At 55.0% G+C, this 121931-nt stretch overlaps 12 protein-coding genes across 36 annotated transcripts; 6 read left to right on the top strand and 6 right to left on the bottom strand.

Annotated features, from left to right (window-relative positions):
* Nucleotides 1–5093: 5093 nt before the first annotated feature.
* LOC139584805 (tropomyosin alpha-3 chain) lies at nt 5094–21557 on the bottom strand. 9 transcript variants are annotated; one of them, XM_071417028.1, is made up of 10 exons: nt 21340–21556; nt 17960–18093; nt 17007–17124; nt 16747–16817; nt 15332–15407; nt 14797–14859; nt 14597–14666; nt 12750–12828; nt 10895–10958; nt 6801–6893 (listed from the first exon to the last, which is right to left on the bottom strand). In XM_071417028.1, exons 1-10 carry the CDS (start codon nt 21469–21471, stop codon nt 6816–6818), a joined length of 885 nt encoding a protein of 294 aa, XP_071273129.1. In that variant the 5' UTR covers nt 21472–21556; the 3' UTR covers nt 6801–6815. The 9 variants fall into 9 exon arrangements, with proteins under 9 accessions (XP_071273125.1, XP_071273131.1, XP_071273124.1 ...); XM_071417024.1 differs by lacking the exons at nt 6801–6893; nt 10895–10958 and adding an exon at nt 5094–6247 and having other exon boundaries at nt 21340–21553; XM_071417022.1 differs by lacking the exon at nt 10895–10958 and having other exon boundaries at nt 6260–6893; nt 21340–21555.
* A 1430-nt stretch (nt 21558–22987) lies between these two features.
* On the bottom strand, nt 22988–24319 carry LOC139605368 (tropomyosin alpha-3 chain-like). Its single transcript, XM_071456703.1, has 3 exons — nt 23900–24319; nt 23308–23543; nt 22988–23045 (listed from the first exon to the last, which is right to left on the bottom strand). Exons 1-3 carry the CDS (start codon nt 24011–24013, stop codon nt 22988–22990), a joined length of 408 nt encoding a protein of 135 aa, XP_071312804.1. The 5' UTR covers nt 24014–24319.
* A 4517-nt stretch (nt 24320–28836) lies between these two features.
* CUNH1orf43 (chromosome unknown C1orf43 homolog) lies at nt 28837–32067 on the bottom strand. Its single transcript, XM_071456937.1, has 7 exons — nt 31913–32067; nt 31374–31475; nt 31097–31205; nt 30875–30928; nt 30467–30633; nt 30287–30345; nt 28837–29913 (listed from the first exon to the last, which is right to left on the bottom strand). Exons 1-7 carry the CDS (start codon nt 31979–31981, stop codon nt 29715–29717), a joined length of 759 nt encoding a protein of 252 aa, XP_071313038.1. The 5' UTR covers nt 31982–32067; the 3' UTR covers nt 28837–29714.
* Nucleotides 32061–62909, top strand: UBAP2L (ubiquitin associated protein 2 like). 5 transcript variants are annotated; one of them, XM_071456930.1, is made up of 28 exons: nt 32061–32191; nt 36020–36150; nt 36653–36730; nt 37816–37926; nt 39963–40131; nt 40434–40529; nt 41240–41285; nt 42241–42350; nt 43729–43788; nt 47276–47328; nt 48741–48826; nt 49266–49437; nt 50294–50495; nt 51765–52042; nt 52514–52686; nt 53367–53556; nt 54101–54155; nt 54569–54743; nt 54932–55004; nt 55642–55837; nt 55936–56024; nt 56632–56685; nt 57277–57358; nt 58483–58700; nt 58791–58896; nt 60403–60470; nt 60765–60962; nt 61931–62909. In XM_071456930.1, the coding sequence occupies exons 2-28, from the start codon at nt 36061–36063 to the stop codon at nt 62024–62026; spliced, it is 3324 nt and encodes a 1107-aa protein (XP_071313031.1). In that variant the 5' UTR covers nt 32061–32191; nt 36020–36060; the 3' UTR covers nt 62027–62909. The 5 variants fall into 5 exon arrangements, with proteins under 5 accessions (XP_071313031.1, XP_071313030.1, XP_071313028.1 ...); XM_071456929.1 differs by having other exon boundaries at nt 43729–43803; nt 56638–56685; XM_071456927.1 differs by having other exon boundaries at nt 43729–43803.
* A 913-nt stretch (nt 62910–63822) lies between these two features.
* On the top strand, nt 63823–65667 carry HAX1 (HCLS1 associated protein X-1). The gene is made up of 8 exons (XM_071456936.1): nt 63823–63993; nt 64136–64347; nt 64428–64570; nt 64697–64742; nt 64855–64970; nt 65065–65215; nt 65290–65445; nt 65534–65667. The coding sequence occupies exons 1-7, from the start codon at nt 63941–63943 to the stop codon at nt 65403–65405; spliced, it is 837 nt and encodes a 278-aa protein (XP_071313037.1). The 5' UTR covers nt 63823–63940; the 3' UTR covers nt 65406–65445; nt 65534–65667.
* A 154-nt stretch (nt 65668–65821) lies between these two features.
* AQP10 (aquaporin 10) lies at nt 65822–68250 on the top strand. Its single transcript, XM_071456935.1, has 6 exons — nt 65822–66400; nt 67029–67155; nt 67251–67388; nt 67475–67593; nt 67665–67882; nt 67954–68250. Exons 1-6 carry the CDS (start codon nt 66296–66298, stop codon nt 68246–68248), a joined length of 1002 nt encoding a protein of 333 aa, XP_071313036.1. The 5' UTR covers nt 65822–66295; the 3' UTR covers nt 68249–68250.
* A 394-nt stretch (nt 68251–68644) lies between these two features.
* Nucleotides 68645–78758, top strand: ATP8B2 (ATPase phospholipid transporting 8B2). 6 transcript variants are annotated; one of them, XM_071456923.1, is made up of 27 exons: nt 68645–68890; nt 69615–69666; nt 70326–70439; nt 70589–70687; nt 70845–70906; nt 71017–71089; nt 71453–71526; nt 71667–71746; nt 71956–72114; nt 72193–72281; nt 72355–72551; nt 73261–73469; nt 73617–73660; nt 73735–73900; nt 73973–74161; nt 74367–74482; nt 74633–74797; nt 74875–74986; nt 75111–75216; nt 75335–75476; nt 75555–75738; nt 75929–76152; nt 76443–76526; nt 76693–76938; nt 77025–77163; nt 77246–77376; nt 77468–78758. In XM_071456923.1, exons 1-27 carry the CDS (start codon nt 68838–68840, stop codon nt 77753–77755), a joined length of 3597 nt encoding a protein of 1198 aa, XP_071313024.1. In that variant the 5' UTR covers nt 68645–68837; the 3' UTR covers nt 77756–78758. The 6 variants fall into 6 exon arrangements, with proteins under 6 accessions (XP_071313024.1, XP_071313023.1, XP_071313025.1 ...); XM_071456924.1 differs by having other exon boundaries at nt 68677–68890; nt 69615–69673; XM_071456926.1 differs by having other exon boundaries at nt 68678–68890; nt 69615–69673; nt 71456–71526.
* A 150-nt stretch (nt 78759–78908) lies between these two features.
* IL6R (interleukin 6 receptor) lies at nt 78909–82446 on the top strand. 2 transcript variants are annotated; one of them, XM_071456933.1, is made up of 10 exons: nt 78909–79094; nt 79824–80057; nt 80144–80267; nt 80598–80782; nt 80859–81019; nt 81092–81236; nt 81318–81361; nt 81489–81558; nt 81635–81743; nt 81820–82446. In XM_071456933.1, exons 1-10 carry the CDS (start codon nt 78998–79000, stop codon nt 82007–82009), a joined length of 1359 nt encoding a protein of 452 aa, XP_071313034.1. In that variant the 5' UTR covers nt 78909–78997; the 3' UTR covers nt 82010–82446. The 2 variants fall into 2 exon arrangements, with proteins under 2 accessions (XP_071313034.1, XP_071313033.1); XM_071456932.1 differs by having other exon boundaries at nt 80859–81236.
* A 581-nt stretch (nt 82447–83027) lies between these two features.
* Nucleotides 83028–87514, bottom strand: SHE (Src homology 2 domain containing E). Of its 2 annotated transcripts, none has more exons than XM_071456796.1 (6): nt 86543–87514; nt 85811–85937; nt 84678–84986; nt 84090–84240; nt 83872–83991; nt 83028–83473 (listed from the first exon to the last, which is right to left on the bottom strand). In XM_071456796.1, exons 1-6 carry the CDS (start codon nt 86924–86926, stop codon nt 83287–83289), a joined length of 1278 nt encoding a protein of 425 aa, XP_071312897.1. In that variant the 5' UTR covers nt 86927–87514; the 3' UTR covers nt 83028–83286. The 2 variants fall into 2 exon arrangements, with proteins under 2 accessions (XP_071312897.1, XP_071312898.1); XM_071456797.1 differs by having other exon boundaries at nt 83028–83406.
* A 2757-nt stretch (nt 87515–90271) lies between these two features.
* On the bottom strand, nt 90272–98866 carry UBE2Q1 (ubiquitin conjugating enzyme E2 Q1). 4 transcript variants are annotated; one of them, XM_071456945.1, is made up of 13 exons: nt 98296–98866; nt 97158–97262; nt 96789–96893; nt 96422–96472; nt 93629–93769; nt 93001–93085; nt 92498–92558; nt 91929–92019; nt 91786–91844; nt 91497–91545; nt 91243–91338; nt 91077–91143; nt 90272–90697 (listed from the first exon to the last, which is right to left on the bottom strand). In XM_071456945.1, the coding sequence occupies exons 1-13, from the start codon at nt 98719–98721 to the stop codon at nt 90666–90668; spliced, it is 1368 nt and encodes a 455-aa protein (XP_071313046.1). In that variant the 5' UTR covers nt 98722–98866; the 3' UTR covers nt 90272–90665. The 4 variants fall into 4 exon arrangements, 3 of the variants coding, with proteins under 3 accessions (XP_071313046.1, XP_071313048.1, XP_071313047.1); XM_071456947.1 differs by lacking the exon at nt 93629–93769; XM_071456946.1 differs by lacking the exon at nt 97158–97262.
* Nucleotides 98867–99128: 262 nt separating this feature from the next.
* Nucleotides 99129–102628, top strand: CHRNB2 (cholinergic receptor nicotinic beta 2 subunit). Its single transcript, XM_071456944.1, has 6 exons — nt 99129–99324; nt 99856–100001; nt 100102–100146; nt 100370–100479; nt 100608–101577; nt 102374–102628. Exons 1-6 carry the CDS (start codon nt 99282–99284, stop codon nt 102542–102544), a joined length of 1485 nt encoding a protein of 494 aa, XP_071313045.1. The 5' UTR covers nt 99129–99281; the 3' UTR covers nt 102545–102628.
* A 1581-nt stretch (nt 102629–104209) lies between these two features.
* On the bottom strand, nt 104210–118807 carry ADAR (adenosine deaminase RNA specific). Of its 3 annotated transcripts, none has more exons than XM_071456940.1 (15): nt 118505–118807; nt 114864–116393; nt 113456–113642; nt 113221–113378; nt 112693–112834; nt 112316–112521; nt 111945–112101; nt 110013–110184; nt 108933–109026; nt 107505–107633; nt 107266–107399; nt 106633–106815; nt 106100–106212; nt 105540–105667; nt 104210–104847 (listed from the first exon to the last, which is right to left on the bottom strand). In XM_071456940.1, exons 1-15 carry the CDS (start codon nt 118585–118587, stop codon nt 104607–104609), a joined length of 3657 nt encoding a protein of 1218 aa, XP_071313041.1. In that variant the 5' UTR covers nt 118588–118807; the 3' UTR covers nt 104210–104606. The 3 variants fall into 3 exon arrangements, with proteins under 3 accessions (XP_071313041.1, XP_071313042.1, XP_071313044.1); XM_071456941.1 differs by lacking the exon at nt 118505–118807 and adding an exon at nt 117545–118486; XM_071456943.1 differs by lacking the exon at nt 118505–118807 and adding an exon at nt 117545–117640 and having other exon boundaries at nt 114864–116134.
* Nucleotides 118808–121931: the final 3124 nt, after the last annotated feature.

Below are 121931 nucleotides of genomic sequence, written 5' to 3'. Positions count from 1 at the left end.
ATTTCCCACAGAATGACTCAGAGCTTCTCCTACAGGATGCAATCGTCCAGCCTCAAAATTCTGTTTCCAAGAGAGAAAAAATGTTTCCCCCAGACTGTCCCTCTCCCAGCCCCACATCCCCCACTCCTGGGTCCCTGCATAGCCAGTCTCACCCTGTTTGTCCCTCCTCTTCATCCTGGTGGAGCTTCAGCACCCGGTTCACAAAGCAGTTGGGTTGGACAGGAGGGAGGAAGCTGGGTTGGGTGACATGGCACCAGATTTTAAAAGTTTAATAGTAATAAAATGGTTATTAAAAAATTAGTAATACAATTAAGAGTAATAACAATTTGGACAAATTGAATTAGGACAATATGAGACAATAGAGACAAAGAGTTATGGATGTCCAGATACCTTTTTCTGGGCAGCACCAGCCAGAAAAAGGACCCACGTTAACAAAGGATTAACCCTTAAAAACAACAGCCTGTTGCATATTCATACACTTCATACATGATGCATAAATTCCATTCAAACACAGGATTCTGTCTGGTCATCATCAGCTTCTTCCTCTGAATCCTGACAGCGCCTTTGAGGTGGGAAGAAGTTCGTTTCTCCTGATAATGAGCAATAAATTCTTTTTCTCTGAAAGATTGAGGTGTCCTGTGGCTGCTATCTCACTATGAGTCCTTTCTTTACCAAAAAGAAAAGTATCCTACATAGCATAGTTTCTATTTTGCCATTTTGTTATAACTTAAAACTATATTTAACACAGTACTTAAGAGAATTAATACAGCATTACTTCCTAACACACCACATATAATACCCATTTTAGTATTTGCTAAAAGCCAATCATAAAATGCATGCATTTTTCACAATAGTGAGAGGAATAGCAGATTTGTCTTTACAAACAAGCTGTGGGTCTGCTGGTGGATAAAACTAGCTCTGGAAGATAAAAGAAACGATGGGAAGGATTCCACTGATCGATGAGTGGAAAAAGGTATTTGCTTTTGCAAATAAACTTTAGGTCTGCTGATAAATGAAATTAGACATTGAAAAGTGAAAGAAACAATGGGGAAGAAAAACCCCCTAAATTCCATAAGAATTAAAAATTAAAAGAGAGGGTTATACATTAGAGGGAAGTCTCTGGCATCAGCTGTTCTGGGAAGTCTGAACCTCTCAAGTACCTCAGAAATGGGGAAAGAGAGAAGGGAAATGCAGCCAGGAAATTGGGATAAAAAGGAGGCTGCATCCTCCAAAAATTTGAGAGATCCCAGGGGAATGCCCCATGGCCTCTCCCTTTACTCTGATAAAGCCAGAAAGGACTCCTCTGTCTCCTTTTTGGACATAAACCTCTGGTGTTTGTGGATTTATTTTCCTAACAATAGTCAGCATCATGGAGAAGCTTTGTCTGGGTGAGGAGCAGGGAAGAGAGGAAAGTAGGGAGACTTTGGAGAAGTGCCTGGAATGTCAGAACAAGGCACTCATTGGCTTCCCAATGCCAAAGGGCAGGGTTGGGTGGGATATTGGGGGTTTTTCCCTGTGAGGCTGGTGAGGCCCTGGGTTTGCTCAGAGAAGCTGTGACTGCCCCATCCTTGGAAGCGTTCGGGGATTTGAAACTGCCTGGAAATGTTGGAAATTGGAAATGTCCCTGCCCATGGCACAGGGGGGGAATGGGTTGATCTTGAAGGTGCCTCCCAGCCCAAAGCAGTCTGTGAGTGTTTGAACTCTGTGGAATATGGCATAACCTGAAGCAGGGAGCAGTTTCTTTCACACAGATGTGAACAAGAGTGTTCCTATATGGCCTGAGGGACTAGAGAGAAAAAACCTGAGGAAAATTACTACCACCTTTGCCTCTTACCTGCAGAACAGAAAACAATTCTGTTTTACAGTGCTGGGTTATTGTCAGGTTCTGTGAATTGTCAGAGCCAGTGGACAGTGTGTTCCCTTCCAAGGAAAACCCAGTGCACTTTCCAAAAATACTCCCAGAATTTTGCATTTCTGTAGGGGTTTGTCACACAGAGGATTTTTGGTGAATATATGGGAATAGAATTGTGTGTGAGGGAGAGACTGAGATAACATCACAGCGAGGGTTAAGTTCCTTCTTACTCTCTTCTTTCCTTATTAGTGCTAAAATCTGTAGCCCAATTACCCACAGCACTCCATTTGGCAGCTGCTCGTTGTTAAGTAAACACATATTCCCATCAGATAAATACACTTTGGTGTCATAAACTCACAGAGCCACCAGATACAGCTTCACTTGCAGCGTCCTCCTGTCTCCTGTGCAGATGGTGAAACCTGAAATAAAACACGAGGTTTGCTCCCAAGAGCCATCAGCAACAACTTGGGAACGTGGTTTTCATTAAGAAATGCAAGTCTATTTTTAAAAAATTATTAATCCTAGGATTAATAGTGGAAGCACTCCAAAATTGGTTTGGAAAGCTGAAAGTCGCATTAGGCTTTGTCCCAGAGCAATGAGAGTGGCAGCAATGCTGATTTCTGTACCAGACACACGTTCCCCTTGCCAGAGCCCAGATTTCAGCGAGGAACAGGCACAATGGTCACTGTGAAACTTTTCTGGAAGCAGGGACTGAAGCAGAAGCATTCTCATTCTTCATCCTCTAAGTATCCAAATCATTTGACAACTAATTCCTGAATCCAAACACTCCACAGTGAAAAAAAAAAGCCCCAGCAAGCAGCAGAGAAGTCTCACAAAGGCAATCCTGACAGAGGCTTTCCCAGCTCTGGGGCCCACTGCTGCCAGTCTGCAGCTGAGTTAACTGGTGGGATTTAGAGAGAAGCCCATCAGGTGGAGAAATGCCAGCTTCAGTTTTCAAATCACTGCATTTTCAAGCTGCCTCTGCCTGAAGACTGAGCTGTCCACTGCCAATGGGATGGAAGCTGTTACAAAGAAAGAATATATTCCTGGAGAAGAAAGAAACATAAGGGATTTGTAATTGAGTTTATAATTTGCTTACTTTGCCTAGAAATTCAGCTTCTACAACACAGTGCAATCAGGAAGAGCAAATGGGCTAACATGTGAACATCCTTGTTGTGGTGCAAGAATTCTTTATTTATTTTTATTTTATCAAAGGAGAATAGGCATGTCCTCAGAGCACCCAACTAACTACTCAGGGAAGTTGAAAAAACTTGGAGAAACTTGGAATCCGGTTGAAGAAAATTGGAGAAACTTGGAATCAGGCTCCAAAATATCCTGTTTGCCTTTACAGCCTCTTTTTATTACCAATCAGATTGGTCATAGCTAGGAAAGAGGATGGGGGCACACTGGGAGATCAGATCCAGCTGGAGCTCTGTGCCAGGGGGACTCTGGTGAGCAAAGAGAGGAGGATGCAGTGCCAGGCCCACACTTTGCACAGCTCTGCCCAACCTCTGGGGGAGCACAGGACCCTCAAGGTGCCATGATAGAGGACAGCAATATTCAAATTCATCGTGTTTAAGGGCAAGTTCTAATTGTGTGCAAGAACTTTTGTTTCATTCTGACTGTCCCTCAGCTCCAGGTTTTGGTGCTGACACCAGGCAGGACAGCATCCCCTCAGCCCCACTCCTGTCAGATTTGCAGCAGCCTCTTGCACCTCCAGGCCACTAAAAAACCAGGTGAGAGCTTCCTGCCTCACAGCCATGCCCATTTCCCCATGGCAAGACCCTGAGCTCAAAATTTGGGGTTTTTTTTCCAAGATGGTTCCTTCTACTCTCCAAACCTTCCCCAGCTCAGGAAAATGCAGCTTTCCAGTGCCTAAAGGGGCCCCTACAAAGCTGGAGAGGAGCTTGGGACAAGGGCCTGGAGTGCCAGGATGAGGGGGGATGGCTTCCCACTGCCAGAGGGCAGGGATTAGATTGGATTGCAATGGTTTGGCACTGGCCCAACACCAGGCACCCAGGAGAGCCACTGGTTCACCCTCCCCTGGCAGAGCTGGGTACAGGAGAGAAAAAAAAATAATATAGGGTTTAATGAATTGAGATAAGGACTGGGAGAAAACACTTCAAGGGCAAAACAGGCTCAGCTTAGGGTTGCAAAGTGAATTTATTACTGACAGAATTAGAGGAGGATAATGAGAGGTAAAATAAGCCCTTAAAACACCTTCCTCCCCCCAGCCCCTCCCTCCTTCCCACTGGCAGTGCAGGGAAACAGGGCATGGGGGTTTTTGGGTCAGTTCATCATCCAAGTTCTTCTGCTGCTGCTGCTCAGGGAGAGGAACCCTTGCCCTGTGACCCCAGGGTTTGTGGTTCCTCAGCAGTGCCCAGCACAGGGCACGGGCACTGCCTGCTCCAGTGCCACACCATGGCTGGTACCAGCCAGGGGCCCTTGGCCTCCTGCCCAGCTGGGCACACACCAGTTTGTGTGTTTTGTATGCAGCTGCTGCCAACCAGCACTCCCAGGTTATTTTCCAGCTCTGCAGCCACTTTTGCCTAAGCCTGGAGCACTGCAGCAGGTTGTGGTGACCCAAAGACAGTCCCTGGCACTTGGCTTTGTTGACTGTCACGCTACTGGAGCCAGGCTTTGCAGATTAACACTTCCACCCAACTCAGTGGGCTCCAAACTGGCTGAGGAACTCATCAGCACAGTCCTGCTTTTGCACCCCTGCCATGGGAAATGCTCCTTACCCTGGGCCTGCTCCCAGCCCCAAGGGATGTGTCACAGGCATCTTTTATGGAAAATCCTTTCCTTAGGATTTTTCCTCCTGAGAAGCTGAGAGGCCTCAGGAACAAAATGTCAACAATGGTTATCTGCTGCTGTGGAATGCAACAGGTGCATCTGGGATTGGGCTCATGTGGTTGTTTCTAATTAATGGCCAATCACAGCCCAGCTGGCTCAGACTGTCTGTCCGACACACAAACCTTTGTTATCATTCTTTCTTTTTCTATTCTTAGCCAGCCTTCTGATGAAATCCTTTCTTCTATTCTTTTAGTATAGTTTTAATATAATCTATATCATAAAATAATAAATCAAGCCTTCTGAAACATGGAGTCAGATCCTCCTCCTCTCTTCCCTCATCCTCGGACCCCTGTGAACTCTGTCACAGGGATGGGCACCTACACCAGTCTTCATCCCCACCCTCATCCCCCACAAGCCCACACAGTAAAGCTCTGCAGCCAGCAGCCATGTGGAGGGATCAGTTTTTATTTCAAAAGACAGTAACACAATTTTTCAATTTAGTATCAAAACACTGGATATGTTTTTTGTCTCCAGATTGGCCCCAAAAACTGCTACAACCAGGCAGCATGCTCCAACCACAAGTTACTGCGAGCATGGCAGTGCCACACTCACACCTCACAACACAACACATCAGCAATGCACAGAGAGATGGCTTGGAATCAATTAAGACAATTAAGAGCAGTCCTGGGCAGGAGGGAAGGCTTGGCTCCCTCCCTCCAGGTAGGCAAAAACACTTCTCCAAGGACACAAGGCTGTTTTTCTTAAGTTGTTAAGTGTAACCCAGTGATGAGCAGTGAAGCTTGGTGCATCAGCACTTAGTGAAGGCAAAGTCAGCTCCAGGGTAGCAATGGGTTACAGGGACAGTGGCTTCTCTAAGCCCTTCAGGTGTGGAGGGAAAGGGACACAATCCCTGTGAAGTTCAATTGGTTCAATTGTTCAGATGACTGGCTTGGCTTAAGAAAAAAACAACAACCCCCAAAAAAGGACACCTTTCACCCAAGTTGTTCCTTCCCAACACAGAGCTACCTTAAAGCTGAAAAACTGAACTGTGCTTTTGGCAAACAGCTCCTGGAAAAGGAAGTTCTCTCAACAGGCTGTCACCCTAGCCTGGCTACTCTGACTCACAGCCAGAACCATCGTATCTGTTTCCTGCCCTGCCAAAGCAGGGTGGCCCAGAGCCAATTAACAGAAGGTTAATACCAAATTCTAAAGCCAAGAGCTCTGAAGTGTAGCTCACCAGCCTCACACATTATTTGGAATGTTTATAATGGTTGCTACAAAAAAAGGTAGTTACAAAATGTGTACATCTCAAACATGCTCTCCAAACATTATTGCATTGTTTACTTCCCTTAATGATGCTGTTTGAAGCTCTGCCCAACCTGGTGGCCTTTAACCCTGGAACTAAGGAGATTTGTGTTTGGTCGAGTTGGCAACAGAAAGTAAACTCTGGTGCCAGGGTTAGAGGGCAGCAGCAGCTGGGCTGGCATCGCATGGCAGAGGCAGTGGCAGGGATCCTTTACATCTCATTCAGGTCTAGCAGGGTCTGGTCCAGCATTCTTTGCGTGCAGAGATGCTCCTCTTTGGTGGATTTCAGTTTATCTGCCAAGAACAAGAGTCCAGAGTTACAAATCAGCATCAGACAAGGGAGAGTCCTTTGCCAAAGAAAGCCTGTGCCAGCCCCTTGCCCACGCAGCTGCAGCGATCCTGGGGCTGGAGTGCAGCTGGAAGCCTGGCTGGGTGCAGCTGGAAGCTTTGAGGTTACCTGGCTCGTGTGTAGCCCTCGCCTCTCACACTGCTGGTGCTCCCAGAATGGCCACGGTGCACCTTTAGCCAGAGTTCTGGTCAGTGTTTCACATGCAGGCGTCTCTGAGTGCAGCCAGCTCTTCCCAGGGCTTCCACACCTCCACAGCTGACACACACAGTGGCCCAGCAAGGCACCCAAGAGCAAAACACCCCTGGAACTCCAGCTGGTTGTGCCCCCCCTTCCCCTCGGTACAGGGCAGCAGCAGGGAGCAGAACACCAGCCCCAAGGGCAGCAGGAGCTGGGGCAGTGACAGGCAGAGTGAGGAGTGAGGGAGCTGCAGCCTGCCCAACACTGCAGGCAGCTGTGCAGTCAATTCTCACATGTTCCTTAAGCCAGGAGGAGAGCAGATCAGCAGCTAGTGCTCTAAGTAGGCTTCACTCCAAAGGTGAGCCCACCCATATCACTGGAGACATCCACACGCTGGGACACGGGACAGACAGGCTGTGGAAAAACGTCCTTTAGGTACAGGCAGATTGCCAAAGCCACTCCCAACCTCCCCAGGGCCAGAAACTGCACAGAGAGAGAACAGCCTTCCTCGAGCATGAGCAACAGCAGCAGCATTTCAATACTCCCTGCAGGCACCCAGGACACAGCTCCAGGCTGTGCATTTTGGCACTTGCTGTCAAGATGTCTGTGAGCTTTCCCAACCCCTTCCAGCTGCACTGGGGTCAGGCCTGGGAAATTACTGCTGCCCCCAAACCTTCTCAGTTAGGGCTCCCCTACATAGGAACGTACTACAGGTGTGCAGTGTCTCACAGAACACAGGGTCAGTCCTTTATTGGTAGAAGCCATCATTCCATGCACCAGGAAATCCTACAGTCATTCAGCTAATAGTAAATTAAGTTGTAGCACTTGACAGGCAGCTTCAAGCAGACATAAGTCTAACTTCAGCCCACCCCTCACTTGGGAGGTGCAGCAATTCTGGTTCCATGGAGGAGCCAGGCAGGACCCCCTGGACAAGCCAACAAGACTGGTCAAAACCCAGCCAAGCCTGGGGGTGACTTCACCAAGAATAGAAGTTACCTTTATATATTAAAAAAAAAAAGCTTAAATAAATGACAGGATAAATCCAAGTGCCTCATTAAAAAGCAGCAATTGCACAAAATTGGCAAGTCTGCCAGTGTTAATGATCAGATTTCAGTGTGGTCCACAGCAGTGGTGGTGGCAATAAGCTGTTAATGGGATTAGTGGGCCCCTTCTCAGTCACACAGATCATGCAGCATTAACTTCAGCTCGTTAGAGAGCAGGCGGTTTTTCTCAAGCTGGCTGTACAGGCGCTCTGCAGCAGCGACAGGATAAGGGAAACAAGAGGGAAAGAGAAAAAGAGAGAAAGGGAAAGGTTAGTAGAGCACCAAGGTGAGCACATCAAACAAGCTGTCTCCACAGTGTGTGCTTCTGAGGACAGACAGCTATTCCCAAAAGTTTGTCTTTCTCTAACTTGTGCTTCAGCCCAGGAAGATGACAGAGGAAGCCAAGTGTGGGCAGAAGTGAAAGTGCTGCCCAAGATGTGCAAAGGCAAAGAAAGGAAGAAGAGACACCCAGAAGAGGAGCCTGCAGGCAGGGCTGGGCTGGACCCCAGCAAGGACAGAGATCTGGGATGTGCTTTAAGCCTGTGGAGCACGCTGCAGAAACGAGTCCTGCCACAGCTGTACCAGAAACAGCTTCCAGAGGGAGCCACACCACACTGCAGCGGGAGTGACAGGGTTTGAACAGCAGGACAGGCACACCAGAAGAACTGAGAGTGGGAACATCTCATCCCTGGCCTGGAGAACCCTCCTCTGAGAACATGCCTGGTGCCACTCCAACAGCCCAGTTAGGACTGGAGGCAGCAACTGCTTCAGGTACAGGACAGAGGGACTTCTGGAGCACAGGGTCCTCTTACATCTGCCCCAGAACAGCTCCATGAGCAGGGCAAAAGCTGCCACTGCCTTGCAGCTGTGGCCTCTGCAGTCCCTGTCCTTAGAGCCCCACAGAGGTCCAGCAGCCACATTCATGCTCGGTCAAGCAAGCTTGGTCCCGTTCCAGATCTGTCACTTCTCAGGGCTGGGTGGCAATGTCCAGCCACTACAGAGAACACATTCAGCATCTCTCCTGCTCATTTGCATGGGCAGAGTCCTCCCAGCCTGACAGCTCCAATTCCTGCACTTTGGGGAATTCCAGGCAGGAAAATAAACCTTACACATCATCTTCCAGCCTGGCAGAAGTGACGAGCACCACCTGCAGTGAGACACAGTGTGATGCCTCTGCTGGAGGAGTGAGCCCAGAGCACAGCCTTGGCCTTGGCTTCCCCTCTAATCTTTGTGCCATGAGGTCCCCAAGACTCTCAGGCACCTGTGGATGCCATGGGACAGACAGAGAGAAACAAACACTGCTTCTCACAGTGGCTTGTGAGAATTTTTAGGGAGTTATAAGGATGTGATAACTTTTGAACTATAAACAACCTGCAGGTGGTGTTTTTTCGTCTTTCTGTTCTTCTCAAAGACAGTGTGTGAGGAAGATGTTTTTGTTAGTTAGCCAATCAAATAGAATCTATCGTATCACTCTATTTAAACCACGTGGTTCTCTTAAATAAAACCTTCTTTGCTCTTTCTACAATCCTGCCTCCTGCCTGTTCCTGTGTCATTCTCACTGCAAGAGTGAGGGGCACCCCCTGAAGGGGACCTGTCCTCATTGCTTTCAATCTCAGAATATTTTGCTCTTGAACAAGACCTAGCTGGGTAAAATTCCAGAAAGTGGAGTGGTTTACATGGAGGAGTCAAAGCACATCACCCTCCCCAGAGTCTCAGCTCAGTCCCTCCAGTGTAACACCAGCACCCAGAGGGGAAAGCTCAACTTCAGCTTCTCTCAGCCCTCAGGACCCTCTAACTGCACCTCACTCTGCAGGAGAGGGCAGTAATGCTGATTGATTGGCCCTTCTTTAAAGCTACCAAGGGACCAAGGCACAGGCAGAGAACTTGATTTTTGACCTACCACAATGGGGAAGTTGGGGGAAGTTGTGGGTGCGTGGCATCCTGGCCCATGCCTTGCACAACAGCTGCTGTTGCTGTTGTGAGGGACTCTGGCTCCACGGTGCTCTGAGCAGCCCCAAATGTCTGTCCCCAGACCTGAGAGATCCAGGCTGGTCCTGGGCCTCCCCAGTGGCAGAGGATGAGAGTGAACTGTGCTCAGCAGAACTTGGTGCAACAGCTGCAGCTCCCAAGCAAACATTCCTGCTTGTGCACAGGGAGCTGATGATTCACCCACACAAGGCAGCAGACTGGAGTGTTTAGCATGACTAAACTTCCCACACTTCAGGAACAGCTTCTCCACATGGAGCACCTGTCCAGGTCTGCAGCAGCCACGCCATGTTTGGCCTGCTCCTATCTCTGCCCACCTCCAGGGCAGCCTCATCAGTTATCCCAGGCACTCAGGGAGCCCCAGGATGTGGGGAGCCCCAGGAGCTGGCCCTCCTGGTCAGTTCACCTGAGTTTGCAGCACTCCCACAGCACAGCACAGCTCCCTGGAACCAGCCTGCACAGGCCCAGCAATCCAGTCAGACCAGATGCCTCCCAAAACCTCCCAGGGTAACCATTGCATCACCCACCCACATCCCCATCCACCACCCAGAGTGGATTCCTTCTGGATGAGTGGGGAAAGGGCCTGCCACAGCCCAGCCTTAGATAACATTCCTGGGAACACCACTGAGCAGAGCAGAGCCACCAGCTCCCCACAGCGAGAGGCAGGGTGCAACCAGACCTCCCACCACTGACAATCACAGAAGGGGTGAGGTTCAAAGGGACCACTGTGGTTCAGGTCCAACCTCCCTGCTCAAGCAGGGTCAGCCCAGAGCACTGGCACAGGATGGTGTCCAGATCATTCTGGAATATCTCGAGTGAGGGAGACTTCACACGGTATCTGGGCAATCTGCTCAGTGCTCAGTTACCAACACAGGAAAGAAATCTTTCCTTGTGTTCAGGTAGGACTTCCTGGGCATCAATTTCCATGTTTGCCTGTCCTACTGCTGGGCACCACTGAGCAGAACCTGGTCCCTCCTCTGACACCCTCCCTTCAAATACTGGCAGAAAATGATGGTGTCCCTATTGTCTTAAGAGCTGACAGTGGAACACTGGACTGGAAACCTTCACATTTACAGAAGCCCTGCCCTCCCACAGGATCCAGATCCTCAACTCAGCTGCAGTGGGGTTACTGAAGAGTTCTGTGTTCCTGCTTGACCACAGCATCCCAAAAAACTCACTCACTTTTCAAACTAGGACACTGCTTTGTGCTGATGGGGCACAGCCCCACATCCCAGGAGAGTCAGCCCACACTTTTGAGATCCCTTGAATGCTCCCTCCCTTCCCCACCTGCCACCAAAGGCAGAGTGGGACAGGCTGGGGCAGATGAGTGTGCCTAGATTATCCTGACTGCCAGTGCTGTCATGTGGAGAGCAGAAGGGCACAAACCTGAGACAGCCACGGGAAGTGTGCCATGGCATCAGAACTCTGCTCACGGAGGGCTCTTCGGGCACTGGGGCAGATGAACAGATCCACAAAGGAAAAAGAATTTGACCAACCACCATGAGGCAGCACATACTGTGCTGAGGGTGACCAGTGTTTATCATACCACATCAACCAGCAACAGCTCCAGCAGTGACACACGCCAGGCACTCACAGCCCAGTGCCAGTGCTCAGTGGGAAGCTCCATGCCACATTTCTAGAAGGATCCTGCAGCCCCCAGCCCCTGCATGGGGAGGGAAGGGCTCTGCAAAAGATTCCCTGGCTCAGATGCTCACAGCCCTGCTGCAGTGCCTTCTCATTCCTGAAGCAAGAGGCCACACATCCTTCCCCTTGGCACAGGCAGCACCTCACACCCAACCAGTTCTGCCCCAGTGGAAACCAGCCAGAGCTCACACAGGATTTATTGGCTTCCATGCTCTGGCTAACAGCTATCAGGTGTGTGACCTCCCACTGCAAGCCAGTGCTTGGCAACCAGTGCTGGTGAGCACTCCAAAGCAGGCAGGAATGAGGAGTGTCTTCAGTCAGGCACAGCTCCAGGGCCTCCTGCTGCAACCCCCAGCCTCCAGTTTGACCCCACAGGCCCTGTCTGCAAAGCTGCCATCACATCTGGGAGCCAGTGACACACCTCAAAGAAAAATCCAGCGTGCAAGTGAGGTCTGTGCTCCACTGAGAGTGACTCCAGTTGGAAGGCAATGCTGAGACAGTTACTCTAAAGCAGCAAGTGGTCACTAGAAACCCATTTCTCCAAAGCAACAGCCATTTATACAGGAACTGTTTTCCTTAAAAAAAGGTGACATCATGCTCGAGCAAGAGGCAAGAGAAATACAAAAAGAGCTTTATGGCTCCACACAAGATATGCAGATGAGAACAACATCCTCCCCGCTCCCCCGACACAGAAAGGGCAGCCCCTCAGAGCAGGCTGTGTCTGGCACATCAGGTCACACAGAGGAAGCTTTGTTTGGGAGCAAGTGCAGCAGAACTGGGGGGCTGCTGCTTCTGTGTCTTTACAGCACCCATTCCCAGGGATGCCCTGTGCACAGAAACTGGAAAGAGGTACTGGAATTCAGAGTGAGATGAAGAGAGCGTGAATGCCGGGTGCAGATGCAGAACAAGCCACCAAGCAGAGAGACAAATCCAAAGTGGAGTTTGGAACCACAAGACTTATCTGTGTGAGACAGAAGGAGACACTAATTTTAAGAAAAGCCTCGGTGTTTGTGCACAGCAAACTCTGCTTGGGGAACGTTGGGACACTCGTGTTAAGGCTCTTCTCTGTGGGGTGAGGACCTGGCCTCTCCTGGGTTAGTGCAAGGACCAAAAGGAGCAGTTGTTAGCAGCACCCACTGCAGATCTGAACAAAGCTAAGGAGCAAAGTTGCAGAAACACACAAGTTCAGCTACTTCCACAGATCAGTTCATGATCTGGCCCATCTCAAGCCTATTGTGGCAATTCCTAAGGAATCCACCTGAGCACTATCCACAGCCTCTTCCAGAAGGAATCCTGAGACCATGGCCCAGTGGCTCCAGCAGATGACAAAGCCACATTTCCTGAGAAAGCCTTTCCCAGTGGGAATGGGAATTGCACTCAAATTTAAGTCAGAACCCTTTCAGGCCAGCACAGCACTTGGTTACACATGCAGACCACCAGGACCTAGAGTTAGAGGATGGCATGCTGGGGCTCCTTGGGCAGATCTGTAGAAGTAACCTGGACAATTCTCCAACTACAGAAACCACAGCAAACCAAGCAAGCACTGGCGGTCCAGGCTGCTGAAGCGAGAGGCGAACGCCAGCCAGCTCATATTTACATGGAAGTCATGTCATTCAGGGCGTGGTCCAGCTCCTCACTAATTGCTTTGTACTTCAGTTTCTGGGCATAGAGCTCATCTAGAAGAGGTTTAGGAGGAGAACAAAAGGAAAACAATGAGGGAAGGCAAAGAGTTCTTCCAACACTCCGGGTCGGGAAAAGCACGATGGCGTACACGAACAGAAGCAAATGAAGTTAGATGTGGAGCCATCACGACTCTGTGCTCATCCCCAACAATGAACAGGAGGGTTCCAGCAGCCTGAGGACCCAAGTGACCCACAAGTGCCTTCCAGGATTACAATCCAGCTCCGAGGGCAGCAGAGCCAAGCACTCAAACCACATCACCTTGTAAAAACAAGCTGTCCAGCTAGGTCAGCAGGAACCAGTGTCAGGAGGAGCAGCAGGGAAAGGCAACTCCATCCACTTAGAGAGAAGCTTGTTACACCTAAGGAGAGCACTGATAATTGAGGTGCTTTGTTCTCACCTGCGTCTCAATGCAAAGACTGGCTTGGGAGAAGTCAGTCATGCAACAGAGCTGGGCATCAGAGGAAATTCCAATCCTGCAGGATGCAGTGAGGTGGGGGAGCAGACTGGCCACACCAGTGTTCTCCATCAGATAATGGAGTAGACAGGCAGCTCTCTGCCTCCAGGGAGGGGTGGGCCTGGAACTGTGCTGACACATCCCTGAGCCCTGCAGAGCTGGCACAGACAGCTCCAGCTCTGGCAGCTGGGCTGTAGTACAGATGGGCATGCTGTTAACAGCCTCACAGAGCCTGGGGAACTTTGTCATTTGTCATGAACTAGGTCACCTCAGCAGCAAGGCTGTAGACCAGAGCCAACTCTCAATCAACAGGTTTCAAGGGGAGCATGCAGGGATTTGGAGGACTTTTTGCAGTTCCAAATAAAAGCTTGTCCTGGACCATGAGGTGGCTCAGATTGCTGCTTGGCTGCAGTTCTGGAACAGCTCAGCTGACACCATTGCTATTTCTAGATAATAAACCTCCAGAGTGACTCCAGACAGCAGGATAATGCTTTGTCTCTCCAAGAGCTGGCACTAGAAGACCACAAAGGCACACCTGTGGTCAAGGTAGGAGACCTGTAAGGGTTTTGGTTTCCCAGCACCACCACTCCAGCCACAGCAATCCACAAAAGAATCTGGCCACGGTCCCAGATTTAAGGGAGGCAGCTGAACCCTTCTCCTTCTGTGGCTTGGGGCAAGGTTCTGCAATGGCTGGCCTCAGGAGTCCTCCTGGAGGACTGTGTGAAGGGATGGGAGGAGGAAAGGAACCCCCCCTTGGCACAGGCTGATTACCCTGTGGGCTGAACTGCTGGGGATTTAACCTTGGTTCAGGACTCACACTGGGCAGTCTGAGTCTTCATGGGGGCTGTTTCAGACTCACTGACTCCTGGGGTTGACCTGCAAGACCCCATTTGCAGCAGCCAGCACGTGCATGATGTTCTGTGCATAACACAAGTATGTTATTGTGACCAATACTTACAAGTGCAGGTGTTTCTTTCCTATGCCACTCCTAAAAGAATTGGATTAAGCTGGGCCACAGGGATCTAGTTACATTCCTTAGGACATCACCACCAAAATACAGAAGCTATCTAGATAAGGCCAGGTGTTTGGATCAAGAGCTTGAGACCTGCTGCAGCACAGGGGAACTGTTTTCAGAGCAGAGGCACAGGGCAGGACTCTTGCCAAGCCTCACCATGGAGGCCAAGTGGGATAATGCTCCAAGCAATGAGGAGCACAGCAGCCTGTCTGCTCTCCAGCTACCTGAGACACAGCCCTGCTCAGCTTCTCACTCAACACCCATTGCTTGGTTTCCTATCCCCAGAATGTACCTTCCAGATCATCAATGGTCTTCTCCAGCTTGGCTACAGAGCGTTCAGCAAACTCAGCGCGGGTCTCTGCCTGCCAGACAGAAATAAACCAGTGAGGGCAACAGGAAAGGGCACCAGTCCAAGGACAGGGACTTCACACCTCTTCCCAGTCAAGCTGAGGCCAGCTCACCCAGCTGGGCCATCCTGACATGGTCACTCACCTCTTTGAGTTTATCAGTCAGAATCTTGATCTCTTCTTCGTATTTATCCTCTTTTTGGGAGTACTGTGGAAAAGGAGTCAGCAGTCAGCAGCCCCAGATACCTCCCTCTCCAGAGAGCCCACAACTACAGAGGGCAGCATAAACTCCTCACTGCAGCACACATGACAGCAGAAACTTTCCACCTGGGAGTGGTTCACATCCTCACCCAAATCCAACAGGACTGGGGCAGGTGGCAAGTCTCACATCATGCATGGAACACAAACTTGGATGCAGAAAAATTCTCATCTTAACATTTTAGCAGCTTAAACATCCTGGCTGATTGAGTCTGCCCCAAGGCAGGGAAGGGCAGCCAGGCTTCCCCCACCCCAGCTTCCAAACCCTCCAATGAAATACCTCAGCCCTCCCAGCAGAGCAAGCACAGTGCTCCTGGCTTGCTTAAGACTGCAGTTGAATCATTTCCACCTCAGTGGGTGCTCTGCTGTTTACCCTCCTAGCACAACAGCAATGTTTCTGGCCCTGGGACAGGCAGCCCTACCTTCTCAGCCTGAGCCTCAAGAGACTTGAGATTGTTGGTGACATTCTTCAGCTCCTCCTCCAGCTCGGAACATTTACTGTGGGGTTTTGTAAGGAAAGGGGGGAAAAAAAAGGAAAAGAAGAAGTGGGAGGGAAAGACAGGAGACAAGAAGTGAATCCACGTGCAGGGAAGATCAGGAAGTTCTTTAGGAGACTGTCTGAGATCAGACTGGATGGGACCCTGCTTTGAGGCACCTGTGCAGAAAGCAAGGTCCCTTTTGGCCTCTGAGCTCATGTTTGAGATGTTCTGCCAGCACATGCACGGGGCACAGGGCTGAGCAGCGAGATGTGGACACAGGTTTCTGCCAGACTTGGAGTCTCCAAGGAGAAGCTTCACTTTTAGTGTGCTGTATGGAGGGAAGCTGTTCTGATGGACAGAAGGACAGCCACCACCACCACCACTCAAAAAGGGACATTTATGGGCAGAGAAGACAGAATGTTCCAGGAGAGAGCAAGAGAGAGACGCAGTTAAGCTGAGGGGAGGAGCATAGTGAGGAGACCACATGAGTTTTGGTTTAATGGTTCAAGAAGGGAAAGGTTAGTACCTTTTCTTCGGCAACAGACAGACACTTCAAGTTCTGGTCCATCACTCTGATCTGCTCCTGCAGCTCCCGGCAATGACTGTTAGTGACGGTCACACAGGGGCACAAGCCAGGTGGGGGCAAGGTCAAAAGGAGCACCAGAACCACACCACCACAGAGCAAAAAAGGATGGGGAAGGGAAACACAAAAAAGTCATGGTCACAACATGCACATCTGGGCGGGAAGCACAGTGCTGCTGCTGCTGCATACACACCAACTGTGTTAGACAAGGCCCAGAGCACAGAAAGGCCCTGACCAGCTCCTCAAGGATCAGCTAAAGCACCTGGACACATGAAAGGAGCCCAAACACCAGGATTTGTGTCTCTGCTCTGAGCAGAGGAAGCCCAGATTTCTGCTCAGCAGTGCAGAAGCCTGTAGTGGTTACTGCAAATACTTGGAGAGGCCCAGAGAGCAGCCTCAGCCACCCCGTAGGGCGCCTCAGTCCCTGGCCCAGGAGGCCTCTGCCACTTCAGGACAAGCACTGTGAACCATCTTGTGACTGCACACACGAAGCAGTGCTGTGAACGCTGAGCTGAGGAAGGCTCTGCAGCCTCCATGACTAGGGAGTGAGTCCATGCAAAGGGCCAGAGTGTCTCCACCCAAGGCAAATCACATCACCAACTCCATGTCCTAGGTGGAACTAATCCTGTTTCAAGGAGGGAAGTGCTTTCACTGCTTTTCTTTGCAGATCCAAACCCACCCTGTGCTTCAGGCCTTGTGTAACAAGGTTGGCAATGCAGTGTTAGTGCCCATGCAGAGGCAGACCTGGCAGGTGCATGCAAGCAGAACTACTCACGACTCTGCGAGCTCAGCTCTCTCCTCAGTGCGCTCCAGATCCCCTTCAATGATCACCAGTTTCCGAGCAACCTGGAAAGGACAAGCAGAGTCAAGAGGAAGGAGGAGAGTTTTGAGCTTGTAGGCTCTGCAGAGCATTGAAGGGAGGAATGCCTGCAGGAGCCACTGGAGCTGTGGGAAGCTTTTGGCCAGGCAGAGCACTGATGTGGCTCTGCTGAGAGCCAGACTTGCTGTCAGCAGGAAGAGGATTCAAGGTCTCACCTCCTCATACTTCCTGTCTGCCTCCTCTGCAATGTGCTTGGCTTCCTTGAGCTGGATCTCCTGCAGTTCCATCTTCTCCTCATCCTTCAGAGCTCTGTTTTCAATGACTTTCATGCCTCTGCCCAAAAGCAAGCACAAGGAGGGGAGATGTGGGAAACAATCTTGGACAAGCCAGCAGTGCAATGAGTTGCAGAGCATTAACAGCAGTCCCAGGAAGCACAGTGCTTCTCAATAAACCATGATTCCTCTGAATGCAGAAGGCAGAGGCCTCTGGGCTGATGTGAATACAGCAACCTCAATTGCTTTATTGGAATTGGAATTAACTGTTCTGTGGAACATTCCCCCAGCAGATCACTGGGTTCCCAGGCCAAGGGCAGTGCAGTGCTGCTGAGAACAAGCCCAGCTTTCTTAGGGACTCACAGCCAAGCCAAGCACTTCCCCATCTGGAATGAAGGAAGAGCCAAGTCCCTCTATGGCAGGCCAGCAGCTGGGTCAGGCTGCTCACGGTGTGTGCAGGAGGAAGCACATCAGACAGCTGGAAATGGACCACTCCCCTCTGAATCACAGGCCAGGTCAGGGGACATCTGCCAGTTAGGGAGCATGCTGGCAGAGAGGCTGCCCCACCCACAGCCACCTTTGCAAGGCAGTGGTGTCCCTGAACCCATGTATTTCTCCTCCTTTGCAGGAGGGGATGCATGGTGGCACATGGCACTTCCTCACTCCCTTGCCTCAGGTTCCAGGACAATCAAGGCCATCAGCAGCCTCAGGTTCATCAGCATTGGTTTAGCTGCTCTGAGCAGGCACTGACTCCCTCAAGCCTTGGTGTGGGATCTCTTCCCCCAAAAAGTCGATGGCACCAAAAGTTGATGGCACCAAAAAGTTGATGGCACCAAAAAGTTGATGGCACCAGACCCTCAGTGTCTGACAGAGTGCAAGCAGGAGTCCTTGCTCACCTTTCACTCTCATCTGCTGCCTTCTCTGCCTCTTCCAGCTTCTGCAGAGCTGTGGCAAGGCGCTCCTGAGCTCGGTCCAACTCCTCCTCTACCAGCTGGATCCGGCGATTCAAAGATGCCACCTCTGCCTCAGCCTGCAGGGAGCAGAGGAGGGCACTCAGCCTGGGCAGGCTTGGCAGCTGAGATCTGCCACGGGGGCAGCAGCAGCACACAGGAACACAAAGCAAACCCAGGATGCTTCAGCCACTCTCCCAGAGGCAAGCAGCACACTTAGCTCTGCAGGCTTCTCGCTGCCAGCCTGCACTGCTCTGAGTTTAGGCCATAAACACGAAGGAGATGATTTACACACCCAGGGCTGCCTCTGCAGCTGCCAGGATCCTGCCAGGCCATTCATCACAGTCCTGTTTATCCAGCACACCAGAGCGTGCTGACAGCTGCCACTTAGCAGAGAGTCAGTTTACTGCTGTGATCTGGACATGAGCATTGCTTGAGGCAAACCCTCTCACCAGCAAGGTGAGAAGGATTAACATGTCCAGCAATGTGCCAGGCTGTGCTGGGTGCTGCTGGCAAGCTGGGCTGCTCACAAGGTGCTGCCCAGCCCCAGGGCTTGTTGCTGCAGAGCCCACAGACCCACAGAGAGCCTGCAGTGCTTGAGGCTTCCTTCCTCCCAGCAAATCCAGAGAAGGAGCAAAAGCCTTCTCCAGTCTTGAGACAGGTGAAGGAGGCTGCTCCCCAGCAATAGCTGCCTTGGTTCAGTCACACACATTGGGAGCTGGTGAAACTGCTGACAGCCTGCAGACATTTGCCAGAAATGTGACTGGGGCTTTAAGGAACTGGCACAGATCAGAGGCCATCCCACCCCCCACCCCAAGCACTGCAATCCATGTCCTAGTCAGCCTCCAAAGAGGCCACAAGGTACAAGCCAGCCCCCAAAGTGCTGGGCTATGGTGGGGAGCACAGACCATGCTCAGAGCCACTGGTAATACAGCACTGCCATCACCCTGTGGCTTGCTCCAGCCTCGAGTCAGAACACAGCCAGGGCAGATACAGAGGACAGGAACTGCCCTTCAGTGCTGCTGAAAACAAAGCACCTCAAGGCCAAGGATGAAAATCCCTTCAGCGGCACTCCTCTTCTGGATCAGACCCAGACTAAACAGTCAACTACAGACTCGCTGCAATCTTTTTTGGGACCCTGGGGGCATGACCTGATTGGCCGTGAGGCCCCTGCTTACAGCCACATCCACTCCAGCCAAAGCCCAGGGGAGCCCAGATGCTTTAGGAACTCTGACATCCCACTGGAGCCCCCTGGGGAGTCCAGGATCCTGCTCCCCAACAGGATTACAAAGGCAGGCAGGCAGGCAGGAGTGCAGCCATTCCAGGCCAGCACTGTGATTTGCAGAAACCCAGGCACAGGCACAAAATACCCCAGCTGCACATAACAAAGCACCCTCCCAGCCACACCACGCCGAGCAGGGAGGAGCAGAGTGATGAAAGGCGCCAGTGTTACAGTGGGGTCCCACACTGGCTGTATCCAGCTCCCAGAAGGGCTGTCTGAGCTCTTCCCTCCACCGAGGCTCCCCTGGCAGGTTCCAAGGCCAGGCTGGGAGGGCACAGAGGAGCTCCCGTGCAGGTACACCCAGCCCTGGAGAAACCCACACCCCTTTGGTGCCCAGAGCCAGCACCCACCCTGCTGAAAGGGGAAGTGATCTGCTTGGAGAGGAGCACAGCAATACCTTAAACAGAACCAGAAGGAGACCTGATGCCTGACTGCATCTTTGCCCTATTAAAGGGGCTACCAGCTGCTGAGGACCTCCTCCTTCCTTCTCCCAGTGCAGTGGGCCTCCACTTCTTGACCCTTTGAACTGCATCACTCAGCCCTGACTTCCTGCAAGCAGCGTTCAACCCAAAAACCACCCAAAAACCACCCTGCATTTTGAGGAAGTGCCTCTCCCCTGCTGCAGCAGGGTCCTTATACCTCCTGTTCTGCTGCTTCTCTCTAGATACAGATGAAACTGTCAGGCTTCCCCAGAGCATGGGGTGACACTTGCAGGTGACTCTTTCAGACCCCCCTGGTACAAGGGGCACATTTCTGTTATTCCATGCTTCCTTCACAAAGGCAGCCCTGAACCAGGGAGCACCTGGAGCCCAGCAAAACAAAGGAGAAGCTCATCCAGGCCTTCAGAACTCACGAGTGCTGTCTCAAGAGAGTCAAGAGGACTCCCCAGGACCCAGGCAAGTCCTGGGCACCGTACTGGGAGCACTGGTTCTCTCCCCTGAAGGAGATTCAGGGAGCTGGGAAAAATATGCCTGTACCCGTGACAATGCTGCTATTGCAAAGAGAATTCCTTATGTGGCTGCAAAGAAAGAGCCAGCTGAGGCCTGGGAGTGGCAGGAGCTTCTGCCATGGATCTGGGCAGCAGAGCCTGATCCATCCCTGGCAGTGCCACAGTTCTGTCACAGACACAGGCTCGGGCACTCGGGGGGGCACTCAGTTTCACATCAAATGCAGCAAAATCACTGCAAATCCAACGAGAGTCACGCTTAGATTCGAGCAAGGACCTCATCTGTGTCACCTCATCCCTGTCCCCAAAACGCTGCCAGCTTTGCCTGTGTCCCAGACCCAAGTGAGGCGGCCACCTCGAGGTCCTGCCCATGGTCACCTCGAGGTCCTGCCCGTGGCCACCTCGAGGTCCTGCCCGTGGTCACTTCGAGGTCCTGCCCGTGTCACCTCGAGGTCCTGCCCGTGGCCACCTCGAGGTCCTGCCCGTGGTCACCTCGAGGTCCTGCCCGTGTCACCTCGAGGTCCTGCCCGTGTCACCTCGAGGTCCTGCCCGTGGCCACCTCGCCCCTGTCCCCGGCCTTTCCGGCGGTGAGCACAGCGCTGCCAGCTCAGATCCTGCTGTCGCCGCTCCTTCCTCCCTTTCAGGCGCTCCCACCCTGCTCTCCCCTGCCGGTACCGGTAGCGCAGAGCCCCGCTCGCCGGGCCGGGCGGGATGCGGGGCTCGGGAGGGCTCCTGCGCCGGCCGCATCCCGAGGGAACCCGCTCCTTCCTTCCATCTTACCCGCGCAGCTCCGGGCTCGGGGCCGCACAAGATGGCCGGGGCCTCCCCCTCCTCCCCCCGGCCGGCTCCTCCGCCGCTGCTGTCCGTCCCGGGACACCGGGAACAGCGAAACAACGCCAGGCCGCCCCCCCCGGCCCCGGTGTCTGCTCAGCACCACGGGCGGGTCCCAGGGGGAGCCACGGACACAGAGCGAGAGCGCCGCTCCCGGCGGACCCTTCGGCCCGGGCCGGCATCCCCGCGGCTCGGAGCGACCCCCGGCCCCGGGCGCGCCGCCCGCCCGGCTCTGCCCCCGCGCGGCGGCGGCGGCACCGGCGATACCTGCTCGCGGTTGCGGCGCTCGGCTTCCACCTCCCGCTGCAGCCGCTCCGCCCGCTCCTCCGCATCGTCCGCCTGCTGCTGCAGCACCTGGATCTTGCGCTTCACCGCCTCGATAGTGGTGGCCCCGGCCATGCTCGGTGCCTCCGCTCCAGCCCCGCCACCCCCAGACACCGGGACCGCGCCCGGAACGGCCGGACGGAAGTGACGTCACTTCCGACCCGCCCCGCGGGCGCGTTACCGGGGAGATGAGGAGCGGCCGCCGCGCCCGGGGCGTGGCGGGGGCACCGGCACCGGCGGGAATGGGGGCACCGGGCGGGAATGGGACACCATCACCGGGCGGAGGACACACATCGGCACCCGGCGGGAACGGGGGCACCATCACCGGGCGGGGGACACACATCAGCACCGGCGGGAATGGAGCACCGGCACCGGGCGGCGGGATACTCATTGGCACCGGGCGGGAATAGGGCACCATCACCGGGTGGGGGACGCACATCGGCACCGGCGGGAATGGGAGCACCGGCACCGGGCCGGGGGAGAACACCGGGGTGTGCCCCACGGGCACCTGGGTCCAGCGGGACCCGCCCGATATGGGCGTGGGGGCACCGGGAGTGGCCTCGTGTGTCACGGGGAGCAGGCACGGCCTCACCGGGTCCGGAGGATCCACACGGGCCCTGCCCCACGGAACCCCCCTCACACCCGCCCCGGGCCCCGGGGCTGGTTCGGGCACGGGCTCCGGGAGCCTCCGGAGTCTGCAGCACATCCCGCTCCTTCCTCCCACCCAGGGTAGGGCTGTGGCCGCCAGGCTTCCGCTCCACTTCCATGTGTGAAATCCCGCGGTGAGAACCCTCCCGTGTCAGGAGGATAACGCTGCGAAGATCAGAGCTGGGAGCTGTGTTCCTCCGTGGCATGAGGGTCATGGAGCCCCCCAAGAGCTCGGTAAACGCATCACCGAACCCTGTTACTGTTCTCATTCCCTTATTTGTCAATGCTTCAAGTGTGTGGATAGAAGGGAAGGGCTCCGAGCTGCCTGCCTGAAACCCTCGGCAGCCAGGCAGGTACTTGCTGCAGGAGCATTTGCCTGGCATGGCACAGTATGGCACGGCATGTTTCCAGGGGTCAGGTGAGAATCCAAAGGGCTCTGTCGGGCTGGAAGCACCCGGGAGGCAGCTCTGCCCTTTCAGTGCTCCAGGGTGCAAAATCTCTCCACTTCCCAGAGCCAAGGGGAAACTGGGGGACCCCCATGGGCCACCCTGGCGGCAGCAGCCAGGAAAAAGGGGCTGCAGGTGCACAGAGAGGGATCCAAGCGGGGATGTGGTGACAGCAGGGAAAATGCCAACAAGGAGCAAAGGTGGGGCAAGAAGGGTGTGAGGGCAGGAAGAGCTCTGCAATGCTGCACTCGACACAAGCCAGTTCCAGTGCAGGGCTGGCCACAGGGACCTGCAGCAAAGCTCCAGGGCTCTGGAGCTCCCGGCGAGAGCAGCCCAGGCGCTGCGCTGGGGCTCAGGCGCTTCCCCACGAGCACGGTGGGAGAGGACGGCTCCTGCCTTCTCTGCATCAGAGCTGGGCTGCGTGGCTCTGACACCGGACCCTGAGGCATCCCGGCCTCTCAAGGACAGCCAGGTCCTGACAGGTGACGAGCGAGGCCTCATGCCTCTCGATGCCGCCGCCGGCTGAAACCCTGCACCGCTCGCACCATTGTTTTCCTGGAAACAGCGGACAACAATAGCCGGGCTGTGCAATGCTCACGCTGCCCATGAGCCCCCGCCTGCAGGGGCAGGAGGGCTCTCCCCTCCTCCTTCTCCTTCCCGGAGCTCGGCTCCACCACCCCCAGCCGTGACTCAGAGTTTCCCGGGGACACGTGGACCCCGTATCCCACACTCACTGCCCAGCTCTGCCCTCCGGATTTGTCCTTCACAGGGCCATTCTCTGCTCAAAGGCACCTACAGATTTTTTCCGGGAGCACACCGAGCTAGACAGGGACCTTCCTGTGTCCCCAGGGCGTAGGGAAGGGCTGCGGTCCCACCAGGAAGGGGGGCAAGGCAGCACTCAGCTTCCACCCTGCACCCCATACATACGTCCGCCGCCTTCTTCTCTGCCAGCTCCAGCTTCTCCTGGGCGTCCTTCAGGGCCTCAGAGTATTTGTCCAGTTCATCCTCTGTCCCCTTTAGCTTCTTCTGCATGGCAGCCAGCTCATCCTCCAGCTGGAAGGACAGTGGTGTCACCACAGGCGGGCACCACTCTGAACCCCTGCACCCCGAGAGAACCCTGCCTGCCCCATCCCAGGCTCAGCTCTGCCCCATGGCATCCCTCCTGCCCCTTCCTTGGGGCCAGCTCTGCCCCACAGTGTCCGCCCCATTCCCACACCCCAGGGCTGTCCCACCCTCGGAGTGCCCTTGAGCTGGCGGAGAGTGGCAGCTGTCACACACTTACAACTAAATAAACTATTTAGTGCAATACAACACACTCTCATACCCCAGGCAGAGTCTCTGCTGGGTCTGGGCTCAGCATAACCCAGCACAGGGTCCGGAGGGCTGGGGGCTGCGGCTCTCTGCCCTACCTGCTTGCTCCGCTCCTCCGCCTGCTTCTGCTCAGCCTCTGCCTGCTCTGCCCGGTCCAGGGCGTTCTCCTTGTCCAGCTTCAGCATCTGCATCTTCTTCTTGATGGCCTCCATCCTCGGTGGGCCGTGGGCAGCGGGATGCACACAGACAATGGGGTGGCTAGGGCAGCTGTGGTGCCTGTGCCCCACTGACTGTTTATCAGCTCTGCCCAGCACAGTGCCTTTGCCTTTCTTGGGCTGACCCGCCTCCCCACCTTCCCAAAAAGTCTGTGCTCGGGACCCATTGTGTGTCCTGGGGGCTCCGGGTGGTCACAGCCTTATTTGGGCTCCCGAGGACAGCTGGGGCGTTATAAAAAGCAGCAGCAGGTCTGTGACAGGGGGTCCTGCATTGTTCCAGGTGCCCCCTCCCCTTGTGCAACAGGACACCCTGGCTGGTGCCCCAAGTGCTTCCTCAGGATGTTGAACTGGGTCCGTGCAGAACTGGCATGAAGTCCTCGCCCCCCATTTGCCTCCTCCTTGGGATGTTTTGGTGGCCCTGGGCTGACATTTACCCCTGCCTGGGGGCGGCATAGAAAAGGGCAAGATCATTCTGGCACTATTTTGGGAGCAGGGGCTTGGCCGAGAGTGTTTGGCTCTGCAGGGAGCAGCAGGGGAAACTGCCCCCAGAGCCAGGGGCAGAGCCCCCCAGGAGTCTGCTGAGCCCCAATCCCAGCTCCAGCTGTGGTGGTGCTTGGTGCTGAGGGGGAGGATGCTGTTGGCAGCTGGAGGAGCAGATTCCCCAGGCGCAGGGAGGAATTCTCAGGGCAAGTGGTGACACTTCGTCCGCAGCTGAGGGATTTGCAGCCTCCTCGTGCTGGCCCACAGGTCCCACCGGCCCCACAAATCAGGTTGGGATCTCCCACAGAAGATCCACTGCTCCCACCCAGGGACAGATGTTGAGGGCTAAAGGGGTCAGCACCCAGGGACCCGGGGAACAGAGAGCTGGTGGCAGCTCTAGGTACCCTGGGCAGGGCACTGGAGGGGGGACAGTGCCTACCAAGGGCCCTGAGCAGTGGCTGCACCTCCATAAATAACACCCCCATGCCAGGGCAGTGGAGGCAGTGCTGGGCACAGGGCCACGGGCCTTTGTATTGTCATCATCCCTGGCGTGAGCGGGGGGACAGGTGGCAAGCGCTGACCCCGCTGCCATCCCAAACCTCCGCCAACCCCCAGGACGGCTCTGGGCTCCCCCTCTCAATCCCATGGAGATGGGCAGACAGGTTTTATTGTGGCAGTGAGGACTAGCAGAGGATGCAGGACAGGGTGCAGAGGGTCCCCCTGCCTGAGATACGGCACAGGCAGCATCTGGCCAAGTCGGTGCTGGGCATCCCTGGCGCTGTAAGAATATGTTTGATATTTAGTTGGTTTTCCAATAAAACAACCTAATATCAAACATATCAGACAGAGACAGGGGCAGACAGAGGTGGGAGGACCCGGAGCTCAGCTGCCTGTAAGAGAAAAAGAAGAATATGCTGAGAGCTGGGGTGGGAGTGGTACCCAGGTATAATCCCCGAGGCACTGCAGAGGCAGCACCCAACCTCACCTCAGTGCCTGGAGCCTGCTGGGCAGCTGTGCTGGTACTGGGCCCCAGGTATAACCCCTGAGGCACTGCAGAGGCAGCACCCAACCTCACCTCAGTGCCTGGAGCCTGCTGGGCAGCTGTGCTGGTACTGGGCTGCTCGGGATGCAGTGCTGGAGCAGGAGGCGTCCTGTGGCCGGGATGAAGCAGGAGCAGGGCAGTGCAGGCTTGGTCTCGTAGCATGGCATGGCATGTCAGGGCAAACCATGACATGCACTGGCATGGAGCAGCATGCCATGGGGCCAAAGGGACCCCACATCCATCACCATCTTACCTGGGCCAGCTTAGGGGACTCTGCTGCGCTCTGGCTTGGGGGTCGCCTGGCCGCCGTTTATAACCGCGCTCGGCTGCAGCGAGCAGAGGGACGTGGCCAGCGACAGCCCTGGCCCCACACACGTGGCCTCGTTCCCATTAATTACCACCCATTGACGTCCCCCTGCCCCCTCCACGGACCCCCGTGCCCTTGCTGCGGTCGATGCGGTCGATGACCCCGCGCCGCCTGCTCCTGCCCCTGGTGACACTCCCTGTCATTAGCGGGGCTGTCAATACCGGGGCCAGCCCTGGCCTGTGGGCCCTGTGCCACCAAGGGGCTGCTGCACATGACCCTGCCCAAGGACGAGCCCCATTGACACGGGGGAGTTGTGCCTCACATCCCCTTGCTTTGGGGAGCTGCTGGAAGTCACAGGGGTGTCTCTTCCAAGGAGCAGCTGGTAGGGCTGCCTGTCACCCTGCTGCATCCATGTTGAGGATGTGGCCCCATCCATGCTGGTTGACTGAGGCAGGACCCCAATCCACACTGAGGCAGCTGCTGGGACCTGGGTGGTGGTGCCCAGTGACAAGGGCACATGGGATATCACAGAGTGCTGCAAGCACAGCCTTCCCACACCACAGCAGCGCTTTGCTGCAGTGGGACACATCAGCCTTGGGAATTGCACCAGGGGCTTTGTGGGGGCTCAGGCTTTGAGGGACCAATGGGACAGGACATGGGGCAGCCAGAATCCTGAGTGCCATGGGAAAGACAGGGACACAGCCCGGCCTTGGGGGTCAGGGGCTTTTCAGCCACGATGAGGTGGCAGTGGGGACAGCAGGGACACACGTGGCAGCAGCAGTGCCAGAGCCGGGGGCGTGTGTGGCGCTGGGTGATGTGATGCAGCCTGACAGCCGAGCTAATGAAGGGCTGTGGGGAGGGGTGCTGGCCCAGCAGCCGCCAGCCCTGTCAATAAGCAGAGCCAGAGCAGGCACTGATGGGCCCTGGGGCTGGGAGACACCAAGGTCAGGCACAGAAGGGATGGGAGGTGGGGGACAGGGCCCTCCCAGCTGGGGAGCACACGGGGATCCTGGGGTGCCTGGATGGGACAGGGAGCATTGCACCCAGCCCAGGCAGGTTCCTGTCCCTGCTGCTGCAGGGCTGTGCCACACGGCCAGGAGCATTGTGGCACATGGCACGGTGCAGCAGGAGCTGTGCTGGGACAGGGATCTGTGTGGAGCACCCAGCCTGGTGAGGCATGCTGGCCGTGCTGCCATCTCCTGGCACAGCCATGGGCAAGATGAAGTGTGTAGGATCCAGGGCAGCCAGGGTTGCAGGCGACATGTCTGGATCCCAGCCACAGGAATTGTGCTGGGCTGTGTCTTCCCCCCACTGCTGCCCTGGGCTGTCCCATGCCTCACATGCAGCAGACACAGCCTGTCTTGCTCAACATGTTTTATTCTCAGTCGGGAGCTGGGAGATGCCAGGCCAGTGCCACACACTGGGCTGAGCACTCAGAGCCGCTCCACGTAGAAGGCTTTTCCCTGCTGGCACAGCTCCTGCTGGTGCTTTAGGTGCTCATCCAGGACGAGCTGGCACAGGGCATCTCGGCGGATCTGCCAGGTACAGGGGCAGCGCTGAACCCTCACGTCCCCCTGGCTCATCAGTGCTGGGAGACATTGTTCCCCAGGACAAGGGGGGCACCCACCCCTGGCAGCAGAGGGCTGGGGGACCCCAGCTGCACCCACCCAGTGCCCAGCCTCACCACTGCCTGCTCCCTGTCTGCAAGGTGCAGCTCCAACTCCACACACTTCTTCAGCCGTGACTCCACGATCCACTGCAGCACCCCAAGGGATGATGCCCAGCACTGTGGGTTCTCCCTGGCCCCCTGCCCGCTATTGAGACACAGGGTGGGCAGGTCAGGGATGCAGAGATGTCCCCCCCAGCCTGCCCTGTGCTAGGGCTCCTCATTGCCCACAGATCCCCAGCAGTACAGGGGATTGAGCCCCCAGGGTGCTCTGCCAGCTCTACCTCCTCAGGAACCCTGCTCCAGCATTCCCATTCACCTGGACCTGCAAACAAAGAGCAACACTTGTGTGGCCCGGGGTTTAGCCTGCACCAGGGTACACTGCAGCCCACTATCTCCCAGGACAGCTTCCATCTTCCCAGCCCCTGCCCTGTCTGACCTCCTCCTGCTGCAGTGAGGAGCTCTGGCTGCTGGGTGCTGCCATGGCCAGTGCCACAGGGCCCCTGTAACGGCGGGGAGTTAATGGAACACCGGGGCAGTAACGGTGTCCTGGTTACAGTAACAGCCTCCCAGTTACTGTAATGGTGCCATCCTGGCTGCCATCACTGCGTGCCAGTTACTGCCACAGCATCTCAGTCTCCACAGCAGGAATGGCAGCAGCATCCTGGCTACCATTAATGGTGTCCTGGCTACTTCGTAGCAGCTTCACAGAATCACAGAATAATGAGGTTGGAAGAGACCTCTAAGATCATTGAGTCCAACCTATGCCCTAACACCTCAACTGTAGCACCCAGTGCCATGTCCAGTCTTTTTTTAAACACATCCAGAGATGGTGATTCTACCACCTCCCTGGGAAGAGCATTCCAGTACTTTATTATTCTTCCAGTGAAAAACTTCTTCCTGATATCCAACCTATAGCTTCCCTGACGTAGCTTGAGACTGTGTCCTTTGGTTCTGTCAGAGACCAACCCCCACCTGTCTACAACCTCCCTTCAGGAAGTTGCAGAGAGCAATAAGGTCACCTCTAAGCCTCCTCTTCTCCAGGCTAAACAACCCCAGTTCCTTCAAACATTCCTCACAGGGCTTGTGTTCCAAGCCCCTCACCAGCCTTGTTGCCCTCCTCAAGCATCTCAACGTCCTCCCCAAACTGAGGGGCTCTGAACTGGACCCAGCACTCAAGATGTGCCCTCACCAGCACCGAGTCAGGGGAAGAATGACCTCCCTGCTCCTGCTGGCCACACAATTCCTAACGCAGGCTAGGATGCCAGGATTCAGGAGGAGAGGGACGGGGCTCTGCAATCAGAGGCCAGTGGCACACATCCTACTTGAGCTAAACTGTCATTTTATTAAACAGTAATTAAAAAGTGCCGAGGTCTGTACCCTCCACTCTGTGCTGCCCACACCACAGTGTCGGGTGAGCTGCTGCCAGCGCTGTCCTCAGCCCGGCAGGACGCAGACTCGAGGTGGGGGCCATGAGCTGTCAGCCCCAGGAGCTCGGCAGACGCTGGCATGCGAGGCGCTGGTGAGACCGGGAGCAAACACCCCCTTGGCAGAACAGATGGGACATTTAACACCACTCTGTCCCCTCGAGACGTCCCCAAATGCCCTCTGGGTGCAGGAGAACGAGTAGAAACCTCAGCCCAAAGCGGTGGCTTAGCCATGGTGCTAAGAACAGGCACCAAACTATTTCTACCCCATCCAGGAGCACAGGCAGGCTGGGCACAAAGGGCTGACAGCAGGAACAATGACGTCATGGGGAAAAGTGTTCACCCTTCAGAAAAAACAGACAAGTGGCTCCAGTGCCCAAGACCCTCACGGACAGGACGGACAAACATCAGCTCCCGCCAGCTGCCGCAGGGAAGGACGGGCGGAGGGGAGCGCTGGCTGGGATCCATGTCTTTATAAATAAGCTCAAGCTCATGAGTTTATTCACAGGGTCCAAGACAATGCAGGACTCAAAGGCTGGAGAGTCACAAGCCTGTGGCAGAGAAGGCCGTGGGGCTGACCCCCATGGGCTCAGCAGCTCCAGAACGGGCTCCTGGTGAGGGCCAAACTCCAGCAGCTGGAATGGAGCCCCCGCCGAGTGATGACCTCCAAAGTGGGCTGAGGGGGAGAGCTGAGAGTGCAGCTGGTTCCTCTCAGTGCTGCCTGCACTGCAGCCCAGACCCACCCAGCACACCCACTGCACCAGGCCCCCGCGCGCTCACAGGGTGCTCTCCAGTGTGTTGTAGTTGTCCTTGAAACTCTTCAGCTCCAGGAAGTGTTTGGCACGTTTGCTCTTCTGGCTGGAAGGAAGGTAGGTGACCTGGATGGTGGTGGGGCTGGAGGCTTCAGGGGACAGCGTGAGGTCTTTCACTGCTGACTGGTGCTGCCGCTGGCTGCTGCCACCCCGGGCCTTGGTGCTGTGGGCAGAGAAGAGGCACCATCACTGCTCAGCTGCTCAGCCTGTGTGTCTGTCTGTCTGTCCAACATGAAGCAAATCTGCTTTCCTGATGACAGCACTCACTGAGGTCTTGGCATCTAAAGCTACTGGTTCTGGGCAAGTCCCTGACTCAAGGTGGTCAGGGACAAGCAGGAATGGTGACTGTGAGCATGGAACAAACCCAAAAGTGCAGTAATGGATGGGCTGCAAGGAAGGAGTGAACCCAGAGGGACAGATGGACACAGACAGCTCCTGTCTCAGATACCTGTGCCCTAAACCCATCTCTGTTCACACCTTCCCACGGGCTGCTGGGGCCCAGGAACCCAGCACTGCATCTGGCCAGCAGCACTTACATGTTTGCCAGTTCATTCAGAGCTTCCTCATACTTCAGGTATTCCGTTTTCCCAAAGACCTGGGTACAAACAGAAAATACCATGGAACATGCAGCTGCAGTTAGGGTGTGAGCTGAGTCCCAGCAGCAGGGCAGGGCACAGGAATGCCCTGTGGGCACAGCAGGGCCCCCCAGCACTCACCCCAGTGCCATAGCGGGCGCTCTCGTAGCCATCCAGGAGCGTGTCGATCAAGGCTTTGCGGATGCCCTTGAAGGAGGTGCTGGAATTCCTCAGCTCCAGCAGGTAGGCACAGAAGTTCTTCCCTATTAAAGACTTTGGGTACCGAGCCTCTGCTTGGAATGGGATTTCTGGAAAAAGGCACAACAGCTGAAGCACAGGTGAAAATGCCTGTGCTCATCCCTCTGGTCAGGAAGCACTGCCTGGATAAATCTCCATCCATGCCCACTGCCCCAGCACTTCCAACCCTAAGGCCACCAGTGGGAGAAGTGACTGCTACTCCCCAGTGAGCACCTGGAAGGGGCTGCTGGCACCCTCATTCAGGGTCCCTCTGCACCCCTCTGCTCCCACTCTTGCCCTGGGCTCCCTCACCTGATGTCCTGATTGCATCCAGTGCCTTCATCCTGTACAGGTAGTTATAGCAGCCTGGAAAAGGGAAAGCACAAACTGAGATCTCTGCAAACCTTGGAGGGAAGTGAGGAAAGGGAAACCAGGAGAAGAGACAGCATCTCATGTGGCAGGACACCAAAAGGAGCAGTCAGAGGTGTGGCTTGGCCCCAGGGAACAGTGCAGGACAGAGCTCTGGCACAGTACCTGGTGTCTCCAGCTGCAGGAGCCGACCATCATCCTCAGCTAGCAGCCGTGGCTCGTACTTGATGTCCTGCACCCTGGACAGTCGAATGTCAATCTCTTCCTTTAAATCCTGTACAGCAGCAAAACAACGTTTACAGACCACTCCCTTTGTTTGTGGGATCAAAGGGATAAGAACAGCCCTAGATAAACCCTCCCCACTGCCTCTCACCACTCTGAGGCAGCAGCTCCTGCACGTCCCTTCAGGCATGGATGGGTGCAGGGAATGCAGAATACCCACCTTGGGTGCATGCTGCCCCACAGGCACGTGGGGGCCACGGCGGGACTTCATGGCGAAGCGCATGATCTGGCGTTTCACGAAGATGAAGAGCAGCACAAATACCTGCGGAGCCGCAACGGGGCGGGGGTCAGGTGTGCGCCGGGGGGGAGCTCTCACAGCCAGCCCGTGCCCACCCCTCTGGCTCCCGCTTGGCAGCCCCTCCGCCCCCAGTTCAGCCCTCTGGGAGCCCCAGGGACGCTCAGGTCAGCCCCACGCCCTCCCTATCTCCACAGAGCCTGCCCCTCATGTCCCCTGCCCGCCCCACCGACCCCACGGGCGCTCCAGCCCCCTGAGGGCCCCGAGCCCGACTCCGAGGGGCTCCCCACGGACAGTCCGGGCCGTGTCTCACGGGAACCGTTTCGCCCCCTCAGGCCCGGGCCCACGGCAGCTCCACGGACGCGCCAGGATCAGCCTCGCGGGGGCTCCACGGACACGCGTGCTGCGGCCCCGCGGACACTCCAGGCTGCCAGCGCGTCCCGCCCCGTCCCGCCGGCGCTCACCAGGCTGCCGTAAGCCATGACCAGCACCACGTTGACCCCCGAGAGCCAATTGCTGCCGGCCCCCGCCATGCCCGGCCCGGCCCGGGGCCGCACAACATGGCGGCCACAAAGCCGCCCTGCGCGCCCACCACGTGACCGGAGGAGCCCCCGATCACGTGACCAGTACGGGGCCTCCGCAGCGGCCCCGCGTCCGTCACGTGTTCGGCGCGGGCGGCCCCGCCCCGCGCGGTCACGTGCCGGGGGCGGGGTCGGGGGAGTTGTCAGTGCGGGCGGACCCAGGTAAAGTTGCGGCGGCGGCGGCGGCGGCTCCGGTACCGCGCGGCCCCCGAACCCGCCCCCCACCGGCTCCCGCCGCCGCCCCCTGCCTGCCCGGCCTCGCCGCCTCCCGCCCGCCCGGCCCAGCTGCGTCCGGTGCCCCGGGGGCGGCTCTGAGCCCCGCCGCCGGCGCCGCTGGGCCCCGCGCGGCCTAGTGGGCCGGGCCGTAGCCGGGGGCTGGCGTAGCGCGCGGCCGCCGCAGGTGAGGCAGGCGGGCGGGCCGGGTGCGGGTGGGGGGGGGTGAAATGGCGGCCGCGGCCATGAGGGCGGAAGCGGCCCGAACTCGCCCGCCTCTCCGTTGCGGGCCCGGCCTGGCGCCGCCGTGGGGGCTCCCGCCCGGCCCCGCCGGCGCCCTCCGCTTCGGTCCGGTTCGTTGCCTCGTTGTGAGCCGCGGGTTGGGCCGCGGGGTCGGGCGGCTCCGACCTTGCCGCGCTCTCGGGGCCCGCCCGTCCCCGCCGCTGCCGGCGGTAACAATGGGAGCCGTGCTCCCGCCCTGCCGGGCTCCTTGCGGGCCGCCAGGCCCGCTCCTGCCACCGCTCCTCGGTGGCGCCCCGTGGGCCGTGGTACGGCTGCTTCCGCTGCCCACGTGAAATTCCCGGGCAGCAGCGGTTCGGGGGTCCTGCAGGAGCCCCGGGCTGCGAGTGCCGCCCTGCTCCACGTCCCTCCATCCCGGCCGGGGGGCTCTCCCTGCGCCCTCCGGCCCGGAAGTCTCCCGAGCAAAGCGCTGCCTATCGATACCGAGTCGGGGTCTCTGATGGAATATCCGGGAGTATCTCCCTAAAAAAGCTCATGGTTTGCATACATGGAATGATTCGGTTTGCGGCCACCGTGTCTTTGCTCTGGGGAAAACTTCTCGTATTGATAACCTTTTTTTTGGGTCCTCATTCTGCCCCGTGTTGCAGGAAAAGCTTTGCCTTCTCTGGCCCTTTCCTTTCGGGCTTTGGAGCTTTTTTGCACATGTTATTAAGGTTTGTCAGAATGGGATGAAAATACCATTTTTCTGTATTAACGCATCAGGAAACTGAAACTGGGATGTGCCAGGGCGAGCAGCAGCCAGCAGGTCTGGCACCGCCTTGGGACCTACAGATCCTGGTTCTGAAACTGTAACTTATCTGACGTTTCTAATAAAATGAACAGTTTGTTACATTTTTGTATCTCCTCATTTTCTGGAGACTCTGCACTTTCCTTGTGTAGTTGAGACTCTCCTCTTTAGGCCTGCTGGGAAGGCAGCTCTGAGAAGGAAAAGGGGTAACAGCAAATGTCTCATCTGATGCAGTGGCTTTGAGCAGAGGGTGTTGTAACCTGTAACTGTGAAATTCCTTTGTTTTCCCTGAGCCCTGGAGTGCAGAGCTGTTGCTCTGAGGTGTGGGCTCTGCTCCTGTGTGGACTGGCCACCACTCCCTTGGCCTGGAACTGCTCTTTCAGCTCTTGGTGCATGGTTTGCTCTTTCAAGACGAGGTGGAATGCTTTTGATGAGAGCAGCTTTGGTCTGGGAAGCTTTCTTGCAGCTGTGGGGCAGTGCAGGCATTGGGGTTCTGTGGGTTACTGCTGCCACTGAGCTGATCCCCAGTTCCCTCAGTGAGGAATGAGTTCCCAGTAGCCAAATCCCCTTTCCCCAAGGCTGCTGTGGGGTCTGCATGGGGACACCTCACCTGACAGCCTCACCAGAGTCAGGCTCTGGCTGAGGTTTTTACCATAGATGGTTTTTTTATGAGTTTTCAGCACGTGAAAGGAGAAATGCTCGTGTTCCTGGTGGCAGGGTGGAGTGCAGCAGCTGCTGAGCAATGCCTGGGCTGCACAAGGTTTGGGCTCAGGCTGCTGGACCTGCAGCCCAGGGTTTCTGTGGGTGTGTGAAATCACTTCCCTCTGGGCCCGTGGTTCTGCTGTTGGGTTGGTTTAATACAACAAATTGTGCGTGAAACTTTACAACTGGAAGAAAGCAAAAATAAATCTATACCATGGGAATGGAGCCTGCCCAGAGGGGATGGCTGGGGATAGAAGGCTTTCTCTGCTCTGCCTTGGCAGAAGTGCAGCCTTGGTGCTCTTCCCCTGTACCTCTGGGGCTCCTGGTGGCTTGGATTGTTTCCTCATAAGGGACCTTGGCTCTGTATAGCTGTAAAACTGTGGTGTTAAGTTGCCATGAGGCATGGGTGGTTGTGAGGGGGGGAATTTGAAGCTTTTGTGGGGAGCTGCAGGAGCACTTGAACAGAAACTTGCCTACAGAGCAAGGCCAGGCACTGGTGGGAGCAGCTGTGGGGGGTGTAGGGGCAATGTTAGAGCCTCCCTGCTCTCAGGAGGGATTTCTCACCCAGTCAGACTTCAACAGGAGATTCCCCAGCTTTTCCTGCACTGTTTGCTAATGCAGCTCCTGAGCTCCCTCCTTGGCACCCTGTGTTTTCCCTGTGCTGCCCTGCTCGTGGACAGAAGTGTTTCAGATCAGATCCTGCACTGATTGTCTTGCTGAGCTCCCTGTTTCTGCACTCTGTGGCTCCTTCCCATGTCCTTTGTGTCTGCCTGGGGCACAGCAGCAGGTCCTGCTGCTTTGGGGGAAGGCTTTGCAGTCTTAGGAATGAAATACAAAAATGTGAATTCTGTGCTTATTGAGTTTTCAGGGGCTCAGAAGCTGTGAGTCCTGACAAGTGCTGTGGGATGTCTCTCACATCCTTTTTGCCTGAAAGGCACTACAGAGGGTAAAACCTCAGTGCTGATCCCTTTCCAACACCCCTGCCCTGAGGCTCAGTGTGAGTTTAGAAAACTCTGCTTGCTTTGGACACTCAAACTTTTCTTGGGATTTTTTGCCTCAAGCAGTGTTATCCAACAGTGTTACTGGCTGTTATTCCTTGCAGACATATTATTCACTTTTTTGGTATGTTTGTGATCAAAAATACTAGGAAAAATTTTGGTTTTCTAGTTCAAGGGAATAATTTTAAAAAGCAAAAATAGGCACTTTTGCAAGGGCAGGTTTTCCTTAAAACAAAAATTCCACAGACCTGTAGCACCACTTATTGCTGGAGCATTTTTGCTTCCCCTGCCCTGCTTTAAAGGCAAGAAAGGAGAAGGGGAAGTAGCTGATGTGTCTGAGGCTCTGAGATGCTCTGTCCTTCAAGTGATGTTGTTTTGAAGCTTTTTTCAAGACTTCCTGCTCCATTTGATGGCCACAGCCTCAGCTTGGGTGCATGGCAGATCTGTGCCCACTCACACATGTTCCAACAAGAAGTTGTTAAAACTCTTTGCCTCAAGTCCACGAAATGGCTTCAAACTGAAGGAGGGTCAATCTAGATTACCTGAAAAAGAGGTTTTTTACCATGAGGATGGTGAGGCCCAGAGAAGTTGTGGCTGCCCCACCTCTGGAAACATTCAATGCCAGATTGGACAGGGCTTGGAGCAACCTGGGCTGTTGGAAGGTGTCCCTGCCCGTGGCAGGGGGGTGGAACTGGATGAGCTTCAAGGTCCCTTCCAACCCAAAGCAGTCTGTGAGTCTGTGATTTTCCCCTGGCTCCTGGTGCCTGATTGCTGTCACCTGGATGCAGGTGATATTCCATCTTTCCATCTGGAGCACTCTGCCATGCTGTCCAGGGAGAAACCTCCAGAAGTACAAGTGGCCATTTTGTGTTGGGAGCACGTGGTGATGGCAGCCTTGGCCCACTGTGGTTTTTGGGGAAGTGGTGGGGAGGGTGGGGACCTACAGCAGCCGTTCTGGCTCTGTTACCTTTGTGATTGTTCACTCTTGGTGCTGCCTTTTGCTTTTGGTATCTAACAGTCCCTTCTCTCTTCTCCCCTGCCCCACCACAGAGTTGAAACCTTGTAAATACTGTTATTTGTATATACTGTAAATGATGACATCGGTGGGCACTACCCGAGCCCGGGGCAGCTGGGAGCAGACACAGACACAGAGCCAGACGCAGCACAAGCAGCGGCCACAGGTAAGAGCAGTGTCCAGAGAGCTCAGGGGAGACCTGGCTGCTGAGTGCTAACAGCTGGCCTGGCCTAAATCAGCTCCCCATGTGTCTGGGGTTTTCATTTCTCTCTCCAAGTGGGAGCTGCTGCTAAAATTTGGGTTGATTTCCATTCGTCTGTTTAATGAATGTGAGTGGCTGAGAAGCCATCTGCAGTGGGTCTTGGTGGTGTGGTGGTGGTAAGGTCTGCCCCAAAACAGATGTGGTTTGGGTGGCTGCTGCTCATCTGGTGCCATGAGGCCAACAGATACATCCCTTCAACAATAAATCCCTTTCTTCCAGGTTTCTCTTCTTGCTCCTTTTTCATCTCACTTTCTCCCTGGAGTTCTCCTTCTCTGACCCTTGTCTTTGCTGTATTGATTCCTTTCCAGGGTTTCCAGAGAACCTGGGGTAGCAGAATGGCTTTTTGAGGATGCTTTGGAAATGCACCACTCTGACAATGTGCTCTGTCTCTCCCTGGTTTCTTTAGGCTACTGCAGAACAGATTCGACTTGCACAGATGATTTCGGACCACAACGATGCTGACTTTGAGGAGAAGGTGAAACAAGTGAGTGTGAAAACGAAGGTGAACTCTGACAGGAAGCTGAGATCAGCACTGGGAGTATGAATGCTGAGGGGATGGGAGGGACACACCTGGCTGCTGCCTGGATTTCCTTGGACTGCCTTGATAAAGTTGTATCATAGCATGGTTTGGGTCAGTAGGGGCGTTAAAGGGTATCCAGTTCCACCCCTGTGCTATGGTGAGATCTTCCACTATCCCAAATTGTTCCAGCAGTGCCAGAGCCTCACCACCCTCACAGGGAAGAATTTCTTCTCAATAGCCTGTATAACTCTGCCCTCTGGCAATGGAAAGCCATTCCCCTGTCCTGTCACTCCAGGCCCTTGTCCAAAGTCCCTCTCTGGCTCTCTTGGAGCCTCTTTAGGCCCTGGAAGGGGCTCTGAGGTCTCCCTGGAGCTTTTACTTCTGCAGGCCCAACACCCCCAGCTCTCCCAGCCTGTGTCCAGAGCAGAGGAGCTCCAGAGCCCTCAGATCATCTCTGTGGCCTCCCCTGGACTCACTGCAGCAGCTCCTTGTCCTCCCTGTGCTGGGGAGCCCAGAGCTGGGGCAGCTCTGCAGGGCAGGGTCTCAGCAGAGCAGAGGGGCAGAATCCCCTGCTCTGGGTGAGCCTAGGGCAGTATTGGCAGATACTGTCTGGGCTGATACTGGGCTCCCAGTGCAGGTGGCCAGGTGATGTTAACTCAAGCCCCCAAGTCCTTCTCCTCAGGGCTGCTCTGCATCCATTGCCCCCCAGCCTGTGCTTGTGTTTGGCATTGCCTTGATGTGGGTGCAGCTACTTCTGTGGAGCTGAACTTTTAGTTTGTTTCTGCAGGTAACTGTGTTATCCTGAGCAAAAGGAGGTTGTAGTGAAAGGAGGTGTATGGTAAAAAACAATGGTAACTCAAAAATTCACACTTCTTGTTGAGGAACACAGTTAAGCTGGGAAGGCTGGGCAGATTCCCTAGCCCTTCAATTTTTTGTTGAAAGGTTTTTGGTTTGGGATTCAAGTTGCTTTCCTCCTGAGAGAGACCCATAGGGATTTTGGTGCCATCTTGGTTTGGAACATGCTGACCATGGTGTTGTTTTCTCTCCAGCTGATCGACATCACAGGCAAGAACCAGGATGAGTGTGTGATTGCTCTGCATGACTGCAATGGGGATGTCAACAGAGCCATCAACGTGCTGCTGGAGGGCAATCCTGACACGGTAGGGCTGGCTCCTGGAAATCTCCTGAGGTCTAGTTCAGTCTAGCTGCCTGTTTGCAGGTGAGGCATCCAGGAATGACAAGATAAGGAGAGCCACTGTGACTGAATAGTTCCACAGTGTGGCTGTGACCTGGCTGCTGAATGCTGCTCTCTGTGGGCTGTGAGAATGGCCCTAGGTTTGAAGGAATAGAGGAGAAAATGGCAGAAGTCATTTCCTTCCTATTACTTTTGAATCTAAGCAGCTCAGCAGTAGCAGAGTGGCATCTCTGTGCTTTCACACCAGTGAGTATGAAGGAACTTGCCTTTCCCCATCAGGGCTGTGTAACCTGCATTGAAAGGCAGGTGTGTGCCAGCTGGGGTTCCTTTCTGTCAGAGCAATGTGGTTTTTGTGTCTCTGGCCCTAAAGATTCATTTCTCAGTGATTTGCTGACTGGCTTCTGTGCTGCTGCCTATGCCGTGGTTTTGAGGGCCTTTTTTCTGTTTGTTTTTGTGGAATTGGGCTTGGCTGCTGTTTCTCATGCAGGTGCTTGTCTCAGGCAAGCTGAGAACAGCCTGAGCAGCCCCAAGAACAAGAGTACTTGCTTAGGAGGAACCTTCCAGCATGCAGGGTGTCATTCCTTTTGTGACAAAGACAGCAGAGATGCAAGTACTGTTACAGAGCAAGAAAAAGCCTAGAAATGTGAGCTCCTTCCAAACCACTGCTGATATCACATATCCTCCTGGCACCCTGGTTTGGTTGGAGCCAACTCAGCTCTGAGTTGTGAGTCTAAGTATCATTTTAGAATATTATGCTTTAGCTCATTTTTCTGCCTGTGATGAGACCTGGGGGTGTGTGGATGAGCTGGACACCTCAGATTATATTTTGTGTATTGCAGCTGCTCCCCAGTGTCTGGTTCTCTGCTTGCTTTGGCTTCAGACAAGTTCTGTACAACACATGGATGCATTCCTCCTTGTCTTTAGAAAGCCCTTTCCATTGACAAGTGAATAAAATAGCTTCTGGAAATCCTTTTAGAAAAGGGAATGATAGGGATGTGCACAGCTCTGCCATAGCTGTGTTCTCCACACCTTTTGTAACCAGTGGCTTCTAGTCAGAGAACAAACTCCTGCTATCACAGCAGTTTAACTGCAGCTATGATCTTAGCATTAGATTAAATTTGATTTTAAAAAAAAACCTATTTACTGTAATTTTAAAGTTTATTTCTAAGGCAGACACCTATGGAGGAAGACTTTGGAAGCCTCGGGTTTGATGGCAGTTTGTGCCACTGTGTTGTTGGCTTTTTGGTCACTGTCCCTGCATGCTGCCATTGAAACCCAGCTGTCTGCCAGTTGTGTTTTCAGGTGATTGTAAATGACTTAAGACTATTTTTAATTGTTCTAACAGTGTGCAGCATCAGTTTAAGAGTATGAAACACTGCAACTGTCAGAAGATACATGGGTGCAGGCCCATGGCAGTAAGCTGGAGGCAGACTTAATATTTTGCAGCTGAACTTAATTTAACCTGTTGGTTAAATTCTGTGATGCTTCTCTCCATCTACAATGATATTTAAGGGAGAAGTTTTTTAATAACTTTGCATCTGCTGAAAGAACTTACCCCAAACATTGACTGCAGATCACTATGAAATATTTACCTGGGTTATTCTGAGAGCTCCTGTGGTTTTTTTTTCCCTAAGCTTTTTTTCCTAAAAAGCCTTTTTATGCTTTTTTTCCCCCTAAACAAGGTATAAATGTATCCATGCTTTGAATTCTAGAAGTATCATGCCATCTCTATTGAAGAATTTTAGTAGATCTTTGCAGAAATAGAATAACTCATCTCCTGTTACCTCAAACTGGGTGCCAGTCAACTGTAAGAAAGCTTGGCTTGAAGAAGGATGATGTGCTGTGTGTAGACTGATAGACTCTTTAAAAAATTGCTCTGGAAACTGTTTTTGAGGAGACATTCTCTGTTACATTCTCCGTAGCACGTTTAAATCTTCATGTATTTGCACCTTTCATTGATCTAACTGGGATTCATTTCTTTCCCCTCTGCAAACCTTTCAGCATTCCTGGGAAATGGTTGGGAAGAAGAAAGGTGTCTCAGGACAGAAGGAGAGTGGACAGACAGAACCCAGTGAAGAAAGCAAAGAGAACCGGGATCGGGAGCGGGATTTCAGCAGACGACGTGGAGGGCTGCCGAGGCGAGGCCGAGGTGCCACCCGTGGAAGAGAGTGTATGGACCTTCCCTTGAATAACCCCAAAAGCCTCCCACTGAAGCACTGTGCTGTGTAACAGCTGTCAGCAGAGCTTTTTGGGCAGACCCATCTGTGTGTGTGGATCTGTTCGATGCTCCCCTGTCCGAGATGATTCTTTGCGTGATGGCCTCGCTTACGGTCAGCTTAAATCAGAAGTTGAGGGAGCACGTGGTGATCTGCTCCCCCCCCACACACACACAGCCACTGCATTTTGGGGTGTGAGATGTGGTTTAAAGCAGGATGAGTCTTGAACTTGTCTTTGCTTTGTTCTGTGTTTCAGTTCGGGGCCAGGAGAATGGATTGGATGGTGGTAAGAGCGGAGGATCCTCTGGAAGAGGCACGGAAAGAGGGAGGCGGGGACGTGGCCGAGGCCGAGGTACGCACGGGATGTGAGGTCCTCAGGGGGTGGGAGGAGGAGAATTTTGTCAGTTTATCTATCTCCCATGAGGGTTCCAAAGCCTCTTTTATGGGAGGAATTGCCAAACTGAGCATATGCATTTGATTTTTCTGTTCTTGTGCTTACTTTTAGTGCCTACATGTTGCTTTCCTTCTTAAATGTGCTAGAAACAGCACCTAGTTCTTGCATCACATCCATGGAATTAGAAATTTTAAAAAGTGCTTTATTGCAGAGGTGGGAGGTTAAAAAACTCAAGGTTAACTTATTTTAGCAGGTGGCCCATGGCTTGTTAACAACAGAACCTGCAACCTCATCATTATTATACATGTATCTGAGCACCACCACTGGCTTGGACTTTAAATACTTGGGGCAAAAATTAGTTTTACCCCAAAATCTGCTGCTTAGGAATTGTTGCTGAGGTCACATACTGCAGAAATCAGAATCTGGGGTCCAGTACTTCTGATTTGTGCCAGCTGGAAACCTCATGTTAACCTGGATTGATGCATTGCTAATCATGCTGCCAGCCAGCTGAGGTCACTCCCATCCATCAAAAGATGTTGCTGGCAATCCCATCAACCCAGGAAAGTCCTCTCCACTTTGATATTCTGGACCTGTGTGTGTTGTTCAAGTGTTTCTTTGCCCAGTGATGCAGAGCCAAGGGACAGCAGTGCATGTGTGTGTGTTTACAGGTGGCTCTGGACGGCGAGGGGGAAGATTTTCTGCCCAAGGCATGGGGTGAGTTTCACTGACATAAACCACAGCAAAAATTAAAGTCTGTGCTTGAATGGTACTGTTTGTGTCAGTCATTTCTGTTCCCATTTTCTTATTTTTTGTTTTGGGTTTTTTTGTTTGTTTTGTTGTTTGGGGTTTTTTTTCATGGGTTTTTTTTGTGTTTTGGTTTTTTTTGTGTGTTGATTTTTTTTGGTGTTTTGCTTTTTGGTGTTTTGCTTTTTGGTGTTTTGCTTTTTGGTGTTTTGCTTTTTGGTGTTTTGCTTTTTGGTGTTTTGCTTTTTGGTGTTTTGCTTTTTGGTGTTTTGCTTTTTGGTGTTTTGCTTTTTGGTGTTTTGCTTTTTGGTGTTTTGCTTTTTGGTGTTTTGCTTTTTGGTGTTTTGCTTTTTGGTGTTTTGCTGGGAGGTTTTTTATTTTTGGTTTTGGGTTTTTTTGTTTTTGGGGGTTTTCGGTGGTTTTTTTTTTGTTTTTTGGGTTGTTTTGGTTTTTTGTGTTTTGTTTTTTGTGTTTTGCTGGGGGATTTTTTGTTTGTTTTTGGGGATTTTGGTGGGGTTTTTTCGGGGTTTTTTTGTTTCTTGGGTTTTTTGTTTTGTTTTTGGGGGGGTTGTTTTTTTGTTTTGGGGGGTTTGTTTTGTTAGTTTTTGGGGGTGTTTTGTTTTTTTTTTTGTTTTTGGGCGTTTTTTGAGTTGTTTGTTTGTTTGTTTTGGGGTTTTTTGGTTGGTTTTTTTTTGTTGTTTTGATGTTTTGTTTGTTGAGGTATTTTTGTTTAGCATTGCTTTTTTTTGGTTAATAAGTCCCAAACTGCACCACGATAACTTAAACTGAGGATGTCGTGTGGAGCCGAAACCTCTCTCTGCCACGAGAGCTACCTTGTGATCTGTATTACAGTCTGAATAAAACCAACTGCTTTCAAAACACTTGGACAGCAAGTGACCATTTCCATCCTCTCTGTTTCCTGCAGAACTTTCAACCCAGCTGACTACGCCGAGCCGGCCAGCACGGACGAGAACTACGGGAACAGCAACAACACGTGGAACAACACCGGGAGCTTTGAGCCGGACGATGGCACAAGTAAGAGCCTCCCCACGAGTGTGTGCTGCCTTGTGGGGACAGTGTTGAGTGGCTTTTGCAAATCCATCCAGTTGCACTGAGGACATTCTAGGCAGGTTTAGGCTCAGGGATGGATTTTGGTGACCCTGGTACTTTGCGCCCTTTGCATGTTAGAAATGGGAGCTGGGTGATTGCTCTGGGCTGAGCTTGTGGGTGCTGTTGCCTGACAGAGGCACAGGAACACTCACCTCTATTTGTTTTCCTGTAGAAACCATGCTACTGCTTGGAAAGGTGTTTTTAATAAACTGTAGTGTGATAGGCAGATCCAAGATCTCCAAGTGTTTGGTGCATCCTCCAGAGAATTACTCTTTATTTTGGTACTGAGAGCAGTCTTTCTTTCATGGTCATCTTGCTCAAACCATGGTGGGGATAGGATTTTGTCACAGAAACAAGCTGAAAGCAGTTCTGCTTCCTTCCCTGTTTGAAGCAAGTGTGTTTGCTGGGTGATTCTGAGCACCCAGCTGCCCTCTGCACATTCTCCTGCATTGGAAAATTGGTGCTCTGGGTTTTGTTTCATGTATGCACAATATTAGAGAGCTCAGATTTTGCAGTGTGAGAATGGGACAGTCACAGTCCTTGACTGTAAATAGGCCTAACTATTTTTCCACAATCATTGAGTAATTAAGTAAATATCATGTCTTGGGTATAAGAAGCATCCACACCTGTGTTAATGGTGCTTTAGACCCCTTCCATACTTCTTGGTTTTGCTGAAAAAGTGATGGGTTTAGAAAGAGAGAATTCAAGTCCCATTATCTGGGGGATGCCTTTTACTGTTGGTGTCAGGGAGAGGGGTGGGGGTGGTTCCTTTGTGTTTTCATGGGTTTTGTTTGGGTTTTGTTCAGTTTTTTTTTTCTTCAGAAAACAGCTATTGTGGCAGGAGGGTGTTTTTATGAAACACCAGCAGACAGAATGATCATCTTGGCAGCTGAGGAGGGGTTTTAAATACCAGAGGGAGTGGACACAGCTCTGTGTGCTGGAAGTTTAACTGTCTAACGGGAACAGGCTTCTGTTTGAATGGTTTCCATTTCCCTGTGTTGGTGTTTTGTGGAATGAAGTGGGTTAGAGTGTGGTTAGGGAGAGAACTGAAGATTTTTTCTGACAAACAACTCAGATTTGCTCTAGTACTACAACACAGCTGTAAAGTTTATTGTGCAACACCACTGGTCACCTGTGTTGTGTGTGGTTGTTTTGTTTGCAATTTAGTAGCCACAGGCATTCTCTTTAAATTAATAATATCCACAGGTACAATGTGACTGGTGTACATGGGGGCAATGAAACTCACCTACACTTTAAGTCAAAATTTCACTGGTTGTTTTTCTTTTCTTTTTTTTTGTTTCAGGACTTGATTTCATTGGGGGTGAGGGGTCAAATTATCCCCGAAAATTTGACACTGCTCCTGGTACGATACATCCAGGTGCACTAACTGCCCCGGATACCTTTACTTTATAGCTATTTTTTAAAAAAAATCTGAAATATCTGTGGATATGTCATTCTTCTCTCTCTTAATTTGTTCATTTTAATTAATATTTGACTTTGTTCTGACTGTGCTTTTACTAACGTTGACACCTTGAAATGTAAATTGGGAGAAGCTAACAGCAATTCCTGTGGATTATGCAAATTTGAACTTCAGCCATTGCTTTTGGATGCCCAGAGCAGCTCTGGTGACAGAGGGCAGGAGGTGTGAGGCAGTCATACTCCCTGTGTCTCACATGCCCAAAGTTGTGACTTGCTCTTGTCCCTGTGCCATTCTTGTGTCCTCCCTGCTGTTCCTGCTCAGGGTCACAGCCCTGCTCTCAGGGCAGCTGCTCTGGCTGAGCTCTCTCTGTGCTTTGCCTCTGCTTTTGGCTGTTGCTGGGTGAGCAGAGCCCAAAGGCTGCTCTGGCATGCTCAGCCTGCCTGGCTGCTCCTCTTCACCTCCCTGCAGTTGAAGATGATGGTGGATTTGGGGATGACAGGGGTGCTTGATGGCAAAGCTGCTCTGTGCCTGCCACTTGATTTCTGCTCAAATATTTATCCTTAGGAGGCCAAGAGACACCCATGAGGGGATGCAGTTTGCTCACACCTACAGAATTCCATTGTGTCCATAATCAGGCCAACATCTTGTTTGTCTCCTCCATCTAACCTGAGGTTTTGAAGTTGAGGCTAAGGGACCTTCCAGAAGAATTTGCCATTTTCCTCTTGAAGGTCAGGGAGAAGTGTTCAGGCTGAGGAGTCTCTCATGCAAGGGCCTGAAATCAGGCAGACACATGAAGAGCTTCTGCTGTGTTGGAGCATTTTGGGTTAATCTTTAACTTCCCCAGGCAGCACAAGGCCATCTGCTCCAGCACTGCCATTGTGGTTTTGCTGCCCTTTGGCTTTGTTTGGATTAGCATTCCTTCGAGGTGCAGAGTGGGGGCCTTTGGGTGTGTTGCCTTGCTGGTGCAGGGTGACAAGCCTGGATCCATTCCTGCCTGCTGGGCTGTGGGAGGAGCAGGCTGGGTGGTTGTCTCCCAGTTTAAAATGAAGAGAGAGAGTGGATTTGGGGAGGGATTTGAAAAACTTGGAGACACAATAGGATTTTTTTTCCCTTCACCACATTCATATTTGCACATGTTGTTGGCTTAATTTTATTTTTTTCCTCTTTATTTTTGGTTTGAGGAGCTTCAAGACCAGCAGCTTTTTGAAGGGCTGAAAGCAGAGAGGAAGGCTTGTTGTTCAGACCACCCTTCTGAAATGGTGTTAGAAAGCTCAGGGTATTGCTTGTGTTGCAGCTCTCCCTTTCAGCAGAGCCTGATGGAGAGTGATACAGTTGGTTTCTTTAAAAAAGAAATAGGATTTTTTTTTCCTTCACCACATTTATATTTGCACATGTTGTTGGCTTAATTTTATTTTTTTCCTTTTTTTTTTTTTTTGGTTTGAGGAGCTTCAAGACCAGCAGCTTTTTGAAGGGCTGAAAGCAGAGAGGAAGGCTTGTTGTCCAGACCACCTTTCTGAAATGGTGTTAGAAAGCTCAGGGTACTGCTTGTGTTGCAGCTCTCCCCTTCAGCAGAGCCTGATGGAGAGTGATACAGTTGGTTTCTTTAAAAAAGCCTCCCATGCTGTGCCAGCTGGGAGCTTTCTGGGGTGCTCCTGGTGAATTCATCACAGCTCTTTGATTCTCCATGTGCCCCTCGAGCCATGCTGAGTCAGTGTCTGGTATTTGAGGAGTAGATTTGCTGGGAAAGCCCTGTCAATGGCTGTTCTTCATCTGCAGGGTTTCCTTCTGCTTTTAGTGCTGCTTTTCTTCTTATTTCCCCCAAACAAACAAGACTTAAGAGCCCTATGCTATGTTCCTGCATGCTCAAACTCTTGGGGCAGCTCTCCTGTCTTCCTGCTCTCTGGGCCAGCTGCAGGTACATCCAGCTCCCACTTCACCTCTTGGGTCAGCCTTGGGCTACAATGACCTTCCTGATCCATGAAAATTTGGAATGCAGCCTTCCCACTACTGCTATGAGGGCACCAAAAAATTCTAAGGATTGTGGGAATTTGGATTTCTAAACTGCAGATGGGTTTTGCATTGAATGTTTTGATAGTTCTGGCTGTGGAGGAAGGGGCAGTGTGCCTTAAAACTTCTGGCACTCTGGCAAGTATTGTTGTGTTAATATCTGTATTTCAAAGTTGAATATATAAAACAGTAAATCCTGGGAGATTTCTTGAATTGGCTCAATCCATCAAGCAAGACAAAAAAAGCAATGGAAAAAGAATAATTCACTGATACTTATTTCATGTATTAGATCCCCCAAGTCTAGACAAGTGCTTGTTTAAATACACAAGTGAAGTTCTGTAAGGGGAGATCTGTGTCCTGCAGAAGAGCTCAGAATGTTCTCCTTCCCCACATGCTTTGTTTTATGCTGTAAAAGGGCTGATACCAGCTTGTTCCATCCACTAAGTGTCTTGAGGATTAACCCTGCTGGTGCTCTCAGTTTTTCTTGATCTGGTTTGTGTGAACTGAAAGCAAGCTGCACAAAATGGGACTGGCTTTATGCTCTTTATGCCCTGAGGTTTTTGGGGATGTGAAAGCTCCTGTTCTCTTCCCAAACCAAATTTTAGTTGTTAAATGGAATCTGAAACTGACACATAATATTCAAAGTACAGCAATTGAACTGTGATGGAAGCAAGGATTGGAACAAGTTGAAAATGCAGCCAGGCAAAATTCTTTCTTTTCTGGTAAATTTTTGCTCACCTAAATTTTGCTGTGCTGGATTGCAGCTGAGGTTTCCTGCTTTTCTCCCTGGTACTTCAAGCTGCACACTTTGAGCATATCTCTGAAACTGGTCACAGAAAAGGCAGGAATTGCTTAGTCCCATAAATTTTCTTTCCTGAATCCCATTTGCCTGAGCACAGGAGGTTCTGGAGCACTGAGGTTTCAAAACTTTTTTGTGGGGTGGAAGATGAACTATGGGAATGGCTCAGTTATCCTTAAGTTTTATAGAAACTTGAGGTTTGCCTGGATGGTGAAATCCTGTGCCAGAGCTGGAAGCCACGAGGGAGGAGCTGCTGGGGTAACACTGCTTGCACAAACCTGCAGCAACTGCACTACAAGGGGGAGCCAGGAAAATGGCACAAGGAGGCTGGGGACAGTGCTGGGCCTTCCTTGCAGAGCTCAGCTTCCCTAATGGGTGTTGGCAGGATGTGTTGCCCTGTCTGCCAGCCTGGCAGTCTCTTTTCCATCCCAGCCTGCAGCAGCAAGGCAGAGGGGGATCCTATCTTGAGCATAAAGCCTGGGGTTGAGGTTGACTGCTTTAACTTGTCTGATTGGCAAATAGAAACCCTCCTGGCTGCCTGCAAAGCTCCCCAGTGCTCCCCCAGCTGTTGGACACAGAGCTTTGATGCATGCATAACTTCTGTACCTGTTGTTGTCCTTATAGGTGCATGGAGGGCAGCGACAGAAGAATGGGGCACGGAGGACTGGAATGAAGATGTAGGTATTCCCTGAACTCACCTCCTCTGTGCAGCTGCCAGCAGGCTGCTGTCTTGTGTGTACACACAGAGCTGCCAGCCCATCCTCCCCAAACTTTGGACAGAACCCCAGCCCCAGGAGCTCTGATCAATAAGTGATTGTTGGATCTTCTGCAGGATGTGTGTTCTAGAGCTTGTCATAAAGGCTGGAGGAGATCTCCTGGGGCATTGAGGCTGGTCCTCTCCTTTCCTGTAACTGCAAGATGGAATTCTTCCCAAAACTGGCCTGACTCCACACAGGGCTCTTGCTCCACTGCTGTGGTGTGTGGCAGTTGGGGAAGTTTTGCTTTTGATCACAGCAGCAGCAGTTTCATGGTTTCGTGCACATCATGTGCCTCAGCTGCTCCTTGTGATTTGAATGGAAAAGAAGCTCTTGACTTCACCTTCTGACATGATCTTTGGTGTGTCCCACCACCTTGTGTTCTCTACCTCATCTCCTTCAGGAGAGAGTGGACATTGTTAGCACCTTCTCTTAATGCCTGTCTATAAATTTCTTCTGAAATGGGCTTCAGTCCCTCTCTGAATCAAGGAACACCAGTGCTGTGTTCTGTTCTTGCAGATGGAGCAGGGTTGGGCATTTTAATGTGATTGTTAGTTTTGTGTGCTCATTTTGGCTCAGCTGACAGAATGGGCAAGCATGGCAGGCATTGATTTGCCAGGCACCACCTGGGGAAGCACTGCTGCTGTGTTTGGAGAGATGAGCAGCTTTTCTTTGTTCAGTCAGGTCTCTGCTAGAAGGGAGCTTCTAAGAGCCTGTCTTACCCTCAGTGTGTCTGAGATGCTCCCAGGAGTTCTGGATTTACTTCTTAAACTCTGCAGTTAAGTTTGTAGCAGCTCCTCAGCTGTTCATGTTCAGACATGTTTCAGGCCAGGTCATCACTAACCTCCACCAGATTTTGAGCAATGTTATTTTCCCTTCCATAGCTGATCTGTTGGTCAGATCATCCAAGTGAACCCAGATTATTGAAAGCTTAGCTATGGATCCAGAGTTTCTCTTTGTCTTTGCTACAGTGCTTGCCCCTACTGTGCTGGGGCTTTTGCAGGTCTGTGCTGCATGCCATTGACTCAGAGCAACAGCCCAGAGTCCTAGGGCAGCCCTAGGGGATTTATGGACTCTGGGAAATTTGTAGAAGCATTTGAGAGGTTTTTTTTTCCTCCACTGGCAGATGATTTGTACACTTGCCTGAGAGTAACAAATGAAATAGAAGCTGATTCTGATGGGAGCCAAATGCTAGAGAAGTTTCAGTCTAAGCACTTGAATTTTGAGTTTTTCTGTGGCTGTTTGTCTCAAACATTCATGTGCTTCGTGTCATAGGGACTTTTATGAGGTGCTGTTCTCACTTTTGGATTCTTTTCTCCTTTTTTATCTTTCAGCTGTCAGAGACAAAGATCTTCACAGCCTCCAATGTGTCTTCAGTGCCTCTCCCTGCTGAGAATGTGACAATCACAGCTGGACAAAGGTGAGAGCCCATGGTGATGCTGTTTACCTGGGAAAAGTGGCACATGAGTCCCAGAGCAATTTGCCAAGTTCAGCTAAACCTTCCTAGCTAAAATGCTACAGCTCTGAATGAAGTGGGGTGGATTTCAATGGAGGAGTTGACTTTGGAGTTATTGGGTCCTAATCCTGGATTAGAATTTTCCTAGGCTCTATTGCTGATTCTTCAAGTTTGGGGAAATTTTGCTGTATTAAATTATTGTCCATTTAAAATTATTTAAAATCAAAGGCCATGCAGGGTCTTGCTTGGTCAATCTGTCTTTTTGAGGCTGCTACTGGCAGTTGTGAGTTGGTGTTCTTCAGATTCCTCCCATTTGTAAAGTAAAAGCTGTGAGGCTCGAGGGGGAATTTGTTCTCATGGAAGTGGGAGCTTTGGTAACCTCAGTGGGTCTTTGTCTACCCAGAATTGATCTCGCAGTCCTGCTAGGAAAGACACCCTCTTCTATGGAGAATGAGTCAACAAACCTGGAGTCATCCCAGACTCCTTCCCTGGCACAGCCACTGGTGTTCAGCAATTCTAAACAGAGTGCTCTATCCCAGCCTGCCTCTGGAAACTCCTTCTCTCACCACAGCATGGTAAGGAAGTGCTGGTCTCTGCCCAGTGGGTGTTTCCCTGAGGTTGTTTTTGTCCCCTGTTGTTGTGTCTGTTTGGGTAATATAGGAAATACAATCCTGATGCTCTCTGCTTGGGGCTGGTAAAGTGAAATAATTTGCTAGTCTGCTTTAAAAGCAGTGGCCTGAAGTTCATTGCTCAATTTGAAATAATTGTGATAATTCCTCCCCTGCTGCCCTTGTCAGATTTGCAACACATGCTTCATTCCTGCTTAAAGGAAAGGAAAAGCTCTTTTAGTCCAGGGCTTGCAATTCCAACAGTTTGAGAAACAGAACTGGTTGGGGACTGGTGTGGGATGGAATGCTGGCACCCACTGACAGGAGAAGGAAGGAGACATTGAGTCAGAGTCAGGGATCTGCAGAGACTTGGGCAGATGCTGCTTTGTGTAACTTGGGCAAAAAGAAATAAAAATTGTTTGCTTAATGGTGAGATAGTTGAGGAAAGATTTTCAAAACCACATTAACTATAAAGCCAAGATCTCCTGATGTTTTTCTTTTAGTGCAACTGAATGCATGAGAATAATTCAGTCTATTTTTTTAAGATCCTATTAACTTCCTTTGTAACCCCCTGTGACACCATACCATGGCATGGGTTGGGCAGGGGATGAACATACCTGTGTTCACACATGGTGGAGGCTGGGAAAGAACCTTCCTGCCAGCAGTGTGTGTGCATTTGGAGCTCAAGAGTGTTGAGTGAGGCAGCCAGTGAGAAGCAGCAGGGTACAGAGCATTTGGGATGATATTCAGAGCTGTGTCTGTCCTCTGAGCTAAGTTCCAAGCCATGGCAGACATTGACTTTTTCTCCTTGTTGAAATTGCAGGTGAGCATGTTGGGGAAAGGCTTTGGAGATGTCGGGGAGGCCAAAGGCAGCAGTACCACAGGGTCCCAGTTCCTGGAGCAGTTCAAGACAGCCCAGGCACTGGCTCAGCTGGCAGCTCAGCACACCCAGCCTGCTGGGAGCACCACTGCTGCTTCCTGGGACATGGCATCCACCACACAGACCTCGTCTCTGGTGCAGTACGGTAAGGAGGAGCAGCAGCTCCCAGAGGGGAGGCAATGTGTTCCCCCAGAACTGCAGGGAGCAGCAGCAGTGGGAGGGATTCAGCAGAGGATCTGCTCACAAGTTGGAAAGCAGCCTTCCCACTACTGCTATGAGGGCACCAAAAAAAATCTGAGGACTGTGGGAATTTAGGTTTCTAAACTGCAGATGGGTTTTGCATTGAATGTAAACTCTCAGGAAGTTTAGCTGGGAAAATTAAAGAGAGCTGTGGGTGAGACTAAAATGTAATAGTGTGTGTGTGAGTCTCTCCCTGTTCCTTTTATACTTGGAACAGTTGAATTTGTCATTCCAGACAGGTTCAGGGCCAGGGATCTGATGTTCCTGAGCCTCTCCAAGTGTGCAGAATTACTTCCCGGTGTAAAGCTGTGCCAGAAAAAGTTCTGGAAGAGCACCTGTGGGGAATAGCTCCCAAATATGAGACTTGTCAGTCTCTTCTCCCTGCTGAATTCCTGTTATCTTTTAAGGGGATTTGCTGTTAAATGCCAAGAAGTAACTCTCTTGCTGGGCTGGCATGAGGGAATAATCAGGGATTGAGAGGCTCTTTTCACATGAGAAGCTGAGTTTTGCTGTGGCTGAGTGCTAGTTTCATTTCCTTCAGCTTGTGCTTTTTATAGGGAAATGGCTCTGGTTCAAATCTAAGCTGAAGAAAAATTGAGCTCTGTCCTAGTGACAGTCAGTGTTGGCAGCTTCTGATCTTCTCAGACAAGAAGCCTCGGAGGAGAGTCACAGAGAATAGGAGTTGATTTTGAATCAACTGTGGAAAGGCTTAGTCAGAGGAGGAAGGTGGTGCAAAAACCTGAGGGTAGGCAGCCCCAAGCAGTGATGTTGCTTGGAGATACCTCATCCCTGCAGGAGAAGGGTGAGGCCGTGGAATGCAGGACTGTTGGCAGAGATGGGAAGGAAGTGGCCTGCAGGACTCTGATATGCAGTGTCTCCACACGAGGGACTCTGGAGCCCAGCTTTGCTTGGAGAATGGAGGACTTTAGCCGTGCAAGTTGGCTTTGTCCTGTAGGGGTGGTGGAAGCAATTGAAGGAAAAAGTGCTTAAAAAGGCTTGGCATTGATGGCAGTGAGAGTGTGAGGCTGGGAGCAGAGATGCTTAAGTTTTCTGCTCTCTAACAAGCCTCAGGATGAAAGAGAGGAAAAGAATTTCTTTTTCTTGCTAAGTGTCAGAATTTGATTTATTTTTAAGGAAACAAACTCTGCTGACTCACCTCTGTCTTGTGCCATAGATCTCAAGAATCCAACAGACTCTTCCGTGCATAGTCCCTTCACCAAGCGTCAGGGCTTCACATCAACTTCAACCATGATAGAAGTGTTCATGCAGGAGAAGCAGCCTGTGGTGACTGCCTCCACAACCACACCGGCCCCTCCATCCTCACCACTGCCCAGCAAAACCAATCCAGTTCCCCAGATGTCTCCAGGCTCCTCGGACAACCAGTCCTCAAGTCCCCAGCCAGCACAGCAGAAGCTCAAGCAGCAAAAGAAAAAAGCATCGTTAACATCAAAGGTGCAGTGGTGGGGAAGGAGACAATTTGAGTTGTGTTAGAGCTGCAGAAACAGCCATTTGGGCTGCTCAGGGAAGGTCTGGGCTTGGCCTTCCTCTTGTTAGAATCACAGAATGATGAGGTTGGAAGAGATCTCTAAGATCATCGAGTTCAACCTATGCCCTAACACCTCAACTAGACTATAACACCAAGTTCCATGTCCAGTCTTTTTATAAACACATCCAGAGATGGTGATTCTACCACCTCCCTGGGAAGAGCATTCCAGTGCTTTATTATTCATTCCAGTACTTTATTAGTTAGCAGTGAGTGCTTGTGGGGGTGATGGAGTTGTGTGTCTGCCTGGGTTGAACACTGTAATTCAGGGGCTGCAAGCCTGTAACTGCTACTGTGTGCAGGGAAACAAGGGTAATAAAATCATTCTCTGGGCTAATCCCTGGGAATGATTGACCCATTCTGTTGTTCCTCCCTTGCAGATTCCTGCACTTGCTGTGGAAATGCCTGGCTCCTCAGATATCTCAGGGCTAAACCTGCAGTTTGGGGCATTACAGTTTGGTTCAGAGCCTGTTCTTGCTGAGTATGAATCGACGCCCACAACCAGCGCCGCCGTTAGCCAGTCTCAGAGCAGCCTCTACACCAGCTCGGCCAGGTGAGCACCAGGAGCCTTGAATCCAAGCAGGAAGCTTTGGAAGTTGGTCCTGTGCACTTGAGTTGTCATGCATACTAGTAGACCCTTTCTGACTATGCTTTGGTCATAAAGGGGGGACAATGTATGCAACAGCAAAGCACAAGTTGCCAGCAGACTCATCGGGCAGCTCTGTGGCTCTTTGGCCTGTGGCACTTGCACAGAAAATAGTTTTTCTGCTTCCCTTAAACTGTGTTGTTGAAAACACAGATGGGGAATCCCCAGCACAACTGCTCCACGTCTCTAGTGAACACATTCTGAGTGCTTTGTCCTTCTTTTTGCCTGGCAAACTGGGACACGGTGGGGTAGGAGTATCTTCAGTGATGGTGTGTTTGTCTTCTGTTGGGCTGACCCTCAGTAAGTGGCCAGTCCCTTGAGTACTGGGACCTGAGTGGTGGCAGCTCATGAAGTGTTGCCTAAGGCACAGCAGTGTGTGAGGCAAGGCTGCAGCTGGATGTCCATCCCTGCTCTCTGGGCATTGTTTCTTGGCTTGGCTGCTTCATCTGGTGCCTTTATACTGATGCTTGGGGCTTTTTATCTTGAATATTTGAAGTGAAGAGCCCAGTCTGGGCCAGCAGCTTACAGCAGGGCTGTTTCAGAGCAAAATGGAGGAACACTTTTTTTTTCTTTTTTCCCTTTTGTAGTGAATCTTCATCCACAATTTCGTCCAATCAAAGCCAGGAGTCTGGTTACCAGAGTGGCACAATACAGACAGCAACATTTACCTCCCAGAACAGTGCTCAGGGACCACTGTATGAACAGAGATCCACCCAGACGAGGCGATACCCAAATTCTATCTCCTCTTCGCCCCAGAAAGATCTGACCCAGGCTAAGGTAAGACAGCAGCTTTGCTCACCTGTTGTGCTGAGTGAGCCTCACTTGTGAAGTGTCTTGGGGAAAGCTGAATGGCTTATCAAAGGGTTCTGTCACCTTTCAGCCTCATTGTGTGGCTTGTGGGCTCTAATGAGAGCTCTCTTGTGGCTGCTGTGTTTTGTGCCTGAGCAGTCAAGGTGATTGCAGGGCATGTGTTGTGTCATGTACCCTGCTAGAGGGGCATGCAGACAAAGAATTTTGTTTTGTGTTACGGATTTGGTTCTTGTATGCTGCACACCAGCTCAGCAATGTCAGGTTTGGCTAATGAGCTTGGATTGAGAGTGTTGAGAAACTTCTTGCGCTGATTTCTCTCACATACACTTGGGGACCATGCTGGCATGGGGCTGGACCTTGGGACTGACCCAAACACAGTCTGCTGGCACATGCTGGTAGCAGGACCTTTTCATAACTGTGCAAGGGAGTGTGAGAGAGAGATGACACTAGCTCTGCCTCTGGAAATGTGTAGCAATAATGCCCAATACTCCTTTTTTCTCTTCTTCCTCAGAATGGTTTCAGTTCTGTACAACCCACGCCATTACAAACCACACAGGCTGTTGAAGGTAAGAGTCTTGCCAGTACAGTGGGTGTCCTGTACCTCTTGTGTTCTCTGCTTTGAATGAGGAGTTTTATCTGTGCTAATAGCAAGTCCTTTCCTTGCTGGACTAATTGCTGCCATTCAGATTAATTGTTTGCCTCAAAACATTCAACTTTGTGCTGATCCTTGAAGGGTCACCTATGACAGTAACTTTCTCTGCTTTGTGTGTGGAAGGCACTTCATTTGTAGGTCTTGAAGCTCTTTGCAGAGCCAGTGGTTGTGTTGGGGTAAAGTGAGACATAGAACACAATCATAAGTGTATAACTGTTCCAAATCAATCTCACAGCTCCTCTAGCTGAGCACTTGCTGATCCTTGCCCTTGTGTTACCCTCTGGAAGCTGCCAGTAGCTGCCCTTAACCCAAAGCTTTTGTTCTCAGGTGCTACGGGCCCTGCAGTGAAATCCGACTCCCCCTCTGCTCCCAGCATTGCCCCTCTCAACGATGGGGTGTCTGCATCGTCCCTGCTGACAACAGCCAGCCAACACTCAACAGCTCTGAGCAGCCTGAGCCACAGCGAGGAGCTCCCCAGTACAAGCACTGCCCAGCTCAGCAGGTGAGGGAGTCAGGGGTGGATTTCTGAAGAAGCAGAGCTAGAAGCAGGAATCTATAGCAGACATCAGGGTCTGTCTAGTGAGGAAGACTAAGATGACTCATCCCATTCAAGCAGATGGGGAATGGGATGGTGTTACTGATGTTGGCTCTCACCTTGGTCTGACAATGTTTTATTTCTCTTCCTGTCAGTGCATTACCCACCCAGCAGAACAGTCTGTCCTCATCCACATCCTCTGGGCGAACATCAACTTCAACCCTTCTGGTGAGTCTGGGTATGATCTCCCACTGTGTGCCCTGTTTCTGCTCAGCTTGGCAGGGTCTGCTGGGGTGCCTGCCCTTGGGGCTGTGGTTGTGGCAGGAGCTGCCAGGCTGCTGGATGTCCTGCTGGAGTCTGGATGTTGTGTGGAGAGAGACAACAGAGGGTTGTGTCAGAACACTGTACACCTGTGGCTCAAGGCTGTTGACACTCTGCCTGTTTCTGACTGAGCAGTGCCTTCTTTTGAGCCTGTAGTAGCCCTTGAAGGTGCTGCAGAGTCACAGCCACATGTCAGAGCAAACTGGTAGCTGATGCAGTGGAACCAAACATCTCTACTGCTGGAGCTCTTGCAGTACAGTTCCTGGGTATTGGCTTTTGCAGCAGAATAAATCACCCTGCTGCAAATGTGATGTCAAGCCCTGCTCTGCTCCTCAGACAGATGAGTTGGGATGGAACCACAAGAGAGATTTGTAAGCATTAGGGAATGGCTGCTGTCAGGACTTTGGACTTAAGCCAGGCTCACTGCAGAAAGATCCAGATGCAGACAGAGGTGCATGATGTTCAGCACAGTGAATGTCCTGTGCTACCTGTGCACTTGTTTCCATCCTCCTGATCCCCTGACTCTCCTCCCTTCCTTCCTTAGCACACAAGTGTGGAGAGTGAAGCAAGCCTCCATTCTTCTGCTAGTACTTTCTCCACCTCCTCCAGCACGGTGTCAGCTGCCCCACCAGTTGTCAGCGTTTCCTCCAGCCTCAGCAATGTCAGCAGCCTGGGCCTCAGCCTCAGCAGCAACTCCACAGTGACGGCCTCGACTCGCAGCTCTGTTGCAACCACATCAGGTACTGTCCTGGCTACCAGAGAACAGTGTGAGGGCTAAGAGAGTGAGCTTCTGCTGTTTGCTTCACTGTGGAACTTTTCCTTTCTCCTCCTTTTGCAGGAAAAGCCCCTCCCAATCTCCCTCCTGGAGTCCCACCGTTGTTGCCTAATCCATACATCATGGCTCCAGGGTTGCTACATGCCTACCCGGTGAGTGGAACTTGGCAGTGGTGTCCCAGCTCCCTCTGCAGCAGGGAGGGATGGATGTAGCATAGTGGGGAAACTAAAAACTGTGACATAGCCCAGTAGGGCTGCCTTGGACAGGCAGAGTTTGGACCTGCTGTTTTTTTCCATAATTTCCATGTGCCCATGGGGGTAAATGTGTGTTGTGATCACCCCAGAGTCTGTTCTTTGAAGCCTCTCCAGCCTTTTAAGAGCCCTTTGGCAAAGCACAGTGTGTGGAAGCACAGAGCTGTGATAGAAATATGGTGTGACAAAGGGCACTCTGTGGCTGTTGCTACCCTTGCCCTAAGTCTAGGGGTATGTGTCACACCCTCTCCTAAAGGTGAGGGCAGACTTCAGTTTTGGGATGATTTCCAGAGAAAAACTGTTAAGTGGCTTTTATGGTCTAGAGCACTTTCCTTTGAGCAACTCACAGGAACTTCTGGCAGCATCAGCCTGTGTCAAGGCCCTGGCTGCCTGCACCTGGTGGCTGCTGAGTGGCTACTTCTGGCTTTCTCTCATGTTTATCTAAATGTTTAATCTAAAATCCTTATGTTGTCCATGTCCCCAATGTCATCCCTGGCTCTTTTTCTAGCCACAGGTGTATGGATATGATGACTTGCAAATGCTCCAGACGAGATTCCCATTGGTGAGTACTGCAGAATGACAAGGACATGCCACTTCCCCTGGTGCTGCTTGGGTAGAGACAAAGTCGGCTGAAGAGCTGGCAAAATGGAGCTGCTGATTGGATGCACCTCTGTAACGGCAGTGAGGAGTTAATCAGTTGCTCCTTGGCACGTGGGGAGCTGCCTGCACGAGTTACTCATGCAGCAATATTCCTTGTGGAGCCAAGGAGCACGAGTTCCAGCAGCAGGGCTATTATAGAGATTCACCTCTGATCCATGACAGAGCCAGTGACTAAATACCTGATGAGAATGGGCTTTATTTAGCAACAGGACATGTCCATTTTATTGTGAAGAGGGGGGGAAAGTCCAGCCAGTTAAAGAGCTGCATACCAGTAGACCTTATCTGGTTCTTCTAATAGCCAGATGAGGGGGATGGTACATGCTACAAAAACCTGGGGCTGCTGTAGGTTATGATCAGCCTGATGTGGCTGGTTGGACTGCAATACTCAGACATATCTTGCAGCTAGAGTACAGAAAAATTCCTCTCTCCCAAATATACTGCTTTGCACTTTGGACAGAGCTGATAAACGCCTTCTTTTGTTTTTATTCATCAGGATTACTACAGCATCCCATTCCCTACACCCACCACACCACTGACTGGAAGAGATGGCAGCCTGAGCAGCAATCCATACTCTGGTAGGGAAAAACACTGCTCTGATTCCCATCCCACCAGAGTTTGTGCTGCTTCTACCAGGGTCCTGTGTCTTTGTTTGTCCACTGGAGCTACCTCTGCACCTGCACTGTGCCTCCTGCAGTGCTTTTGCTTTAGAGCATGCTTCTCACAGCTAAATTCTTGCTTTCCCTTTGAGCATCTGGTGGTGTCAAGGTCTGATACTGGGAAGAGGTGGGCAAAGTAGGACTTAATGTGGAGCAGTTGGAAAGGGAGTGAGGAAGGGCTGGAAAATTCTTCAAGGCCTACAACTGGGGGACTGCTTTCCAGGTGGTTGTGAGGCAGGTGATAAGCAGTGCTTCTCAAGCACTAAGAGTAAAAATAGAAAGAAACACAAAATATGGAGAAATTAATTTTTTTTTTATATGGGACAGTTTTATGGAGAAAGCAGGTGAGAAATTTGGGACTTGTCAAATTCAAGCCAAGCACCCAGTGGGTGTATGACCTTGGTAACCTTGGTTAACACACTGCCAGTCTGCAGTGGGTGGTGACTGAGCTTTCACATGCTTTAGGAATTGTTGCACTTGGAGGTTCACTCTTTTTCCAGCACCACTTCTCAGCTTTGGCAGGAGCTGGTTTGTGTGGAAGTGCTTTTGCCCAGCTGAGGCTGAAAGCTCAGAGCTCTATGAGCTTTGAACTGTGTGAGCTTTGACTAGGAGAGTGTGTTTGCATGGATGAGCCAGGCGAGTGCTCATCAAGATCAGAACAGGGAGCTTCCCCCAGCCCTGCAGCCAAGCCCTGCACAGCCAGGCAAGGATCTGGGTTGTGTTCAGTCCTGCTGGTGGTGCATGGAGAGGGACAGCTCTGGAATCAGGCTCTGCTAGCAGGTTTATCCAGTGCCAGATTATGGGCTTTGCTACTGTGTCTTCCCTTTGCCTCTGTAGTCCTGTTAGGGCCAAGGGGCAATTAATAGCTTCACCTTATCAGTGTGCAAAAGTCTGAGGACCACAGTCCTTGGCGCTGGCAGGAGGTGGGGGGGAGGGCGGTGTGACTGAAGTCACTGTTTATCAAAAGGCTGGCTCACCTTTGGGCTGAGTTGAAATGCATCAGGATCTGAGATTATTCTTCACTCTCACCTCCTCTATTTCAGGTGATTTAACAAAATTTGGCCGTGGTGATGCCTCTTCCCCTGCTCCTGCAACAACTTTGGCTCAGCCTCAGCAGAGCCAGACCCAGACCCACCACACCACGCAGCAAACGTTCCTGAACCCGGCGCTGCCTCCTGGCTACAGTTACACCAGTCTGCCATACTACACAGGGGTACCAGGGCTCCCCAGCACCTTCCAGTACGGGCCCGCCGTGTTCCCTGTGAGTGCCCCAGAGGCAAGGTGTGGCATTTGGGCAGAAGGGGGTGGCACAGCAAAGCCTCTCCTCACTCTGTTCCTCTCTGTTCTGTAGGTTGCTCCTACCTCTTCCAAGCAGCATGGTGTGAATGTCAGCGTCAATGCATCAGCAACCCCTTTCCAGCAGCCCAGTGGCTATGGCTCTCATGGGTACAGCACTGGTAAGAGACCCACAAGAGCACTTTTCACAGCAGCAGGGCTTGCTCCCAGTCTTACTGGCTGTGATAGGGACTGCTGTCTTACAGCAGTAATAGAGAAAAATTCCAGGATGCTGCTCCCAAGGAGATTGATTTTCCTTAGAAAGGCCCAGGATTGTTCTGCTTCCAGGTCTGGGGCAGGTTTGGGGATTACAGATAACTTCACGTCCTCCTCTGTGCCCCACAATCAGCTGTCTGGGCCCTTGCACTACTATCAGAAGCTTAAGCTGCTCAATGGTTTGGTTTGTTGTTTTTTTTATCTGCCTGTATGTGATTAACAGAACAGCAATTGTCGTGGATTTGAACTTGTTTCCCACCAGTGTTTGGCAGACACTTTCTAAGGAAGTGTCCTTGATTCAAAGATGCAGGAAGGTCATGAACCCACTGCCTGTCTTGGTACTTGGTTGGTGTCTGGCTGACTTACACAGGGCAGCATTTGGCTCCCTCTGCCAGTCTTTAAATTCCTTTTGTCCCTTTTTTCACTGCATTAGAGCCCTTCAAGATAGTATTTTCTCTTTGAGAAGGTATTTCAGCTTTGTACAGGGTCACCTGTTGCTGAGTCCTTCAAACTGCTTTCATTTCAGCACTTTTTCCAGGCAGGCATTAAATGATGGCTGAGGTGTCCTCATGGCCACCCCCTTTTATGGACAGCCAACACCCCACAGGGCTTGTGTTGTCAGTCACTGCACCAGCCATCCCAGCCTACAGCTGAGTTGCCTTTACATGCAATTGCCTGTTTTACATCAGAGGAGCTTTTGGGTTGTTTTTGCTGCTGTGGGTTTGTTTTCCTGTCTGTCCATTGTGTTCTGCAGCTCTCCTCAGACCTGCTGTTTTCCATGTGTTTCTCTGGGTGGCAGCCAGCCCTTCAGCTGGTTTCTGGAGGCATTTTGAAACAGAGTGTGTCCAGAGCAAAATAACTTATATGGGTGCTTTGCAGGTGGTCATGCCCAGGCCTGTGATGGTGTTCACAGGGGTCTTAGGATGAGGGAAGAGACGAGGATCTGACTCCATGTTTCAGAAGGCTTGATTTATTATTTTATGATATAGATTATATTAAAACTATACTAAAAGAATAGAAGAGAGGATTTCATCAGAAGGCTGGCTAAGAACATAAAAAGAAAGAAGAATGATAACAAAAGCTTGTGGCTCGGACTCTGTCCAAGCCAGCTCACTGTGATTAGTTATTAATTAGAAACAACTGCATGAGACTAATCACAGATCTACGTTTTGCATTCCACAGCAGCAGATAACCATTGTTTACATTTTGTTCTTGAGGCCTCTCATCTTCTCAAGAGGAAAAATCCTAAAGAAAAGATTTTTCATAAAAGATATCTGTGACACAGGCCAATCTGGCTGCAGATCTCTGACCACTGGAGCTCTCCAGCAGGTGCTGCTGGTGTTAGCAGCAAGAGGCTCATGCTGACCCACTGGCTGCTGCCTAACACCCACCTCTCCCTTCCTTCTCCCCAGGTGTATCCGTGACATCCAGTAATACAGGCGTGCCAGACATCTCGGGCTCTGTCTACTCCAAAACTCAGGTCAGTGTCTCTGTGCTTCCTGCCTTGCTGGGGAGGAGAAGCCAAGGTCTGAGACAGCCTCTCTGGGCAATGAGGTCTCATCCCCTTGGATAAGACAGCCAGGGAGAAGGGAAAAGCTTGACATTTCCCAGCTTACAGCAATTCCAAGGCCAGAAAGAGCCATGGGAAGAGACTCTTAGCTGTTCTGTGTACCACAGGCTGACTGTGGGCCTGTGATGTGTAGAGATGGGAGGGGCACACTGCCAGCTTGGCTCCCTGCCCTTATTCTGCCTTTGGCATCTCCTTCCTCCTCAGCAATCGTTCGAGAAGCAGGGATTTCACACTGGAACCCCAGCAGCCTCCTTCAACCTGCCTTCAGCTCTGGGCAGTGGTGGCCCCATCAACCCCGCCACGGCGGCGGCGTACCCCCCGACCCCCTTCATGCACATCCTGACCCCGCATCAGCAGCCTCACTCGCAGATCCTCCACCACCACCTGCAGCAGGATGGGCAGGTAAGCAGTGCCCCTGGCACCTCAGCCCCTTGCTGGGCTATCTCCTAGGGCTCGTGCTCCCCCTTGACTTCCCTGGTCCTTCTGTCCCTCTGTCCTCCCTCCCTCATGCTCTGCGGCGGACACATGCAGTGACAGGCACATGCTCACACCTGCACATACACACAGGGCCGGTAGGAGGATGATGAGGTGAGGAGGAAGGCCTGGGGTGTGCTCTGCCAGGGTGGGTACTCAGCACAACCCCCCTGCTGCCGGGCTGCACCAGCTATGGCCAGGTAGTGCCCCCTCATGCAGACAAGTCTGGGGCACCCTGACCTCTCCCATCCTCTGAGGGGCAGCTCTGCAGGCCAGCACCAAAGGGGTTCCTCGCCATAGCCACCACCCTGCAGGAGCTTTCAGGTCTAACCGTGGATTTCTATTGTCATAGTTTGTCCCTTTATTTTACATATCCTGGTACTGCAACAGCTTCCATATTTGCAGATGATACTGTGCTGCCAACGCCAGCAGGAAGATCAGGTAATGAACTCTCTGAAAATGCATTGCACTTGCCGTGGGCTCTGCCCCTGCCCCTAAGGCTCCCCAGGATCACACAGCCCCTTCCTTCTCCCCCATGGCCCCAGGAGGCGAGGAGAGAGGCCCTCAGGCAGTATGTGCACACACACACACACACACACAGAGAGCTGCAAGCAGACACAACCCACACCAACCCTTCCCCATCTCCTCCCTCCCTGCTGCCCACAGCCCTGTGTGTGCTGGCCTGGAGCAAGGTGTGCAGCCGAGGGAGGGTGCTGGGGCACAGCTGTGAGGTGCTGGAGGCTGCCCCAGTGCCAGGGAGCAGAGCTGGGCCCAGGTGGATCAGCAGCTGCGCAGAGCACCTGGCCAGGGGCCCAGGCATGCCGGTGTTACCCTGTGGGGCAGGCTGGGGGTGCCTCCCCTGCACTCACCACCCTCTCCTCTGCCCTTTCCTGCAGAGCGGCTCCGGGCAGCGCAGCCAAGGCAGCTCCATCCCTCAGAAATCCCAGGCCAACAAGTCTGCCTACAACAGCTACAGCTGGGGCGCCAACTGAGGCCGGGCCCTCGGCACCACTCGCTTCCAGAAGAGAATCCCAGTGCCCCCGATGATGAGGAAGGACCCCAGGGAGGAGAGAGCCCTGCGGCGGGGAGCGCCCGGGCCCCCAGCCCAGCAGGGCCCTGCAGGGCAGGCCGCAGGCACCTCTGCGTTGTCTGTCTTCAGCCACTTTCCTGTTGTATGTAATATAGAATTTGTATTTTTTCTTTTTTTTTTTTTCCTTTTTTTTTTTTTTCTCTCTCTCTCTCTCTCTCCGCATTCAGATCTGAACCGTTTGCCGTAGGGGCCTTTTTTGGTTTTTACTCCTTTCTATCCCCTCTCCCATCCAGTTGCCCCAGAATCTCTCAGATCCAAAGGAGTGGAAGCTGCAAGTCGCCTACAGCAAACCCCCTTATTATTAGGATTAAGACCAGTAATTGATATGAGCAGCATTGTAAGATTAATTAGTTGAAGTGTTTTTTTTGTACCGTGTTCTAAATTTAATGGATAAATGTGTCTTGTATATAAAAACAAAAACCCCATGCTGTCCTCTAGTTCTCTCATTTCTCCCCCACCCCACCGAGGGGTCCCCCCCTGGTATTTTATGTTTTCCATCTGCGTCCCTCCATCCTCACGGGCCCAGAGTGCAGGTCCTGCCCTGCTTGCACGCTGTAAGTATCTTCTGCTTTTGGGTTGGGGATTTTTTTATTTTCTTTTTTTTTTTCCCTTTTTTTTTCCTGTTTTGTTTTGTGGGGTTTTGATTGATTTGGTTTGGTTTTTTGGGGGTATTATTTTTGGTTTTTTCTATGCAGTCCAGATCTTGTATTTTTCAGTTCCACCTGATCCCTTCAGCTGCAGCCCCGAGCGGGGATTTACTGAAGAGAATAAAGATCACAAAGTGATGTGTGTATTTTTTCCACCTTCTCAGCCTCGTTCCCTATTTTTGGTGCAGGGGGTTGGGTGGCCCTGGGCGGTGGGGGCAGCACTTCCCCCACCCCTCCCCAGCTTCTTGCTGGTGTTTTTGTCCCCTCCTTTTGTGGATTTTTCCTTTTCCCAGCTGCAACGCTGGGCACCAGGATGCCAGCACAGGGATAATGGCCAACCTTCACCCTTCATTTCCGTTTCCTCTTCCTACTGAGCTCTGCCTTGTGTCCCCACTGCTCTGGTGCTGCTGCTCCTCCTTTTGGAGGTTCAGGGGTGCTATCCCCAGCCCCTTGTCCCCGCCGGGCAGGCCGGGAGGATGCTCACAGGCACCGGGGAGGGCAGTGAGACACTGGAAAAGCAGTGCCCAGTCCTGCAGTGCCCGCCGAGCTTCCCCTCGCTGCCGGTAAGGGGCCGGGGCACAGCTGGAGCCCTCCTGGGCTGCGGGGGAGCGGCGGGGCCGGGCTGGGCTCCGGAGCGCGGCTGGGGGAGCGCAGGTGCCGCTACCGAAGCCCGGGACCCTGCCAGCCCCCACCGCCCCCACGGGGGCCCGGCGCACTCTCCGGGGTAGCTCGGGCAAAAGCGGGGCCGTGCGGGGCTGGGCCGCTCCCACCGGGTCCGCTCCAGCCCCTGCGGCTCTCGGGGGCCCGGGGGGGGGGGGTCACACCGGGGCGGTTCCGGCCCAAGCGGCTCTCAGGGCCTGGCCCGTCCCTCCGGGTCCGCTCCGGCCTGTGCGGCTCTCAGGGCCTGGGCCGGTCCCACCGGGTCCGCTCCGGCCTGTGCGGCTCTTGGGGGCCCGGGCCGGTCCCACCGGGCCGGCTCTCGGGGGTCTGGGCCGGTCACTCCAGGGCGGCTCCGGCCCGTGCGGCTCTCGAGGGCCCGGGTGGGACACGGGACGGCCGCGCTGCCGTAGCGCCTCGCGACAGCCGGCGGCGCTTTACGGCCGCGGCGCTTGGCGGCAGCGCGACCCGGTCGGGACGGGGTAGCGGGACCCGGAGGGACCCGGAGCGGGATGAGCTTCTACGACGTGTTCCGCGGCTTCTTCGGCTTCCCGGGACGGTGCAGGTGACCGGGACCCCGCCCGTCCCCCGGGTGCCCCCGGCCTCGCCCGCACCTGTCCCTCTCTCAACCGCCCGTTGCCCCACCGGCCCTGGCCCTCCCCCGCTTGCTCCGGGCTGTCCGGTCTCTCACTGCCGCCGTCCCGCAGACCCCGGGACCCGCTGTTCGGCGGCGCGGCGTGGGACGAGGAGGAGGATGAGGAGGAGGATGGCGGCCCGTCCATGTCGCAGCCCCCCCAGGACTTCGGTTTCGGGTTCAGCCCTGGCTCCTCCCGCGGCGCCTTCGAGGAGCTATTCCGGGACATGGGCGAGCTCCTTGGCGTCCTGGGGGGGTTCTGGGCCGAGCCCCAGCAGCCTTTTGGTGGGTACGGGAAGGGCTGAGCGAGCCTCCGGGGGCCGCTCGGAGCCCCGCGGCCTGACCGACGCCCTTGTGCTGCCCAGAGCCCGCCCTGCCTGGCCCCGGGGAAGGGAGCGCAAGGCGACCGCTGCGGGACTCGATGCTGAAGCAGCCGGAGAATCCCCCTGCCAGCGCCGCCCCGGGGAGCTCCGGCGATCTGGCCCGGCCATGGAGACCCTTCTTAGGGGTGGGTTAGGGGTCTGGGCTCTGCCTCCCGCAGCGGCAGCCAGCTCTGTTGCCGGTGCGGTGCTGCCCCAGTGTCGTGCTTTGCTTCCCATCACTGCCGTCAGTGGTGCGTGGCTTTGTCTTGCAGCTGGAAGATGTTCCCCGAGCTCCTCCCGGCCTCAAGGAAGACCAAGGTGGGTGCTGGGAGCAGGGGCTGAGGGGCCCTCCCTGCTCCAGCCGCCTGTGCTGCCACAGCCTCTGAGGCGAGTCCCCGCACTGCAGCCACCACCTTCCCTCTCCCCCCAGATCTGGACTCCCAGGTCTCCTCCGCTGGGCTGGGCACCATCCTGAGACCCAACGAGCCCAGGTCCCACTCTTACTTCCAGAGCGTCTCTGTCACCACAGTGACTCTCCCTGACGGGGTGAGTGTCCCTGCAGGTGCAGCAGGGCTGTGGGAGGCCTGGGGACACCGTCCCCGTGGTTTGGGGGTCTCTCAGGGCTCGGTGCTGTGCGCAGGGGGTGGAGGAGCGCCGCACCGTGCAGGACAGCCAGGGCCGCCGCGAGACCACGGTGACACGGCGGAGAGGGGACCAGGCCTTCATCAGCACCACCAGGGAGCACGGGCAGAGCAAGGACTACCGCGAGGAGGTGCTCAACATGGATGACCGTGAGTGGAGCTCTGGGGAGGGGGCAAAAAGTGGATGGGGGCCCCCACTGAGGGAGTGCTCTCTGCCCTCCCAGGGGAGCTGGCACAGTTTGCTGGCACGTGGCCACAGCAAGAAGAGCTTCCTGCTGCCAACCCGGGCCCCTCATCTGCGCTGGGCAGCTTCCTCCGACGCTGGTTCTCGAGCTGGTAGCTGTGTCCAGTCCTGACTGAGCAGCCCACGTGTGTGACAGGTGCAGGATGGTGGGACCCTGGGCTTGCCAGGCCTGTCAGAGCAGGCAGTGGGCAGCAGCCTCTTCTCACCACCTGTTTTTGTTGTAGATGGGTCAGATCTTGCTGGGAAGTGGTGCCTGGGCTGGAGGCTGTCCACCTTCTGCAGCGCTGCAGAGCCACAGGGAGCCCTGTGGGGGTCAAGTGTATGTGTGTACAGAGCAATAAAGTCTATTTATGCTAAATGGTGACCTTCCATGCTCCTTCAGACTGGAATCTCATGTGTTTGGAGGCAGATTCCCCCTGTCCACCAGGATGACTCTGGGGGGCTGCCTCAGGGGTGCAGGTGATTGCCAGGCTCCTGTGCCTGCACTGCTTCTTTCTTACCTCCCTCTGCCATTTCCCTGCCCCATGCTGTGCTAATGCCTCCCCTGGGCCACTCTTGAGGGCCTGGCCCAGCCTGGAGGCCTTTCTAGGATCTTTTTATTAGTGTTGACTGTAGCTTTCCAGGATCTCTTTATTAGTGTTGACTGCAGCTGTGGCTTGGCCAGGGATAAAGGAGGTTCCTGGCCAGGCAATACCTGTGCCTGCTCACCTGAGCGAGGTCTTGGCTCCCCACGGCCACTTGGGGCTCAGGGTGTTCCTACCTGGCCTTGCCCTGCTGGGGTGCAGCATTGTCACACGGTGTCCCCGGCCACACACAGGACTCTGGTCGCTGCCAGGCGTCTCCCGTGCTGCAGCCATGATTGGTTTAAAGTCTGCACATAATCACCCACCTGGCTGTGGGGCTCATAAAACCTGCTGCGAATTAGACATCTACACCACTCTCACCACTGCCAGCGCTGCCACTGCTGCCTCTGCCCAGCTGGCACCATGGGCACCACTTCTTTCTTGACAAGAGCCCAGAGGCTGCTCCGCATCCGGAACCAGCTGGTGAGGGAGTGCCTGGCTGAGGTGTTGGCCACCTTCGTGATGATGGTAAGCAGGGCACGCAGGTGGCTTGGGGCTGGGGGGTGTCATGTGTGTGTGACAGGGCTGATGGTGTCGTGCTGGCAGGTGCCAGGGGTCCCTGGGGCTCTGCTGCTTGCCCCTTGGGGTTGGAAGGGTTTTGGGGCTGCACCACACACACTCAAATGTGTAACTCGGCACTGCCTGTCCTCCCCCTTGGACCCTGTTCCCACAGCATGGTCCACCCTGTGCCACAGCTGCGGAGCAATCAGGGTGTGGTGCTGGGCAGTGTGTGCCCTGATACCTCCTGCCTCAGAGCAGGCAAAGGTTGGGGCTCTGGTGCTGTTCTTAGCCTTTGGGCTACATCCCATGATGGCAAATGGTGTCCCTGGATCTATGTTGTGGCACCTCTTTCCCAACTCCTCCCCACAGAAAGCAGTTTATTTAATTGCTTATAATTTGGTTATTTTGCCATCAAAATCACAAGTGAGGGCAGTAATCACCTCCCTGCCAGTCCCTGTCTGGTGTCCAAGTACTGGGGAGCAAAACCAGGGGGACAGCACCAGCACAGCCCTCGCCTTGCTGCCCTGCAATATCAGTGCTGGGAGGGTCTCAGCACAAGGCCACCAGGGCTGAGATGGGGCTCCCTCTTCTCCAGACAATTACCCTGGCCAGCGCTGCACAGAAGATTGCCTTCTTTGAGACAAAGGGGAATCTCATCACCAGCTACCTGGGAGGTGCCCTGGGTGTCATGGCAGGCATCTACACAGCAGGGGGAATCTCTGGTGAGACCGAGGAAGGCGTCCCAGCTCTTGCTATCCCCTGGCTCTGAGTCCCCCAGGACCCTCCACTCCCAGCCCTTCTCCCTATTCCATTGCAGGGGCCCACATGAACCCGGCGTTCTCCTTAGCCATGTGCCTGATAGAGCAGTTCCCCTGGTGGAAATTTCCCATCTTTGTGGTTGTGCAGATCTTGGGATCTTTCATATCTGCTGGAGCTGTTTACATCCTCTACTATGGTATGGGGGAGCAGCATTGGACAGGGGAACTCCACGGTGATGCTGGGGTGGCCAGGCTTTTGTACATGCTCTGCTTCTGCCCCCAGATGCCATCTGGCACCATAGCAATGGGACCCTTACTGTCACTGGCCCCCAAGAAACTGCCTCCATCTTTGCCACTTACCCTGCTGACTTTGTGTCTATTGGCAATGGCTTCTTGGACCAGGTGGGTGCCACTGTCAGCTCCCCGAGCCCCCTCAGTCCCCGTGGTGCTGAGCTGCTGTGCTGTCCTCGCAGGTGATCGGCACAGGGGTCCTGATTATTGTTGTCATGGGCATCATGGACCCCCGCAACAAGCCTGTCCCCAAGGGCCTGGAACCAGTGGTTGTGGCTCTCTTGGTGCTCTCCATCGAGTGCTCCATGGGGGCCAACTGTGGCTGCCCCCTGAACCCTGCCCGGGACATCGGGCCCCGGCTCTTCACCTATCTGGCAGGTTGGGGCCCAGAGGTCTTCAGGTGGGTAGAGGGAAGGGGGGCAAGGTGGGGATGGCAGGGATGATGCTGAGCCTACCCTGTCCCATCCTCAGCAGGGGCAATGGTTGGTGGTGGGTGCCACTTGTAGCACCGCTGCTGGGGGCCGCCGTGGGCACGTACCTGTACCAGCTCTTCGTGGCTTTCCACTACCCGGAGGAGAAGAGCGAAGTCCTGGCAGAGCAGGGCTCCATCGTTCTGGTCAACACCGCCATCAGCAGCGCAGACATTGGGAGGTTGCCCAAGGAAACGGACTCTGGGGAGACAGAGCCTGCCGAGTATCCCCCGCCACAGAGCCCCAGCAGCACAGTCCCCCCCACAGTCGCTATCACACCATTAAAAGAGTCCTGAGAGCTCGGGGTGTCTTGTCTATGGACACGGGAGTGCAGGGATGTGGTGGAAGGCCAGCCAGGCCTGGCTGCAGGGGGACCCCAGCCTGGGGGACATGAGGTGTCTTGTCTATGAATATGGGGGTGCAGGGATGTGGTGGAAGGCCAGCCAGGCCCTGCAGGCAGACCCCAGCCTGGGGGACATGAGCTGCTGGTGTGGGGTTGGAGAGCACGGGGTGCCTTGTCTGTGCACAGGGGGATGCAGGGATGTGGTGGAAGGCCAGCCAGGCCTGGCTGCAGGGGGACACGAGCTGCTAGTGTGGGGCTGCCCCATGGGATCCGGGGATGTCCCGGGACCCCGGCCCTGCCCCCGGTACCCCGTGGGGCTGTCTCTGCCCTCCTCCCGGACTCACACGGTTCCCCGGGAGCCGCCCCGCTGGCCAGGCCGCCGCCGGGGCCGCAGTCTCGGCCAGCCCCGCGGCCGCGCTCCGCCGCTTCCCCGCGCCCCCCACCTCACTTCCGCCGCCGACCGGCGCCGCCGCGGCCATGGGGAGCTGAGGCGGCGGCAGAGGCAGCGGCCCCGGCCCGGCCCGGCCGCCCGCCCGCTCCCCATGGGCTGCGGGGCCGCGGGACATGGAGCGGTGCGCGGCCCGCCAAGCTCCGGGTAAGCGGGGCCGCGCTGGGCCCGGGGGAAGCCCGGGTGGGTCCCGGGCGGGCCCCGGTGCGGCGTTGCCTCAGTAACGCGGTGGGGAGGGAGGGCCGGGCCGGGCCAGCAGCGGCAGCTCGGGCCGGGGCCGTGCCCCGGGGATGTCCCAGGGGTGGCAGCGGCTCCGCGACCCCGGCGGGGCGGTGGGTGCGGCGGGGGAGCCGCAATGGGGCCGGGGATGCAGAGATGGGGATGCAGCTAAGCGGGGCTGGGAGGGCGGACTTTGGGGATCCAGGAATGCAGCAAAGCAGGGCTGAGGGAGCAGAGGTGTCCTCTGGGGGTGCAGTGTCTGGGCTGGAAGGGCCCGGTGACCTCAGGATGCCGAGCTGGGGGAGCAGGGAGATGCAGAATCTGAGGCTCTGGGAGTACAGGTAAGTAGAGCTGGGGGTCTCGCACTACAGGCTTGGGGGGATCTGGGGATGCAGAGTTTGGGAGTGGAGGTGCAGTTAAGCAAGGTTGGGGTTCAAGGTGGGCAGGGATACAGGTCCTGCATGGGGGAGCACAGAACCACATGACACAGCTGGGGAGACTCCCTGTTCCCTGCCTTCTGGGATTCTGGGACTAGCTTAGCTCCCAGGACGGAGAGGAGATTGGGGTGTCAGGGTTCAGGGTTTTGGGGCTGTCTGGCTGTAGCTACAGGGGGTGTTGGGGTGCTTGGGGGTGACAGGGTGCTGTGTTGTAGAGGAAGAGCGTCGAGTGCGAGCCAACGCGCGGGAGTACAACGAGAAGTTCCAGTACGCAGTGAGTGAGGGGGGCTGAACCCCTTCCCGGGGCTCCTCGGGCAGGTCTGTGGGGCTGGGGTCTGAATCACCCACACTTCGGTGGGGTGGGGAGGTGTTATGACTACAAAATAGATATTTGTCCCTGAAAAAATGGTGCTGATGACATGAATGCCAATATAGCTGTGGGGCTGGCCGGGCACAGTGCTGTCCATGTGGAGGATTCAGCCCACCCATCCTTGGCCAAGGCCCAGAACCCTCTGGCTCTGCCCAGATCCCAGCCTGGTGCCACATCCCAGTGTGGCTCATGGGGTAGCTTCTGAAGGTGCCAAGGGAGGGCAGTGCTCACATTGACCTCCCCCCATGCTGGAGGTTATCCTTGGCAGCCCAGAGCTGACTGCAGACAGGGGAGAAGGGGGGTCTGGGTTGGGGTCACCCTTGTGGGGGCCAGGTGCTGCTGCTGGAGGAGGCTGGTCCCAGGGTACCAGCTGGTGACTGAGCCTGAGGAACTGGCTTCCCAAGGAAGCTGCCAGAGGTAGCACAGGAGCAGGAGCCTGACCCCCCCCAAAAGAGCATGGTGAGCCACAGCCCCTGCCCTCCAGAGTGATCTCATCCTGGGGGGTTATGGGGCCTCGGCAGCCTGTAAACCCCCTTCTTGCCCCATCTGTTCCTAGAGCAACTGCATCAAGACCTCCAAGTACAACATTGTCACCTTCCTGCCTGTCAACCTCTTCGAGCAGTTCCAAGAAGTGGCCAACACCTATTTCCTCTTCCTCCTCATCCTGCAGGTGAGTGCAGTCCTTCCCTGCCTGGACATACAGGAGGGCTCCAAGTAGTGCCATACTTTGGAGGTGGGGAGGTTTGGCACCCTTGAGCAGGGGCAGTATGGACCTGGGGCTGGCTGGTTCCTGTGTAATTTCCTGTTCCCTGTCCCCAGCTGATTCCTCAGATTTCTTCGCTCTCCTGGTTTACCACCATCGTGCCTTTGGTTCTTGTCTTAACCATCACAGCTGTCAAAGATGCCACCGATGACTACGTGAGTGGTTCCCCCTGTGCCCCTCTGCCCACTGGGCAGGGGGTTGGGATGCTGTGCAGGGGTTCAGTGTCTGGGGCCGTGGCATTTGAGATGCTGGGGGAGTGCAGCACCCCATCCCCAAGAGGCTGACACTGCTGTCTCTTCCCCCTGCTCCCAGTTCCGCCATAAAAGCGACAACCAGGTGAACAACCGGCAGTCTCAGGTCCTGATCGGTGGAGTGTGAGTGTCACGGGCACAGAGCAGTGCAGAGGGAGCCAGGGACCCTGTGGGACGTGGCAGTGGGCAGGGCAGGGCTCCTGCCTGACTACAGTTTGGTGTTCCCTCTTCAGCCTTCGGCAGGAGCAGTGGATGAACGTCCGTGTTGGAGACATCATCAAGTTGGAGAACAACCAGTTTGTGGCGGTGAGTGCAGCCCTGAGACAAGTGTGGTTCCAGCAGGGTGGTTGGCACGCAGGGACCATGGAAGGGTGTGGTGCCACTCCCACTTTGCTTTGGTGCTCCTATGTCTCTGCCCAGGGTGGGGACGTTAGGGACTTCCAGCCTGGAAGTTGCATTTAGGTTGGAGAGTTGGGGCCATAGTGGTGCCATGTTTTGAACTCTGAGGATCTGGGCACTTGGAGCGATGGTGCAAAGGACACATGGGGTTAGGGATGGCCTTTGCAGATGCTCCAGGGAGTTCCAAGGACATCCAAGGGCCAGGAGCTTCCCTGGGGAAGGCATGGGGGAGCCCCAGTGTTGGCACAACCCTTCACAAGTCTTTCCCAGCAGGCTGACCTCCTCCTCCTCTCCAGCAGCGAACCCCATGGGTTATGCTACATAGAGACTGCAGAGCTGGATGGGTAGGTGTCCCTGCTCACCTTGGGGGGCCAGGGGAGGCAAGAGGTGGGAGTGAGGCTGGGCTGCAGGCAGGGCAGGAGCACCTGCAAAGGCTGTCCCTGCCAGGCTGTCTCTAACCCATGTGGTGCCATCCTGCCTGCAGAGAGACCAACATGAAGGTGCGTCAGGCCATCCCTGTCACCGCAGAGCTTGGGGACACCAGCCAGCTGGCTCTCTTTGATGGTGAGTGCCTGTGCCCAGCCCTCTGCCACAGGGCAGCCCCCCACCTTCCCTCCTCTGCCACCCTTGGTAGACAAGGACCAGCCACGTGGCACTGTCATGCTGTGGCTCGAAGCGGATCTCTGGGGAGCCAGGGATGGTGCTGGCAGCACTGGGATGGAGCTGGCCCTGTGGAGAAGGCAAGTCCCAGCTGAGCCATACTGTGCACCCAGGTGAGGTGATCTGTGAACCCCCCAACAACAAGCTGGACAAGTTTGGTGGGACACTGTACTGGAAGGAGAACAAGTACCCCCTGAGCAACCAGAACATGCTGCTGCGGGGCTGCGTCCTGCGCAACACTGAGTGGTGCTTTGGCCTCGTCATCTTTGCAGGTGGGCTGAGGCAGCAGCTGCTGCTGTGCTGCACACAGGGGAGGGAAAGACAAACCCTTAAGCCTTCCTGCTCCGCAGGACCTGACACAAAACTGATGCAGAACAGCGGCCGGACCAAATTTAAGCGGACGAGCATCGACCGGCTGATGAACACGCTGGTGCTCTGGGTATGCAGAAGGGAGATCCTGGGAGCCCTGGCTCTGACCCAGTCAGGGCTCTTATGTAATGTTCCTTCCCCAGATCTTTGGGTTCCTGGTGTGCATGGGAGTGATCCTGGCCATTGGCAACGCCATCTGGGAGCACGAGGTGGGCGTCTGCTTCCAGATCTACTTGCCCTGGGACGAGGGGGTGCACAGTGCCTTCTTCTCTGGCTTCCTCTCCTTCTGGTCCTACATCATCATCCTCAACACTGTGGTGCCCATCTCGCTCTATGTGAGGTAGGGCAGGGGGCAGAGGGGCTGGGCAGGGGGTGTATGAGAAATTAGGGGTGCCCTCTGGGGAGGGGAGACAGGGATGGAGATCCACAGGCAGAACGGTGTGTTCTGTGGGTGGGTGTGGGCTACTCTCTTGGTGACAGGCCATGTCTGCCTTCAGGGACACCCCAAGACCTAAGGACCACACAGGTCCCTCAGGGCCCCCCTGGCTGTGTCTGGCTGCCCGTCTCTCCCTGCCCTGGCTGCATGCTGGCTATTTTGCTCTGCCCTCCTGCAGCTCCCAGGCTCCTGCACTGTCCCCTTCTCTCTCTCTTTTAATTTCTCTCTCTTTTCGTTCCCCAGCATGGGTTCTGTCACCCTTAGCCCCGAGGTAAGAATGTGTCACCTCCACCCCTCCCACTCATTGCTGTCTGCCCTGTGGGCTTGGGAGGGGTTCAGGGTTTGTAGGTGTGTGAGATGCTTGGGGAGCCCCATGGGCTTCCCCCTGGGTGCCTTGCCTTGGTCCCCAGCCCTGGCTTAGCGGTGGCTGTCAGCAGGAATGGGTTGCAAGCCAGCCCCTGGGAAGAGTGTGGGGGCTAGCAAGCCATGGGGGGCACCCGGGGTGCTGGAGTGCCCAGGGCACTGAGGGTCTGGGGTGGGCATGTGTGTGCCTGTCGCTGGCTCAGCAGAGTGTGCTGCCCTGCCCCAGTGACACCCAGCCATCCTCCTGCAGCGTCGAGGTGATCCGGCTTGGGCACAGCTACTTCATCAACTGGGACAAGAAGATGTACTGTGCCAAGCGCCGGACGCCGGCTGAAGCCCGCACCACCACCCTCAACGAGGAGCTGGGGCAGGTGGAGTACATCTTCTCTGACAAGACTGGCACCCTCACCCAGAATATCATGGTCTTCAGCAAGTGCTCTGTGAACGGGCACAGCTATGGTGAGCTCCAGATGCCAGGCTGGGGCTCCCCACCTCTGTTTTGGGGCAGTCAGGGGACAAGGGGGCTTAGCAAGAGCGTTGTGGGGCAGAAACAGCTGCCGTGGTGTTGGGTCTCTGTCATAGTTAACTCCATGCCCTGTTTTGCAGGTGATATGCAGGACATGCTGGGCCACAAGGCAGAGCTGGGAGAGGTAAGGGTGCTGTCAGTTCAGTGCCTGCCCACGCTAAGTGCCACGGGGAGGTAACCCTAACTTTGCCCCTGCAGAGGCCAGAGCCTGTAGACTTCTCCTTCAACCCACTGGCAGACCCACGGTTCCAGTTCTGGGACCCCAGCCTGCTGGAAGCCGTCAAGCTGGGAGACCTCCACGTGCACGAGTTCTTCCGCCTGCTCTCGCTCTGCCACACCGTCATGTCCGAGGAGAAGAGTGAAGGTAGGCAGAGCGGGGCAGGATCTGTCCCTGTGGGTCACAAGACACTGTCACTGAGCCCTGTGCTGTCTGCAGGGGAGCTGTTGTACAAGGCACAGTCCCCAGATGAGGGAGCGCTGGTCACAGCTGCCAGAAACTTTGGCTTTGTGTTCCGGTCCCGCACGCCCAAGACCATCACAGTGCAGGAGCTGGGTCAGGCCATCACCTACCAGCTGCTGGCCATCCTGGACTTCAACAACATCCGCAAGCGCATGTCTGTCATCGGTGAGGTCCTGAGCACAGCACAGGGGCTGGGAGGGCCACATGAGGCTGCAGCATGGGGCTCATTGTGGTGTGCTGGGAGACCAGTCCAGCACTGATGGGGATGTGACAGTGGAGGCATCAGCAGGTTGATGCCTGGGGGTCAGAGCAGGAGCAGGATCTGCTCCTGCACCCCTGAGCCAGGCATCTCTTCCCCTCCTCCCTGCAGTGCGCAGCCCTGAGGGCAAGATCCGGCTGTACTGCAAAGGTGCTGACACCATCCTGCTGGAGAGGCTGCACCCCCTCAACCAGGAGCTGACCAGCGTCACCACCGACCACCTCAATGTGCGTAGGACAGGGTCCTGCAGGCAGCGTGGGGAGGAAAGAGTGGCTGCCCAGGAGCCTGAGCTGGGCTTGTGCCCTGCCCTAGCAACGCTGCTGGGGTCTGGGGACACACTCAGGGTCTCCAGCACAGCCAGCTCTGACCTCTTGCAGGAGTACGCTGGCGAGGGGCTGCGGACACTGGTGCTGGCTTACAGAGACCTGGAGGAGAGCTACTACAAGGACTGGTCTGAGCGGCTGCATCGAGCTGGCAGTGCCCCCGAGGCCCGTGAGGATCACCTGGCTCGGCTCTACGATGAGGTGGAGCATGACATGATGGTAGGTGGGCTGGAGGCTGAGGCTGGTGGTGGCTGCAGGCAGCCCCTGCTGACCTCCCACCCATTTGGGTCCCCAAGCTGCTTGGAGCCACGGCCATCGAGGACAAACTGCAGCAGGGGGTCCCCGAAACCATTGCCATCCTGACGCTGGCCAACATCAAGATCTGGGTGCTGACAGGGGACAAGCAGGGTGAGGCGTGGCTGAGGTGCTGGCTGGAGATGAGGGTGTTTGTGGGCTGGATTCTACCTGCCTGGGATCCCTAGTGCTCTCTCTGGAATGGACTCTGGCTCAGCCCCTGGTGTCCTGTCCACAGAAACAGCTGTGAACATCGGCTACTCCTGCAAGATGCTGACAGATGACATGACAGAGGTGTTTGTGGTCACAGGCCACACTGTGCTGGAGGTGCGAGAGGAGCTAAGGTGAGGGTTGTGGGGCAAAGGACACAGAACAGTGCCAGTGTGGGGCACAGCTGTGGCTGGGGGAGCTAGAGCTATGGAAAGGCCTTGAGATGGAACCCTGTGGCCCCTCTCTCCTCAGGAAAGCCCGGGAGAAGATGATGGATGCATCACGTTCTGTGTGCAATGGCTTCTCCTACCAGGAGAAACTCTCCTCCAAGCTTACCTCAGTGCTGGAAGCCATTGCGGGCGAATACGCCCTGGTCATCAACGGGCACAGCCTGGTAGGGCCCTGGGAGTGCCAGGCAGGACAAGGCCTGGCTGTGCACCATGATCCCAGCTGTCCCTTGCTCTCCTTGCAGGCCCATGCACTGGAGGCAGACATGGAGGTGGAATTCCTGGAGACAGCGTGTGCCTGCAAGGCCGTTATCTGCTGCCGTGTCACACCCCTGCAGAAAGCCCAGGTGGTGGAGCTGGTCAAGAAGTACAAGAAAGCCGTCACTTTGGCCATTGGGGATGGGGCCAACGATGTCAGCATGATCAAGAGTAAGGCCTGGGATCTGGGGGACCACAGGAGAAGACAGGCCACCCCCCTGCACCGTCCTGGGGCCCATGGGAGCTTCTGTGCTCACCCCTCTGTGCCCCACAGGAACAAAGTGCCTGTGCTGGGGGTGCTGCTCTCGTCCCCTGTGCTGCTGGCAGCCCTCTCTTTACCTATCTCTCCTTCCCTCCACAGCTGCCCACATTGGGGTGGGCATCAGTGGGCAGGAAGGCATCCAGGCCGTGCTGGCCTCCGACTACTCCTTCTCCCAGTTCAAGTTCCTGCAGCGCCTGCTCCTGGTGCATGGGCGCTGGTCCTACCTGCGCATGTGCAAGTTTCTTTGCTACTTCTTCTATAAGAACTTTGCCTTCACCATGGTCCACTTCTGGTTTGGCTTCTTCTGCGGCTTCTCAGCACAGGTGGGTTGGTGGCCTTTCTCACTGAGAGCTGGGGAGGGTTTTCCTGCAGGGCTCCTCGGCTCTGAAGCGTGTTCAGGTCCATGGACTCCCCGTGGGGACTCATCCCGAGCCAGGAGGCAGAGCCTGGCATCCAGCGTGCAGTGTGTGAGGAGCCTGTGGTCAGGGTGGGCAGTCCTGGGGGGCTGAGACAGCTCTCCTGTCCCTGCAGCTGTGGGCACAGGGACTGGGGGGCTGGCTGGGGCACAGGGTGGGCAGGTCTTGTGCCCTGCTGAGTGCTCTGTTCCATGCAGACAGTGTATGACCAGTACTTCATCACGCTGTACAACATTGTCTACACATCGCTGCCTGTGCTCGCTATGGGTGTCTTTGACCAGGTATGGCAGGGGGTAGTGAGAGGTCCCTGGGTGTGTGAGGAGTCTGTACCCACCCTGTGGGAAGAAGGGCTGCCTGGGTGCCTGAGTCAGGCTGTCCTTGTCATTCCATGGACTGTGGTGGAGGCTGCTCCCACCCAGGGCTAAGGGGAGGTGCCCATGCCCCCAGGATGTGCCAGAGCAGCGGAGCATGGAGTACCCCAAACTCTACGAGCCTGGGCAGCTGAACCTGCTCTTCAACAAGCGGGAGTTCTTCATCTGCATTGCCCAGGGCATCTACACCTCCATCCTCATGTTCTTCATCCCCTATGGCGTCTTTGCTGATGCCACCCGTGATGATGGTGCCCAGCTGGCCGACTACCAGTCCTTCGCCGTCACTGTCGCCACCTCCCTCGTGATTGTCGTCAGTGTGCAGGTAGGGACGTGGCTACTCGGCCCCAGACCCTCAAGGCACCTCAGGCATCCCCTGAGCCCTGATTCTTCCTGCATCCCCCCCACCAGATCGGCTTAGACACAGGATTCTGGACAGCCATCAACCACTTCTTCATCTGGGGCAGCCTGGCCGCCTACTTCGCCATCCTCTTCACCATGCACAGCGACGGCCTCTTCCGGATGTTCCCCAACCAGTTCCGCTTTGTGGGTGAGTCCCTGTGCGCCCCATGCTCCCACCCCAGCAGGAGCTGCCTTGGCCTGGCCCTCACTGGGTTCATTCCTTCCCCCAGGTAACGCACAGAACACGCTGGCCCAGCCCACGGTCTGGCTGACCATCGCCCTCACCGCCGTAGTCTGTATCGTGCCTGTTGTGGCCTTTCGCTTCCTTAAGCTGGACCTGAAGCCAGAGCTCTCGGATACGGTGAGAGTGCGTGGCTCTAGGAGCACTCACAGGGTCCCAGCCCTGAGGAGAGGGGGTTCCTCAGGCCCCTGAGCCTGCCCTGTGTCCCCAGGTGCGCTACACTCAGCTGGTACGGAAGAAGCAGAAGACGCAGCACCGGTGCATGCAGCATGCAGGGCGCGCGGGCTCCCGCCGCTCTGGCTACGCCTTCTCCCATCAGGAGGGCTTCGGGGAGCTCATCATGTCTGGCAAGAACATGAGGCTTAGCTCCTTGGCACTGTCCAGCTTTGCCCCCCGCCCCAGCACCAGCTGGATTGACACCCTGCGGAAGAAGAAGGGCGGCGAGGGCAGCAGCGCCGGCAGCCCCAGTGGCGTGGCCGACAAGACTCTCAGGGTGTGAGGCTGGAGGGGGTCACATCCCCTCCTGTGCAGCTGGGGGCTCCCCTCCTCTGCCCCTGGCCCTGAGGAGGGCAAAGCCCCTTGTCAGCAGGGTCTCATGGTAGGAGCAGAGGTGATGTGGGGGCCAGTGCTGAGGTTTGGAGGAGTCTGGACTGTCGCCTTCTAGCCAAAAAACACAGTCTGTCCCTCCCTGGGAAGGAAGGATGGATGGATGGATGGATGGATGGATGGATGGATGGATGGATGGATGGATGTCATCACCATCAGCCCCACCCCACCCCCCATTCACTCCTCCATCAGTATTCAATTCCACTGAGTGCAAACGCCCCATCGCACATGAATGTATCGTACCAGAGGTGCAGGGCTGTGGGAGGACTGTGTGGCCTCTCCCTGGCCTTCACCCACGTGTCTTTTTTTTTAATATAAACAAAAAAAAAAAAAAAAAAAAAGAAAAAAAAGACACCCCCCCCCCCAAAAAAAAAATAGCAACCAAAACAAACAAACAAAAAAAAAAGGTAAGGGAAAAATACTCTGAGTTTACAGAGCGACTCATTTCTTGGCTGGGTACAGGGAGAAGGGGGGAGGAAGTTCACCCTCCTCAGGGTTCCCCAGGCCGGTGGGTGCCGGGTCGGAAAGGGGAAGTGTTGTGTACCACAGGGAGGCTCGGATTTGGCGGCTGCCGTGATTCACTCCCACGCGTGGTCTTGCGCAACGCTCGGCCTCTGCTTCCTCCCTCCTCCTCCTCCTCCTCCTCTCCAGCTCCTGCGGGACTCAAGTGTGGGTGGGCAACGGGGATCCTGGGGAGCCTCTGGAGCTGTTGGGCTCCCAGGGACGCGATACCAAAGAGGAGCTTATTAAGACGGGTGTTGATGAGGGCTGGAGGAGATTTAGGGAGGTTTTGGGGTTGTTTCAGTGGAGGGGCCGCGGATCGAGCTGGATAATTTCTGGCACGTTTCTATCTGGCGGAAGAGTATCATTTTATAGTTCTTAAGGAAAAAAAACAACCCCAAAACAGCTTTTTTTTTTTTCTTTTAATTTACAAAAAAGAAAATAATGTTCTGAGCCGATCGTGCCGTGTCCTGTATCCGGGGGAGGAGGAGCGGGAGGGCGGAGGTCCCGGGGCGCGGGGGCAGGGACGGGGCGGTGTTGGCCGCCCGGCCCCGGGCGCACGTGCCGCTCCGCCCCGCGCCGCTTTCACAACCCCGGCGCCGCCGCCGATGTTTTCCTACCCGGGACTGGGCGCATGGCGCGGCCGCCGGGGCCGCTTCTGCTCCTTCTCCTTCCTCTCCGCTTCCTCCTGCACCTCGCCGGGGCCGCCGGGCGGCCCTGCGGCCCCGCCGGTGAGTGCGACCGGCACCGGGCAGGGCGGGAGCGGGGCTGGCCCCGAGCCTCTGCCGCTACCTGGGCCTCGTGGGTCCGGCCACGGCGAGGGGACACACGGGGATCCGCGCCGGCCCCACAGGAGCTCAGCCGGGCCCGGGGAGGCGGGCGGGGGGTGGTACGGGACCCCTGGGCAGTGGGGGCTCAGGCTGGGTGCGGTGTCCCGGTGCTGTGTCCGGGTGCTGGTGGGTGCTGGGTGCTGTGTCCCGGGTGCTGTGCTGTGTCCCGGGTGCCGTGTCCCCGGTGCTATGTCCCCGGTGCTGTGTCGTGTCCCTGGTGCTGAGTCCCGGTGCTGTGCCGCGTCCCCGTGCTATATCGTGGGTGCTGGGTGCATTCCCAGCAGCAGGAGCCAAAGGGAACAGCAGGTTCACGCTGGCCGCTGACCTTTGGAAGGAGCCGGGAGCGCTGCCCAGGCCTGACGAGGGCCGGCAGCCAGCACAGTCACTTAACCCCTCTGGCACTGGACCCAGGGACTCCCGGGACCACCAGTCCCTGTGTGCCACCTTCCCCGAGCTGTGCTCCCCACCACCAGACCCCTCATATCCCACAATGCGAGGAGCCACTCTGCAGCTCAGTGCCCTGACCCCCAGCAATCACCAGACATGGGGAGCGGATGATTGGGTGCCTTCCATCTCCAGGGACACCCTGGGGTCTCACCTTCATCGCCTGCTCCCCTCTTGTTCCTCCAGGACTGCCGCGGGACACGGTGTTGGGCCGCCTGGGAGCCAACATCACTCTGACCTGCCAGGACGAGGTGCCTGCAAACACCACGGTGTTGTGGCAGGTGGAGAAGCAGGGAGCAGCAGGGCAGCTGGCAGAGGGGAACACGCTGCTCCTGAGGCAGCTGCGCTACGAGGACTCAGGGCACTACAGCTGCTCCGTGGGGAGCCACCTGCTGCGCTCCCTGCGGCTGCTGGTGGCAGGTGGGTCCACGCTGGGGTGGGAATGTCCCTCTCAGCAATGCCTGTGATGGCCCCTGTCCCCCAGCAGCTCCCTGCTTTGCCTGCAGAGCCCCCTGAAACTCCCCAGGTGTCCTGCTACCGGCGGAGCCACGACAAGGATGTCCTGTGTGAGTGGCCACAGCAGAAGAAGCCGTCCCCAGGGACGCGGGCCATGCTCTGGGTGAGGAGGAGGTGAGTGCTGTCTACTGCATCCATCATGGGCTGGGACCCCAATAGGACAGAACAGGTCCCTCTCCATGGACCTGGTGCCATCTGGGAGCCCATGGCTCAGGCTGCTTGCCTCCCTGCAGACCCTTTCCCTAGCAGCTGCTGGTAGCTGGGAGCTCACAGCACAGGACGTGTTCCTTCCCCATGGCCCCATGTGCCCATGGCACAGAATGTATCCCTCCCCACAGACCCTTTTTCTAACACTGCTGGGGACCCCACAGCGCAGGACATGTCCCCCACAGCTGCCCTGTGCCTGGAGCACACTGCAGCCCTCCCTGAGCTGTGACCTCGCAGGTTTGTGGCTGAGAATGCCACAGAGCAGCGGTGCCGCTACTTCTCCAAGGCACAGAAGTTCGTTTGCCGGCTGAAGGTGCCGCCTGGCACTGACGATACCAAAAGCCTCGTGGTGTCCACGTGTGTCAGCAACGGCGCCGGTGGCTCGGCTGGCAAAGATAAGATCATCACCCTCAGCAGTGTCCGTGAGTGCTGCCCGTGGCTGGGAGCTGGGGTGGTGAGGGTGCGGTGCGAGGCCCTGAGCCCCCATTCCCCCCGCAGTGAGGCCAGACCCGCCGGTGAATGTGACGGTGCAGGCTCTGGAGAAGGCACCACAGCGGCTGCAGGTGAACTGGTCCTACCCCCCTTCCTGGGACCCCCGCTTCTACTGGCTCCGCTTCCAGGTCCGCTACCGCCCTGAGCCCGCCCAGACCTTCACGGAGGTGAGACCCCGCCCGCTGGCACGCCCCTTGTCCCTGGCCAGACTGTCCCCAGCCCCGTGTCCCCGCCTCCAGGTAGATCAGGTGATGACAACTTGGCTCGACATCCGTGATGCGTGGCGTGGAACAAGGCACGTGGTGCAGGTGAGGGCCAAGGATGAGTTTGGCCATGGCACGTGGAGCGAGTGGAGCCACCAGGCTGTGGGCACCCCCTGGACAGGTAGGAGGGGATTGGGGGGCCCTGGGACTGGGGGCTCAGCAAGGGCTCTCCCAGTCTCATACTCCCCCCCACTCTGTGCAGACCCTTGGGAGTTCACCTCTGAAATGGAGCCTTACAGCTCACAGGTAACAATGGTCTCGGCCTTGGGAAGCATCACACGCTCCTGAAGGGGTCTCCTGTCCCCATGTGGGACATGAGGACACCAGGGCATGAGGGCTGACCTGTCCCATTGTGCCCCCCTACCCTTTGCAGGTCCCCACAGAAGATGGCACCTATGGGGTGACACTGCACCCCAGGCTCTTCGAGGAGGATGATGCTAATGGTGAGGAAGGATTCCTGGACTGGGGCTGGGGGGCAGGGACACCCAGTCCCTTATCCTCACCCATTCTGTGTGTCAGGGTCTGTCATGGAATCCAGCACCCATCCTGTGGCATCCCCCTACGCCTTCCTGGTCACCGGGGGCAGTCTGCTCCTTGGCATCGCCCTCTTTGTTGGCATCGTGGTGAGGTGAGTGCCAGGGGGGCTGGCCCAGGGGGCTGTGTCTGCCCCCTCCCTCACCTGGAGCCTCTCTTCTCCCCTGCAGGTACAGGCAGATGTGGTGGACGAGTGGCCAGGAGACGACCAAGCCAGAGGCCGAGGGGCAGCACATGCTGGTCCCTCTGAGCTTACCCCCACCTGCCCTCAGTGATACCCCTCTGCTCCCACACCCTGCCCCCTCAGCCCCTGGAGGGCTCCACACAGCTCAGGCAGATTATTCCTCCTCAGGGCAGTAGCCAGGGGCTGAATATGCTGGTAGGTGCTTGGGGGTTGGATGGAGGGTCCCAAGGCTTTGATATGGCTCTGGGAGCAGTTCCCCCCAGTATCTGGTGGCTCTGTGGTTGGGACAAGCCTCTGAGGAGGAGAATCAGTGCCATCCCCCATGGGGAGCAGCTAGGAAAAACTCAAACTGGGTCCTGGGGGCACCTTCAGCACCAAGCTGGGATGGCCAGGAGTGACAGCACTGGAACCAGAGCTTGGGAGCTGGCCTGGGACCCAGTCTGGGGGTCCCACAGGGAAGGAAGGGCCTGGTCCCTACAGTGCCACAGGGATCAGGGAGGGAGGGCCTGGCTGGATCAGCCCCATACCTCTGCTGCAGCCCCCTTGGGGCTCCTTTTTAAAACACATGTTGGGGAAACAGGACAATGTGGCTCAAATAAATGCTTTGGATTTATACTGGAGTGGCTGCTGGGAGTGGGGTGGCAGAGGGGTCGCTGCATTGTCTGGGAGTGGCTCCAGTGGGGTTGTACCCCACTTTATTCACCTTCCTGTACTCTCTGCATCCCCACCATGTACCCCAGGCTGTGCTCTGTGGTTCAGTGGTGCCTCCCAGGCTGTACCCCCTGTGCTGTGCACGTCTTCCTGCCACAGATCCCCAGCCCTGCACTCCCTGCCCTGTACCCCAACCCTGCACTCCCAACCCTGCACTCCCAACCCTGCACCCCCTGCCCTGCACCCCAACCCTGCACCCCAGCCGTGCCTCCTCTACCCTGCAGTGCCCACCCTGTGCTGGGTTGTGCAACAGCCCAGGGAGCTGCAGCTGCACCCAGGCAGGAAACCACAGCTCGAGGGAAGAGGGTGCTCAGGCACCCTGGGGACCGTGTTCCTCTTCCCTTCTGCTGGCCCCCTGCTATAAAAAGCCTGGCAGGATGCAGATGTGCTCTTGGGGGAGCCCCAGTACCGCTGGCCCCCAAAACTGTGGTGACTCCTGACAGCACAAGGCCCAGCCCAAGCCCCCAGGACCACTGCTCCCTCTCAGCCAACAAGTTTATTTTACTAGATCATTACACATGCCAGTCTCACTGCATGCCCCCAGCTCGGGCACGGTTCTGGTCAGGATTGTCCCAGCGAAAGGGGCACAGCCCTGCTGGAGTCCAGGAGCGGGGTCCCTTCAGGACTGCAGACGTGACAGGGTTTCTCTCACCGGACCCTTCCCGTGATTCATGCCCATCGTTGTCGCATGCCTCGGGGTGGGGAAGGCTCGCAGACCACTCGGGGGCGGCATCAGGCGACGCTAATGCAGCTTGCAGTGGACGGGGTGTAGCAGGGCCATGTGCTCAGCCCCCTTGAAGGGCAGCTTCTCGGTGGAGTAGTAGTGCACAACTTCGGGGATGCTGGAGAAGACGCCGCTGGCCTGGCTGAGCGTGTACTTGTTGTCCTTGGTCTGGGCCACGATGATGTGGACGCAGCCCTGGCTGGTCCTGGGCGGCCAGCAGGCATCAGTGCTGCCGCCAGCCCCCCGGCGCCCGCCTGCCCCGCGGCCGTATCCACCCCTGTTTGTTCCCGTCCCGCTCTGATTGTTTCGGCTCCAGGGGCTGCACTTCCTCAGGAAGGAAACGCCGCTGGCGCTCCCGACAATGCGCCGGGGAGGGGGACACGCCGTACCCCCCCTCCGCCCCGGCCTCACACCAGGATGCCTGGGTCCCCCCCGATCGGGGGGTGCCATCCCTCGGGGTGCGGGTGCTCCCTCCCCATCAGGGTTTTTGGTGGGAACAACCAGGGGCAACTCCCGCCGAAGCAGCGCCCCAGGGTGAGGATTCCCCGCACGTCCCCAGGAGGGTGGGACACCCCCAATCTCTGTGGGCACCCCGACACTCACTTGAGCGCGATGGAGTACTTGCCGCTGCCGCTCTCGCTGGTGCGCACCAGGTACCCGGCCTCCCGGCACGGCTGCAGCCGGCTCTCCGCCTCCGCCCGAGTGATGGCCCCGTGGTACCAGCTGCGGGACACGGGGAGCGACGCTGAGCCCTGGCAGAACAGCGGCCACTCCGTCCCTGCTCGCCCCGTTCCCCACGCCTGGATCGGCCTCGCACTCACGGCTGCTTCTCCAGCGCCAGGGCCGGGTCCACCCGCTCCCCCTCGCTGTGCTCGGTGCCCGCCGGCTTCAGCATCTTGGGGGTCCAGCTCTTCTGGCGCAGGTGCTGCCGCGGAGTCTCCTCCTTAGGACGCTCCGAGCCCTCAAACTGGACTGGGAGGGACAAGATGTGAGCCCCCCAAAGCCCCACCTCTACTTTTGATCCCCATCCCTAGCTCCATGCCTGTCCCCAGCCCCAGCACCTCCCCCGTTGCCAGTCCTAACCCCTTCTCCAACCATGTGCCTGTCCCCATCTGGTCCAACACCCCACCATGAAAGGGGACACCTTCAGTTACATCAGAGCCCCATCCAACCTGACCTGGCAGGTATCACCTCTTTGGGCAACCTGTGCCAGTACCTTGCCACCCTCAGCGCAAGAAAATTCTTGTATCTAAAGTGCCCCTTATAGTTAAAAACCATTGCCCTTGTCCTGTTGTCACAAGCCCTGCTAGAAAGTGTGTCCCCATCCCTGTCCCTGTTGCCACCCCCATTCCCACCCCACGCCTGTCCCTTCCCCCCATGCTCACTCCCACCCTGTCCCTGTCCCCTACCTGACAGTGCTTTGACAATCTGCTCCTTCTTCCACTCCCAGGGCTGCTCGTACTCCCCGGCCGGGCGCTCGTCGTTCTCGGGCAGGCGCCCATCCCCAGCCCTCACCCTGCGCTCCGGGGTCCCCCCAGCCACCCCCTCCCCAGGCTCGTAAGGGGTGTCATAGAGCTGTGGCCCCTTCCCTGCCACCTCCTTGCCCCCCAGCCTCTTGGCAAGATCCAACTTGGCACCCCCCTCCCCAGCCTCTCCGGGGCCATCCAGCAGCAGGATGGCTTTGACCAGGGGATCCTTGGAGCCACGACGACGGATTTCTGTGGGGAAGAGGGATGGTGGGTCAGGGATGGGTCTGTGTGTCCCCTGAGACCCCCCCAATCCCACTACCAGCCCTCAGTGAGGGATGGATGTGCCGGCAACGCCCCATTGGGAGCCAGCTCGGGAGGAGCTGGAGCAGGAAGGGGCCCATCCTCATCCTCATCCTCATCCTCATGGCGCCTGCTCTGCTGTCCAGCCCTGGCGTTGCTGGCGCCACAGGCCCACGCCAGTGGGGCCAGCTGGGCTCCATGGCAGCAGGATGCTACACCCCAAACTGGAGCTCAGCTGTGCGGGAGGCCGCCCCAGGGGCTCGCCCCTCCCAGCCCCCTGCTTCTCCCCACGGCGCCAGTCCTTGCTTAACAGCCTGGGCTGCCCCGCACGGAAAAAAAAAAAAAAAAAAAAAAAAAAAATCAGCAGCAAATCTTTTATTTCCAGCTTCCGGCCCAGTCAGTTCCTGTTGTTGTGGCCAGCTGGACGGTGGCCACGCCGGCCGGGGTGTCGCTGCCTGGGGGGCACGTCCATGGGGAGCTCTTGGGGGGTGGTACCCTGGCATGGCTGGGGGGCATGGAGGGCTCTGCAGTGGCCACATGTGCCCGTGGGTGATGGCAGCAGGTCACGGACACGGCTGAGGGGCCGGCCAGCACGGGTCAGTGTCCGGCCTTGCTCCCACTCCTTATCTGGCCCCGCGCAGCCGCAGGAAGCGGCGAGAGCTTTCCTGTTCCCGGAGCCTCCTGAGCCGGGTGGCTCCGAGGGCAGCCCCAGGCTCCTGCCCGGGGAGTGGTGCCAGCTGTGCTGCTGTGGCACGGCTCAACGTGGCACTTACCTGTGATCATCTGCTGGGCATCGTAGGGCTCCATGTACCCATCGTTCTCCCCCAGGCGCTCAGCGTCCCGCTGCCCCTTGGTGCGTTTGGCGTCGTAAGGGTCTGCGTAATCCTCCAGGATGATGACCTGGGCAGAGAACAGGCGTGTCTGGCTTCAGGGGGCCGTGGGGGTCCCAGCAGGGGTGGCAGAGATGTCACCAGCACAGAGCCAGGCAGGGAACAGGCACACTGGGGTCCCCAGGGAAGGATGGCGGCTTATCTGGGGTAAATGGAGCCGTGCCACAACCCCAGAGGATGCACCCAGTGACACCTTTGGGTGGGGGCAGTCCAGACCATTCCTATGCCCCTCAATGATGGTGAAGAGCCTGGGGGGAGCTCTGGGACCCTTCTGGGTGACAGCAACCCTGCTGACTGGCAGCCAGTGCTCCCAAGGCTGTGCAGGGGTGAAAGACCAGCTTCCAGAAAAGCTTTGCATCAGCCTTTGTTTAACCAGCAGATGAGCTCTGGGGTCAGGCTGGCTATGATGAGGGTGCCCCCCCACCCCCGAATGGGTGATGAAGGGCAGCTGGGATGAAGGCAGCTTTGAAGGAATTTAAAGGCAATGGAGCTGGGTAGGATAAAAGGATGAAGTCAGCCAGGCTAATGAGTCGGAGACCAAAGCAGTTAAAGCTGCCAGCGCTTCCCGCTCCCCACATCTCCCCCTCTGCCCCCGGCTCCCAGTCCCTGCCTTACCGTCTCTGTCTTGGGGGGCTTCCCCTTGTCCTGCTCGGGGGCAGGCAGGCTGGCAGGCAGGGCTCCGGGGTGCCCCTTCCCGTTCTTCTCGGAAGCCTCCACCTTGATCAGGCGGTTGATGTAGGTTTTGGAGGGTCCCTCCGGCGTGCCTCCCTCCACTCGGGAATTCTTCCTCATCTTCCCGGTGGCGGCCTGGAGCAGACCCTGCAGGTTGTCCCGTGACAGCCGGCTGCCCCCTTCCTTGCCACCCCCGGCCGCCCGGTACCCCCCCAGCTCAGCCGTTGAATTCTTGCGGCTCTTCCCGAGGCTCCCGCTTCCCGGCCGAGCCTTCTCTGAAACCGTCTTCAGGTTGGATGGGAACTCCTTGAACCACTTGGCCGCCATCGAGCTGGGGAGACCGAGGGTGCCGCAGCCCCCCCGGGGCTCCGCGACACCCCCCGGCTGCCCCGCCGGCTCGGAGTGGGCTCAGCCCGGCTGCCCCCAGCCCCGGCAACGGGAACCTCTGCGCACTGGGGCCAGCCCGGGAGAGGGGACGCGGGCCGGGGGACCGGGGCCTTCGTGGGGGGCTCCAGGCGTCCTCGGCCCCGGCGGGGACGGCCGGTGGGTCCCCAGGGGTGCCGGCTCCTGCGGCCCGGGGAGGTCCCTGGCCCCGGGGAAGGGTCTCGGAGGGGTTCGGCGTATCTGCTCCAGCAATGGGGTGAGTCGGGGGGTCCCGCCGGGGGTCGGAGGAGTCCGGCCGGGGCAGTCCCGGGGAGGTTCCAGGGGTCCGCTGCTCCTGGGGACGGGGCTCGTGGGGGTCTCTCCGAGCTCGGGAGGGCCCGGCCGGGAAGGGGCAGCCGGGGGGTCCCGTCGCGGCTCCTCGGCAGGGCCGGTCTCCGGGGGCAGAGGGGCTTCGGAGAGGGGTCAGGCCGGCCCGGGGGGCCCCATGCGGCTGCGACGGGATGGGCCGGGGCCGGGCCGGGCCGGAGGGGCCGGAGGGGGCGGCAGGGCCGGCGCTCCCCGCCCAGATCCGGAGGGGGCGGCCCCGGGGAACGGCGCGGCCCCGGCGGGCCCGGGGAGCCGTGGGAAGCTTCGGTGGGGGTCCGGTCCCGGTGGGGCTGAGACACCCCCTGACCCTGCCTGGCTGATGGCACCACCCTAGACAGGGATGCCCCGACGGACCGAACGAGTGGACCCCGCGCAGAGACTCCAGGACAGCGCAGAGCGGCCCCTCCAGAGACCCTGGGCACGCAGCCCGAGGATTGAACCTGGGCATGGGCTCTGCTCGCTGTGGATGGAGATTCTGCACAGCCCCCTGTGCACAGCACCTTTACAGAGACCCCGAGCACAGCACCTTTACAGAGACCCCGAGCACAGCACCTTTATAGGGATCCCGTGCACAGCAGCCGTACAGGGACCCCGAGCACAGCACCCTTACAGAGACCCCGAGCACAGCACCCTTACAGGGACCCCGAGCACAGCACCCTTACAGAGACCCCGAGCACAGCACTTTTATAGGGACCCCGAGCACAGCACCTTTACAGGGACCCCGAGCACATCACCCTTACAGAGACCCCGAGCACAGCCCGACGGGGCACAAGCGCTGTGTGCAGCCAGGGCACTCTCTGTGGCTCACACCACTCCAGCCAAGTTGTGACCGCGCTGTCACCTTGCTGGAAAAGCACAGCAGAGCCCACTGGTTTGGCCTCTGTCAAGCTGCAATGCCTCACAACAGCAAAGCAACCCCTTTGCAACTGCCCGGGAAGAGGAGAAGAGGGGTTTGTGGCAGAATCGCTCCCATAGCCCCAGGATGGGAGTTTGTGGCAGAACAGAGGCTCCTCTTCTGTACAGGGGGAGGCGCTGGGCGCTGGCAGCGCCATAGGAAGTGATGGCGATTTCCTCGCTGGCGCTGCGGGGCAGGATGTGCCGTGCAGTGTGCGATGCCCCTGGCAGGCTGGTGCCCGAACTGCCGCTGGGATCTTTCCTGCCTTCAGCTAGGAAAATTCTACTTCTCCACCAGCAAACTCGGGTGCTGGTTTCTTTTCTTTCCTTCATAAGTCAGATTTCAATCCCCCTCCGTTTTTATGGGGCCTCAACTGGGCAGACACGCAGGCAAGCACTGTTGCTTTGTGCTGCAGTGGTGTTCACACCAATGTGCCACATTTCTCCTGCAGGAAGACTTCCCTCGTCCTTGCTCTCTGCCAGCTCCCACAGGGGAGGGCCTTGGGAGTGCCTTTGGCAGTGGTGGCTCTGCCCAGCTCCTTCCCCGAGCAGCCTGGTGGCCACGAAGGCCAAGCCCTGCTCAGAGGGGGATGGCTCCTCCCTGGGCAGGTGTGGACAGACAGGACTGGCAGGGGGCCTGCAAGACACCTGCTCCTGCTTCACTGTCAGCCTTGATGCTCACCAGGTCAGCGTCCCAGGGACAGAGTGTCCTGCAGGGCCCTTTTCAGCTCTGCTCATCCCAGCCTGTAAAGACACCATGGGCTCTCCCGACCAACTCGGCACACCCAGTCCCAACCCAACCCCTCTGCTGGGCTCAGCAGAGCAGCCCCTCCTTCACCCAAGAGACAGCCCCACAAGTGTTTTAAACCTTTGTTAAACTGAGTTATCCTGCTACCTAGCAGGTTCCTGAGCTAAAGGTGGGAACTGAGTGCAGCTACTTCTGCTCTCCCAGCCCCAGGAGCAGGGTTGGAGAGGAGCCAGAACCCCAAGAGGTGCTGGTTTGGGCTGGAGGACACAGGGCAGAGCTGCTCAGCTTCACAAATCCTCTGGTCCTTCAGCAAAGTACTTAAAAATAGTCCTCAAGCTGAGGCCAGAGCCACTCCTGCAGCTGTGAGTAATCCTTCTCCTAACAGCATCTTTTTATTCCAAGGCTCTGAGAGCAGGACAGGGAAGCAGCTGCTGGAGTAGATAATGGAGTTCTGAGGCTCTTTGATTTTCTAATGACTTTTATTCAAACACAGTGAGTTAATATGCATGGTTCCATCTTTGACACTGGTGCGTCACTTCTGTCCTCCAGACGAGGACGTGGCCCGAGGTGGAGGAGCTCCAACAGCCAAAATCTCCTTCCAGCTGCCTCAAACCAGGGCTGTGGGGGTTCAAGGAAACAGGCCACAACTGCAGCAACCCCGTCCATGGAGGGCTGGAGCACAAAAAGGCGAGCAGGAACAGTAGCTTAAGGAGAGTAAAAGAAAACCCCATAGAACGGGGTGTTCACTGCTGGAACGGGTCCTGGCCAGGGCTGGGGGCAGTGGCAGGACAGAGCAGTGCCCCTGCTCCACTCCCTGCAGAAGAGAAGCTTGCAGCCACAGCACAGCAGGGATGGGGACAAGGGGCTCAGCCTCCATGCTAGTGGGGAGAAAGAGGGCAAAGCTCAGGCCTCAGCTCATCTCACTGCTCAGCAGGAGGACAGGGAGAAGTGTGGGGTGGGAGCTGGCAGCCCTGGGTACACCCACAGACCCTTCCTCACTGCAGCAGAGAGGGCAGCCTCACCTATCTCCCCTCTGTGCTTTGAGCTGAGAGGCTGCAGCTCACAGAGAAAAGCTGGGTTTGCCCAGGGGAGATGGGGCAGAAACCCTGCTCCCTCCATGCCAAAAAACAAAAGGGCTTTTCTTCTCCCAAGTCTTCCTGCAGGGTATGGGCCCAGCACAGCTCCACCGACTGCCCCACCCTGGGACCAGGGCTGCAGCAGGGTTTGCAGGGCACAACCCACCCAGCAGGAGCTTGGAAAAAAAATTAGTTAGACCAGCATTCTCAAATTAACAAACTGTAATTTTTCTCCAAAGATACATTTTCCATACACATCCATCATACACCGTAACAAAAAAAAGCAGTGTACATGAAATAAGAAAATAAATTAAATCCATAGCATAGGTAAGGAGGATGCTCTAGACTGGAGTAGAGTCAAAAGTTTCCAGCAATACAAGAGGCTCAAGAGTTTGTTTTAACAAGAATGCCTGCTAGCATGGGCCCAGCAAGTGTTCTGGGTCAGTCCAACTCCTTAAACAGTTATTTAGAGTTTTGAACAGCCAGTATTGTCCTGCAACAGGCAGAGCTATTACATCCTGGGAGAAAGCCAAGAGGCATCACTAAGATCCAAGTAGAGCATCCAGAAGATATTCAGATTGGTCCTGCAGCATCCACACTAGCCATCCTCCTTGGGTGGTGTATACCAGCCTGCAATGAGGAGAGATCTGTGAGGGAGGAAACTGCACCTGGAGAAGCTGTCAAAAGCAGCCAAGTCCCACTTCTTAAAGGCCACATATTCCTGATTATTGGGAGCTTTTCCCTCTGGCTGACTTCCCAACACCACACAGAATCATTTAGGTTGGAAAAGATCTCTCAGATCATCAAGTCCAAGCAATCAGTGAGGGGCTACCTCTAGTTAGAGCCTCAGAGCCCAGAGAGGGCAGCAGCCCTCTGCAGCCACACTGTGTTACAGCAGCTGCCACTGCTGCTGTCACCTCTGCACCTGAGGCAGGACAAAACTCGAGTGGCTTGTCTGGGGAGCCAAAACAAGCAAGGGAAAATGGAGGCCCTCTCCCTCAGCCCTTACCATTCTTCTCATGGATCTGAACCAGGGACTTGTAGGACTGCTGTGCTCTTGTCAGGCTGTACTGGTTCTGCAGGGGAAGAAGGCAAGGAGACCATTAGTGCAGCAGAAACCAAGGTGCAGCCAGACCTGGCTGTGCCCCCATTCTCCAACACTGCCCAAGCCCTACCTTGTTGGCTCCAAATTGTACTCGTGCCTTCCCTTTCACCAGCGTTGCACTGATCTGCATGATCACAGACTCGATGGAGTAGGCACTACTCCAGCCCTTGGGGATGAAACACAAAGTGAGACCAGACCCACCCAACCGTGCTCCCAGAGCAACCAAAGGGCCTTCCCCAGCTCTGGCAGGCAGTGGCAGAGCAGGAGATGTCAGGAATATGGAGTGTGGTAGGCAGAACAGCTCCCACAGGGATCAGCACCCACCTGTTTCGTAAGCAGCTCCATGCAGATGGCACCACCACCCAAAACATACCTGGGAAGGAATCAGACAAAGTTACCAGACAGACAGATGTGTGATTATACCCACCCACTGCTCCAGAGGTGAAACATCCATCATAGATTTATGATGGAAACAATATGCTAAAAACACCATCACTGTCTGGTACCCAATGGCAAATCCACGTCAAGGAAGTCACAGCTCTGGATAAACCCAGTGAAACCTGCTGCAGAAAGCAGCACTGCAGAGCACAGAGAGAGACAGATAATTACTCACCCCCCTGACAGCACTGGGGATACAACCCTTACAAATGGTGGATCAAAAGGAAAGTTATCCTGCAACGAGAGAAGGGAAGCAGAGCCACTGAGTTCTCTGATGCCTCGCTGGGCGAGGCGCCTCTCGGGGAGGGGGAGCCTTACTTTAAAAGAGAAGTTGAGGAGGATGAAATCTGTTCCTTCTTTCTCTTTGAGGATTTGAAGATCGTTGTGCAAAGCGCTGTCCTCGTCAACCCTGTGAGAGGAAAAGCCCAGAGGGGTCAGGCAGAGCCGTGTTGCACCCCAGGCCAGCCCAGCTCGCTGCCACCAACACCGGAGCTGCCCTACCTGCACAGCCACACAGACAGCACAAACTGCCAGCATTCTGCTTCTGGTTTGCAGAGAAGACCATCACACCCCTTTTCCATGCTGCCAGCTTAAAAATAAAGGTTGCCTGGCCCAAGGAAAAGGCAGCACTGGTGTCTGGAGGGTGTGAAAGCTCAGGGTTTGCCTGCTGCGCCTCTCTGCGGGCTCTAGGAACAGCAGAGACTTGCAGAGTCCTCTGATTACCTCACCTGGGCTGGAGATATCATCTCCTTTTTGTCGTGGAGACAGCAAGCCAGCTGCCTGAGAGAGGCTAACTCAAGGTCTGCTTGGTGCTGCCCTGCCATGCTCATGTCCCCCCCACTGGTCCCATCACCAACAAATGCATGATCCCAAGCTGGGCCACCTACTTCAGGAGTTTGACGTTCCAATCGTACAGGCTGTCATTCACTAGTTCAACTGCATAGTATCCTGCAAGGAGAACACAGGGGGGTCACTGTGGGGGGACACTGAGAGGGGCTCGAGCCATCACCCAGATTTCAAACTCCCCGGGCTCTGCAGCACAACTTCATTTGGGCACTGTCCCTCCATGAGAAGCAGCACCTATCCAGGACAGTCCTGAGGGCAGCAGTTTCTTTCTCTGAGTCCCTGGGCTCAGGAAAGGAGCAGGAACACCATCCCCCTCAAAGTCAGATGATTCTCTGACCCACAGCACGCTCCTCACTTCCATCCAGCAGTGGCAGGGAAGAGAGAGGCTACAAGGTGGTTTTGATCACTCTTAACAGAGCCCCAGCCATGCAACGCTGGAGATCCTCCCCCTCAGCTGAGCAGCACAGCCCCAAGGCCCACTGGGTACCCCAGAGGAGGAGAGGGAATCCTCCTCCTCCTGCCCCAAGCTCCTGGCAGCACTCACCGCCCTTGAAACTTGGTGATCGGTAAATATCCCTGAGCTCCTTCATCAGCCGGTCAGTGGCCTGCACAGACCCAGACACTGCACCCTGCAAGGAACAGGGAGGGGAAAGTTGCATTGTTATGCTGCACCCAACCATGGCTGCTGCTCTATGAGCTCAACACCTGAGCTACAACTCAGTCCAGCCTCTAGACCAGACTCTTATCCTGCCTGGCACCTCTCAGCCACAAATGTGCCACCTCAGGCAGCACAGCTGCAGCAGAAACACCTCTGTGTCCCCTCTACTGCCTTAGAATCTCAGCCCAGGGGTACAGAAGCACAATCCACCTCCTCAGCCTCAGGTGATCATAGGGGCACAGCTCATGGGGCACAAGGCAGCCCCAGATCTTGCTGCAGGAGTGCCCCATGAGGCACCAATGCCCCTGGGGTCAGCCCAGCGCCCTCCCTGAGCTGCAGAGGCAGCTCACAGACTGCTCTGCCTCAGCCCCATCAGCCCTGGAGAACTGGTACTGCTGTACCTTTGGCTGGGCACCCTCTGATTCAGGGCTGGAGGGCTGGCAAGGGCCTCCATCACTCTTGTCCTTGAGTCCCTCTGCTTCCCCAGCCCACCTGCCCACTGGGTGACACGTACATTTAAGTAATCTTGCCTCTGGTTCTTTTTTATTTTCTCTAAAATGGCCAGGTTTTCCTTCCCAATGCCTTCATCCTCTGTCTTTCTCCCATCTGCCGGCTCCTCCTCTTTCATCTCATAGTGGTCCAAGTCCTCAGTGTCCTGGGAAGGGAAGAGGAAAGCTCAAAGAGATGTGCCTCTGCTCCTCCCTGCTCTGAGTGCTGGGCTGCCCTCACCCAGGAAGGATCCCTAGTGCAATCCTTCACCTCAGGGAGTCCCAGCTCCTGATCTGAGGTACAAACAGAGTGGAAAACACAAGGTCTGGGCACTCAACTGGGCTCATGTGAGATCTTTGCTGGATTCTCCCCTGCCACGTCTCATGCCCGTTTATAACAATCTTTGAGTCCTCAGCAAGCCCCATGTAACCATGGCCCTGGATCTTGGCACACCTGTGGCTTCAGCAGCTTTTGCCACACTGGTGGTGGCTGGAACAAAGCACAGCCCCTTGGCACAGAGCTGCCAGACCCCCTGGGCTAGCCAAACCCCAACAGGGACACAGGGCACCAGCACCACGAGAAGAACAGAGCCCTGCACCCAAAACAGAGCCCTGCACCCAGATCCAGCTGCATGGGATGTTATTCCCTTAATAAGAGTGGGGATTTCACAGCAGGTCTCTCAGTAGATCAGCTCAGCACACCCCAAGTGTAGTACCTGACCTCAGAAGAGCCTTTGGCCCTCATTGTTTCCCAAAATAACACATGGCAGTGCAAGCCCCTGATAGGAAAAACCAGTTGTAGCCATCTGGACCCACTACAGAAATCTCTCCCCGTGCACTCAGGGTTCAGCTGCCTGGAAATGGCTGTGGGCATGCACAGCTCCAGCTCTGGCACTAAATCCTCTGAACAAGTGTTTCCTCTGGCCTCTCTGGGCTGGTTGTGGCTACTGAGCAGTGTTTTTGGAAGGGCTGGGACATTTTTAGACTCGCACAGGAAAACAGATCCTCCTAGAAAATCCCTCGAGTAGATTAACCTGCATAATAAATCTGTGTGCCAGGGCACAGTTCTGCTGCTTCACTCCTCCACACAGCTGAACAAATCCCACTGCTCAGCACAAAACCTTTGCTCTACACGAGCACTCTCCCTCCACAACGCCTGGCATTGGCAAAAAGCACAAGAGGGAATGCTCAGCTCCTCAGGATTTATTTCTCCAGCCCAGAGGAGTGGAGGCCCTGCAGACTCTGGTTTGCCATAAAGCTGCAGATTTGCAGATTCACAAGGTTATGCTGGTGCCAGTTTAACCCTCCCCCTTTTCCCCACGGACAGTGGCAAAGCCCAGCCTTAATTTAGCAAGCAATTAACTTTGCCAAAGCCCCCCAAGTGCTGGGTGCTGCTGCTCAGTGACCTGCCCCCAGGCTCCACAGCACTGCTGACTCAGTGCCCGTGCTGTTCTCGTGTCTGAGGCATTGCTAAACGTCACCATGGAGATCCAAGATTATTCCACCCACTTCCACAGATCTCTAAACTGCAAACCAAACAAGCAGAGCCTGTGGGTTGTGCAGCAAGGTGCCCTCAGCTTGCAGTGAAGTGTGGCTGCCTCCACCACTGCTGGCAATTAGCTCACTTGCACACTCAGCCACCTGACCTCATCCTCTCTGTGGGAGCTCCGTGCAACAGAGATTTCCCTGCCAGCAACAGCAACCCAGAAATGCACCTCTCCTGCAGGAATTTCAGGCTTCAGAGAACAGCACGTACTGCCCCAGCAGCTCTGCTCACAGCTCATCCACATGCCTCTGGAGGCCATGGCTACATGGCCATGCTCTGCTCTAGGGTGGATGTCTTTGCCCCCAGTGAAGGAAGGATGAGGAGGACTCCATCTTATCAAAAAGATAATTAATTACTTAATTATGCTATATTATTCTATACTATAGTATTCTATACTATATTATTCTATAGAGCCTCTGTGCGTGGATATCTTTGCCCCCAATGAAGGAGAGGAAGGATGAGGAGGACTCCATCTTATCAAAAAGATAATTAATTACTTTATTATACTATATTATTCGATACTATATTATTCTATAGAGGATATCTTTGTCCCCAATGAAGGAGAGAAAGGATGAGGAGGAATCCATCTTATCAAGAAGCTAATTAATTACTTTATTACACCATATTATTCTATAGAGCCTCTGTGCTCTATAGTGGATATCTTTGCCCTCAATGAAGGAGAGGAAAGATGAGGAGGACTCCACCTTATCAAAAAGCTAATTAATTACTTTATTATGCTATATTATTCTATGCTATATTACATTACTTCTAAACTGAATCTGCCCAGCTCTCAACTGCTCAGAATCTCATGGCTGTCAGCCCACAGTCCCCACACACACACACCTGGATTCAACTGGTCAGTGAATCAAAACACTCCCACCAGAATCCAGTTATCAATTCCCTTCAGGTAAACAATCTTCCACCATGCATTCCACTTGTGAACAACACCAGAGCACTAAATAAGATAAGAACTGTTTTTTCTTTCTCTGAGGTTCAGAGAATGTGAAACCCAGAAATATTCTTGGGAAGAATTGTGCCTTGCTTTTCCCTGTGAAGGGAAATGTGGCTATGGTGCTCTCCTGGGGTTTGTGAATATGTGAAGCCCAGCTGTGCCTCAGAATCCTCAGCATCAAAATGCCAAGAATTATCCAGCCTTTGGTCCAAACTTCCCTGTCTGGTGGCCACAAGCTTCTCCCAAGCTTCTCCAAGCCCTCACACCTTTCAGCACCTTTCTCCCTGTGCTCAGCTCCTCACACCCTAAGGTGGCACTTACCTCTGGCATTTCTTCATCTTCCTCTTCAGAGGACACCTCTTCCTGGGTGCTCTGTGGAGAGGACAAGGATGGAGATTGTGTGCTCAGCATCCTGGGAAAAATGCTCTCCTGCTTTCCCAGACGCTTCCAAAGCGAGCTCAAACAGGGATGAACAAGCAGAGCCAAATGAAAAGCAAAGAGCAGCTGAGAGCCTTTACAGAAAACAGCACCAAGGGCCAGCAGAGCAGGCTGGCATCACCCAGGACAGGAATCCAACCTCTCACCCACTGTGTTCCTCCTCTGGTAAGCCCAGAAGCCTCCAGAGCAAACATCAGGGAACGTGTAACTTGTTTTCTGAGCTCTGGGAGCCTTTTCCTGAGCCACTTACCTGTTCTGCTGGCAGAGGCTGGTCCAGCATTTCAACATCTGGATGTTGGGGGAGGTTGTAGAGTTTGCACAGGTCAGAGATTATTCGCTTCAGGTGCTGCAAAAGCTGTCCAGAGAACAGAGGGTCAGTGAAGTGTGGGGAGCTCCGTGCCCAGCAGCAGAGGCCCCAGGGCTGCTCCCTCCTGCTCCAAGCAGCAGGAGACACAGGTGCAAAATGCCACCCTGGCATCAAATGATGTCAGAGAAGTTCACCCCAAATATCTGGGACCTTTATGAGACCAGGGCAATCCCCACTTGAGGACATGTAAGCAGGGAGTTACCCCCCAAAGGTGCCAGCCCTCCCCTGCCCAGGCAGCAGAGCACATCTCACCAAGGTGTTTCCTTTCCTGACTTCCACCAGCCTCTCCAGGATAGCTGCCAGGTTGGGATCATCTGACTCCACAGACCATATGGGGGGAACAGCTGGATAAGACTCCTGGACAGGGGGAGAAGGGGGTGTTGGTGGGATGGAAACCATTGTGGTGCACAGGGCAGTGAGCCAGATGGGCTGAGGGCTGAAGATCCCTCTGTACCACATAGATCAGGCCACAGCTGACTGATCCACCCCCTCCAGCATAAACCTGGGGCTGAGGGCAGCACAAACCCCTACTGTGACCATGCTGGGCTGTGTCCCCTGGCCCAGGGTAGAACAGGGAGGGAGGACAGTGGCATTTTGGCCACCCCTCCGGCCGTGGGGCTACTGGGGGTGGAAGGCAGTAGAGGCAGGACACTGAGGGTGTCCCATGGGTGACTGCCCTCACAGCTTTGCACCAGCAGTTACAGAAGAACCTGGCGGCACCCACGCAGAGCAGAGGCCGAGCAGGCACCTTTAATCCAGGACAAAGCCTCTGGCAATACTCCCAACATGCCCCTCCAGAAAATTCTGGTTGTTAGTCCCATTCAGACTCTACACCAGGGGCTGTCCAAGCTCTGCCAGCCCTCCTCGCCTGGAGACACAAACCAGCTGTAACTCGTGGTCAAAGAGGGCATCGGCACAGCAGCACCGGGATCGCTAAAACACCGGCACGGATGAACCAGAGCAGGGAGGAGGAGCTGCCGCTGCTGCCCCAGGTTCCGCTTCTCCACGGAGATCAGGCCCCCCCTCCAAAACAAAACCGGGGGAAAACGGGAAAAACGGGGCTCCATGCCTGGCGACGAGCAGCGGGACAGGACTGTGGGTTCCAAACGCCACGGGGAACCGCCAGCTCTCGTACACCGGGACGGCGGGACTGCTCCCCAGTTGTTCTCTGCGTGAGCCGCGGCCCCGAGGAGCTCCCGGAGGCCCCACGGAGAACGGGAACGGGGGCAGCCGCCCCCCGCAGCCACCGCCAGGGACGTTGGGGCACAGGCCCGGTTCACGCCGGGCCCCAACGGCGACAGCCCCGTCCCCGCGAAGGAGCAGCCCTCGGAGCCGGGGCCGCCTGGCGGTGCCCCCGCAGAGCCCGGGCCCGCCGCCCCCCGGGCCTCACCGTGATGTTGCAGTGAATGCGGACGGGTCCCGGCGGCGGCCCCCGGGAGGCAGAGGCGCCGGCGCGGGCCCCGGCCCCCGGGACGAACTCGCAGCTGATCTCGTCCGGGCAGGCGCTGCCAATGCGGAACCGCTCGTGGCCGCGGTGGAAGATGGACTCGAGCAGCCGCAGCTCCCGCCTCAGGAGCCGCCCGGCGGGGGCCGCCGCCACCTCGGCCCCGCTCCGCCCGGGTCCCCCCGCCGCCGCCTGCGTCCTCGCCGCCTCCTCCGGCCCCGCCCGCTGCATCTTCCCATGGAGGGACCCGCTCCGCCGCCGCCGCCGCCGCAGCCCCGGAGCCCGCCCAAGATGGCGGCGGGACGGCCCCGCTCCCGGAAGTGCCGTCGCCGGAACGGGCGGGGCGGCCCCGCCGGAAGCGTCTCGCGACATACGGGAAGTGACGGCTCCTAAGCCCCGGGGAAGCGGGGCGGGGCCGGCGCGGAGCCCCGCCCCTGCCCGGAGGGGTCACCGGGGGTCACGGGGAGGGGGGGGCACCGGGCACGGCCGGAGCCCGGCGGGGACGGCGCTCGCCGAGGCCCGGCAGTGCCGGCTCTGAGACCCCCCTACGGGCCTACGGCGGGGCCGCGGGCGCTCCGGTCCCGGCCCCCACCCGCCAACTCTCCCGCTCAGATCCCAGCCCGGGGCTCCGCCGCCCCGCTGGCCCCGCGCAGGGACCCCGGTGCAGCGGCGGGCCGGGGGAGCTCAGAGCCCTCCGCCGTGTCCCCGGGCCGCGGCGGGGCGGAGGCGGGGGCGGCCCCGGGGCCGCTGACGGCGGCGGTGACGGCGACGGAGCCGGAGCACGGGACGGCCCCGGCACAGCGCCCGGCACCGCCTCCCGCCCGGGGCCGCCCCGCCCGGGCCGCCGCCGCCGCCGGCTCCAGCACCTCGGACAGCGCCCGGCCAGAACCGCGGACAGCGCCGGGTGCCGGTGGCGGCACCGGGCCGCCCCCATGGCGCTGCTCCGCGTCCTCTGCCTTCTCGCTGCCCTCAGACGTAAGTGCCGGGGGCTGGGCGGGATGGCACCGGCACGGGCGGGGAGGGGACCGGAGCGGACCGGGCCGGGCCCGGGGGCTGCGCCTGTTGCACAGGACAGGTCCGGAGTGGAGCCGGTACCGGCCGTTCCGCGGTGCCGGTGCCGCTCCCCGAGCGCCCCGGGGCTGCGGCTCCCCGAGGCGGTGCCAGGGGCGGGCAGGGACCGACCTGAACAGGGGATGGGGTGTCACGAACGGGCGCGGAATGGCGGGGACGGGCAGGGGAGGGCAGACAGGAACCCCCAGCGCGGTGCAGCCGGAGCAGCTCCCGGAGCCCCCCAGCCCACCCCGGCCCTCCCTGCTCCGTGCCCGGCTGTGGCACCCACACCCCATCGCCATGCACCCCATCGCCGTGCACCCCATCGCCGTGCACCCCACCATCCCTGCTCTCGGGCTGCCAGGCTCAGAGCCCCAGGCTCTATCCCGGGGGATCCCCAGAGCCTCGTGGGGGCCCTGCCCGGCACCACGGGGCTCAGGCTCGGCCATGCCCCAGGGAGCCTGGGCACGGACACGGAGGAGCGGCTGGTTGAGTACCTGCTGGACCCTGCTCGCTATAACAAGCTGATCCGGCCGGCGACCAATGGCTCGGAGCTGGTGACCGTGCAGCTGATGGTGTCGCTGGCACAGCTCATCAGCGTGGTGAGTTGGCCAGGACTCTGCTCCCAACCTCCTGGGCAAGCGAGGGGGGCCCCAAACCCTCCCAGCACCCTGGGTGACTGGCCCTTCTCTCTCTCTGCAGCATGAGCGGGAGCAGATCATGACCACGAATGTCTGGCTGACCCAGGTGGGCACCCTGGACTCTGACGTGGCCCTGAGACCCCTATGTCCACCCTGCCTGTGCCTTGAGACCCATCCCTATCCCATACATCCTCTGTGGGACCCTAATGTCTACCCTGCCCTGTTATAGCCCCCCATAAAGCCCATGTGGGACCCCTGTGTCCCCCCTGTCCTGAACCAGCCCCTTGCCCATCCTGTGGCTGGGCTGGGCTGATCCCACCTGTCCTCAGGAGTGGGAGGACTATCGCCTCACGTGGAAGCCTGAGGACTTTGACAACATGAAGAAGGTCCGCTTGCCCTCCAAGCACATCTGGCTGCCTGATGTGGTGCTCTACAACAAGTAGGTCATTTCTGGGGGGTGGGCAGGGAGGGGGGCTATGTGTTCCCCAGCCCCACCCAGGGCAGGGGGCCACGTTGTACTGCTGGGGCTGACAACAGCAGGACTGACAGCAGCTCTCTTCACCCCAGTGCCGATGGGATGTATGAGGTCTCCTTTTACTCCAACGCGGTGATCTCCTACGATGGCAGCATCTTCTGGCTGCCGCCCGCCATCTACAAGAGCGCCTGCAAGATCGAGGTGAAGCACTTCCCCTTTGACCAGCAGAACTGCACCATGAAGTTCCGTTCCTGGACCTACGACCGCACCGAGATCGACCTGGTGCTGAAGAGTGAGGTGGCCAGCCTGGATGACTTCACCCCCAGCGGCGAGTGGGACATCGTGGCGCTGCCGGGGCGGCGCAATGAGAACCCCGACGACTCCACCTACGTGGACATCACGTACGACTTCATCATCCGGCGTAAGCCGCTCTTCTACACCATCAACCTCATCATCCCCTGCATCCTCATCACCTCCCTGGCCATCCTCGTGTTTTACCTCCCGTCTGACTGCGGCGAGAAGATGACGCTCTGCATCTCTGTCCTGCTCGCCCTCACCGTTTTCCTCCTGCTCATCTCCAAGATCGTGCCACCCACCTCACTGGACGTACCCCTGGTGGGCAAGTACCTTATGTTCACCATGGTGCTGGTGACCTTCTCCATCGTCACCAGCGTCTGCGTCCTCAACGTGCACCACCGCTCGCCCACCACGCACACCATGCCGCCCTGGGTCCGCACCCTCTTCCTGCACAAGCTCCCGGCGCTGCTCTTCATGAAGCAGCCGCAGCAGAGCTGCGCCCGCCAGCGCCTGCGCCAGCGCCGGCACACGCAGGAACGCGCGGCCGCCGCCGCCGCCACGCTCTTCGTGCAGGCCGGTGCTCACACCTGCACCTGCTACGCCAACCCCGGCGCCGCCAAGGCCGCCGAGGGGATCAACGGTTACCGGGAGCGGCAGGGGCAGGCGGCGGGGCCCGGGGCGGGCTGCGGCTGCGGGCTGGAGGAGGCGGTGGACGGCGTGCGCTTCATCGCCGACCACATGCGCAGCGAGGACGACGATCAGAGCGTAAGTGGAGGTGGGAATCTGGGAGTGGGCAGAGCTGGGGGTGCAGAGGGTGTTCTGGCTCGTGCCTGCGCCACCGGGAGTGACTGCACAAGCACCAAGGGGGTCCCTGCCTAGCCCCGTGCTCAGTGGGGTCCAGCACTGATCCCTGACCCATCAGAGCATAAGTTGAGGTGAGTGGTGGGAATCTGGGAGTAGGCAGAGTTGGGGGGGTGTAGAGGGTGTTCTGGCTCATGGCTGCAGCACAGAGAATGGGGGTCCCTTCCTAGCCCCGTGCTCAGTGAGGTGACTCCAGCACTGATCCCTGAGCCATCAGAGCATAAGTCGAGGTGAGTTGTGAGAATCTGGGAGTGGGCAGAGCTGGGGGGGTGTAGAGGGTGTTCTGGCTCGTGGCTGTGCCACAAGGAGTGATGTGCACAAGCACCAAGGGGATCCCTGCCTAGCCCCGTGCTCACTGATCCCTGACCTACCACTGCAGTGCCAGGCTGAAGCAGCTGCTCTGGAAACACAGAGGTTCCCAGCAGGCCCGGCCCTGCACGGCAGTCAGGCTGCAGATTCTGCAGAGTTCCCCCCTGCCAGCTCTGCTCACTGGGGAAATGTTTCCTGGGCCCAGCGGTGCGGGTGACAGCAGGGGGAGTGAGCCCCACGGGGCCCACGGCAGGCTGGCAGGCAGCCCCAGGAGCTGCAGTGCTGAGGGAGCAGATTCCAGGCTCTGAGATATGCAAATCCCCAGCCAGGGCAGTGTCAGGCAATACCCAAGGCCCCAGCCTGACCCAGCGTTTTTCCTGGCCCCGTGCAGGTGAGCGAGGACTGGAAGTACGTGGCCATGGTCATCGACCGCCTCTTCCTATGGATCTTCGTCTTCGTCTGTGTCTTTGGCACCGTTGGCATGTTCCTGCAGCCCCTCTTCCAGAACTACACCACCAACTCCCTGCTGCAGCTCGGCCAGGGCACCCCCACCTCCAAATAGCATGGGGAATGGCCAGTCCCAGGGCCAGAGAGATGGGTACTGGGCTCAGGCAGCCCCTGCAAACCAATAAATACTCCCACAGGACCGGGCTGGTTCCATCTGGTGTCATTTCATCCTACACTGTGCTCTGCAGGCCTGAGAGAGCAGGATGCAGCCAGGGCTGGGGTGACTCTGGCTGCCTGTGACCAAGGTAAGAAGGTAGGAAGGCATCATCTCTGTGAGAGGAAAATCCCAGCTGCCGAGGCAGAGAGCATAGGAGCGTGAAACCTGATCCACGGGGACGTGCTCAGCTCTCTGCTCTGCTCCTGGGAGCACCAGTCACTCACTGCATCTCCTCTCAGACCATGTGGGGCCAGAGCCCCAGCCTCATTGGGCAGCCCCTGGTGCTGCCAAGCCCCGTGCCAGCTCTGGGGCTCCCAGGAGATGACAGAGCAGGAGCAGAGGCATGGGGAGGACAGAGCTGCTCAGCTCTGGCTCTGAGGTGAACACATGGACCAAGCAGAAGATGCTATTTTTAGGTCCTACCTGCAGGCAGGGCAAGGGCAGCAAGTGCCAGGGGCTGCTCCAGCTTCATCTTCTTCTGTTCCACTCCAGGCTCAGCGTGCTGGAGCCAAGAGCAGGCACGAGATGAGTTGAACAAGGAAAAGGAAAACACAATTAATCAACCCAAGCTGGGAGCTGCTGGCAACAGGGCCCCAGCGTGGGTCACTGGGCTGACACCAAGGCCAGCAGCACTGCCTGCACTCCCTTGGCCAGCAGGAATTGGCCTCGTTGGGGAAAACTGAGATGGAGTGTTTGCTATAAATACCACTAATCCCCGAGGCTGGGGGGAGTGGTGGTGGCGGGGCCTGGCGACACACAGGGCCAGGGGAAGCTGCACGCTAGAAATTAATTTAAATCCCAGCACTTCACGCAGCCAGAGAAATCCCAGCTGCTGCAGCTGCTGCTCCTGGAGCTCAGGGGTGCACCCCAATACCTCAGTGTTAAGAGCTTTGCTCCTAAAGCAGCCCCACGGCAGGGACTCATCCCAGTTCATCCCACCCACTCTGTGCCACCTCTGCTGTTGGTCCCACCTCAGTGAGTGCGGGATGGGAGGGTCTTGCTGCATCCCAGTGGGGACTGGAGATCAATCAGTATTGGGAAAGTGTGGGGAGCACAACAAGAGCCCCCAGAGCCTCAGGCACAGCTCCCTGAGCAGCCTCAGACAGAGGAGCCCCCAGCTCCTGCCCCTGACAGCTCTGCATGGCACTGGATGCCCACGGGCAGCTGCAGGCAGGGTGAACGTGTGACAATGGTGACCCTGCTTGGCCCCAGCCTGGCTGTTCTGTGGAGATCCACAGCCAGAGCTGGGGTCTTGCTCCCAGCCTTGGGCTCCTCACTTTGGGCTTGAGGCTCAATTTCAAGCTCGACCTGGCTCCCTTCATCATTCAGCAAACACTAAATCCTCTCTGTCCCTCTCCAAACCCCACCACGGGGCCCTCTTCACCTCAGTGGGAATTAAAAACACCCATGGCCAACAATACTGAAACTTTCTTCTTTGTTATTAATGCAGAATGTTAGGCTGGTCCTATGGTTGCACACTGCAGAGGTCAGTCCCACGTCCCAGCTTGGCTGGGCTGCCAGTCATCTTCCAACAGAGACACAGAAAACCAGTCAAACAGCCTGTTTTGGTTTTTTTTTTGTTTTTTTTAATCTCAAAGGAGAAAATTTGCCTCAAAACCTGCCAGAGGGATTTGCAGTACATGGTCCAAAGGTTTCAAGCTCACAGTCTCGAAAATTCCTCTGGTTTCGCATGCCTTCTTTAAAAAACAATAAAGGAGGAGGACAAAACTATAAAAAAAGCAAAGGGGGACTGAGCCTGCCCTTGCTTTAAAAAACAGGAGAATCATTTACATGCACATTTTAAAAACACAGGGTCTGAGTGACAGTGACAAGGCAGCCAGGCCTACGAGGAAACCACTGCACAGTCCTGATTCCACTGCAAAAACGTGGTGAAAGAAGGATGAGCACAGCCATGCCCAGCCTGTGCACATTCACCCCCCAGTCCTTGCAGAGCGCTTCCTTACGCATCAAGGACAGAGAAATTTTCTTCCTCTTGGGGTTTGCGGATCCAGCTGCCGTAGCCCAGCTCTTGCAGCGTGCTGAAGAAGCTCTGCTTGGCTGCCTGGTAAGCTGTGGCTGCCTCCTTGGCATCTGAGTACACAGAGAAACCCTGCAGGTCTTTGCGGTTGTTCTTTGCACAGAGCTGCTGGAACAGGGTGAACATTTTCCTCTTGGACACACGAGACACCTCCAGCTTCACACTGGGAAGGAAGACAATGACAGCAATGAGGGACAGGACACACAGAAGAGCCAAGAGAAGCAGGGAGCTCAGGAAAATCCCATGATGGAGGAGCTCTGGGCTTGGCAGGGCTCAGTGGTAGGGTCCAGGTAGGGAAACATTTTGTTTTCCTTCAGGAGTGTTTGCTTATATCTGTTTAAAATTCCTCTATCCAACCCTCCCCATGTGTAGGGTGTTGCCACATTTTTCTTCACAGAGAAAAGCAAGGCACAACTCTTCCCAAGAATATGTCTGGGTTTCACACTCTCTGAACCTCAGAGAAAGGAAAAACAATTCTTATTTGCTGTGCCTGTGTTGTGCCAAAGTAGAATGCAATATGAAAATTGTTTACCCAGAGTGGTGGTTTTTTGTTTTCTTGGCCTGTCAGGGCCAGGTGTGTGTGTGTGTGTGTTGGGAGATGCTGTGCAGTTGAGTGCTTGGCAGATTCGCTTTAGATGTAATGTAATATAATACAGAATAATATAGTGTAATAAAGTAATTAATTAGCCTTCTGATAAGACAGTCAGATGCATCATTCTCTCCCCCTTGTTGGGGGTAAAAGCATCCACTACATAGGGTGCTGTAACAGTGCAGAGTGTACTCCCCACCTCAGAGCTGCCCCCCTTCCCCCAGGCAGTGTCAGGAAAAGGCAGTGTCAGGAAAGGCTCCTCTTACCCATCTACTTTCCCTTTGGTGCCATCCAAGATTTCCACTTCGCCTTCATCAGCAAGACACCAGTTCACTGAGGACTCCTTGGTCTTGCCTGTCTGCCTGGCAGAGTCGTAGACGCTGACTCGCCCCACCTGCACGGGAAGGAAGCTTAACCTGGTCCTGCTGCCTCAGTCTCTTGCCTCTTTCATCTCTCACAGTTTTAGCTCATCCCAAACTTTCCAGAGCCGCAAGGAAAAGGTTTTTACTGAGTTGAAGGCTGGAGAGGGACTTTAGTGTCCTTTTTTCCAGCCTAAGACATTTCCAGTAACCCCCAAACTGTGGGGTGACACAAAGAGGGCAGGTTCTTGGGGTTGTCCTGTGTAGGGCCAGGAGCTAGACCTGATGAGACACCTGATGTGGTTCCCTTCCAACCCAGGATATCCCTTGCTTGTATGATTTTGTGCTTCTGGTCACTAATTCTTGCCCCTGGTTGGAGGGCTGCTGCACAATGACCCTCCCTGCAGAGCACCTCAGGGACCCCCAAAGGCACAGGCAAAGATGAAGAAGTGCTACAGCTGCAGTACCTCAGGGTGGTTGATGTGATATGGAGCCTGGAGCTTTTCCTTCAGAGTGCTCCCGTCCCTCTCCATACGGCAGCAGATGGCACGGGTCAAGTGACCCTGGCTGTACAAGTAACCTGTGGAGACAGAGGGGAAGGTGTGAGGAAACAGGATGATGGACTGGCCAAACCCCAAGAACTGCAGCACTGCTCACAGGCTCCTGAAGGCTCAGAGCATGTGGATCAGCATAGCTGTGTGTATCCTGGGTGAGTAAGACAATGGTGTTGACACTGCAACACTTCTCACTCAAGACACAGACATGCAGGTTTTGTCTCACTCTCCTAGACCACATGTGCCTCCTAAAAATCCAGAACTTTGCAGAGACACTGACTATACCCACAGCCTAAAATCCAGAGATTCCCTTTGCATTTTCAAACAACTCTGCCAAGAAAGCCATTTCAGCCTGTTACTCCTACACCCTCCACAAACAAACATGGCCATCAGACGAGCTGTCACTGCAGCCTGGTTTCACCCTGAGAGGACAGAGGGTTTCTCACCCAGTGTAAGAGAGTGGAGATAAACTGGCTCCAGGAAGTGTGAGAGCAATGCCCCTTGCAGGCCCAGAACATTCCAGCGTAAGATTTTGTCACTGCAGGACATGGTCCGCAAGCGCTCCCCGTGCTGGATCCCGTCCCACGTGGGCACAATGTCACTTGACTCCACAGGAATGGTACCTTCCCCTGCACAAGAGAAGAAAAAAGCTTTTCTGCATAGTGTCAGATATTCAATAAATCAAAACCCCACCAGCAAGTGCTCGAGAAACTTCTGGATACGCAGAGTTTGACACCAGGTTCAGGGAAGAATCTGGTGTTCAGTATTTGGGTACTGATGAATAATTTTCAACATGGCTGAAGCAGAATAGAACTTTGCTTGAAAGGCAGGACACAGACCTAGATCTGAGCTTTGCATCAAACTTCAGCTGCAAACTTCACAAGCATGGCAGTGCAATAGGCAGGGCTGGGAAGGGGAAAGGGACTCTCTCTCAAGCCTTCCATCTACTTCTTTTGCTTCCTGAATGCTTCAAATCCCACAACAGCACACAGAGAGGGTTAAGGAAGCTCTGGAGCACCAGAAAGGCTCCCAGGAGAGGACTGAAGCCACCCCATGGTGCAGGGAGTGACTGCACTCACCGTTCTCCACCTTGGTCCGCAGCTTGCCTTGCTTGGGGTTCTCAAAGAGAGGCTGATGTTGGGGCTGCCCCATCTCGTTTGCCTGATCACTGCAGGATTTATCAAAGAGTGCTCCATCCCCACACGGTGCTGTGCTAGAAAACAAAGCCTCCCTGGTTAGCCCTGACTGTAAAGGAAACAGCCAGGGCCAGGGGCATGACAGTGCTGCTGACACCAGGCATTCAACTCTCCCCACCAACCTGACATAGAGGTGGAAGGTAACATTGCTCTTTATTTTGAGTTTCTGTCCTCCTGCTTGCTCAAAAATGCTCTCTTCTGCAGAGGAAGGATTAGATGGGTCGTACTTCATCAGCTCACTGTAAAGAAACCTGAAAAAAAAAACAAAAACCACCATCCTGTCAAAAGGCTGCTCTGTATCTCAGAAAACAAATGCTTCGACTGACAGGGAGGGTCCCACATCACCCATTCCTGCCACATGGAAGAGCAGAGACCAGGAGCTGTGGCTGAGGATGCCTGGGAAGCCAGCAAACAATGTCTGATGCACAAAAAGGGCAAAAAATCCAGCAGATTTTCTGCCATGCAGAGGACAAGCAGTAGAAAAGCAGTATCCTGTCCAGGTGCTGCTCTCATGCATCTGATCCCAGTGTGAAGAAGACTTCAAGGTTGTTAACCAGCACCTTTAGTCAGCAGCAAGTTTGCATTAAAAGTAAACAACCCTGCAGGCAGCTGAATTCAAGTGGTATTAGAAGGAGCCCATGATCTGTTTACACTGATGGGTCTTTTATGGCTGATTCTGGCCAGGGAAAACCCTGAACTAAAGAAAAACTGCAGCCTCCCAGACAGTCCTTGAGCAGAGCCTGTGCAGGGACTGATTTTTAAGGAGAGGCAGAGTTCACTCTGCTGTGCCAGAGCAGCCACTGCTGTCAAGATTAACAGCTGAAACAGCCAGTAAAGCAAGATGCAATCCTGATTCATCACTTCCCAGGGACCTGCCCTCAACACTTCCCCTTGCTGAGGAATGCAGAGCACACAGGCAGCACACAAAGCCTTGGAGGAAGCAGCTGATTTTTTTTTTTTTTGTTGTTCATAACTGAAGGACAGATGTTAACCAAGCAGTCCAGCTTCATCTCACTTTAGGTTTCAAAAACTAAAAAGTGCCACAGTGAATGTGGGAGGGGAAGAGGAAGAAAATAATTGTGTTGTTTAGTTGTGTAGAAAGGGCAAAACCCTTTCCAGCTTCTGAAAAACATGTTAATTATCAAAGCAAACATATGCAGTATGTTTTCATGAATCCTTCTGCAGAAAGGCCAGGAGAGCAAGCCTGCAGTGGCTTGGTGTGGCAGGAGCTTCAGGCTGGAGAGCCCCCTGTGCATCAACCCAGCAGCTTCAGCAGGAGCCTTAATATTAAAGTCCATCAAATGCAGCCCTTGGGCTCCTGGCAAGTCTCCCATTCAGTTCTTATTTGGGCATCATTCAGGTATGGCCCCTTCTTATGAGAAATAACTTCCCTCTATTCAACAACACGTGAGCAAACAGTGTCTGAGGATCACAGCATCTCTCAGCACAGCAAAAAACCAGGGCTGTGTTTCAGCTACACCCCTCCAGACTGGGAGAGCAGCTCCTGGCAGGTCCCTCCCCTTGTCCTTTGGAGTTTCCCCTTTCCTCACCTCACAAAGCCTCTTCGAGAAATGATTTCTGCATGACAGTCATTTACTGTCTCCCCCTTCAAGCTCAGCTCTTCTCCTTTCACACAGCGATTTCCTGAAACAAACAAAGAAAGAGAGAATTAAATAATAGGGCAGGTATCAAAGTCAAGATGGCTTCAGAGACAGAGGGAGGAAGTCTTATTTCTTTGGGCTTTTCACCAGCAGCACCAGCACGAGCACCCTGCCTATTAAATCACTATCACAAGCAGTTAAATGTCACCACATTTCTCTTCACAGAGAAAAGCAAGGCACAATTCTTCCCAAGAATATTTCTGAGATTCACTTTTTCTCTGAACCTCAGAGAAAGGAAAAATGATTCTTATCATTTGCTGTGCCTGTGTTGTGCCAAAGTAGAATGCAATATGAAAATTGTTTACCCAAAGTGATGGTGTTTTGTTTCCTTGGCCTATCAGGTCCAGGGGTGTGTGTGTGTGTGTGTCAGGACTGTCACTGAGTCATGAGATTCTGTACAGTTGTGTGCAGAGTTGAGTGCTTGGCAGATTCAGTTTAGATGTAATGTAATATAGTATAATAAAGTAATTAATTAGCCTTCTGATAAGACAGAGTCCTCCTCATCATTCTCTCCCCTCGTCGGGGATTTCCCTGCAAATTCTATAATTAAGGAAACAAAGGGACACCACTTTAGGGACAGACAAACTGCCATGAGTTTTGGGGGACTGTACCTTCCTGAGGGCTTTTCAGCCCCATCACTCCAGGCAGAAGCCTGGCAGCAAAGCAGGGAGATCAGGTACGTGCAGCTGGCAGAAACTGGGGGATCATGTGCACATAAGGAACCCATGCTCTGATGCACAGAGCAGGACACAGCAATGCAAGCAAAGATTAAGAGCAATCTAGCTGCAGGCACATCTGCTTTGTTCTCTCTCTCTCTCTAACCAGATCCCTCATGACACCGTGTGAGCCCTGGGAACGCTCTGTACCCTCTCTGAGGACGCCTGCAGCAACACCCATCCCTGAACCACGGCTGACAGGGAAACCAAGCACGGAAAAGAGCTCAGAGCGTGCTCAAGAAGCTGCTCATACCTGTTCCAATGCTGACCACCACTCCCAGGCCCTGGTCTCCTCTCCTCATGATGATGGCAGCCAGGATCTTGCGGCCCAGCAGGCTGTGCTGGAGGCGAGCCGTGAGCGAGTTGAAGCGCTGGTGGCTCAGCATGGCCAGCTGATCGTGCAGGGTGCTGCCACTCACAGGGAGCTGGGGACAGGGACAGCAGCACAGGACACGTGTGTGAGCAGGTCACAGCACACAGCTCCAGTGTCACTGTGGTATTCTATGGAAAAATCCCTTCGCCGGGATTTCTTCTCCTGGCAAGCCTCAGCTTCTCCATGTTTTGCTCCTTTGGAATGTGATTTGGAGAATTGTTTTACCCAGCATGTGTCAGGACTCTGGTCAGTCACAGGTTTTTATTATTCATTCTTTTCTAACCTTCTGATGTCTGCTTTCTCTTTCTTGAGTATAGTTTTAGTATATAATTTTCTTTTAATGTCATATTTCATGTCACATATAATAAAATAATTAATCAGCCTTCTGAGAACTTGGAGTCAATTCTCATCTCTCACCTCGTCCTGGGGACCCTCGCAGCAACACCACAACAATTTTTTGGTGGCCACACTCAAGAGTGAGCTAACCTGCAGCACAGCTTTGTAGGAATGTGCTCTTTGTTGAAGGAGTGACAAAAGTCTCTTTTGTCTCCTTAAAAAGGAAATAAGCCCAGAAGTTTTTCTGTTTGATTAGGTGAAAAAGACATCTCATAGGACTTGGGGGACTTCAAACTTAAGGATAGCTAATTGGACAGAAGCCAAAAAGTCCTGCCTAGGCAATTTACTAGAAAAAGAAGAGAACAAAGAAACCAATTGCTTTTGTGAGGTGTTTTACTAGGGGCAGGAGGGACTCTTGCACTTGAATCAGTTTTTCTTTGTAAAGAGTTTGTTATTTTGCTTTTTATTAAAACCTTCTTGTTTCCAACAGTGCCACAGAAGCCATTTTGCTGATTTTATGCCTTTTAAAAGAGCTGAGCTATCTTGGGTGTGAAATAGATCTCCAAGAGCTTATGAGACCTGGCTCAAGGAAACTCCTATTTCACAGCTTTCCAAGCAGAAGGCACAGAAAACCCTGAGCTTTGGGCAGTGCTGTTTCAAGGGGCAGGTGGAGTTCTTTTAGGTATTTCTGGGAAAACCTCATCCAAGGTTTTGAGCTCTGCTTTAGCCACATCAGAGACAGCAGCAAGCGACACAGGCTGAGGAATGAGAATGCCAGGGAAAACTCTGAGCAAGAAGGAACAAAACCAACCTGCCCATTTGCAGAGACTCAGCCAAGGAAATCTGTTCCTGGCTTTGGAGGAATTGCTCCTCTGGCTGCCTGTGAGGAGAGTGCACAGTCATTCCAGCACAGACCAACCCATCTCCTCCAGCACTGCTGACTGACAAATCCTCCCTGATGGCTTTGCTATTTAGAGCCCCAGCTGCTGTGCCCAGTTGTGCTGCCTGGAATGAGGCTTTTCAGAGCTCACAACAACTCTTAAGTGTGATTTATATCAGCCCAAGTTTGGGACAGCCATCCTGACATAACCAGGGCTTTGCGTTTAACTGATGCATGAATTTTCTGAGGTGACACACAATTTTTAATGCAGCACAGAGGAATTTGGAAGAAGTAATAAAAAAAGTCGTACAATTAAAAAGAAAGCATGTTCCTACTTCAACACAGGAACACATTTTAGTAGCTTGTGGAAGAATCTGATAATAATTTAGCCCTAAAGCAGAGGCCTGTAGGACAGAAGGGTATTTCTGTGCCCTGAGGAAACACCTAACCCACATCAGGAAAACCACATCAGGTTATCAACAGCTGCAGAGAGCAAAGGGATCACAGCTGATTTTGAAAGCATTTTTTTGGCTGGACTGAGAGGAGGGAGATAGGCAGGACTACAAACACAAGCCCAGCTTGGGCAGAAGATTCACCTCAGTGATGCTCATCCCTTCCATGCGCTCGGTCTTCTCTGATTCCCCAATCAGGACTCTGAGAGCTGCATCAGCTGCCTCCTGCTTGCCCTGCTTCTTGCTGTGTGCAGTTACAGCTGGGAACCAGCGGCCTCCAACCTTTGCCTGATAGACAAACCTACAAGGAAACCAAGAAACCTGTGGATTTCAGTTTGGTTTTTACATTTCTCAAAGTGGAGAGAGGAGGGAATCAGAGGGACAAGATTTGGCAGAGGCAGCAATTAGCCCCGTTGCCATCTCAAAAGGCATCAGCCATTTTGAGCTTTCTGCCCTTTTCCTAGGACAACAGCAGCAGCACAAAAAACTTCCTTCAGCCAGATGCTGCTACTTACTTGGGGTCATGGGGAGGTCCTGACTGGTCAATGAGTTTGAACTCTGCAGCAAACCCATTGGAACGGGCGTATTCCAGCAGGCCACTGACAGGATTGACGTTAAGGTATTTGATGAGCTCCCCAACACCCTTCGTTTTCACCACTTTGGATTCATCTGGAGTGGCAATATCCTGCATGGACTGGTCACTGAGGGGCTTCACAACAGGCTAGAGCAGAGTTAGACAGCAGAAGATTGTTAAACACTGAGCAGCTGCATTTAGTGCAGGAAAACTCTGCCCCACGTGACCTTGTGGGGTGAAATCCAGCAGAATAGGAAATAAAAGGGAGGGGAACACCCAATTCCAAACACTTGGGTCTTATAAAAAAGCTCTTTGTACCTGTTCAGGCAAGACATGGGGTACAGACTCTCCAGAAAGAATCTTCACAGCAACTTCTGCTGCCATTTGCTTTGCTCCCTTCTTGCTGTTTCCTACCACAGCAGGGAAAATTTGGTCACCCATTTTCACACAGTAGCTGAACCTGACAGGACATTATAGTACATGAAAAGTGTTAACCACAGCTGTCTCAGTCTGGTTATTATCCCCACATCCCACTTCCAGATAAATCCTTCTGGGTTATCTCCAATTGAAATCTACTGTGATGGCCCTAAACACTTCCAGTAGAGCAGCCCCAGGAAGGGTACAGGACTGGAAGCCCTTCCTGCTCTGGTAGAAGCAGCAGCATCCTTGCTCTGAGAAAGGGCATCACTTTGGGTCTCCACCTGGAACATGCCCAGAATCCTTGGCTAAGAGAAGCACTCAGCCAGGCCAGTGACAAATCCAGCAATGTGGGCAGCATGCTGAAGGGGAAGGACAGTGAAGAAAGAGTTTCCACCCTCCCTCACAGCTGACAAGAATATGGCATACCTGGGATCATGAGGTGGGCCTTCCTGAGAGAGCAGCTGGAATTCAATGATGTTCCCTGATTTTTGACCATACTCCATTAATATGCTGATAGGGTGCTTCCCAGGAAGCAGGTTGAGGGGAGCTGCTGCAGATGCCAGCTCTGGCTCCAGCTGCAAAGGCTACAGCAAGAAGATGGAGGAAATCAGAACTCAATACTGTTTGAAGAGCTTCACTAAGTAAAGAAAACAGGACTCACCAGTTCTGGTTCTGAGCTGTTGGAGGGTAATGACTCCTCACATTTAATTCCACCTTGCCTTCCATTCTCCACTTCACTTATCAGGACCCTCATGGCATTAGCTGCTGCCTCCTGCTTAGCCAATTTTTTGCTCCCTGCTTCTGCAGGTGGGAATCGGCGCCCGTTGATCACTACCTGGAACTTAAACCTTTGAAAGAGAAAACCAAATGAGCATATTGAGAAACAGAAGTGTGGTCTGCTCAGAGCAAGCAAGGCTGCTCTTGGAATTCAAAGGAGAAGAAACAGCCAGGTCCCAGCTGGGAGAGTAAATCCAGGCTGCCATGAGCAGGAGACAAAAATACCAAGGCTACATTACATCATTACATTTCACAACAGAGGAGCAGCTCCACGTTTTGTTCTGAAGGAACAGGATGAATTGTTGTGTTCCACCACAGGTGCCAGGAGCAGGTAATGGCTGTGTGCAGGCAGCAGCTCTGTTGTGGCTCCTGGCCAGCAATAAGAAAGTTCAAAAGCAGCCAGCACTGTTTTATTTGCACCTCATCATTCAGGGGTCACTGCTCCCTCTGGCATTCTCTTTGAAAGGTGTTGCCTCACATAAACCTCCTGCCTTTGACATTTCTGCCTCCCCCATTCCTGTGACCTCTAACAAACAAGTTGATCTTCCATCCTCCAGCCCTGGCAAGCTCCTTCCAAGGAGAGTGGCTCAAACCAGATCTGGAGAGGGATTATGGTGCTGAATCCATTCAGATCCTTTCTTTAAAAACAAACAAACAAACAAACAAAATAACAAAACCCTGGGACTCCATCTTTAGAAATTAGGCCAATTTTCCTGTCTGGTGGATCTATTGACATATTCCAGTGTGGCACATATGGAGATTTTCTTGGTCTTGCTTATGCTCAGTAACAGCCACGATTCTGAAGGGACTCCAGAGACTGACTTAGCCAACTGCAGTGTCATGCCACATGCTCAGCTCAGAGAATTGGCTCTGACCTGCTACAACTCAGAAATGTGCAAAGTGGGGCCACCTTGTTTAAATTATCTCCCCCAAACACTTTGTTCTGGGCTCCCTTTACACCATTTCCAGGGTGAGAGCATCTTGAGAGGCACCTTAGAAATACCAGTTTCCCCCTGTGTGGTGAAATTGAAGGTAACTAATTGAGATGGGACCTAGTGAAGAAATTAATCCCATATTTTTCTGCTCAGATTGAAGAGTACCAAAACTGGGCTACCTAGGGTTAAATTTTAGCCTTGCTTTATTTTTTTTTTAAATTGATGCAAGGAATCAACTAGGCTAATCCTTCTGAAATGAAAGAAACATTAATAGCAGGCCCCTTCAGGACAGTTGAGTGGGTGAACTTAAATAATTTAATGGAAAAAGAGCTCAGAAAAGGCAGGACATTTTCTTACCGTGGCTCATGAGAGGGTCCATTCTGCTCCAGCATGACAAAATCACAGTGTTGGCATGTGTACTGGGAATATTCTGTAAGGCCACTCACTGGGTTCTTCTCCTGACAAGCCATCAGTTTCTCTACAGGTGTACATGGCAAAGCAGTTTCAAACTGGGCAGCATAAGTGGGGGAAGACTGAGAATTCATGATGCATTCTGACTTATCAGGCTGCTTGCTGATAGCATTCAGATTATCTGGGATATCATCTGTGGTCCACTTGCTGTTTTCTGAGTTATCATAATTATTCAAACTGGAGAAGTCAGGCTTAGTGTCCTCAGATGCATCTGCTTCTGTGTCACTGACATTGCCCTGACCAGCCTGCCCCAAAGGCTGCTGCCCATTTTCTGCACTTTCTTCTTCTTCTTTCACCGCTGCTGGCGAAGCTGCAGTCACCTCTGGGGGACATGGAGGGATAAAGGAAGAGGGAAGACCTGGCTCAGGAGGTGTGGCATCTGCCATCTGCATTATTGTGCTGGCCTTCATCCTCATCTGCATCCTCTCACGTTTCCTGTCTGTCAGGGACCACCGTGGTGGAGTTGCATTCTGCTTGTGGACATCCCCCAGCTTTTCCAGAGCACTAAGAAATGCATTAACATCCTTGGCTCTCGAAAACCCAATGTTCTTGGCAAGATTGAGAGCTGTTGTTTCCACCACACTGAACAAGTAGTTGCAGATTTTCTCCTTTGTCTCAGCCATCTCTGTGTCTCCCAAGCCAAACGTGCTCCGCTCTCCTCCTCTGCTCTCACAATTTGCTGGGTCTGTGCAGGTGGCACTGTGGTCAGTAGGGCTTCTATCTCTCCCTGAACCAGGGCTGGCAACTCTCCACAGTGGTGGTGTCTCTCCCTCTTTGTGCAATTTCCCTTCTTTGAGGAGTTTATACAAAACACGGTTGACCTCTTTCTTTTGAGTTCTAAGTTTACGTGCCAGCTCATGAGCCGTGCAAGTCCTCCCCTCCCCGAGCTGCCTGAAAACAGTCAGAATTTCTCGTTCATAGTCCTGCCCAGCAAGAGACAGCCTTTGGAAATTCAGCCTCACAGCGTCAGACTCTCTCCTGGAGCTCTCCTGCCAGTGGTGCTGCGGAGGGCAGTAGCGAGGCAGAGTCTCAACCCGCGGGTGCTGGCTGGAGAAGAAGCTACGGCCGGCAGCCCTGCCGGAGCTGGGCTGACCTCTGCCTGCAGGAGCCGGTGCCGCAGCCCGCCCGCCTCTGGTGCGCCACTCCTTGTGTGATCCCTGTAACACAGAGACTTCAGCGTCCTGCTCTGCCAGCAGCCGCTGGTGTAAAAAGCTTTCCTGATTAGTTTCTTGTGGGGTACGAGGGTGGTTAAAAGGACCTCGGTTAGTGTTGGGGTAATGGTGCCTTGGCTGGGGGAGACAGGAGCCTCTGCCTCGCCCAGTGCCTCTGCTCATAGCGCACTGCTGGGACACGTGGGGGAGCCAGGCTGCTGCTGAGCCAGGACAGGAGCTGCCACTCACTCCACACTCTCCCGCCCTGAGGAGAGAAAACACAGCAGCTCAGAACATCTTCTCACAACGACAGCATTCCAGAAACGCAGTTTAAACAGCTGCCCAGCTACTGAGGCACTTCGAGCATCTTCTCGCTTGTCAGTTTTATTTTTTTTCTACTTTTCTAGGAGTCTAGTCCTGCAAAAACAAAAATGGCAAACTCTAGATGCCCGGCAGAGAACCAGCAGCTCAAGTCAATGCCAAGAAGCAGCTTTGCCACTCTCAGGCTTGATTCCAGCACGGGGCTGGGTGGCCTGCTCAGGATGCACTCCTGAAACACAGGAGCTCCACTGCCCTGCCTCGAGGGAGAGGAGAATCTCAGACCTACTTTGCAACCTGAGAAATGGGGGCATGAGGAGGTAAAGGAGAACAAGGAGCTGGAGCGACCTGCATGGTCACACAGAACAGAGCTGCAACAGGCTCGCAATTATTGTCAGATTCATGGCCAAAACAGTCTGAAATGCCATGTGGCTTTTCCTCCCTGGACATTATGTGACCTGTAGAGGCAAAACATCACACGACAGGGGAATGAAAGTGGTAACAGGCAGAGAAATTGGATAGGTGTGCAGCTGGCAATGGTACAACAAGTTTTTTTCCATTATAGCCCAAATTTCACTCTATCACACAAAGTCGTGCTGCCCCCCCTGGGGTACAGGGGTAAGACTAAACTATTCATATGCTGTTTAAAAGTAAGGAATCCAGCCCAGCATATTCTAATTTTCTGATAACACTTGCTACAAAACTGAGAGGATAAAGACAAGGAACATGATACACGCTGCCGGGTCCTCGTCCCACCTGCTCCTCCTTGACCTCCTTACGGCATCTCTCGTCACAAAGATCGTTTTTCTGATCCGAGTTTCATCTTCATAAAGCTCCCCATCTTCACCAAACACCTCAAGGTCAACTTAAATTTCACTTCCATTGAACAGCTGCACTCGGCTGCCTTCACCAGGACTTATTTTTACAACAAACACGGGGAAGGCAGAGTGCAGAGCGCCAGGTCCCCACCTCCCCGGGAGTCCCACTGCTGCCCCCTGCTCAGTGACCCCGTTTTACAAGCGCTCCCTGAGCCAAGGGCAGGGCAAAAACAGGATGAGGACTTTAAAAAAAAAAAAACAAAACCAAAACCGCTCTTACCTCAGTCTCATCCGCACGCCAAATTATTTTATGAGAAAATACAGGGGGGAAAAAAAACAAAGGCCGAGCAGCAGAAGAGGCACCCGGGACACCGCCAAGATGGCTGCGAGCTCCGTTTCAGTTTCGTTTCCCGCAGCAGCCACTCCGCCCCGCCCAGGGAGCTCGCAGCGGGGGCCGGCCGGGTCTGGGGCTTTCCCAGGCAGGCTCCGGGCTTCGGGAGCGATCAGCAGGATCCGTACCAGCGGCGGGAAGGGGACCCCGGGAGGGCAGCTCCTTCCCCCGGTCCCTGTGGCGCTGCAGCCCCGCCGCTCAGGAGCCGCCGCCGGGACGGGGTCCCGGTCCGCACACGGGAACGGGCTGAGGGAGGGGCTGCGGGAACGCCTGCCCCCGGGAGCGCCTGCCACCTTCAGCTACACCCCAAAGGACACCTGGGGACAGCGGCAGGATGGCTGCCGCCTGCACCCGTGTCAAACAAACCCCGTTCCCCCGCACCAACGGCGGGAGTGGCGGCACCGGACGAGGCCGCCGAGCCCGGAGGGTGGGCTGGGATACAGGGCGGCGAGCACCGAAAGCCGGGAGTCGAGGCTTTTATTCTACGCGTTCTGCCCTGTGGAAGCCGGTCCCGACAAGGATCTTGGGGGGCCAGGACACGGTCACACCGCGTCCCGAACGCTCGCGGGGCTGCCTGCGCTGGAGGCGGGTTCGCGGTGTCACCGGGACTGGCGGGGCCGTAGGGGCCCGGCCCCGGCCACAGCTACTGCGGGACACGCAGGCCAGGAGGGATCCCCGAAGGCCCGTGGGGGCCCGGACCCGGCCCGCGGCCGCTGCAGGACACGCGAGGCCGGAGGGACCTACAGGGGCCCAAACCCGACCCGCGGCCGCTGCAGGACACGCGAGACCAGAGGAACCCACGGGGGCCCGAACCCGGCTCGCGGCCGCCCCCTCCTCGCGCCCCGGTACCTTGCCGCTGCCGCCGCTGCCGGCGTCCGCTGATGACGCAGGCGAGCCCCACGCGCCTGCGCACTGAGCCCTGCGGCAGCCATCTTTTCCCAGGCCTGGGCGCAGCCATGTTTGGCGTGGGCAGCGCTCGGATGTGCCGGTGCCGCGGGCCCGGTGGGGTTCGGCTCGGCCGCTCCGCTGTGGGAGAGGCAGCACAACCGCCCAGTCCCCCGGCTGAAAGGCAGCGCCACTCCCGCTGTGCCGCGGGGGAGCGGTGGCCTGAGCGGTGCTGCCCGTGCGCCTCACACGGTGTTCCCCCGGCCCGCGCGTGCGCCCTGAGCGCCGCCGAACGGCCCCGGTTCCCCCCTGGCCCCGCCGTGCGGGGTTTTTCCCCTCCTCCGTGCGCCGCCATGGCCTTTGGGACACCCATTTCCTGTGGGCTCTGTGTCTGTGGAGGGGCTCTCTCCTCCCTTGCAGCTCCCTTATCCCCTGTGCCCCTCACCGAGGTCTCCCCAGCGGGGCTCCTCTTTTACCGCAGGTTTCCTGTGGGGCGCCCCTCAGCCCCTTTTTAATCCATTATTTTAATGCTGGAGGTGGAGCAAGTCACATCCCACCCTGTCCGAGGTTCTTTCTAGCAAAATGGACACGTGGGGGTGTGAAAAATGCATGTGTTTTATGATTGGCTTTTTGCAAATATTAAAATGAATATTATATGTGTTGTGTTAGAAAGTAATGCTGTATTCATTCTCTTAAGTACTGTGTTAAGTACGGTTTTAGATTATTAAAAAATGTTAAAATAGAAACTATGCTGTGTAGGATACTTTTTTTAAAGAAAGGACTTGCAGTGAGATAGCAGCCACAGGACACCTCAATCTTTCAGAGAAAAAGAATTTATTGCTCCATTATCAGGAGAAACAAACTTTTTCCGGCCTCAAAGGCGCTGTCAGGATTCAGAGGAAGAAGTTGATGATGACCAGACAGAATCCTGTGTTTGAATGGAATTTATGCATCATGTATGAGGTGTATGAATATGCAACAGGCTGTTGTTTTTAAGGGTTAATCCTTTGTTAATGGGTGTCCCTTTTTTGGGCTCGTACCAGAAAAAGGTACCTGGACTGTCTGTTACTCTTTGTCTTTATTGTCTCATATTGTCCTAATTCAAATCTTCCAAATTATTATTACTCTAATTGTGTTACTCTTTTTATAACTGTTTTATTACTATTAAACTTTTAAAATTTTAAAACCAAGTGATTGGCGTTTTTCACAGGATCATAACCAAGGCTTGGGAGCCGAGCTGTGAGATGGAGCAGCCCTGGGGGTCGGGTTCTTGCTCCAGGCAACAAGTGGCAGGACAAGAGGAAATGGCTTCAGGATGCACAAGAGCAGGTTTAGATTGGATGTTAGGAGATGTTTCTTCAGGGAAGGGGTGATCAGGCACTGGAAGAGGCGTTGGTGAAGCCATCATCCCTGGAAGTGCTCAGAAATGGAATGGATGTGGCATCTGGGGATATGGATTAGTGGTGGCCTTGGCAGTGATGGGGAATCAAGAGCTGGAATCTGTGATTTTACAGGGCTTTCCCAATCTCAGCACTGAGAATCTGCAATTCTATAACCCTGCTGCTGTGGTACAACCAGTGAGCAACCATCACATGCAGCACCATCCCCTGGGAGTGCCCAGACCCTCTTCCACTCAAGTGGTGGCTGTGGAGGGAGCCAGGAGGGATGGCCACGGGTTCTGGATGAATTTTAGGAGCCCATCTGCCTACATTTGTCCATGAATGGACAAAACATACAAAGACAAGCTCCTCAGAGCACCCTGGTCCTCCCACCAGCTCTGTGTGTCCCAGTGGAGTGGGGACCTTACCCCACCGTGGGCTCTTCCCTGCAGCTTTCCAAAGGCACTTCAATGAACCTGGAGTAGTGGCAGGGTGCAGATATGGTGAATCAGACCCCAGGCTCAGCTGCTGCTCTTGTTCAGTGAAGGTTGTGGATTGTTCAGGGTTTGGGGATTTTTTTTTTTCAGATTATTTCTGGATTTAGAGATTTTAGGCCTTCTGTGTCATGGCGTGGTTTTGGTGTTTTGTTTTGGTTTTTTTTCTGTAATGGAGAGATTCCTTGCCTAAAAAAGACCTCTGCACACTCACTGAAGTTGTCACATCTGTTCCTGGAGGGTCTGGAAGCACAGAGGCTCCTGCCTGGGACAAGGCTCATGGCAAACACAGGGGTCACAGTGCACATCAGCAGTGTCTCCCATCCACTTCACTGAACACACAGAGCACACAACTACCCACTCCTCAATCTGTTCTTTTCTTTCTTTTTTTCCACCCTCTTTTAATTGCTGGTGATCACTCCCAAGCTTTGCTCCAGGCTCAGTGATGTGATTCATCTTGGCTGCTGTGGAGATGGAATGGGAAGGTTCCAGCCCTGCTTGGTGTGACATGGCTGCTCATGAAATCCTGTGCTGCTGGCACTGTTGGGCCACGTATCCTTTAGAATTGCAACACCCTAAACCTGACAAACAGGCGCTTCATCCACACAAGCTCCTTCTCCTTTCTCCTTCTTTATGGAAAATTGGCAGACTCCCAACCTGTTTCCATAGGAACAGGCCGGGAGAGCAGGAGACCTCCAGCTGCTGAAGTCCCAGCATTGACACAGCCATGGCATCTGCTTGGCCATGACAGAAGCTTCCTGAACCCTCTGGAGACTGCAGGCATGGCCAAAGCAGTCAATTTGTGGTGGAGATAAGGAGCTGATAAGCAGCGTACCTGGGGCTGCCTGGCTGATTTTAGTGGAGGGTGGAAAAAGCTCCGTTATTTGCTCTTGGATGCTGAGTCTCATCCTGCTCCCCTGCTTCTTTGGGGGCTGCCCCAAACCTCCCACGTTCCCCAGGCTGAGCAGAGGCTTCCCCACAGGATGGCAGCATTCACTAAAGCTCCAGCATCAGCTGGAGATGCCTCAGGTGTCTGCTTGGATTTGCTTCCCTCTTATGAAATGAAAAGAGAGGAAATAAATTGTGGCACAGCTCCCCCGCCTGACTTTCTGCTCGGGTGCCAGTTACCAGCTCAGGCTATTGTTCTGCAGAGTTTCATTTTAAGCTCCTTTATTAGACACTCTAAAATATCACTTCCTTGCTCTTGCAAACAGCCTGTTCCTTCAGGAGAGATTTGTACTTCTTAGTCAGCTGATGGTGGTTTCCAAGGGAAGGCAGCCCTGGGAGTGGTGGTTTATCACCTGCTGTGCTGCTGCTTGATCCCCTCTCTGCCCCAGGGCCAAGCTGTGCTCTCACACTACTGCTAAGAGGTGCAATTAGGGTTTGGCCTCCTTGCAGAAGCACCCATCAAACACTCCAGGCTCCTCATATGAGAAGTGAGGAGCTGGGCTGAGCTGGTTCCCACGTCCTTCTAAGTGTTGCACTTTCTACAGTCTGTCTGTACATGCACAGCTGGGA

The sequence above is a fragment of the Agelaius tricolor genome, unplaced genomic scaffold (genome assembly GCF_023055355.1).
Source record: "Agelaius tricolor isolate 1412-34295 unplaced genomic scaffold, bAgeTri1.0.p SCAF_66, whole genome shotgun sequence".
In the NCBI taxonomy this organism is placed as follows: Eukaryota; Metazoa; Chordata; class Aves; order Passeriformes; family Icteridae; genus Agelaius; species Agelaius tricolor.
This window is presented reverse-complemented; position numbering and strand designations above follow the sequence as displayed.

Bases quoted from the DNA above. Each gene is read 5' to 3' on its own strand.
- LOC139584805 (XM_071417028.1), bottom strand. From the start codon at position 21,471: ATGGCCGGGGCCACCACTATCGAGGCGGTGAAGCGCAAGATCCAGGTG. The intron at 15,408-16,746 runs GTGAGTAGTTCT...AAAACCCCACAG, and splicing joins AGAGCTGAGCTCGCAGAGTC to TAAATGTTCCGAGCTGGAGG. The intron at 14,667-14,796 runs GTGAGTGACCAT...TCTGTCTGGCAG, and splicing joins TGACTGATAAACTCAAAGAG to GCAGAGACCCGCGCTGAGTT.
- LOC139605368 (XM_071456703.1), bottom strand. From the start codon at position 24,013: ATGGAGGCCATCAAGAAGAAGATGCAGATGCTGAAGCTGGACAAGGAG. The intron at 23,544-23,899 runs GTAGGGCAGAGA...CTGTCCTTCCAG, and splicing joins CGGAGGAGCGGAGCAAGCAG to CTGGAGGATGAGCTGGCTGC. The intron at 23,046-23,307 runs GTGTGCTCCCGG...CGCTGTTTCCAG, and splicing joins GAAGGTCCCTGTCTAGCTCG to GAAAACAATGGTGCGAGCGG.
- CUNH1orf43 (XM_071456937.1), bottom strand. From the start codon at position 31,981: ATGGCGGGGGCCGGCAGCAATTGGCTCTCGGGGGTCAACGTGGTGCTG. The intron at 31,476-31,912 runs GTGAGCGCCGGC...GCGGCTCCGCAG, and splicing joins TCATGGCTTACGGCAGCCTG to GTATTTGTGCTGCTCTTCAT. The intron at 30,929-31,096 runs GTACTGTGCCAG...TCCCTTTTCCAG, and splicing joins CCTGCAGCTGGAGACACCAG to GCTGCTATAACTACCTGTAC.
- UBAP2L (XM_071456927.1), top strand. From the start codon at position 36,061: ATGATGACATCGGTGGGCACTACCCGAGCCCGGGGCAGCTGGGAGCAG. The intron at 47,329-48,740 runs GTAGGTATTCCC...TTTATCTTTCAG, and splicing joins CGGAGGACTGGAATGAAGAT to CTGTCAGAGACAAAGATCTT. The intron at 56,025-56,631 runs GTGAGTGGAACT...CTCTTTTTCTAG, and splicing joins GGTTGCTACATGCCTACCCG to CCACAGGTGTATGGATATGA.
- HAX1 (XM_071456936.1), top strand. From the start codon at position 63,941: ATGAGCTTCTACGACGTGTTCCGCGGCTTCTTCGGCTTCCCGGGACGG. The intron at 64,743-64,854 runs GTGGGTGCTGGG...CTCTCCCCCCAG, and splicing joins CGGCCTCAAGGAAGACCAAG to ATCTGGACTCCCAGGTCTCC. The intron at 64,971-65,064 runs GTGAGTGTCCCT...TGCTGTGCGCAG, and splicing joins CAGTGACTCTCCCTGACGGG to GGGGTGGAGGAGCGCCGCAC.
- AQP10 (XM_071456935.1), top strand. From the start codon at position 66,296: ATGGGCACCACTTCTTTCTTGACAAGAGCCCAGAGGCTGCTCCGCATC. The intron at 66,401-67,028 runs GTAAGCAGGGCA...CCTCTTCTCCAG, and splicing joins TGGCCACCTTCGTGATGATG to ACAATTACCCTGGCCAGCGC. The intron at 67,156-67,250 runs GTGAGACCGAGG...ATTCCATTGCAG, and splicing joins CACAGCAGGGGGAATCTCTG to GGGCCCACATGAACCCGGCG.
- ATP8B2 (XM_071456920.1), top strand. From the start codon at position 69,170: ATGCAGCAAAGCAGGGCTGAGGGAGCAGAGGTGTCCTCTGGGGGTGCA. The intron at 70,907-71,016 runs GTGAGTGTCACG...TTCCCTCTTCAG, and splicing joins CAGGTCCTGATCGGTGGAGT to CCTTCGGCAGGAGCAGTGGA. The intron at 72,552-73,260 runs GTAGGGCAGGGG...ATCCTCCTGCAG, and splicing joins CCCATCTCGCTCTATGTGAG to CGTCGAGGTGATCCGGCTTG.
- IL6R (XM_071456932.1), top strand. From the start codon at position 78,998: ATGGCGCGGCCGCCGGGGCCGCTTCTGCTCCTTCTCCTTCCTCTCCGC. The intron at 79,095-79,823 runs GTGAGTGCGACC...TTGTTCCTCCAG, and splicing joins GCGGCCCTGCGGCCCCGCCG to GACTGCCGCGGGACACGGTG. The intron at 81,362-81,488 runs GTAACAATGGTC...TACCCTTTGCAG, and splicing joins TGGAGCCTTACAGCTCACAG to GTCCCCACAGAAGATGGCAC.
- SHE (XM_071456796.1), bottom strand. From the start codon at position 86,926: ATGGCGGCCAAGTGGTTCAAGGAGTTCCCATCCAACCTGAAGACGGTT. The intron at 84,987-85,810 runs GTAAGTGCCACG...TCTTCCCCACAG, and splicing joins TGCCCAGCAGATGATCACAG to AAATCCGTCGTCGTGGCTCC. The intron at 83,992-84,089 runs GTGAGTGCGAGG...CGTGTCCCGCAG, and splicing joins CTGGCGCTGGAGAAGCAGCC to CTGGTACCACGGGGCCATCA.
- UBE2Q1 (XM_071456945.1), bottom strand. From the start codon at position 98,721: ATGTCGCGAGACGCTTCCGGCGGGGCCGCCCCGCCCGTTCCGGCGACG. The intron at 93,086-93,628 runs GTACGTGTCACC...TGTTCCTTGCAG, and splicing joins AGAGGCAAGATTACTTAAAT to GGTGCAGTGTCTGGGTCTGT. The intron at 90,698-91,076 runs GTAAGGGCTGAG...TCCTCATTGCAG, and splicing joins TCAGATCCATGAGAAGAATG to GCTGGTATACACCACCCAAG.
- CHRNB2 (XM_071456944.1), top strand. From the start codon at position 99,282: ATGGCGCTGCTCCGCGTCCTCTGCCTTCTCGCTGCCCTCAGAC. The intron at 100,002-100,101 runs GTGAGTTGGCCA...CTCTCTCTGCAG, and splicing joins TGGCACAGCTCATCAGCGTG to CATGAGCGGGAGCAGATCAT. The intron at 101,578-102,373 runs GTAAGTGGAGGT...GGCCCCGTGCAG, and splicing joins GCGAGGACGACGATCAGAGC to GTGAGCGAGGACTGGAAGTA.
- ADAR (XM_071456940.1), bottom strand. From the start codon at position 118,587: ATGGCTGCCGCAGGGCTCAGTGCGCAGGCGCGTGGGGCTCGCCTGCGT. The intron at 105,668-106,099 runs GTACTGCAGCTG...CTTCCCGTGCAG, and splicing joins ATCACATCAACCACCCTGAG to GTGGGGCGAGTCAGCGTCTA. The intron at 104,848-105,539 runs GTAAGAGGAGCC...CTTCCTTCCCAG, and splicing joins ACCAAAGGGAAAGTAGATGG to TGTGAAGCTGGAGGTGTCTC.